A 144,179-nucleotide genomic window follows, 5' to 3' on the forward strand; every position below is an offset into this window, starting at 1 on the left:
GGGCAAAAAGGATGCTCTACCACCATGCCATCAAAACGTAGAACGGATTCCTAATTTGTCATGGTTGTCTCGAGCGGATGACCAGTCTGGCAAGGCCCCGCATTGCTTACAGGCCCCTTCGTGTGTGTGCATGCCTAAGCGAAACGAAGATTGGATTCCTAATTCGCTATGGTTGTTTCGAGTGGATGCTGGTCTGGCGGATGCCCCGCAGTGTTCACAGCTTGGATCAAAACAGTCTCCAACTATATATTCTGCTGTTATGCTCGTGTTTGTACAGTGTACGCTTCACGTAGGAACGGTTTAGCCGGCTATTCTTTAGTAACTAAGAAGCTGCATAATTGTTATGTTAATAGCATCAGTCAGTGCTCCAACTATTTAATAAATGAATAAGGCAGACAATATTCGGGCACTTGTTAACGCGGTACCGCCGCACTTTATCTGCTTTCTGCAGAAGATATTTCTACCCGGGATTCAAATTCTTGATCCTATGGTTACCGTTACAAGTGACTGAAATATTTCATCAATAAAAAAAGTGGTTACGCGCGTCAGCAGATATCAATATCGCTTATAATGCTCACCGCGTAGCAAGCACCTAACGCAACCCACTTTCGCAAAAGTTTTTATCTGCAAGCGTTCTTTGCCATTCGCCGGAGGCCAGGCTCGGTATAAAGATGATTTGGGCTCGTTTCCACTGAGTTAGATTGCCACCTTGCTCCCAGCAGTTATTCATGTAGCCCGTGAGTGCTCGGATGTATGTATCGTCGAGGTTCCTGAATGTTTTTTTTTGGGTGTCCCATGAGGTCGTGGTGCAAATTTCGGGTTGAGCCTGCTAAGTTCGTATATGACTTCTGCAGCCGCAATGGTGCTATCGCGATCAGGATTCTCGTTGCCTATGCAATCAGCCAATAGTTCTCTAGCCGCACCTCAAACGTACATCTTTTGGAGCTCTCAAAAGAGCCAGTCTTCTATACATTTGTAGCAGTGTATAACCTTCTGTAGATTTGTAGATTGTTCTTTTGGTTATTTCCTTTGATGACATACCCTCCACCTTGCCCATTCCCGCTTAACTTTCCTGCATAATATATATATATATATATATATATATATATATATATATATATATATATATATATATATATATATATATATATATATATACATGTGCAAGGAAATACACCTTGCAAACGTGACAAATTTGTTTTGGGCGTTTCGTCCCGGCCTCATGCGTTTTCTTAGCCCAAACGTCGAAAATAAATTTGTTATTTTTCAAGGTGGGTTTCCTCGAACATTCTTGCGGCTGCGAAGCAATTGAGAAGCAAGGGTTCAACCGACATTTTATTCCCGAAGTACTAGCTAACGCGTTCAATTTGGAGGCGCGAGAAGATGGTGATGTTTATGTATACAGATGAAGAAAATAAAGTCCTTAATATTGTCACGGTGCAATTGTACCAGAAGTAATGTGCGGGCAAGAGACAGCTAGGGAAGAAATGGTAGACTTGCTAATGGTGCTGTTTTTACGTCAGCGATTCTCATCTGCTGTTCGAAGGAAAGAAGTATTCAAGCTATTAAACTAGGAAGGCTTAGGATTAATGATCGACGGAGAATATCTCAGCAACCTTCGGTTTGCCGATGAGATAGTTCTATTCAGCAACAATGCAGGCGAGTTACAACAAATGACTGAGGACGTTAACAGAGAGAGTGTAAGAGTGGGGTTGAAGATTAATATGCAGAAGACAAAGATAATGATCAGTAGCCGGGCAAAGGAACAAGAGTTCAACATCGCCAGTAAGCCTCTAGAATCTGTGAAGGAGTACGTTTACTTAGGTCAATTAATCACAGGGAACACTGATCATGAGATGGAAATTCATAGCATAAAATGGCTTGGATCACATACGGCAGACATAGTGAGCCGCTGAATGGAAGCTTACCATTATAATTGAAAAGGAAGCCGTACAATCAGCGCATTTTACCAGTGCTGGCATTTGGGGCAGAGACTTGGACACTGACAAAGAAACTTGAGAACAAGTTCAAGACCGCGCAAAGAGCCATGTAATGAAGATTGTTAGGCATAACGTTAAGAGACAGAATAGGAGTGGTTTGGATCAGAGAGTAAACGGGTTATAGGCGATATTCTATTTTACATCAAGACATAAAAATGGCGCTGGGCAGGTCATGTAATGCGCCGGTTAGATAACCATTCGACCACTAGGTGTACAGAATGGGTACCAAGAGAACGCAAACGCAGTGGAGGACGGCAGAAGGCTAGGTGGAGTGACCAAATTAAGAAATTCGCGGGGGCTAGTTGGAATCGGTTGGCGCCGGACAGGAGTAATTGGAGATCGCTGGGTGAGGCCTTCGTCCTGCAGTAGACATAAAACAGGCTGCTGCTGCTGCTGCTGCTACTGATGATGATGATGATGATGATGATGATGATGATGATGATGATGATTCTCATCTACATTAAAGCTTACTTCCTCTTCAGCTCAGATGTCTCTTTCATCTTTGGACAGCTTTGATAATGTTACTATTAGCGATCACTCGCCTGTTTTCAAATTATGTCTTCACGTCTGGCTCCCATTCTAAGGCGAGAACAGCTAAACAATTATAAAACTTTTAAATCAGCTACAAAGTGATGGTTATTAGCGTTGACCGCTTGTGATGAATAACGGAGGGCTGACTAAGTAGTATCGCTTTTAAATTATACTCTTCAGCCCACATAGCTTACCGTTATGTCCCTCCTTCTATGTCATCATCCATCACCACACCTTTATGTTCCCGTTCCCCCTCCCCTATGCTTAGTGCGTTCCCCCTCCCCTATGCTTAGGCTAGAGCGCGTTAACTCAGGCCTCTCTGCCTTGTTTCAAATAAACTCTCTCTCTCTCTCTTTGACAGATCACCGTCAAACTCATCTTAGTGGAATGGAGCATGCACACGTGATTATAAGCGAAGCAGCGTGGCGAAGTCATTTACCCAAACATTGGGTGGCCTGTAAGTTCTACGCAGCTGTGTTTTAAAGAGCTGTGGCAATAGCTAAATATAAACAGAGAAATGAGGTGCATTTATTTTTGTAAAAGCCAAGAAGGTCAGCAATTTTTAGGTCTTTACGGAGCAAAAAAATCTGTTTAACAGCCCCTATGGTCACATTTTTCTGTTCTATCCCCCAAGGAAGCGGCGAGGTCACTACACGATATCGCGAAAGGGCCTGAAGCCAGCTTTTCTTCGCACTGCGCCAGATGCAGCAGGCTTAAAAATTGGACATCGGAATTTGTAGAAGTTACCAATATTTATCGGCAGCCCTATCAGCGAGAGAACGACAAAACTTGAAGAAAAAACGCTACATATGCTAATAACACGTTAATTACACATTTGATGGTTGTCAGGGATGGACACTACATTGCTATTTGATACCACCCAATAGAGTTTCATGAGTATAAGAAATTCAAGCTCTTGCGTGCGTAGAGAAACGCAGCCTCTCAGAGATTAAACAAAAGTTAGCAGCACAGCATTAATGTTATTGCCTTCCACAGCAGTGCACGCCCAATACAATTATGTGGGGCTAAACTTCTCAATGCACCTTTATATGATGAATCGGAGCGCGCCACAAAGAGATAAGCACGTGTGATCTTCAGCTACCAGTTGTGGCCTCAGATCGAACAACGTAGATATACATTTTGTAAGATACACAGTTCCTAAGACTGCTACGGACAACCTATCTTAGAAATTTCTTCTTACGTCAGCCGATGCAACGGCTCTTAAGATTTTGTGAATCGAATTACCCTTACACTTGGCGCAAGTACTGAAGACCGCACGTGTGCTACCATTACTTGGACACCTTTTTTTGGACTAATGTACTCGTCTTTTCAGCACCGGGCACTGCACGCCTGCTGATCTTACGGAAACTTTAACATAGTTATTAGGCTTTTTCGTAACATTTTCTTTTGTATCAAAAATTGTTCGTACATTCGCTTAGCGAATTCCGCCCCTTATCCAGGTCAGGTGTAACGCCCCATTTGGTTAAGACATGATTGTGTGCTTGTGAAGCAGCCCTTAATTCTTCGTGTTTAGTTCAAACGCAGCACTTGCAAGGCACGTCAGCGCTTTGTCGAGACGCCGCAAATGTTCAGGGGACTCAAAGAAAAAACGACAATGTTGTCGAGGTAATATAGGAGGTTTGTCACTTGAGGCCACGAAGAACAGCGTCACTCATTCTTTCAAACCTGATGGGAGCATTGGATAAGCCGAAATGCACTACGTTGAACTCGTCTAGGCGCACAAGGGTTTTGTCACGTTTCGTACTGTGCACAGAACTAATATAACAATTATAAACCCATATAACGATTTCCTGGTGATGAAATACAATGACCACATTTCCTTTCTTGGTCTTTTCTTCATGCTAGGTTGGTGTCATAGTGGACCATGAGAAGCGTGCAGTGCTGATGCTGGATGAAATACAGTTGACACCGGGCCTGGCATACGACCCCTCTACTCAAGTTGTAATTGGCGGGCCTTCATTTCCACTGGCTGACGGCAGCTCCCTAGTAGATGCAATAGCTACTCATGCTTTGGTATATAGTATATGTTAGGAGGAGTGACTACACGTTGAAAGCAAACGATTGCGTACAGTTTCACGGGAAATTCATTTAGCTCTGGTGCGGTAAAGAACTGTGTGCTGTCAGTCACGGAAGAGTGCGAAAAAATGGCATCAGAGTGGATGCTGTGATCAGTGAAATGGGCAGCGAAAATCAGGCGTTGCGGAAGAAGGTTGGCGTAGTCGTGGCAAAATATTCCAGGCCTTCTGTATCTTGTACTCACGCCTGCGAACCATGCAGAAGGTTCTATTTCATGGCAGATGATCCTTATTTGCTTAAAAATTTCGAGAAACACCTTACTGTTACGCGGTCAATTTTTATTCAACCTGACATTGTGGAGAAGCACAATTTGCCCTCAGATGAAGTGGGCCTTGCTCATGTGAAACAAACTTGTGCTAATTCACTCACATGAGCAGCTGAAAATTGCGCCACACATAAAAGAAGCGTGCTTGGGCCCGAGATCACTTTGAGAAGATGAAAGTTAGCCTGGGGTACTCGCTGTTGACTGACGACACTGGAGCAGCTTTGCCGTATCTTGTTCACGCGAGCAAGCTTCCTAAAAAGCCTTAACAACAGCTTGGTTCTTTAACGTAGTGTTCAAGTGGTTTAGGATAATGTCGGCCAGAACAACTAAGCTCGCACTCTGCAAGCTGGAGAAAGTGAAATATGAATACAATTATTTTTCTTCAAGATGTAATCAAGCTATTTGAAAGCCTTAAGATTAGAGAGCAAGGAAAAACGTTATGGAAGACGATTTAGACTGGTGTAGTGCGTCGTACAACTGCACCCTTTGAAACTCTGGAGTACTGCCTCAATGTTCGAGGTTTTTCTTTTGTGCCGCTTATCCGCTATAGGCAAGATAGCCTAGAAAACATGATTTCTACACAAAAAGCCCCTGTGCCAAAACCACTTGACTGCCGTAGCGCTCTCCGCGCGACAACAATGGCCCAGTTCTTCAAACGAAGTAAGAGTGGTAGTTATAGCAACGCCCTTTGTTTTGCTCTCACTGGCCTGGAGACTGTTTCCGCAGGCTCATAGGTGCAGCGTGCACAGGGTATTGTCGTTTTTCCTGAGGACTTGCTGAAGTTGAATGATTCCTAGCAGGCTATGTCGTCAGCAGTATCCAAATAACTTGGCTTTCTGTAGTCAGCGCGTAGAAGCTATCACTTGCAAAGAAGCCAGCTGTCTGACTAAGCTCAAATCGCATACTAGTAATAATAAACTTACTCTGCCTTCGCCTACTGTTATTTAGTTTGTTCAAACAGCTGATAACTTGCTTCGTGCCAACACTGAAAACCTGCTCCACAAGAAACTACATTTGGCTCAGCTTGAGGAATCTGTTTTTAACAGCGTCACAACAGTCAACTGTTTCGCTGCATGCCACAGAATAGAGGTGGCAGTTGTGTTGGTGGTGGCGTTGGTGATGGTGGTGCTGATGGTGGTGGTGGTGGTGGTCGTGGTGGTGGTGGTGGTGGTGGTGGTGGTGGAGGTTCCGCAGGTGGGGTTAGCCTGGCATACATAGCCGGCAATTGTTACGCCTCAGCCTCCTATCGGTGTCACTGAAGAGCCCCGTGTCTCGCATGAAGGCAATCAGCAGTCGTTGCGCCCTCTTCCTGATTGCCAAAAGGCCCTTATTTTGCAGGCTTTTGACCATCGATTGCCTGTGTCGAACTGCGGGCATATTCAAATGAAATGTTCGATGTCGGCGATATCACCACAGAAAGCACAGAACGGAGTGGCGCATCGTCCCGTCTTGAAAAAGTAAACTGCGGTGTACGCGGAGTCTGTTCGGATGCGGAAAAACAGCGTTGCTTCTGCCCGAGTAAGTACGTGGGTCACACAGGCTCTGTGTGGAGTCTGGTAGATCGCCCGAAAGTGAATGTGAATTCTATTAGGGTTCTGAAAATCTTTGGCGCTGTTACTTTTGGGACACATGTCAGTACCCGGCGTGCAAGAGCGTCAGTCTTTCCTTTCCTTCAATTCTTACGTGGGATGGGATCCATTGAAATTTTGCGTGAAATGCCTTGCCCATTAGAACGTTTACCAGTGCCAAAGATTGCCTTTTAAGCTTGTCTCGATGTAGGTCACGTTCTAATTGTGGTAACGATGATCTTGAGTCCGTCAGCACCACGACGTACCGCGCGGAATAAATGCCGAGTTTTCGCAAGGCCGCGGTAATGGCGGCACTTTCTGCTTGTGTAGAAGAAACTACGCGATAAAGGCGGCCAGAACATGACACATCAAGGGAGGGTATGCAGAATTCAGCTGTCTATCTGTGCACGCATGCCGACCCGTCTGTGTACACTTGTAAGTGGCTTTGAAATGCTGTGCTCAGGTGGTGTAGCACAGGAAACTTTGCTTCGGCAGTTAGAATGGTGCTTTGCGCCGGTAGGTGGGGTACAGTGAGGTTGCACATTATGTCTGAAAGAGACTATGGTTGGTTGAGGCGACTCCGTTTCGGCCATTGCAATCATAAAAATCTAAAGGTGTCCAGGAACACATGGAAATGGGAGTGAGTTCTTGCTCTTAACCGCCGGAGAAGCGCCGCGCCTGCGACGGAATCCCCCAGGCTTAAGAGCTGCACAGCGAGGCCTTGCATGCCAAAAGGCGGAGTATAAGAGACATCATTATCATCGTCATCAGCATGGTTACGCCCACTGCAGGGCAAAGGCCTCTCCCGTACTTCTCCAACTACCCCGGTCATGTACTAATTGTGGCCATCTTGTCCCTGCAAACTTCTTAATCTCATCCGCCCACCAAACTTTCTGCCGCCCTCTGCTACGCTTCCCTTCCCTTGGAATCCATTCCGTAACTCTTAATGACCATCGGTTATCTTCCCTCCTCATTACGTGTGCTGCCCATGCCCATTTCTTTTTCTTGATTTCAATTAAGATATCATTACCTCGCGTTTGTTCCCTCACCCAATCTACTCATTTCTTATCCCTTAACGTTACACCTACCATTCTTCGTTCCATAGCTCGTTGCGTCGTTCTCAATTTAATTAGAACCCTTTTCGTAAGCCTCCAGGTTTCTGCCCCGTACGTGAGTACTGGTAAGACACAGCTGTTAGATAAGACACAGAGCTAAGAGACTCCGTTTCATCATTAACCTTCTTGTTTGAATCCGGCTGTGGAACTCCCATCGCCTATTGAAGTCCCTTTCTGTGCACCGCCTGCATGCGCTAGAGTTGACATGGTGATGGTGATATCAGCGGCAACTGATAAAGAATGCGACTTGTTATTAGTGCAGCGTTCAGTTTAAGCACAGACATAGGATTGTTTCGTCAACGTACACCTGTCGTGCGACCAAGTGCGTTGACTCTTTGCACTGATGCAGCTACAACACTTCCAACTGCGCGTCGCCATAGTAGCTTGCTGTCGATGGTGATGGCCAGGAATCGAACAGTAGTTGCATGGCGAATTGAATAGCCTCTCATATTCAGTGACAGCTAAGTTGACTTGCGCCTCATTCCCGGGAAAACCACGAAGTAAGATTTTTCCGCGGATAAAAATAGGCCAAGCGTCAATATGTGACGATCGATGACGGAGATTCGCCCGGGGGTATCCGGGCCAAACGCTTGTGTTGTAGCCCAAGATCCAAATGCAGATGTCAGCTGCGTAGATGGACATTTTTACATCCGTCTAATCTACCTTCAGTGCGTCTGGAAGGGTGACCGTGCCAAAGTTAAAATGCAAGGGAGATAGGACACTTCCTTGAGGGAAATGCGTCGCTTTTCGCTTAATATATTCTCGAGCTTACCTTGAACATGTCGCTCTAAGAAATCCATGGACGAATAGAAGAGCAGTTCCAGAAACAGCCACGGCTTCGAGTCCGTTGATGATGCCAGTATGAAGCACACAGTCATATGCTTTGGCAAGGTTCATAAATATGGTGCGTGTCGAAAGGCAGTCGACGCGAAGGGGCTCGCTGTGGCTTACCAAATCAAGACACTCTCCTAGGCACTCGACCAAGGGCAAAATCTGGTCTTACACAATGGCAGTTTATTTCCTTGCTCAAGATAACTAGTTAACATTGTACATATTAGTCTTTCCATCAACTATGATACGCATGATGTTAGCGATACTGGCCGATGTGAGGCAAGATTCGCAGGATCCTTTCAAGACTTCAGCACTAGCACCACTCATGCTGTCTTTCACGTTTCGGGGATCGTTCCTGCGCTTCAGACGGGAATAAATATGTCCAGAAGGGCTCGCCTTCGTTCGTGTGGTAGATTTGTCAGCATTTGATTGCTAATCAAATCGGGACCAATGGCACAGCGTATTTTTAATCTGCTAAGCGCCAAATGCAACTCGCGAAAGATGAATAGCGTATTTATCGCATGGAATGATTGAGGTCGCAGAGGGTTAGCCATTCCTGATGATCTGCGAGATGTGTATACATCTGCAAAATTAAAAATTATGAGGTTTTACGTGCCAAAACCACTTTCTGATTATGAGACACGCCGTATTGGAGGACTCCGGAAATTTTGGCCACCAGGGGTTCTCTAACGCGCACCTAAATCTAAGTGCAGGGATGTTTTCGCATTTCAGCTCCACTGAAATGTGGCCGCCGTCGCCGGGATTCGATCCCGCGACGTCGTGCTCAGCAGCCCAACACCATAGTCATTCAGCAAACATAGCGGGTTATACACCAGCAAAATCTTCTTCAATTATTGGTAAATGTTTTCCTTGCTTTAAAGCAAGTGCTTCGAATGGCATGTGCGGGCGAATCTTTCCGGATATGCTACTGATTACTCCCCATATCCATGTCATGGGAGTAATGCCGACAAGCTCTCACAGAAAGCAGCCCATTGAACGCGACTTAACCCTTTTCTGTGACGACGGATGCCACCGTTTATCTTAGTATGTTCAGGTTTCGCAGAAGGATCTCCCTTTTTTCTGATTAGTTTCCGCTCCGCTCTCCTACACGCTGCGCCGAAACTCTTTAATTTGAAGTAAAGAGTAAGGTAATGACATGACAGTTTGAACGCTAAAGGAGCAACTATCTAGCTCCGCAACATGTCTGCAAACAGCTCACCAGGGCATTCATCCAACGCTTCTCTGTATGTGTCCCAGCGTGTCACAGTACAGAATTGTCGAACAACAGTCTGAAATCCGATGATGTTTGTGAAGATTGGGAAATTATCGCTGTCCATGCTCTCTGGGGCCGTTGTCGATGATGCCAAAAGGTCTGTATAAGTAATAGACAGAAAGCTGCTTCGAGTGTTCTTCAAAACTATAATTCATATTCTCCTTCGCAAAGAAAATGAGCGAGCGGCACAAAGCAGAAATCTAAAATGTTGTAGTCGCAGCATTGGCAAACAGGTAGTCATTACAATTGTAAAGTAATAACTTCTACATGGCGGAATTTACTGCACTTACCTTGAAGTTGAATTCCATCAGCCAGGCTCCGCTACACGCTGCACTGGTGTGCGGCGTCATGCAAAGGCTATATTTCTTTTTCCAACGAATGGGGCGGGGAGGGGGGGGGGGGCTACGCTTCAAAGTAACCTGGAATGTCATTGCTCATATTTTGGTGCATATGTATCTAAAATTTTTTGACTACCAACTGCATTGTGATGCAAAAATTGCTCTCCAATATCTTTTGCACTTGCTTGTGTTCACCGAGTTTGCATCCCTGTGCCACTACAAGAATTACTGCATCTGCCGCAATCCGTCTTAATAATTATTTTTTCCATCGGATTTGATTGCCTGTGCGCGCCTGACAGCTCAGTGGACTGTGTGCATTTGCGTGTGCTGTATACTTGTCTGCAAGACTGTGATAAGCAGCTTTATTAAACCTATTTGAGGGTTGTTTTGTCCTACAGCCCTATTGTTCTCTGTGTGCCTATACCCGCCGCGGTGGCTTAGCGGCCCTTGTGTGGAGCAGCTAAGCAATACGTCACGAGAGCAGAACGCGGCCGCGGCGGCCGCCTATCGCCGGGGGCGATATGCTAGGACGCCCGTGTCTAGTGCATTGGGGGCACGTTAAACAACGTCAGCTGGTCGAAATTAATCCGAAGTCCCCCCTTACGGCGTGCCTTATTATGAGATCGTGGTTTTGGGACGTAAAACTTAACATTCTTTTTCTCTGCCTTGTGTGCCTTGAGTGTTCCAGTTAACGCAACACTGCTTCCCAGCGAAAACTTACAACGCAAACGAATAAAGACGCATATGGTATGCAGATATAATATTAGCACTTCAACAAAGTGTTACTGGTGCTAATGAGGAGTGGGGGCATAAATATTTTCGGAAGCTCTGTCCAGTTGTCCCATCAACTTCGTTCTTGCTATCAAATTCCAACCATTTGCACTGTAATAAATAAATAAATAAATAACGATTTAATGTGCTGCTACGTTGTTCAAATGATCTATACCGTCTATGTGTAAAAACGTTTCTCGTGGGCGCCACAATCCGTACATGAGCTGCACACATCTGCAAAAGGCGCGGAGCAGAAGCGGCCCTGTTGCTCGGCATTGCTGGCCGCAGACATATATTATTTGGGAGCTAAAAGAGAAATATAAAAGAAAAGTGCTCCAGCCTGTGCTGGCCGCAGACAGTCGACAGTCGGAATCTCTCACGCGCCGGCCTAACCAAAGTATCCTGCAGGTACTGAAATGATCCTACGAAACCACGTACACATATTTTCACTCTGCCAAAACCTGGAACTCTGGTAATTACACATGTGTTTGAGCACACCACATGCATGCGTCGTGTTTCAGCAACACGAGCGCTCAAAGTGCGCGCTTTAGGTTTCCAATAATGGCCCTTTTCTATATTGCTTTCGCAATCGCAACACGACATTATTAAGGGCACTTACCGACTGACGAAGCAAAATGTTGCCTGAAAAGCTGCTCCGCATGGCTCGAACGAACTTTTCCGCGGACGTCCTCCCGTAGCATCATAGCCGTTGTCTGCTACGGAAGAGCCAGCATGGGCGGCGCCACCGTCGTGTTTGACGTGTTTGACGCTAATTTTTTGAGATTGAGAGCTTACAGCGCAGAACATTTCAGCAGCACTACTAGATGGCACAGCGTGCCAAGAAAGAAGCGCGAAGGAGAAGCCCGGTTGTCGCGTGAACACTTTCACAGCGTTCGCACGCGTCGGTTCGCCATGAATTTCGGATGCTGCCCTACGATTCCCGCAGGCGGCGCGAGATGGCACCTAGTGCTCTTGAGGAAGCGCTATAAAAGCAGTCCCGCTGCAGTCCACGCCTTATACATTACTCGTTTCGACGGCGGCAATACGTTATGCGGCTAAATTGATTGAATGGTGACCCATTGCCATCGACAGTCATCGTAATATAACGTGTGCCATTTTTCTTTCATTTGGCTAACGTCACTATAATACCTGTGAATACCGCTTGTCAGGCTGCATACCCGCCAAGTGCCCCGGCTGTACTTGTGAAATGCATGTTACCGGTAGGGTTTGTTCAACTTCAAGACTATGTGTCAGTTCTAGTTTAACGAAGAGGCCAAGTTCAAATAACTTTGGAAGCACATTCCTGACTCAGGTGTTTGGTCTTCAAGTACAGTACCGAAGAAATGCATACGTCACGTCAGGGCGCAGGCAAACTTCATTTTTCTCACCATTTCCGAATCGTTGCTTCGCCTAATAGAACAAGTGTAACTTGTTAACACTCAAAGAAGGGCCGTCAACTACATTGTGAACGCCATCCTCAGAAATATTTTCAACAGTTGTCGCATTCGCTCATTCAATCAAATGCAGAAATAATGCCTTCTAAGGTGCGATATGGTTCAGTGCGCAAGACGCTGCCAGAGGGCAGCGACTCCTTCACCGTTGCAGTACACGGCCACAAATAAAGTTCAAAGAGACGCATTCACACTGAGAAAGCGTAGCTCTTTCACGACCAGCAGTGGAGTTGCACAGGCAGCTAAATCGGCTTTATTTTGTAATTCGATACAACGTATACGGTCACTTCTATAGAGCGTGTATTGTATGAAGATTCCAACTGGCTCATAACGCAAATTATGCTTCTAGAGTTGTCCGCATTTGTAAAGTTTCTTGGAGCGTAACGGCATTATATAATGATAAGCAATGCGATTTCGTATACTTAAGAAATACTGTAGAACAAGCGCATAAATACTGGCATATGTGACACAAGAGAAGATCGGAAAGCAACACGCTGCTTAAACGACAACAGGATACACAATATTGCCAGAGGTATTACTTCCTTATCAATGTACGCATCTGCTTTTGCGGTTTGTATCCATTGTCACGGGACGTATCATCATCGTCACACTGGGATAAGAGTAATAGTACAGGAACATTGAACCATTCCGGGAGCTCCACTCAATGCCGTCGGCGTAGCTGTCGTGCTCGCCGTTCAAGTTGAGGCCGTTCGGGTTAGCCATGTGACAGTAGTTGTGCCACCAGCCACTGCGGTACTTCACGGCACAGTTGTAAGTCTGCCTGTCGTGGTCCTGGTCCAAAGTGGTGAATTTGCTGTTGTTGCAAGGGATGAGCGAATCCCAGCCTGCGTATATCATTGTACAGAATATTTTAGCGTTATTCAATAGGGAGAATCTTTATATACAACAGGTAAACAACGATGGTCGTCGTTAACCGAATATTTCCTGAACTAAATCAAATATTGTTCCTGTTTATGCAGAAAGGAACCTTACAATTTTGTCCAAAAGACCAGCTGTTCTCGCTTCAACTCTCTAAAATAGCACCCACCTTTCGGCCAGACTTTTACGCAATCGCAGCCATGATCCGTGGCGTTCACTAAAATTCATTTATATAATTTATATATCAAGAGAAAATGATGCCACCGGAAGAAAGAAGATAACTATACTCCATCTCAAAAGCCGTTCGCCGCACTATGGAAGTTTCAGGACTTCTTAGCCCACAGGAAAGTCGCATAACACTCGAGGTGTGTTCCACCGTGCCGCGTCATCTGCCCGCTCCCAAACTTCTTCGTGGTGTACGACGGGCATCCGCAAAGTTGCGAAGACATGATGCATCGTTGCGACGTATCGCGTACTAGGAAAAAAATGGAGCTCTCTAATCTCAGCTATAATCAGACATTTACGCCCGAAACTGTATTCCGCTTCGCTAGGATATTGATTCTATACGCCATCTACCTTCGGCAATTCTTCAAGTGACATTATGCGATGACGTGTTCATATATCTGATCAAGGATGCGATGTTATTTTTTTTATTTTCAATTGGAGGCGACACAAGGAAAGTTTTTGTGACGCAGAGAATCGCCTTCGCCTGTCAAATTTGATTTTTTTTCGAGATTAAGGATAATAAAGGCGAAACCCGGGCAGAGTCCGAGACCCAGATTATTTCCTTTTTTTCAGAGAAACTTGTCGTTACCGTAATTACTAACGACATTGAGCGAGCGCACCGGCTAGGGCGTTTCCAGGCAGACAAAAAGAGCCCTATAGTTGTGAAATTCGGGCGTTTCAAAGTTAAATCAAAGATTCTATCAACGGGACCAAAGCTTAAAAATACGTCTTACGCAATTCGTGATGCTTATTCGACACGCGTACGAACAGCCCGAAAAGGGCTTTTCACTTACGCCCAAGAAAGGAGCACTAACTTTAATATCCGGTTCGACAAGCTCACCATGCATGACGGACAATTCATATACAATTCCGAAACAAATTCTGTCGAGGAAGTGCAATTGTAGCAATCGCCACCCGATTACGGGTCGCCGCCACGCCCCCGGCCGCTGTCACCCTGCGTGATATACTTCGCACCGACTTATCATACTTCGGCGGTTCTTGGAGCCAATATTCGCAGCTGTCTGCCAAAGAAACACGCTGTTGAAGCCTCCCTAAATGATAACAGTACAGACATAGCAATATTTATTGAGTCCTAGCGAACTTCTCATATCTCGAATGATGAGTAGCTACGCGATGGGTGATCTTTGACGGTGTACAGGCACGACAGAGTGGGGCGGAGGGGTGGCGGTGTGCTTGTTCTCGTGAGGTCGAGTGTGCCCGCTTTCTGTGTCTTACCAATCAGCAATCATGAGATTGTTGCTCTGAAATCAACAATTCCTTCCAGAACAATCATTGTAATTGCATGCTATCGTACCCGGGACGCCGACATTTCATTTGTCGGCCAACTGTATTCAATCCTACTGGATCTCCAGGCCCGCTATCTCCGCGTGAGGTGCTTTCTTTGTGGCGATTTCAACTTCCCTGACATTAACTGGCCTGACTTATCGGCGCACAGTGGCCAATCCAAGGCGTTTATTAATTTAGTTCTTACCTTCAATCTTACACAAACAGTTGACAAGCCAACCCGCCAAAACAATACTCTTTACTTTGTTCTCGCTTCGAACGCTAAATCCATTCATTCATTATCATGCATTCCCGGATTCAGCGATCATTGCTCCTCATTGTTCAAACTCTCCCTACCCATCCCTACTCGTCAACCATCTGTCAAGTATATCGGAGACTATAAAAAGGCTGACATTCAGAATATTATCACCGAGCTGGACAAGTTTCTTCATTACTTCCGCATGTCCTCTACTTCCAAAACACTAATTGAAAATTGGCTGCTTTTCAAACGAAAATTGTTATCACTCGTTGACCGATATGTAACCCTTGTTTGCGTTCGAGGCGATGCCAGCCGACCCTGGTTTTCTAATGCCCTCAGAAAATTTCAAATAAGAAGAAACGACTCTTCCGGGCAGCAAAACATTCCGCTAGCGCTTTGCGTTGGGAAAGGTATTTCTCTTGTCTTCGCGATTACACAAAACCCTTGCGATGCTCAAAAAGAAAATTTTATCATCGGGATGTACATGACATTATTCGCTCTAATACAAATATTCTGGAAACCTTTAACTCCCGGCATTAGGTCTTCACATAATATCTCATTGGTTAGCAACAACGGTTCTGAAGTTCCACCAGACGAACACAGTGATGCAATGAATTCTTACTTATCCTCAGTTTTTACTAATCAACCAACCTTACATATCCTTCGCCTATCTAAGTTTACGTTTTCACAGATGCCGCCCGTTATCATGACTACACATGGTATCATAAATCTTATTGGAAAGCTTAAAGTTTCTAGCGCCCCGGAACCGGATAATATATCATCTAAGATATTGAAATGCACCAAGGACATGTCAGGCCAGTTTCTGCAAATAATATTCGTGCAATCGATTGCTACCAGCTCAACTTCAGAAGACTGGAAGCTGAGCAAGGTAGTACCGGTTTTTAAAGCAGGTAACCGTTCTGATCCTTCTATCAACCGATTTCAGTAACATGCATTGCTTGCAAACCACTAGAGCATATAATATATTCACAAGTTGCATCCCACCTTGATTCCGACAGCTTCTTTCTTCCCAACCACCACGACTTCAGATCCTGTTACTCATGCGAAACCCAACTCTTCCATTTCACAACTGATCATCACCTACATTTAGATTCCTCATTTCAGAGGGGCGCCATATATCTCGACTTCTCGAAAGCTTTCGATCGTGTACCCCACCAGCGCCTTTTAGCCAAACTTTCATGCTTGTGTCTTGACCCGCTGATATTAACATGGCTTCGTTGTTTTCTATCCGGTCGTTGTCAATTCACTGTTATCGATAATGATCATTCGCCCACAACTGAAGTTCTTTGTGGTGTCCCGCAGGGCTCAGTGCTCAGCCCACTTTTGTTTTAATCTTCATAAACGATCGTCCTTCCAGCATATCATCGTGCATTCGTTTTTTCGAAGATGACTGCGTCTTGTACCGCCGCATACCCACATACAATGATCAGTTGTTGCTTCGAAATGACTTAGACAGAATTGAAGACTAGTGTTCGACATGGCTAATGAAGCTGAATGTAGGTAAGTGCAAATACATGCAGGTAATACGCAAGCGCACTCACCTCAGCTACGCATATTCGTTGTACTCAACCACCCTTTCCCAAGTTGAATCTTTCCATTACCTTGGAATTCACATCACCAACAAACTCACCTGATCCGAGCACATTACGAAGATTGCAGCTGATGCATCGAAATCACTCGGGTTCATCAGACGGCACTTCAGCTTCTCCCCTCCCTCTATTCGCAATCGAGCTTACAAAACTTTGCTCCGAACCAAACTAGAATTTGGCTCCGAACTTTGGAATCCAGATCGAGCTTACCTAATCGATAGCCTAGAAGCCATACAAAACCGTGCAGTCCGATATATTTCAACCGACTACGACCCCCCCTCCAGTGTTACCAATAAAAAATTATCGCTTGACTTCGAGATTGACGCAAAATCGAAAAATCGCCCGTTTGTCATTAGTTCATAAGCTATACTTCTGTTTTCCTTCGCTTCGGGACTCTCTTCTGCTTCCACCTGTCCAAACGTCACGCCGTCTCTTCAACTCCATGAGCATTCTACGTCTGCACGGCTCCTCTAACGCATTTAACAAGTCATTCCTGCCTGTTGCAATTGAAGAATGGAATTATTACCAGACCATATTGTAGTAGAACCCGATCCATATAAGTTCCGGCAGTTGCTGACATCCTATTTGAAAACATGATGTGGAGAATTCTTGCCTGCTTCTGTTTGCCTCTGTTAACTTTACTGTTGCTGTTTTTATACTTGTTAATACTTATTTAAAGGGTTATTTGCACTTTCTTTCTTCTGTAATACCTTGCTGATCACTGATTGTGACAGTGCTTGCATGGATGCTTATTTAAAGGGTTTTTCGTACGTTTTTTTTCTTCTGTATATATCTTGCTGATCACTGATTGTGACAATGTTTGACAGTGACCTACGTTGTTGTGTTGGATGTTCTCCCCCCCCCCTTATGTAATGCCCCTTCCGGGGGTCTTTAAGGGCCAATAAATGATAAGTGATGATGATGATGATAATGGCCTCCAGGATTGCGTACACGGGTAGATTTACCATCGGTCGCACTCCCCAGCGAGAAAATGCAATGCGGCTCGCGCGCCCACCCGCTCCTGGATGGCGCTGTTAGCCGAGGGCTCTGGCGCACGCGGAGGCGGCCGCACAAGGCGGACCGCGCGAGACCTCAAGGTGCGCTTCGGTGATGTTTTCCCGTGTTGAAGAGGATTTGCATGGGTTATAAACCACGCAAGTTTCCAAGTTTGCCACAAACCATTTTGCTTTCTCAACCATTTGTTCTCGAGTGGCTTTATTATTTCCAGCACTTTGATATTCTTATCCAACAATATTGTAGTAATTATGTTGTGTTTATTAACTTATACTTCTAAAGGAATCACGTGTGTATTGACACACCATTGATTGTCTCTGAACTTGCAGTTATTCGAAGCTGGCAAAGCTTATTTGTTCTTGCCGTCTTTTAATTTCTTTCTTATTTTTTCCCACATTGGATTGCGGTTATTCATCAATAGATGTGACAGCTGTCGCGTTAGTGTACCTACTTTAAAGTGGTGTGATCTTCGTGTAATGTTTAGTAGTACCTTACAGCACGTACGTTTTCCCGTCTGTAGATTTTATTTCAATTGTACTTTTTGTGTTGTCTGATTGATTTTCCTTGGTACAGTAAACTCTCAGTTGTACGAACGTCGGTTTATCGAATATTTCAGAATAACGAACTTTTTTAAAATCCCCGGCAGTTTTCTTATAGATTCTATGCAAAAATGTTTCACTGAACGAATTTCGGAACAGTCAATATTTCAGTTTAACGAACTCGCTCAGAGGACCAAGGCTTATTTTTACGTTATTTTTACGATCGGCAATGTAACGTCGCTGGCGCTACAGCGCCCCTGGGGCAAAGCGGCGGCGCGGAAAACGAACGTCAACGAGGCCTGGCCTCCGAGATTGCCCGCACAAAACGAGCAAGCACGTTATCTCGGAGGCCATGAACATAGTAACATCGCCGAGCCAGTTTCAAGGCCTATAACTCTAGCTGAGGTTGTAGGGTACATTGGAAAGTTGAGAGACTTTGTGTCTCAACAGCAAGCTGTGCCAGAAGTGTACAAAAACATTCACTCCTTGGACAGTTCTCTTACTTCTTGTGCTTTAAATGTACAAGTGCAGAAGAAGATTACAAATATTTTTTTTCTAAGTGAGAAAGGCAGCATTATAACTGTTATGAACCTTGTACTTGTTGATATGTACAAATTTCATTTCACACATTTCTAACACTATGGATGCCATGTCTTTTGCTCCATGAATTGCACTTCAAACTTTCGACTCTGTATGCCACGTCTTATGTTGGTCTAGTGAATATTCAGTTTAGTGAACTTTCAGTTAAGTGAACTATTTCCTTCGGTCCCTTGAAGTTCACTCAAGTGAGAGTTCACTGTATATTGTTGTGCCAATAAAGCTGTTGTTACGCTCATGGTCTTTCCATGCTTTGTTGAATAACGCTTGTTTTATGTTGATATAACCGGAGTGTCCTCCTTACCTAATGCCTTGCTGAAGGCTTGCAAGGCCTTCATGAATAAGTATTTCTTTTAAATAAAGAAAAATTCCGTAAGCAGACAGGCGGAAGAGTGACAAGTATTTTTCTTTTGGTGTAATAAACACTTGGAATCATACTATTCATAAATATCATAGTGCGTTCGTGGGCAGCGACTACAGTATACTAATAAACGAGTAAATCATGGCATAGCGTATCATTTCACGCTTTTCGCGCACAACTTATTGCAACATCCACTCTTGTAACTGTGGCACGCAGCAGGCAGTCAGACACAAACGCACGCAGCAAAACACACGGATTTTCTTTAATCCCCAATGAAACCTTTCTTAACGTTTTCTGCGTCTTAGCAGAAGTATTATTTGCATGTTGGCATATTCATTGACGTTTCCCCTCGTATATTTGCCTTTGGATTGGCACCCTAATTTCGGAGAGTTACGGTTGTTCGTTCGCTAACAAAGCCAACACATACGTAGTTCAGAAAGGCGATGAAAGGGGCTAGTTTGTGGCTGTTTATACTTTCTACTCGTCAAGAGACGAACGCTTGCAGAGATATACCGCTTCCACATGTCCAGGTGAGTGTATTGAGGCATGTAGGTAAAATAATAAACGCATTTGAGAATTAATAGCCGCCAGCACGCTCATTGCCCCGCCTACACCTTCTGTTGCCATTTCCCAATAAGCAAGGATTAATAAATCAAAGAAAAATAACGTTTTGCTCGCCTCATCCAAGCGGCAGCAATAGTACCGGAGTGCGTGAAAGTTTTCTCGACGCCTGAGAAGTCCTCCGGTGATACTACCGCGGTGTGGAGAAGGAGCCAGCCATGCTCTCCATTGAATTTAAGTTATCTGCTTGCGAATAGAAGAGCCGGAGCAAAACCTACCAGTGTGCGCAAACCTCGGAAGTCATGCGGGTGAACGATCACCTCCGAGATCGGGTACTCCAACATGCAGGTTGAGCCCCTAGTTATTGGAAGATAATCCTAAGCGTCATCATAGACGCAGCCTTACTCTTACTTTTACTATTAGGGAATTGTTGATTAGCCAGGGTTACCACCAAGACAAGCAAACAAAAAAGGTGACGATGGCGTCATGGATTTTCACAGCACCTGCTGATGCCTAGTTTATTTTTTATCAGTAAACATGGACTGCATTGTATTCTAAGGATCGAAAACTGAACTTGGCAAGTTTCTATTACATTTATTCCACCACAACAGCCCAAATACGAGAAGAAAAATACACCATGGTCGTAACAGATGTAAAAACGCTAAATTTCAGGCACAAAACAAAACAAACGTGTCTAAGTTTCGTCTCAATTCTATATTGTTTAGAAGCCTACATCGCATATAAAATTAATAGAAATTTACTTTATAAAGGATACGTTACCATTAGCAACTGATTTAGTGTTTTCCTTTAGTGGCCCTTTCGATATACCACTTTTAACTTATGTTCACCTGTTAGGGGCTCTGAATCTGCATCGATGCTATAGAGAACCCGGTTACATCGTCATGCTGTGAGGTGCTTCGGAGCAGTGCAGCGAATGCTCTCAATGTTACGCGCGTTTTTGGGCAGTGGCTAATCTAACTTAAGGCTCATACGAAAATGTTCACTTAGCATTTATTCTAAAAAAACATGAGTCTGTAGAGACAGAACCCTGAAGTAGTTTACCGGAAACGAATGAAGATTTCACCAGTCCTGTCACGTGCCAGTACTCCAGTCCCTCGATGCAAATAGGTAATAACATCTTGATGTGGGCTGTTGGTTCGTATTTAGAATTTAAGTTGAACCGCGCGAGAAAAAAAAACGACACGAACAAACAAACACTACGGACAAGCACCTCCTGCAAAATGGAAGTTTATTTGAAGCTTACCAGCTATTTTATACCTTTCCGAGTATGTGCATGCGTACACCAGTCACATATACATCAGCAAAAACACCAAAATCAAAATCTTTCACGCAAAAGAAGTATTTTTTCCGCCAGAGCAAGAGAGGAAGCAGTACGCATTTATATCTTTCCTTTCGAATATGATATGCCTCTATTATTTCCCTTTCCCTCTTGCCTTTTCCTTTTCCAATGAATTTTGTCTTTTCAAACAAGCGAGTGCATGCGCACTTGTTTCAATGTGCCGCTAAATGACTTCCGTCTCCATTCTTTACGTTACTGCAGTGCTGATGAGCTCTTTCTTTGGAAACACTGTCCCGTTTGCCCGATACGTCGCTGAGTAGACCATAAATACGATCGCTTTGGGCCAAACAAGGAAGGACGGAAGGGAACAAGGGGAGCGCCAACTTTCGACTGTCGGCGCTCCCCAACTAGTGCGGCCCAAGAGGGTCTTAAAATTCCTTTTACTGTCTGCCGGAGAGCTATAAACGTTAGCTATAAACGCGTTGCTCTTTTGGTGTTCAGGATGAGTTCGATCATTTGTGCTTCTAGACCAACCTTGCACTTCGGAAGCTCGTGAGTTCCATAAGAAGTACACTTTCTATCCAAAGTCGCTATACCCCGACCCCCTGGAATGATCAAGGTTTCGGAGCTGTAATCCGGCAGAGAGATATCCTCCTTAGCTAGTGTTTCTTGGAAGAGAATAACGTGCGGCTTAACTTTGGTCGATCTAATGAGCTGCTGCAGGGAAGTCTTGCGCCTTCGGAAACTCGCACAATTCCACTGCCAGATTTTAATATTATTGCTGTCGTTTGCAGCCATTATGATACCACTGGTTGACTACCCGAACCCCTGGAGTCTGAGCTCGGGCTACCGTTTGTGTCTCCGTGGACTGCCCAAGTAGCGGCTGCGTGTGCCTTTGCCTTAACATTGGGTCTTTCTAGTTCACCCACTCTAGCATTTAGATTACTGATGAGTTCCATGATTTTCGCCAGAGTTCTGTCTATTGTTGGTAACCTTGCGGCTATTCTGACTTTTTTGGTTTTGGGTCATGCCTCACCCTCTTCCATCTCCTCTGCCTCAGTGGTTTCTAAATCTTCCTCATCAGTTTCACTAATGGGAACAGGGTGGGGAGCCTAACGATTGGGTTTGCCGGGCAAGGTTTTTGGAGCCGTTGTCTCCGTCTGGCTGCGGGGTGTTTCGGACCCTTCCTTAATTAATTATGGGGTTTTACGTGCAAAAACCACTTTCTGATTATGAGGCACGCCGTAGTGGAGGACTCCGGAAATTTGGCCGCCTGGGGTTCTTTAACGTGGACCTAAATCTAAGTACACGGGTGTTTTCGCATTTCGCCGGACCCTTCCTTAAAGGATTTGAAAGCTTCCCTGAGCTCAGATAATTCTTGCCTGAATTTTCGATTTTCGGATTCTAATGCATTTATTCGAGAATTGGACTCACGTTCCGGCTGTGCGCTATGGTTAGTACTCCTAGAATTTGCCCTTATTGGTTGTCCTGGTTTCCCAAGGCCTCCGTTCTTGACTCGATTGGCCCAGGTTGCTCTTCGAGTCGACTGTGAACGGGACCTCCATCTTGTCCCAGACCCTCGGGGTTGCGAGTCGGCCCCAGAAAATTCTCCGGAGCTGGGTTGTCCTCTGGATCGAGAACGCCCCCTGAAGCGGGAGCGCCCTCGTGAGCTGGCGTCATTTTCATAGAAAGCGCAAGATGGCGTCATTTTCTTGAATCAGCCATTTGCGCTGGGAATTGTCGCTGTCGTCAATGTCGTCGGCCACCCGTGCACCGCACTTTTGCTGTCGTTGGCGCCTTCGACGCCTTTTTCTCACGATATCAGGCATCTGGAACCTTCGACTGCACTTTCAATTTCGCAACAAAAACATTGATCGAAGCGGGAGCCGATGTTTGCACGACCGCACTCCGCAACACACAGAACAGCTTCAATCGCGCAACACCCTAATCACAGCAGGCCATCACAAAACCTTCTATCTGCATGCGAAAGTAAAACTGGTGTGTCCCTAATAAAAGAGGAACCTCGCTCTTTCATATGAGACGCCTCTAACAACTCAAGTGCCGAGGCATCCCGACTCTTTGCAGGAATCCGTATCGTGTCTAGCCCAGCTCACAGTGATGTGAATTTCTGTGCTTAGGCAAATGTGCTCCGTTTTTTATTTTTCAGTGCCAGGTCATGTTCCCATACACGCTGATTTACGCACCGCTCAGTCTGGCTGACATAAGTGTTACAGCAAAACAGCCGAAGCTCATACACGACTCCGGTAGCGCATTTTGTGTACGGCTTGGCATGTACTTTACAACAACCACGCTTCTTTCTCCCATCAGAAAGAATGCGAGGACAAAGGTGGGCGAACCTGTGTGGTGCAGAGAATACGACTGGCACCCCATATCTGTCTGCAGACTTCTTTCAGTTGTTGGTTACACGGTGCATATAAGATAAGACCTGCGCCCTCGCCATTCTCTGCGCTTGCTCAGCACTTCTCCTGTGTTCGTCGCTATTGAATTTCTGGGGAGGAGCGACTCGACAACGGCAGTAATGAGCGCGCATGGAAACCCAGCGGTAGACAGTCGAACCAATTGAATCTCAAAGCTTGCCTGCATTGTGTGAGGGCACAGCCGTACAAGAGCGGATTGAAGGTAAAGTTTAACAATGGCTCTCTTAATAGTCTTGGAATGTGCCGACTCATAGGGCAGTAGTTCCTTTGTTGTCCGAGTCGAATAAAGCCAGCAGGTGTGAACCGTCTGCAAGGGGATGTTGAGATCTAAAGTTTGCAAAGACCTGAAGAAAGGTAAACCTTGAGTAAAAACCATTCGTTTCCCATGAAAGCAAAGATGGCAAGACGGCTAAAAATTTGTCAACAATGGCCTGAGTGAGGCAATGTATTGTTGCTTTAAAACAATTAAACGTCATAAACATATCTAAAAACCTTCAACCCCCCCCCCATTAAAATGCTGGTGCAAGGCTCGGTCACTAGTAGATGAAAACAACTTACAATGCACAGGAGCAACACAGGAGCCCATACAAATGTCTTGCCTTTGTACATATAATTCGTCATTAAACTTAATGAAGGAGACTTTCAGACAAAACTCGGGAAGAGATTACAAAAGCATCAACGAACACGTCTGCAGCATTTTGAAAGGCATAGGAACTGCTCTTATCGATTCAACTCCTGACAGATGAAAACTAATCATTGTGCGGCAGAGAATAAAACAAATCCTCAACGTCGTGTGTGGAAGGCTACTTTTGTGTCTCTGCAAATTTGAAGCTACTTTCTGGGAGACGCCGCTCCCTTTACTACGGCGATGGACGTGGAGTCACCTGGAAGGGTTCTTGCTCCTTCTGCGTCAACAGCGGCCGCTCCGAGACAGCGGTCTAGTCGCCCGAGTGACACCGACAGCGAGGACACTGGGATCTACTCAGCGACCAGTGATTAAACCTCGGATGACAGTGACTTCGTGCCCGTAGCGAAGCACGATTCAAAGAGAATACTCGTCAGGACATCTCCTTCCACAAGTAAGGCAACTGTGATCCCCACGCGAAAGCCTTCAGACCTCACAATTTTATTTGTGCCTGTGGTTGCTAGCCACAATCTAAACCGCATCAACCACCACGCCACATCTGTGCCGCTCAAAGCACTTGTTCCGGGTCATATCAAAGATGTAAGGATCAACGCGTGTAAGAACATCTTCGCTAGAGATGTCACAGACGGCAGCGCCCTAGACATTCTGAGCAACTTTAAGGTGCTGGATAGCATCAACGTACACTGGTGTAAACAAGACCATAAGGCCTCTACGACACGCGTTGTGTATGACGTCGATAATTCCATAAGCGATACACTCATCAAGCCGGCGACGGAGGGAATGGTCATATTGCAAACCTTCTCCTAGGAAACTCGCAGTGTGTGAAGTTAACATTCAAAGAAGATAGCCTACCGTCAACGTAAGGGTCGGTCACTTCCGACACACAGTACGGCATTTTGTGCCAAAGCCGCTTCAGGGCAGGAAGTGTCAAAGGATAGGGCACGTTAGTGCAGTTTACACAAGTGCCGCCGTGTGCTCACGATGCTGTGGGTCGCACAGCTCCGACGCCTGTCGTGCAGGAAACCAAAAGTGCGCCAATTGCCAAGGCTGTCGCGATGCAACTTCAAAGAATTGCCCACATGTGAAAATTGAGGCGAAACTCTTGAGGCAAATGGCTAGGGATGGTTCCTCGCACAGGGGGGCTGCCCCTAAGGTGCGGCGTCGACGTTCACGTCGCTGGAGTTCTAGGGAACCCACTGCTATTGCTAAGGATGCAGCGCGTCCATTGACATTCCATAAGCTTCCACATAAAACTAGCAATAGTAGCAATGAGGATCCTAAGCAGAAAGTCTCCAATATCATTGCCTCATGCGAGGAGTGGCCGCCGTTGCCACGGCTAGATCCACCAGCAGAGCGACAAGATGTAGCACGCTCGCCGAATCATGCTTCACCTTCTGGCAGCAACCAAGACGACGACAAACAAGTTGTCACTATGATAAGGGCCCTTATGAACACGCTACGAGTACTACTGACCGCCATACACACTCCGGCGGCTCGAGGCGCATTTCAAATACTGGAAGCCCTGAATCCGGTACTGTCCGGTCTTGAGAAGCACCATGGTTGCTCCTCTACACTCGCTCCATAAAGAGGTGGAGGAAGCGTCTATCTTCCAATGGAATGTCAGAGCCATTAAGTCCCGAATTTCGGACTTTCGTCCGTTGCTTTTTACGAACAAATTTCCAATAATCCTCATTTGTGAACCAAACATTGAGACCGCGGCCCGCCTATCAGGATATGAAGCTTTCATGTGTGCCACCTCTAGCAACCGCAGCAAAGTCATGGTTTATATCAGATGCGATTTCACGTATGTTTTACACCCAGTGGCGTCTGATGACGACAATCAGTACGTATGTTTGACTATAAAATGGAAGAACGTCGCACTCACGCTCGTAGGTGCCTACATTTCACCTTCAAGTCGATTTGACAAGGCAAGACTAAGTGCAATTTCAACAGCAACATCTGGACCGTGGATTATTACCAGCGACTTCAATGCACATTATCCACTATGGGGAAGCTGAAAGCTGGATTGTCGAGGAATACGTGTACTATCCTTCGCGTCGGACCATGAGCTCTGCCGCCTAAAAGGTGACAGTCCCACTTCTCTGCAGGGATTGACATACAGCAGCTGCCTGGACTTAACTTTTGTTTCAGGATGCCTCATTTACAGTGTGAAATGGTTTACGGACAACGAAACGCATCGTAGTGACCGCGTTCCAACATATGTTAAAATCGACGGCGTACGAAAGTCACACTCTACCGGAGTTCTTCATCCCATCGACAGGCCTGAATACACGTTGCCCATGGAGAGGAATTGCCAAAAGATCCAGGACTGTCTACCTGGCAACATCGAGAAGCTAATTAACGCTGCTGCTCAAGAAGCCACAACAGCCTTTAGGCCTATTCCTAAGTTTTCTGATTTCGAAGCAGAATTGGAGCGGCTTCGAGCAATCGACCGTCGTGCGGAACGAAGGTACAGGCGCACCAAGCCCATGGACGACCTAAGCGAAGCAAGACGCATACAGAAGAAGATCCAGCGTCGGATCAACTCCCTGCAGTCTCTAAGATGGAAAACCTTCTGTGGTTCCCTTGAGCCGCGTATATGGAGAACGGTGCGTGGTCTTCGAACATCACCAAAACAACGCTACCCCTTCAAATGCCTGCCTCTCTACCAAGGTCGCAGAGAGATCGACGTAGCGGAGAACTTCTGTTTCAAGGTTGCTGGTCTACCGCCATCGTTCGCTACGCGTAATCCCCATGATGTTCCAATCTCGCGGGATTCTCGTATGGACAATCTGCTTTCCATCGAGGAGTCGCACGCGGTGTTGGTAGCGTGTAGACGTTCCTCATCACCTGGGCCTGAAGGGGTGACATACGCAGCTCTTGGAAGCCTCAGTCAAACAGCCCGACTTGCTCTTCTAGACGTGTAGAAGAGGAAGCGTAGAAGCAAGGCGTGAAGGAGTGGTTCCTGCTGCATGGAGTCCAGCCACCTTGTGCCTCTACTCAAACCAGGCAAATCACCCCTAGACGTGGCGTCTTATCGTCCCATTCGTCTGGCCAGTTGTATAGGAAAGGTGATGGAGAAGATAGTGCTGACGCGTCTGGAATGGTATCTAGAACACTACAAGTTATACCCTAACGCTATGGCAGGACTTCGACGCGGGTGCTCTTTTGTGGACAACGTCATATGTCTTGTCTCGTCTGTACAGCACGAAAAAAGCCTAAGGAGGCTGTCAGCGGCGACGTTCCTAGATTTTAAAGGCGCTTATGACAACGTAACCCATCGAGCCATCCTGGCCGCCTTGGGCGATGTCCGCCTATTCGGCCTTGTTTTTCTATGGATAATCAGCTCCTTGAAGGACAAGTCATTCTTTGTGCAAACAGAGGATGGTGTATCATCATAGCACAACACCTACCGTGGCGTACCACGAGGCGGAGTCTTGAGCGCCACTCTATTTGACCTCGTGCTCATCGACCTGGTTCATACCCTACCGCAGCCCGTCCATGTGTCGATCTATGCAGACGATATTTGCATTTGGCCATCAGGAGCGACGCGTCCTCAGGTGTGCGCCAGACTTCAAAAAAGCGGCCACACTAACATCAGGTTATCTTCGAGCACGAGGTCTGGAGGTGTCCTCCGAGAAGTGCTCTGTGGTCGCTTTCACGCGCAAAGCAATGATACCGTACGTTGTCAGAATTAATGGACAGCCGATTGCCTACGAGAAGACGCACCGCTTACTAGGAGTGATAATAGATCGATACCTCTCCTGGAGTCCTCATATCTCCTACCTAAAAAGAAAATTAATCATGATAATCCACGTGCTCAAATTTCTTGCGGGAAAGTCATGGGGTGCATCTGTGAGTGCGATGCTCCACTCTATATTGCACTGTTCCTCGATCTCCTGCGCTATAGCTTACCTGTACTGGGTGGGACCGGTAAGACCAACCTCCGTGCCCTCCAATCTGTACACGCTCAAGCTCTGCGAACTTTCCTTGGTCTTCCCAGATGTGCATCCCCGGCAGTAACAATAGCCATCACGCATGACCACCCCATCAACACGCATCTTCAAGTCGACGCTTTAAGGATGCATATCAGGCACTTCGTGCGACTTTCATCGCATCATCTCGCCTCCCATCCTGCCGCTCGACCTCGTTCAGCGTTTGGCAGGATTATTGCCGCCAACCATCGAACTTGACCATCGAACTTCACGCCTGCAGCACGATCATCTCTACCATTGTAGTGCCTCCATCCACTCCAGGCTCTTCTTGTTATTCCAGGTATGAAAAAGAAAACGCAGATGTCATATTTCGCCTTCAAACAAACCATGCTTTCATTCCTACATGACAAGCACAAAGAACGCATCTACGTATACACGGACGGTTCTGTCTTCTCTAAAGGTTCTGCTGGAGCAGTGGTAATTCCCGAAGATTATGTCAACCTCAAGTTCAAGACGTCACACATTACATCATCGACGGCTGCAGAACCCGCAGCTATCCGTGCTGCTCTGGAGTTTATTCGTCACAAATCATCACATTCATGCTCCATCTTATATGACTCGAAGGCAGCTCTCCAGTCTCTGATGTCGCCTTTCAATCGCTAACCAAATGTGCAGCTAGTCGCAGACATCCGACTACTCCAGCATCACGCAATCAACAAGGGACACAACATCAACTTCCAGTGGGTACCGGGTCACTGCGGAATTTCGGGAAATCGCAGTACTGTTGACACCACCCGATTGGCCCACGATGGTGCCCATGTTATACCAATACCACTGTCACGAGGAGATGCAGCCACAAGTCTTCGCTCCCTTGCCCGCGAGCTTACGCAGAATCTGTGGAACACCAGTGAATTAACGAGCGCACGTCTCTACAGATTGGATCCACGTCTGCAACTCCGTCTCCCACCAGGGTTACCACGAGCGGAAGCAACACTTCTGTGCCGCCTGTGGCTCGAACGTGGCATTTAGGAACTCTTATTCATTCCGCATTAGAATGGCCGACAGACCAACTTGCGACACCTGCGGCTGCGAAGAGACGATTGAGCACCTCCTTTGTGACTGTCCCCGTTAAAAAGTGCCAAGAAAACGGCTCGTGACCGCGCTCGAAAAACTGGACAATCGCCCCTTCACAGAGAAAAAAGCTCAAGAACACTGGTCCAGATGGGCTTCGGCACTCAAGGCCTTAAGGTCCTTGCTGAAGTTTTTAAGGACATGCGAATTGGGCCACCGTCTTTGAGTGTTGTAGCGCGTAGTATAGCGTTACGGTGAGAATTTTCCTGTTTCCTTACTTCCCCTTTTCTTTTCTTTATCCTTTTATTCCCTTCGGCCCTTTCCCCGGCACAGGGTAGCCAGTCGGTACTTACACTGCCTAACCTCTCTGTCTTTCCTCCCCTTTGTCTTCCCCCTCTTTCTCAACGTCCAGGAAAGCAAGTACCCCATTGAATGATTCGGCCGCAGAAAGTTGTTTATTCTACCATAGTTTATCATTGTCTGATAGGAAACGTTGCGAGTGCTGTCAGTGAAACGAGTCTCATGACTGGTGGTGCCCAGCGGCCTTTCGAGCGTTTTCATACCATCGCATAACGGGGACAGCTTGTGGCACTGAAAACCATCATGTCTATCAAAAACTTTCTTGAGATTCTGCGAAAGCTTGTGCAAGTATGGCACCACGTGTACGGCTATTTTCTCCCCATTCTTTTCATTGTTTGCTGGATCGAAACTTATTGTGGTGCTCTACTATTCATAAAACTCGTTTCACTAACAGCGCTTGCAACGTTATGTATTTAATACCACTAACCTGTGGCAAGACATGTTAAATAGGACAAACGGGACAGCGTTTTAAATCCAGAACACGTCAGCGATGCAGTAACGTAAACAACGGTTATGGAAGTAATTTAGAGAGACTTTGTAACGTAGTTGCGCATGCGTTCCAGTATTTGAAAAGACAAAATCCATAGGGAAAGGAAAAAGTAAGAGGGAAAGTTTAATAGTTGAGGCATACCATATCCTAAAGGAAGGAGGTACATGTTTAGGTTCTTCCTGCCTTGCTTCGTCGCAAAATAAAATAACTTTTTTTTTTCGCCGGCAAGATTAAAACTATGCTGCTTTTGCTAATGTATATGAGACTGGTGCACATATGACTACTACCACGAAAGGTATAAAATGGCTGGTGAACTACAAGTAAACTTCCAGTTGGCAGTCGGCGCGTGCCTAAGGCATTTGTTTCTTCAAGTCCTTGCTTTTTTCGCACTGTCCAACATCACTTCTAAGAAAATTTTAAGATTGAATGAAAGATAAATGCACGATTTTTATTTGGTAAATACTCCGTTCAGCTGCCATCCGTCATTTACTTTATTTTTCTTTCTGCTTTGCAGGCTACCTTGGTTACACAGTAATGCAATGCGGCTCAATAATATATCCCAGATGGCCAATGTATCATTGTTACCAGCTTGCACTTATTTCCTAAAGTGCTGGTAAGCATTTGATGCAGTTAAGCCCCAACAGTGTGAACAAAATAATGCTTCGACACAGACACATATAAAGCTCATCATCTCATATACTTTTCGATCCCAATGCGCTGGTTCCCCACAATCGTAACTTACTCTACAAAACTGTTGCTCGTAATTATGCAAAACTGTATAGGTAAAGGAACTGTAAATAAAGCAGTGAGTTTCCCTACATGCTTTCTTTCATTGAAATATATTTTTGTCTCTTACCCTTCGGACCCAAAAATCGTCCTAGGGAAAGCTTAAAGTGCTCTTTCTCCGACCCGACCTTCATTCTCTCGTAGTCCACAGAGACGCTTTCACCTGTGTGGTTTTTCAAGACAATCTTCAGCTTCATGCATTCTGCATTCGACGTCAGAGCATGTAGCGCATTGTTACCTGTTTAGGACAAAGTGAAAGGAATAGGTGTCAAAACAAGTTACAAAACAAGTTACTTTGGCTGTTGCACTTCTGGGACTATGCAAACACGAAGCAATGCCAAAATTACAGAAAGAAAATTACAGTTTACAATGTTGCGGCCACAATTGTTTAGAGAGCTCATTTGCGGGGTTAAACGACTCTGTGCAACTCACGAATTATGTCAGGCTACGTAGTAACAAGCATCAGAATAACTTCGGCACTTTCTGGTTACTTAACGTGCATCCAAAGCATAGCGCACAAAAATTCTTGCAATCGGTCGCTGTCACATTGTGATCGCTTCGTATAGGAATCGATCCCGCCACATTGTTATTGAAAGAGTACTTAGGCGCCAGGACTTCAAAGTAGACGAATAGATGCGAACAAAGTTCGATTCTCTTTTCATCGAACTGAACCTCCAAAACAGGTAAATCGCTAGTTTTCACTCATCAGCTTGATAGTCGCAATGAAAATAAATTACATCTCATCGTGCAATTGAAGAGAAAATAAGAAGGGAAAAATATGCCTTTCAGTGTATTCCACCTGGTTGCAACTGCAGTCCCGTCACGAGCAGTCGCATGGCAACCGTACGAATGTAAGGTTGCGAGCCACATACGTCGTGTAGACCGAAGACGTAACGAGGCTCCGTCTGTAGTCACCTTGTTACGTCTTATTCTATATCGTAGAGCTTCCTCCATATTGCGACCGGATACGAGGTAACTTGAGCGCTCACCACCAGCTTTGCTAGTGCCGTTGTCGATTTCCTCCCGTAAAACGTCATTTTAAACCATCGGGCCTCACGCCAGTGGCTCACGGACCACAGCCGCATCTTTTTGGTCGTATTCGTGCTTGGAAGAAGTATTCAAGTTATTAAATATCGAAGGCTTTAGAGTAGTGAGTTACGGCAAGTATCTCAGCAAAACATTCGGTTTCCAGATGACATTGTTCTATGCAGCGACACTGCAGAAAAGTTACAACAAATGATGGAGGAGCTTAACAGAGAGAGTGTAAGATTGGGGTTGACGATTAATGTGCAGAAGACAAAGATAATGATCAATAGCTGGGCAATGCAACAAGAGTTCAGGATCGCCTGTCAGCCGCTACAGTCTGTGAAGGAGTAGGTTTACCTAGGTCAACAAATCACAGGGAATCCTCATCATCAGATGGAAATTCATAGCATAAAAATGGGTGGAATCGCATACGGCAGACATTGTCAGCTCCTCACTGGAAGTTTACTATTATTATTGAAAACGAAGGTGTACAATCAGAGCACTTTACCGGTGCTGACAAATGGGGTCGAGACTTGGAGACTGATAAAGACTGATTAAGAAACAACTTAAGGACCACGAAAGGAGCGATGGAACGAAGAATGCTGGGCATAACGTTAGGAGACGGAAAGAAACCGGCTTGGATCAGAGAGCGAGCGGGTATAAACAATATTCTAATTGACATCAAGAGAAAGAAATGGAACTGGGCAGGTCATATAATGCGCAGGTTAGATAACCGTTCGGCCATTAGGGTTACAAAATGGGTACCAAGAGAAGAAAAGCGCAGCCAATGACGGCAGAAGACTAGTTAGGGCGATGAAATTAGGAAATTCGCGGGCGCTAGTTGGAATCGGTTGGCGCAGGAAAGGGGTAATTGGTGATCGCAGAGAGTGGTCTTACTGCAGTGGACATAAAATAGACTCATGATGATGATGATGATCATGATGACCATGATGAACCATGAGAACTTGTACTCTTCACCAACGCAGCACAAGTTGGTTACTTCCTACCATATTCAAACATACGGTCTCACCGAGCCCTGAAATAGCTGCCTGGCAAACATGTTCTCTGTGCGTGATTCACAAGACCACAGTGACTAGAATCTCGCGCTGTCATACGTAACGTTTGCCAAGAACTCATGATGCCACGACACCGCAGGATATTCACCTTCCTTCGTGCTTTCTGGCCGTGAACCAACGTTACATCTTGTTACCCTATATCTGCTGATAAAGCGCCGCCCAGGCGTTTAGCCGACCGCGCCAGGAATATTTCCCGCTCTCGCCTCTCTGGCTCATCGCCAAGCAGGAGAGCCTGTATGACAACTGGCGTCAAGACAACCGCCCGTTCCGTCGTGTATGTTTGTGGGAGAAGCTGCTGTCACTATACTTTGGTCATTACCATGTCGTCCGTCCTGTCATGTACATCAGCTATGAGATCATTCCTGTCTCTCTGACTAGGCCTTCCGCCATCACATCCAGTGACGTAGTTCATGTCAGCAGGCTCAAATTACAGCCCATCTCCCTCTGATTAGCATGTCTGGCTACCAGTATTGGCAACCTCTGAAGCTAGTTTTCGCCTAACTTGGATTTTAAAGTTTCCTAGATTTCCCTGGATTTTCGCTAGCGCGGTTGCTCATTCTTTGAATGTGAATTCTGCACAAAAAAACATCCTGTTACGTAAATAGACTGCGAAGTTTGTGCTTAACTTCATTTCTACCCTCGATTTGAAATATTTAATCTATTTTTATTCACTTAACTAAAGCTGAAGGTATGTCGAAGAGAAAGTTGTTAGTTGAAGAACAGTGCCTAGCATGAAGTAATTGACCGGAGAACTAACTTAAGTTTTCACAACATGCCAAACAAGACTTACAAGGAACCTTTCTGGTACTGTAGCAAAGAAGGGCACCCTACCTCTCTTACAGTGTATAACGATGTCAATGCTGTGTGCCACTTTAAGAGACCTACGCAAAACATGCGGAATAAAATTTTCTTGTTTGTCATGCACTTGTCTGCCACTCAGCGCCAAGACCACCTTGTCGTACTCGGAAGTAAATTATGCACATATCAGCTTACGCAAATATTTCCCTTACTTCAGTCTACGGTGTTGCGGCATGCTCTTGTTCTGAAGGTTACCGCTCAAAATTGCCTTTAAAATGCACGGACATCCACAGTACAACAGCCGCAGTGTAATATTATGCTTCAGTAACCAGCCCGGAGCATCTACACCATGTAGTTTGCTTGGTATGATGCGTTCACTAAGCTGCACTGGGATTATAAGTCATACTTCGCATGGCAACGCGAAGTTAATTGGCGGTCACAGAAAGCAAAACACGCCTTCATGGCAGCAGTTACAAATATCGGCACTTGTGGCGACGCAGCACTGCTTTCTTCACAGTAAAATCCTTCCCTAGATTTTGACAGGATTTCCTATTTCCCTGAATAACACATACAATCACTAGGTCAAGGGAAACTTCCTTAGAGTTGGGAGCACTGAGCTGGCCCTAGACAGTGCTTTCACAGCTGGGACTAATGCTACGTGACTAGTGAAACCGAAAGAAAACAGCCTTCCCTGTGTAAAGACTGGGAGGACGATGATGTCATCCTGAATGCCAGCTGTCCACAATTAGGGTGACAGATTTGCATTGCAGCGTCAGGACACCCTATACATTGTGTTCTCTTACTTAACAATATGTCCACTGATCTAGCTTCACCTTCACCATCTGTTACGAACTGCCTGCCATAGCGAGGTTACCATACCTAAGCTACAGGCTTACTAGAGTATCCGCAACGCGCGAAGCCAGAGCCATTCATCGCATGTTCTCCAGAGATGCTAATCAACCATATCAATCATTATCAGTCACTGCTTAATCATTATCTTGTCCAACCAGTCTGCGCAACTATAAGGCAGTTAATCACATGCAGTCAAGAACATGCAACATTGGCGAGCTGCACGATTTCAATAAAAAAAAAGCAATTCGGCAACCAGCTTGAACACACGCCCATGCATATTTCCTGATGCGGTCGCTCGTAGAGGTGGTGCTGTCCTCTAGAATTTCAGAGCAAGTACGTGTTTTATACATTCAATATATAATGTGAAAGTCTCTGTGGATCCCCGCCCAGACGCGCTGCATTATCGCACTGAAGATTTTCAATTTTCCTATAAAAGTGTGGAAGGGGGTGCGTCCCAGTCCGCGTCATCAGCCGGCCAGCAAGTACATCAATATAACCTTTAAAAAAGGTGGCTATTACGTTTGTTTTCTCAGCACACACTCAAGCACGCGCAGCCAGTCAACCAGTTCCATCTGTATATCCACTGCTGCTCTTCTGAGAACACTTCGTGGTCTAATGGCTATCAAAAGAGGAAGTAGTTCGCCGATCAACATGTGCATTGATAACTCCGTGTCGACTAGTCCTGCTACCTGGTCTCTCCCCCCGTGAGGAGGTTGCCTTGAGTAGGCTGCGTGTGCTTGCTGCACTAATGCCAGCTGCAACCTCTTCAAGATGTACGGACCATTGACTAGCCTATGGCGCGACCTGTCGCTTCTGCCCTCACCCAGCTGCCCTCGAAGCTCTACCACACCTATGGTGAAATTGTGCGGGACTGCGCTCATCAACACTCTACTACCTGTCAAATGTAGGGCTACGTCCAAGCCGCCCACTTCACTCTAACCTGTGGCATTATAGTCCGCATCATAGATGACCGTTGGACTTCACCAAACGCAACCAATTATACCTGCACATATAACATTCATCCATCTCATGTTTTATGACATAGGGAAGCCTTCCGAATTAAAAAAATGCAGTAGTAAGCTTATCCAGCATCGCATTACACGTGGGCCTTATTTCGGGAGGGAAGAGCTGCAGGTGAAGGGGCTGTGGTGATCGTGAATATGGTGACGTATGTGTACATTTGCAGGGTAAGAGACACTTCAAGACGGAGACGTAATCTGGGTGCGACATTGACAGTGCAACTTAGACGAACGCTTTCTTGTTACGCAGCAATTTAGGCAACAGCTTCAGCACTTGTTTGTTTCCTTGAAGGAACCAAATATTGTAACAGCTTTCGGCCCTTCATTAATGAGGACTACAGGTCTGTCTATACTTTTCTACAAGTGTATGTAAATCTTATCTTGAATGGCAAATTCACATCTTTGGGAAAATACCATGAGGCTACAGAGGAAATTAAACTTAATTCACGTTGTGGATTTCCTGAAGAGGTCATTTTATTAACGGCTTATGTCATGTCCACAAGGTACTTGCCGCCTGTTTGTAAGCAGCGCTATACTCACACTCAGGATCCTTCACCACAAAGGAACAATGTGTTCACTTTATTTCTAAATTACGCCTTGAGCAAGGAAATTAGGGACCTTTAGAATAGTGTACCTTAGCCACACCCAAGCGTTTCGAGACGCTAACTCCATTGCGGGTACTTCGCACTCTTTTGTGCTCGGCTGTGCGTTCTTTTGCACGACGAGCAGTTTGAGTGTCGCATAGCTTGTGCACCCTAATCTAAAGCGTTCTATTGACACCAACGCGCGTTCAAATTAAAGAGTTATAGCCTAGTACGCCAGCGGGTCAGCGTAGACGCCACTGCGCATGTTGTACCGCGAACGACATCCGGAGACACCTCTCCAATGTCCACAGGCCATCTAGCAGTTCAATGGGGCATTCTTTCCGCTGGAGCAGTTCTTCTCCGCAAGTTGAAGTAAGGGCCACCTCTATTTTTCTTTCCCGCTTCATTCTGGGGAAAACATTTTGCGTTTACTGCGTCATTTCGTCCTACAACACAATTTCTTATGTGGAAATAGAAACGCAAAATTGACGTGTCTCTCAAGTGCGTTATTATCAATGTAGACGGCTTTCATTGCGGCTATGCTTTGTCCTTCCACTTAAGAGGAACCCCGTTGTAAATTCTACATTATAAGTGGCCAGAAGGCAAATAAAAATGTTTCATTGTATCTCTTCTATTTGCAGACCTTTTGTTTTCCTAAACTTCCCTATGATTGCATTTCACCATTGATTCGCTAAAGTTGTGCAGGAAAGGTGAGGGAAGGAAGGAAGGGAACACGCAAATATTAAGTGAATGTTTAGGTCTAACGACTTGTGTTTGCAACCGTGCCCCAAAGGTGAGCTCCGTGTCGACGCAGCTTACCGAACCAGAACTCTTTGGCCGGATCGCCAAAGCCGGTGGCATACTCTTTCCAGTTACGGTAGAAGTAGTAGACCCTGTTGCCGAACTGCCCTCGTCTCTGAATGACCTGCACGAAGCACAAGCAGAACAAGAAAGCATGTAGTAATGTAGTGATCCCTGTGTCTGACAATTTATGACAGGTGTCTACAAAAACTTGTGAAATAGTGAAAGTAAGCTGGTTGAATTATATCCCCTTGAAATTCACCAATATAAGTAACCTAACGTGGGCCCGTTAGGTGCGCAAAGCCATTGATCCGCGGTTACCACGTACCGCTGTACCACGGCAAGTTTTCTTCAAATGCAAAGCTGTCATCCAGACCTGATAATTTATTCATCCAAAAACGAAACCGTTGCTACCTCCCGGGTTTCTCCTGAATTTATTTGCATTATAGCATACTTTAGTATCGCTCCTAAGGTACTTGTGTTCATCAGCTGAAGTCGTAAGACATGGCAGCTAAAACTTCCTTCTTTCAATGCATAAGCACTTCTATGCCTAGCCATCGAGGAAGCCCGTTGGTCTCTGTCACGTAAGACAAACCGCTGAAAATAAATGAACAGCAGAATAAATTCGAAAGAAGAAACTTTTTCGGAGGTTAGTTTAGACCCTACGACCCCAAATTCAGACGCCGAGTTTTTTGTCCACTAGGTTTAACACCCGCTTTTTTATTTTTTTTTTCCAGCTTGGGGGGGCTATCTAAGCCGAAATAGGTGATTGTGATCACAGACTAGATTCGCTTTATATGTGTTGAATCGAACATTGACATCACATCTTCATCGCATTCAATCGCCTTATACACAACACGTACGTTCATAACAACTTCCATAATGTATTCATGCGCAGGTCTGCCATTAACATCACAGTGTCTGTATGCCAAAAGACTACGTAAGACTGCATGCAGCCAGAGTAATCAGATAACTTCCGTCTTTATAAAATAATTTGGGGGGGGGGGGGTAAAAACGAAAACCACGTGCATTAAGGGATACGCCTTTAAGTTTCATGTAATATATCTGAAAAGAATAAGGCATGATTACAATCAATAAAAAGATCTTCAATCGTTTCAGGGCAATTGCATAGAAAGCAGCTGCTTCACTATTGCACATAAATCCATCTTTCTTCTGACCACATTTTAACAGGCAAGGTTCTCGCATGAAGTTCAAGAAGAATTTTTAAAGTTCGGTGGTATCCACATATGTTGAAACCTTTTGAGTGCATCTTGAACACGCCCCTCTTGAAACATTGAGCCTTACAATGGCAGAGGTAACACGCTCAGCAAGATCCCTCGTAAGATGCTTTCTTTCTGCATGGGAACGGTACTGAAGTGAAAATGTTGTTCTGAGAAACTGATTAGATGTCACAACTATGTGGAAGAACCGTGACATTGTGTAGGAGGGCCAATGGCTGAAAAAAACCAGGCATGGCAACAGTTAGCATGGTTTCAAAAAACTACACAGAAACGACACTCTTTCGTCTCTTCTCAATGTGAATCTTGAACAACTTGCTGAAGAAACAGCGACGCAACGACAGACCACCTTTCTTTACTCGACGAAAAAAGAATTGTCCTCTATATTCGCTCCCAGGTAGGGCACCAGATGAACATGGCAACCATGCGGTGAAATTTTTTAATGTGCTTACGTGTGCAATACAGTGCCCGCAGAAGATACATCATTTTCGCTGCGAGAAAAACGCTACAAACAGTGGAACGCGCAGAAATCGACAATCCACGTACACTCCATGCTGCGACCATCATCGACATTTCATCACATTTATCGAGCCAGAGTGACCCATTCTCACAATTCCAATCAAAAATACCCCCACGTAAGTGCTAGGTCTTGTTAGTCAGTGCATATCCTGAAACACAACGAACGTGGAATTTCAAATACCACGCCAGTGACCAACACTATTTTGATATTTCGCCTTTAAGTTATTCTTAATAATGAGCTAACATACCCGTCTGCCGCAAATAGGGCAACGTCATCGGCATCCGCTAGAGCATGCGCTTCACATGATTGTATCGTAAACCTGTAACTTCCGTACTACTAACTATTATTGTGTGGAGCGGCTGGCAGAATAAAGCAATAAGTAGAGGACATTATGTACAACTCTATCCAATGGACGAAAGCACTTGTAGGCTTTGAGTCGACTATTAACAATTAAATTGTAATATGAGCGTTCATATGCCCTTTTGATGTTTTTACACATTTTACAGTCCTACGTAATTAATTAACAAAAAGAGGACACTCTATGGTACCGCGTCAAAAGCCTTAGCTATATCTATTTGCAGCACAACTTCTTTGAGAAGAGCGTTCTCGCAATACGCACTTAAATGCTTCTAGCTACATGAACATTTCGGAATATTCTCCTACCTGTAGTGCCGGATGTCCATGCGGCCTAACTAATTCCCGTGTAATTCCCGGCAGCCTTGCTGCAAGAACTTTCGCTAAAACAGTGCAAATAACGTTTGCCAACATAACTGGTCTGTATCCCGTTACTCTGCGTAATATATTCCTATCTTCGCCTTATGAAATTAGTACTGTGTACGCACGATTGAACGATGGAGGTTGTTGTGAACTCGGTTTAACGGAGGCTAGGAATAGGCACTTTTGACAGGTTGAAAACGAAGAGCCGGCGGGCTTTATTCAAAACTAAAAGCAGGCTTGCCGAATGGCGGTGGTGGCGCCCCCGTCGGGCCAGCAAGGAGCAATGACCCCCACGGATACGCAAACCGGATTTGTGAGAAGCGCGGACAACGAAGTCGTGGACGGTCCCAGCAAGGGCTCCTTAGAATGCCGGAGGCTTAGGTCTGAATAGTGGAAGGAATGAAGAGTTAATGTTCAACATTTCACGTGGCGGCACCGACACTGTCTCTTCTTTTCCGCAAACGTCAATCTTCAAGGCTTTCTCTGAACGCGAAACCATACGAAAATGCCTTCATAGAATGGATGCAATGATGATTGAATAGATCCACGCCGCAGAAAGACGGGCGTCGTTGTGTCCGTTGTCGCCAAATTAACACAGGCTGCCCAGGGGCGATACGTGGGGTGTAGGTCGAAGCTGGTCGAGGGAGAAATGTAGCGTAAGTGCTGTGCGGCCGCTTGCGGTGTGCCTTGCTCGATTCCAAAAAACAGGCCAGGAACGCGGATTGCTGATCCATAAAGCATTTCGTCTGGAGTAACTACAAGGTCATTCTTAATTACTGTTCACAGCCCCAGTAGTCCCAGACTTTCCACCAAGTGCGATCTATCGAGCGTGGCGGTCACCAACGCCTTTGTCGGTAGAGGCGCTCGACCATGCCGTTATTCTGTGTGTGGTAAGCCTTGGTCTTATGAAGGCGTGTGCCAAGCAGTCTAGCCGGGGCAGAAAAAAGCAAGCTTTGGAATTGTCGGCCTCCGCCAGTAGTTATTCGCAAAGGGCAACTGTACCACGAAACTCACGTAACAAAAAATTATTCCGCCAGTGTTTCGGCCGTGTTGTCTTGTAGAGGCGCCACCTCATGCCACCCTGAGCACCATTCGAGAGACCTGAGGGGCACTGTGATGGAAACAGACTTGCTCTTCCCGTTGGGCCCAGGATCCTCTTAACAACGACAAGCCAGACGGAAGCTTTTTACATGCAACACAGACTTTATACAGACACGCTAACACAATACATTTAGATACACGCGTACTAGAATTCGGAAGTCGGTTGTCCTTCTATATAAGCATCTGCCACTCATGCATCACGACTCGTCGGTTTGCGTCGTCGTTGCGGTGACCATGACGGTTGTCGTTGCGTTGTGCGTCGCTGCGCCGTTTCACACTTGAAGACAGCTGGTGTATCGCTTGCGACGACCATGTCTTACGCCATCATCATCACGCAGCCCCTTGTCGCGACGTGGTAGCAGCAGAACAGCAGGCCGGCAGAACACCATGCCACTGCTGTAGCTGGCCCGTAACGCCTGGCCTGTAACGCCTCTGCCGCTAGAACGTCGGGCTCGGTCGGCAGACATGTAGCTTCGGTTCAGGTGCCCGCAGGAAGCATTGCAACACACCGCTGTAAGAGCAGGCCGCTGGTGCACAGGAAAGCTCAGCCACGAGCGGGATCTCCGACCAGGTCCGCACGGTAGCAGTACACCCGGTCACCGGCCATCGAGCCTTGAAACGCCCTTCAGCTAGCTGCCGTTCGAGACTTTCGCTCGCTCTCATGTTCTACGCGCTCTGCACGCCGCTTCCTTGTTGGTGACACGTGGTATTCTTCCGCAATCACCATCACCAATTCTCTTCTTGTTGTTGCCACAACACATTCATCACTCCAAGCTGGTATTGTCACATCCACACGCCACTATCCACATCATCACAGGTACTTGAAACATGGGCAGGGCGGAAGAGCGCCACCGAGCCTTAATACACGTTATCGGAACAGCTCTCCCATGGCCGAAACGACTGTACCGCTGATCGTGTACCCCGGCTCACTTTCACGATTTGACAGGCTTCGCAGCGTCTTGTCCAGCTTCGAACAGCTTTGTTGATCCCCGGCCAGACGAAACTCACTGCGATAAGCCTCTGTGTCGCTCTGATGCCAGGATTGCCTAGATCGTACAGCGAATCGAATGTTGGCTGCCGAAACTCATGGGACACAAACGGGCGAGGACCTGCCTGCGATGTGTCGCACGTGATCAATGTTGTTCGGTAGGAAAGCCGTCCTTCTGCAAGCTGGAGCGACGAAATTTTCCCCGTAATTGGCGTAGGTCGCGGTCGTTTTGCTGGGCGAAAGTTAGAGCTTGGAAATCCCTATGGCCAGCAGGCACGGCGCCAATCCGCGACAGTGCGTCAACTCCTTCATTTTCGGTCCCACCGGTATGGCGGAAGTCCGTAGAAAATTCGGTGATAAAGGGAAGTTACCGAAGCTCATGTAATGCGTACGAGGAACTCTTGCTCTAGATAACGAAGATTAACAGCTAGTGATCAGACAGAATGTAAAAGCTACAGTCTTCAAGAAAAAAAACCGGAAATGCTTGACAGCGCAATGGCTGGCCAACATCTCCCTCGCGAAGGTGCTGTAGCAAGATTCTATAGGTTTGAGGTGCTTTGAGAACAAGCCCAGCGGCTTCCAGTCTTTGCAATCGTGCTGCTGCAGCAGTATTGCGCCCCCTTCCATGGTCGACACGCGTGCCATAAGAGAAGTTGGCGCGTCTGTCAACGGAAGAATCAGCAGCTTAGCAGTCGACAACCACGCTTTCGCTTCCTTGAAGGAGTGTTGGTGCTCCGAGAACCAGTGGAAGGTAGGCGTGATTTTGGAGTCGCGACGCAGCAGGTTGGATAGCGGCTCAATAGTTTCGCACAGGATGATATGAAGTGCCTGGGAAATATATGAGCCCCACAAACTCGCACAAATTCCGGAAGGGTAAAACTGAAAGGCGGGCTAGTTGGCATGACTTCATTGTGGAAAGTTTTGCGCACATTGAACGAAGACAAGAAACGTTTGCACCGCAACTGCGTTGATCTTTGTGTCCGGAAGGACGTTGGAGAGGGAAGTTCTCAATTACTCGTACCCATGATTGCAGTGGATCGATACCTTGGGGTGGAATGCGATGACCGAGAAAATCCAGGATTTAGACTCTGAAAATGCATTTCTGGGGCTTTTAGGACCACGCTGCGCTCATCCAGTCACTTAAATAAAAGCCGAAGGTGCTCTTTGTGCCCTTCGTTTGTCCCACTTGCGACGAGAGTGTCCTCTACGTAGACAAAAATTAACAGAATCAGTGCGTAAAATCGACCATGAACCTTCGAAAAGCTTGCGCCGCATTCTTCAAATCGTAAGGCATGCGGACAAAACCCAAACAGGACGAATGGAGTATTGATTGCTGTTTTCGAAATCTCACTGTTTGCGACAGGAATTTAGTGGTAGGCGCTCATGAAATCGAGCTTGCAGTATATTTTGGCTCTTGCGAGACCAGCGTGGTAGTCATGTATCAGGGGAAGCGGATATTGATCAGAAGTAATGACGTAATTCAAACCTCAATAATCACCACAAGGCCACCAGTCTCCACTGCCCTGCGTTGGAACCAGATGGAGAGGTGAACACCAATTGCTGGAGGTAGGACGACTAATGCGAAGCTCGGCAGGCGAACTCACGGCAGGCGAATTTCAACCTCCGTCCAATAAGCCTCCTTGGCCGGGCGGCGACAGGTGGGACGGTGGTGGTAATATGATGCGTCACCTTGTGTTCCGCGGGCAGCGCATCGTTTTTAGCCTTCCTGAGTTTCGAGTACTCAGCAGGTATCTTGCGTACGTTTAGACCGGCCGAAACGTACGGATGCCAGATGAGGTGAGGTTGCACTGCAGGCCAAGTACATCGAGGAATGTGACGTTATGCTTTAGGCGCCGGTCACGAACACTCACATTAAGTTTAAATGGCTCAGCAATTCCGCTCGCAGTAAGGCAAAGTTGACGTCGGCGATGAGAAACACCCACCTGTGCAAGCGCATGTCCAGCGTTACCGACCGGAGCCCATACGACGCGATGGCAGTGTTGTTCGCTTCCTGGAGCGTGGGTGTGGACTTGCTCTGTTGGCAATCTGCGGCCATGCAGGGAATGATAGATAGATCGGCTCCGGCGTCGACGAGGAAACGGGTACCGGTTATGCGGTTGACTACGAAGGATAGGTAGCTTACTCGAGGGCCACTGTCGCATGTAGCTGTTAGCGAGTGACCAGTGCGTTTCCCGTCTATGAACTAGGCTGATTGCAGCGGCTTGCTTGTTCACGAAAGCCACCGTGGTACCAGCACAAGCTCCGCAGCGAGTCTCTAGAAGCAATGCAAGACTGTGAATCGGAATGGTTGCGCCGAAGTTGTCCATCTGTTGCCGCTAGTCGTCAGCTTCTCCAGTGCACTGGTAACCCGGTCGACCATTTCCTCCAGACACGAGAGTCGATATCCTGGATCTGAGACTCTCAGAGCGGTGATAGGCAGCTGTATCGAAGACAAGCAGTCGCATATGCGGTCAGCGAATGCAGTTACCCGATCGAGTATCATCTCTTCGAAAACCGCCGGTACCATGCTTGCGAACTGTGAGAGAAATTGCAAGAACACCTCACGCAAAATTGCAAGCTACCTCTCGTTTGTGAAGTGCTCATCCAGTAACTGACGCGGCCGGCAGTAGTTGTGACGGTCGTCGGTCGCCGCGTTCCTCGGAGAGGTCCTGTTGGAGCCTACTCTCCAGCAGGTCTTGTTGAAGCTGGAAAGCTGACTTTCTGCGGCGATGACGGAAGACGTAATCGTGGCGTCGTCTCTGTGAGCAGGGGTAGGAGCAGCATCGTCCATGGCCAGTGTTAAAAAACACGTAACTGTCCTGGGTCACCATTTGTTGGTAGCGCGATTTAGCCGAGGCAAGGAGTACACGGTTTTTCATGTTGCGAAGAGAAATTTGACTGGTTTAGGTGAAAAGTAAAACCATGGTTTGCCGAATGTCTGTGGTAGCGCCACCGTCCGGCGAGCAGGGTTAATGCATTAGGCCGCAGGCCATGAACTTCACCTCGAGGCACGGTGAGGGGAACAAGGGGCAATGACTCGCACGGCGAGGCAAACTGCATTTGTGAGGAGCGGGGACAACGAAGCAACGTACGGTCGATACAAGGAAAAGTCCCCCGCCCGAATACTTCTGAAAGTACCTCGCGCAACGCTGCTGCCATATTCGTTTTGAAGACCTTCTAAAATTACGCGGCAATCCAATCCTGGCCAGCAGATTTGTCCGCGCTCAGTTCTACAGTACGCTCAATTTCTCCCATACTCATATCCTTTGCCATTAAATTTCTTTTCACTTCGCGCAGCTCTAGGCACCTCTGCCAAGAACTCATCCAGGTAGCCTAACACCTTTGATCCACGACAAGAAACAACTCTCGATAGTCACTTTTAAATGCTGTCTCCCATAGCTTTCTTTTTTCCCGTTATCACACCGCCTATATTGTGCTCCTCGAGCATTTTCATCTGACAAAGCTCATTTTCTTGCTGCTTCCACTGCGACGTATTTTTCAGCTTGTGCACATATAATCGCACCGCTGCATTTTAATATGGAGAACTAATAAATAAGAGGACGGGGGAAGAGAACACAAGACGGCGACACGGGCGGTCGTCGCCCGTGTTGCTGTTTTGAGTTCTCTTACCCTGTGCTCGTCTTTATTAGCCGTCCATACTGACACGTGGACTTCTTTATCTTTTTCCCGGGAGCACTTTTCACCGTCTAACAAATGTTATCGCTCAGCGCGAGACGCGCCAGCTTGAATCAGAAGTTTCTGGAATGTTATCGATTGTTCTCTTCACTGTCTGTTGTCACCGAACCTTGTGTAATCTGATTGCATGTATGCGCGACGCCTATGGTGTAGAACTTTCTGGACAGTCGCCAGCGATTACTCTGGAATGTTCGATGGCTCGTGTATAAAAGCCGACGCACTTGACCGGCAAATCAGAGTTCGACAATCGCCGACATTGTTCGCTGCTGTCACTGTGCTTTTAGTGTAACTTGCTTTTGCGGGCACAAGTTCGTCCAATAAAAGTTAGCTTCGTCATTCACAGACTTGCCGCTGTATTATTCACCGTCACTACAACGTGGCAATACGATATGCAGTAAAAACCAACTTGGCCAAACTCAAGTTCTGAAACACACCTCGGGCTTCTCTTCCTCTGTGCTTTGTAGCTGTCCTTTAACGTACTGCAGTTCCTGCGCCGCGAAACCCAGACTTCCTGTTTCGGTTCGCACCAAGACTTCCACTATACCAGCCGCAGACCTTGTCCCTGTTGTTCAGCTTGATACTTCATCTGTCTACCTCTTTCTATAATGTTTAATTTGAACCCTTTGTTTAAAGAATTCCCATTTTTCTACGGCACTGCGTACTGTGTGACTATAAGAACTGCTCGATCTCATTCTTTGTTTTATCTATGAACATTTGTTCTCTAACCAGCTTAGTATTCAATTTACAACTTTCCATTCAATGTTCTCCTTCTTATTTGTGGGTGACACCAACCGTCACTAAACAGTTATTAATAAAAGAAACAGTATCGAAATCGTAGTTCCAACACAGAGGCGCAATCTCTGAATATACCACACTCAATCTAGTGACGCACGACTGGTGCCTTGAAGGTGTGTGAAGCGTAGGCGACCTCCGCCCCTTGCAGACTCTGCCACATTACTTCAAGAAAAGTTGTTCACAGCATTTTTCAAGGAAACGCAGCACTTTTCATCAATTATTCTCGCAGTGGTTGAACTCTCTTCTTCATTAAGGACACCATTGTTGCAGCTGATCTCAATCAAGCACCTTTGACAAACAAAATATGCCCTCAATTCTCAGAAGACTAAACAGCTTTCATGTGTCAAGGACAAAAATAAAAGGCCAAACAGCCACACTTGCAGAAGGTGAATAAGTCTGAAGCACATGAATGTGTTCTACCGGCGGTATACACAGTACACATATGTCCAAGGAGACAGTTTCTGTCAAGGTTTTGTTGAGATGTTTGGCGATGGTGGAATAAAAGCCATTTTAGGAACCACAGGAAGAGCAGACATGGGGCATTGTAGATGCTAGGAAGGTATCAACTCCGCGAAAATTTAATAGCAAGCACACTACATCCCCGATGCGTTTCGATGGTCGCGGGATGCGCCTTCCGTCTAATAGGCCGCGAAGCTTCGGGCGAAAAGCGGTTGAGAACAAATTGTCACTGACATCAGCAAGGGTGGTTATGGGAGCAGCGATTGAAGCACGACTATCTTTGGAGGCAACAAACATTGAGAAAAAAAAGCGTTTTTTACAGCGAAGCTGTTAAGGGCTACTATATATATATATATATATATATATATATATATATATATATATATATATATATATATATATATATATATATATATATATATATATATATATATATATACACACGTGTTGAGTAAAGACAAGGCTAATTTATTGTATTATTATCAATAAATGCCTTTATTTTTAGGCCCCATTGTAAGAAGGGGCGTTGACGCCGCTGTCACTTGCCATGCAATGCAATACCTGTTCAAGCGTGGAGAAATGCGCGCGCGTAAAGCGGGGCCAGGCGATAAGCCGATTACGGACATAGACGAGTGGACCGAGACGCTCAGAAGGGACGTAGGCGCAGCAACGAGCGACGTTCCGCCCGAGGCGAACCTCGAAATAATTGACAGCAGGCTCCTACACATGTGGGAAGCAAAGCGAGCCCTCCTAAAGAGATGGAAATGCCAAAGACATAATAAGGCGTTGCGCAAACGCATAGCACAGTTAGACAGAGGCATCAAAGAACACGCACTTCAGGTATGCAGGGCACAATGGGAAGACACGTGCAACGGCCTCGAGAGGCAGATGACCGGGGCAAGCGCTTGGCGCCTTTTTAGCCACCTATTAGATCCGGAGGAGACTCTGGCCGCTCAAGGCCACAAGACTCGTAGACTCGTAAGAGATTATAAAGGCGATAATTTCCTCGACGCAATACGTGACCGTTACTTTAAGAAAGCCGAAAGCATCCAGCACGCCGAGTACGACGGCGTCACAAACGAGAAACTGGACGCGGAATTTAGCGAATCGGAAATTCGGTTAGTCTTGTTCGAACTCAACACTCGATCGGCTCCCGGCCCGGACCGTGTTACCAACAAGACTCTCCGAAACCTAGACGACGAGTCAATCTCCCGACTCGCAGCCTACGCCAATGAGTGCTGGCGAGAGGGTTCCCTTTCCGAAGCGTGGAAACGGGCCCGCGTTATCATGATTCCGAAACCTGGCAAGCAAGTTACGCTCGGTCTTCTAAGACCGATTTTGCTTACATCTTGCGTCGGCAAAGTCATGGAACACGCAGTTCTCACCCGCGTGACCGACTTTCTCGAAGATCATGGCGCGTTCCCGCACACCATGATAGAATTCCGCCACAACCTTTCCGCACAGGACGTATTGCTTCAGCTCAAACACCAGATCGTAGACGATACTACTAGCTCCACTAAGGCAATTCTAGGCTTAGATATTAAAAAGGCCTTTGACAATGTTAAGCACGAAGCGATCTTAAAAATAATTAGAACATTAGGACTAGGCCAAAGAATGTATAATTACGTTAGAGATTTCCTCACGGGCAGGCGCGAATGCGTCGTCGTCGGCGACGAGGAATCAACGGAATTTGAGACGGGTCCGTGCGGTACGCCGCAAGGATCCGTCATATCACCATTACTCTTTAATATAGTTCTACTTGGTCTACCCGAGAAATTAACAGAAATGGAAGGATTACATCACACTCTCTACGCGGATGACATCACCCTCTGGGTTCCCGGAGGAGGATGTGACGGTCACGTCGAGCGAACGCTACAGGCAGGAGTAGATGCGGTTCAGAATTACTTGCGTGGAACGGGCCTCGAATGCTCAGCTACCAAGTCCGAACTCTTACTCTACAAACCCACAAGGAGAGGTCGTAAAACCCTGTGCGAAGAGGAACAGGAATATTCCAAAATACGCATTACATTGGCAGATGGTACTCCCGTACCGCACGTAGAGAAAATTAGAATCCTAGGGTTACACCTGCAGGCAAACGGCCATAACGGAGAGACGGTGCGAATACTTCGTCGTTCGGTAGATGACAGGATCCGACTCTTGCGTCGCATCACGAATAGACGCAATGGTATGCGTGAAGACTGCGCGATCCGTCTCGTGCAGGCGTACGCGATAAGCCGCATAACGTATGTTGCCCCCTACCTGAGGTGGATCGGGTCCGAAAAAAACAAAGTCGAATGCATGATCCGAAAGGCTTTCAAGAGGGCGGTCGGCGTTCCATTCAACGTGAGCACCGACAAGTTTCTAGAGCTAGGAGTGCACAACTGCCTCAACGAGTTAATCGAGGCGCACAACATTGCGCAATACGAACGATTATCGAGGTCAAAGGCAGGTCGATGCATCCTCGAGTCGCTCAGCATCGCGTACCACACTCAGCATGGAGAAAAGCCGGCGGTTCAGGTTTCGGTCCACGACCGCTTGATCATCCCGGCGCTTCCCAAGAACATGCACCCGACGCACCACGCCGGGAGACGCAACAAACGAGCAAGCGACCTTCAAAAGAAGTTTGGTAACAGCAACGAGGCGGTGTACGTAGACGCGGCGCGATATGGAGGAGGGAGAAGCGCGCACGCGATAGCGGTTGTAGACCGCTCGGGTAGGTGCCTCGCGAGCGCCACGGTGACCACGGGACACACGGAGGCGGCCGAAGAATCCGCGATAGCCCTAACACTCGTCGCGGTGCCGAACGCTGCGATCGGGATCAGCGACTCGCAGGCGGCAATCCGCGGCTTCGCGCGCGGTCGTGTCTCGCGGGAAGCGGCCCGCATACTCCAAATTTCTGACGACGGCGACTCGTTATCGCCTCGCAACCCCAAAATTCTACGGTCTTCCTCCTCTGGACCCCGGCACACACCGATGTTCCGCCCGCGGGAAACGAGGCGGCCCACGCCACGGCTCGAGGTCTCACACGCCGAGCCGCCGCTGATTATGTGGCCGCCTCCGCCACCGAGAGCGGGGGATCGGATCTGCCGGATCGCCACACTACAACAGAAACACGGCAACAAGAAACACACTGGGCGTGGGGCAATCGCCAAACCACGTTCAGAGACCTCACCCAACACTACAGACTCGAAAGACTCACATTCCCGCCACCGCACGATAAATTGAACAGGAACGAGGCCGTAACTTTACGCTTGCTCCAGACACGCACCTACCCTAGCCCCGCTATCTTACACCACTGCTATCCGCGTTTGTATCCAACAGACGCGTCTAAAACATGCGGACACAGAGAAACGCTGCGACACATGCTCTGGGAGTGTGCCGGCAACAACGGTAATCAAAGCAGCTCCGTTGGCGACGCGTCCATAATCGCGGCTGTTGCCAGAGTAGGAGAAGGCTCGAGCTCCGTTCTTCTCGATGCCGCCTCGGATGCGGGAGCCGCCGGGGACCTTCTCCGTAGGCGTCGCCGCCGCTGGGAGGCGGCTATCAGAAGTTCAGAGCTGGCAGACCAGCTCTGGGCCGTCCGGCAAGCCGAAGATGCCGCTCGAGTCCAAGAACTTCGAGCCGTCACCTGAGGCCACCACATCACGAACTGCCGGACTATTCTTTACTAAAGTTTTTTCTTCTTCACAAGTGGCGTTGTTTTGCTTGTCGACGTTTGTCTGAATTTGAGGACGCGGGTAGCTTCATAGTTTCTTAAACTGGTCATTCAAAAGTGCTGAGTTACAACCACCAGATAATTATTTACCTAAGTCGTTTTTGTGCGACTACGCTGGCCGATGGGCTCGGGGTCCGACGATGGGACAACCACTCTGCACCTTAAGCTTTCGTCGGCCTCCGAATAAAGTATATTCCGCGCAGGGATGCGATTTTGACATCAGTGCGGCTGGCCTATTCCTGCATCGCTTTCCGCCCTGAAAGCTCGAAAAGACCACGAAAACAAATTTCGCGCCTTCAAGAACAAGACGACACTGCTTTTCTTAACGGTTACGACGTGATGTTATTTTAGAGCGCAGCTCTTTGGCGTCCGTTCCTGGGTTTCGCGTCGTCGTCGGCGTTGTCGTCGGCCTCGTAACCAGCTCCGCCCCCCTTTCATCCCCCCAGCGCTAGCAGCGACCGACTGATACCGCTGGATGCCGCTGACGCCGCTAGAGAGTCAAGATAACGTGACTGCATAGAACACCGTCGCCGCCATGCAGAAAGAGGAGGAAAGGGTCCCCCCCCTGTTCTTGTGTGGCGGATAGGGGGGGGGGACCCTTTCCGGCGTGAAATAACCCTTTCCTACGTGAAATAACCGGCGCGTCGGCTTCAGTTGCCGACGCGCCGGTTATTTCACGTAGGCCCCGGCACGTCGACGAATACGTGACCACCTTCCCACGGCTAGACCTGGTTCTTAGCGCTGCGGAAGCGAGGGTATCATATTGTTTGTGTCGGCATCGGCGGCGTTGTCCCTGAAACCAACTCCGCAGCTGGGGTTGACTCACTATCGGCGTCAGCGGCATCAGTCAGTCGCTGCTATCTCTTCCCTCCTCCCTTTATCGTGTTGTCCGCTTGCTGCGCGCGCTTCTGCCCCCATCGTTTGCCGCTGGGTGTACACGCCGCCCCCCTCCCCCCTCTTCCTGCGAGTCTCCGGTTGTCAAAGCGCCGGCTCGAACTTAATTCCTTTCTTCGCTCCTCCTCCAATGCAACCCCTGTGCGGTGGCAATCAGAGAGCCAGATCGGTGGCGGCGGATCTGTATATGTGCACCGCCCGAGCCGAAATTGCCGCTGCCGTTCGCCCTGTGCGGTGGCAATCAGAGAGCCAGATCGGTGGCGGCTTGACATAAAGACAAACAGCAATTTCCTAACACTTATGCGGGAGAACATCCCGTTCCTCTCGCTCGTAACGCGTCCCACGGCTGTGACAACCTCGCGAGGCACTTGTATAGATCTCGTCTTTGAGAATCAAGCATTGGTGTACAAAGTCGAACATATATCAGTCTATTTCTCCGACCACAAAGCTTCCTTCATGACTGTCAAGAACTGTTAGTGGAGTCTTTGTTAAAGGAATACGTGTGAAAAATAAAAAAAAAATTCTGTGGTAGCGCATATATGTGTTGCTCGATTTCTTTGCCTCAATCTATCGAAAAGGTGAAACAGCTCATTTGCTGCGCTCAAATTTCGCATTAGGAAGTAACGTAATCGTCCGTAATTTTTTCTTTCAGCGGGAGTATTTTCTCGTCACAGAGAGGGCGGCAAACCTCATGAACCGCCGATGAACCACCATGTTTTGAACGTGTGGGCTTCTATGGAAGCTTCGCAACCAGGTATGTTTCCCTTGGTGATCCTTCACAGGTCGAAAACTTGGAGGAAGCTTAAGCTTCGCCTTTTAAGAGTGGCACACGATAGCTTTGAAAGAAGCCTGAGTGCTTCTCACGGTTCACTGCAGCTTATGTAAGCATAAAGTTTACCGGGAAACGCTGGCGACAAGCGCTACGCACAAAGGCGAGCTTTCAGGTAGAAACGCGGGCTCTTGCGTGGGCAGCGCTGCGGCGGAGGCGAGCGCCATCTGTGGATGATGCGAGGAACCGGGCGCGAAGCTTTCTTCTCTTTGAGATTTGCGCGCGCTCATCTAGGATGCCATGGCCGCTCTATGTTTTGGTAGACAGCAGGCAAGGGGGTTTGTGGGGTTTTTTTGCGTAACAGAATTATGTTTTCTCGCATAATCATATTACCGTACGACACTACCATGCCTGTGGGTGGTGTGTAAGTCATGCTTTACGACTTTTCTACGTATGCTACCTTGAGAAATTATTTCAGTAATTTACTTGCACCACGTGGAGCGCCTGCGTGGTTGGGTATGCATTGTACGAATTTTTTTGCCGAAGCGACGTCCAACGCTCGACGCGGAACGCCGACGCCGAATTATCTGCGACACGAGACCCTTAAGAGGAAGCTTTAACTTGGGCCCAACCCAAATGCGGCCTATTCAAATACATGTAAAACATAAAAATGCTTTTCTGAGATAACCCCTGGACTGATATTAATAATATTTGTTGAATTTAGGAGAAAAACGTGAATTATAGTGACTGTTGCAAGCACAATTTCGATTTAGGGCATAAATTGCTTTTTTTAATATATTCAGACATTCGGAAGCTCCAAAAATGTACACGAGCAAAATTTATAAATTAATTGCTCTGCATCAAAAACAGATATCGCGGTTCTGTAAACGGCGTCCATTAGATCCATTAAAGCGGACAAATTTGATATATTAGTTTATAGCTTACGTGAATTTTTTACTTTGTGTGCATGGGCTCTCAAAAAGCTGTATTTCCATGACTGATTTCTTTAGACTTACCCGTAACGTAAAAAAATTTGTCCGCTTTAGATGTACTATCAGTTGCAATTCACAGAACTGTGATAGCATGTTTTCTTGCTGAGAAACAAAGTTGTAAACATGGTAGTTTCGTTTTCTGAAAAATTTTGATTCTGCAAATCTTTAATAAAAAATTGACAATTGAAATCGAAAATTCGAGGCAAGCAGTCAGTTGATTTAAGTTGCTGAGCACGAGGTCGTGGGATCGAATCCCGACCACGGCGGCCGCATTTCGATGGCGGCGAAATGCGAACACACCCGTGTGCTTAGATTTAGGTGCACGTTAAAGAACCCCAGGTGGTCAAAATTTCCGGAGTCCTCCACTACGGCGTGCCTCATAATCAGAAAGTGGTTTTGGCACGTAAAACCCCAAATATTATTATTATTATTATTATTATTACTGATTTAATTTCTTCATTTAAATGCAACAAACCTCGTGAAATTTGGTGCAGTAGTTATCGAGAAAAACGAATTATCTTTTTACATGTATTTTGATAGGAGCACCCGAGCTGAAGCTTCCCCTTAACGCTAGCGCGTTAAACTTTCTACAACGTTTCAGCTTCGCCTTTAGAAGTGGAATACGACCATGTTTGAAGATCCCTGACTGCTTCTCGTGCTTCCCGACACCTGCAGCTTATGTAAACAATGCTCACCAGGAAACGCTGGCGGCGAACGCTATGCACGAAGGCCAGCTTTCTGGTAGAAACGCGGCCTCTTGCGTAGCCCGCCATCCCGTGTAGGCGAGCGCCATCTGGAGGTGTTGCAAGTAACCGGCCACGCCTCTTAATGGTCTGTAAGATTTGAGCGAGCAAATCTGGGAGGCTATGACGTCTTTATGAATTGTAGAACCGCAGCAAAGAGGTTTGTGTTTTTTCGTTTTCGCGTAGCAGAATTATGTTTTCTGGCATGAACAAATGACAATCCGAAGCTATCATGTCTGAACGTTGTCCCCAAGTCATACTTTACGATTTTGGTGCATATTTTACTTTGAGAAATTACTTCAGTAACTTCCTTGCGTCACATGGAAGGCTGCGTGCTTCGAAATTCTATTTATCGAAACGATGTCCGAAGCTGAACGCCTGACGCGGGTCGCCGCATTTTCCCACACACAGGACCCTTAACGCTATCGCCATAGCGGAAGGACTCAACAAATGTGGGCACTCCGGTGAAGCCCAGCGGCCGAATTGACTGCAGCGCGCCAAGCCACCGGCATTATTACCTTAACCACCCTTCCGGTTCCGGTTTGGGGCGCGCGTGTCTTGAACGCTAACGAGAACGCGTTACGTCGGCTGCGCTGATTGGCGCGCCATTTGTTTATTGCTTTCTACTGCTCAACTGCGCGCTTTCTTCTTGCGGAATTCATTTCTGGTGAATTAACAATGATTGCGGACGATTTTTACAAGCCTCTATCGAATATGTGCCACGTGCGATTTCATAGCGAAGACGCAAGTCGCCTTGTGTAATGAAGAAATGCTTGTTTAACTCTATATAAATGCTCGTTTCGGGCTTTTTTTTACATTCATCCAACGTTGTGGCACCAGGTAAGCAGCGGTAGTTCGTACAAACGTCTACCGGATCGCGTCAGCCGAAAAAAGTACATACATGCGTGTGTCATTTTTCTATTAACGGCTGTCAGGTATAATACGTATAGAATCGAAACGTGTGATGCTGTTTCATGGGGGGCATTACAAACAAAAGCAATTCGCTTTTACATAAATGGCATAGAAAATACCCTACTCATTCCAAACAATACCTTACACATGACGAACACATCCGATCTCCAACCATTCCCCCCATTCCCGGGCCCTATTTCCTGCACTGTTACAGCTACAATAAACGGGAAACTTCCGCGTTTCCAGAATAACTTGGCTTCAACCGACGCGGTAAGTATGCACAGAGGTGGACAGAACACAGGCTCTCAACCCGAACACACTAGAAGCTCACTGAATTCCTTGCACTTGTACTCAAGACAAATGCTTCGGTGCAAAGCCAGTTTTCACTCTTTCAAAAGGCAGAATTTTCTAGTTACAAGCTCCTGATGTTTGAGCTCCTTAGTGTTATCTTTTGCGTGTTCTGCCTCCGCAAGCAACACACGCCGTGTTACGCTCTTGGCAATCGCTCGTCGCGTTTTCGACAAGCGTGAGTACCGTAAGAAGGTAAATGTTCTTGCGGGGCCACAAAAAGCATCACAAACTTGTCCCACTAAGATCGGTACACGCCAAACTAAGCTTATCACCACGGCCAAGCTTCTTTTCACTGCGTCAGGATAGGCGTGAGATGTGTGCCTCAAATGTATCCCAAAAAGTAAAGAAACTATTTACAATAATGCTCGGGGTCAAACAAAGCGTCACTAAATTGCCCTAGTAGGATATTGTACACGCGAAACTAACTGCATCACACGGCTTAACTACTTTTGCCTAACTGCGTCACATAACCAGGATCAGCGAACGTGCGTCAAATCTATCCCAAAAAGTAAAGAAATTGTTTACAATAATGCTCGGGATCAGAGAAAGCGTCACTAAATTGTCCCAGTAAGGTTCTGTACGTGCAAGACTAACTGCGTCACACGGCCAAACTACTTTTCCCTAACTGGGTCACAACAACAGGAGCAGCGAACGTGCCTGAAATGTATCCCAAAAAGTAAAGAAATTGTTTACAATAATGCTAAGCGTCAGAGAAAGCGTCACTACCTTGTCCCAGCAAGATTCTGTACACGCGAAACTAACTGCGTCTCACGTTCGAACTGGTTTTCCCTAACTGCGTCACAACACCAGGAGCAGCGAACGTGGCTCAAGTGTATCCCAAAAAGCAAAGAAATTAATTACAAAAATGCTCGGCGTCAGAGAGAGCGACACGAACTTGTCCCGGTAAGATTCTCTACACGTGAAACTAGCTGCGTCACACAGCCGAACTACTTTTCCCTAACTGCGTCACAACACCAGGAGCAGCGAACGTGCCTCAAATGTATCCCGAAAAGTAAATAAATAAATTAAAATAATGCTCGGGGTCAGAAAAAGCGACACGAACTTGTCCCGGTAAGATTCTGTACACGCGATACTAACTGCGCCAGACGCCTGAACAGCTTTTCCCTAACTGCGTCACAACGCCAGGCGCGGCAAGTGTGCCTCAAATGTATCGCAAGAAGAATACAAATTATTTACGACAATGCTCGGGGTCACACAAAGCGTCACATACTTGTCCCAGTAAGATTCTGTACAGAAGAAATTAACTGCGCCTCATGGTTGAACTGCTTTTCCCTAACTGCGTCACAACACCAGGAGCAGCGAACGTGCCTCAAATGTAACCCAAAAAGTAAAGAAATTGTTTACAATAATGCTCGGGGTCAGAGAAAGCGTCACTAGTTTGTCCCAGTAACATTCTTTACGGGCGAAACTAACGGCGTCACACGGTCGAACTACTTATTCCTAACTGCGTCACAACAGGAGCGGTGAACGTGCCTCAAATGTATGACAATAAGTAAACAAATTAATTACAAAAATGCTCGGCGTCAGAGAACGCGTCCCGAATTTGTCCCAGTATGATTCTGTGCACGCACACTATCTGCGTCAGACGGCCGAACAGCTTTTTCCTAACTGCGTCACAACGCCAGGCGCCGCAAGTGTGCCTCAAATGTATCGCAAAAAGTAAAGAAATTATTTACAATAATGCTCGGCGTCAGAGAAAGCGGCACGAACGTGTCCCGGTAAGATTCTGTACACGCGAAACTAACTGCGTCCCACGGTCGAACTACTTTTCCCTAAATGCGTCACAACACCAGGAGTAGCGAACGTGCCTCAAATGTATCCCGAAAAGTAAATAAATTGTGTACAATAATGCTCGGGGTCAGAGAAAGTCTCAGTACCTTGTCCATGTAAAATTCTTTACGCGCGAAACTAACTGCGCCACACGGTCTAACTGCGTATTCCTAACTGCGTCACAACAGGAGCGGTGAACGTGCCTCAAATGTATCACAAGAAGTAAAGAAATCAATTGCAAAAATGCTCGGCGTCAGAGAAAGCGTCCCGAATTGGTCCCAGTATGATTCTGTGCACACACACTATCTGCGTCACACGGTCGAACTGCTTTTCCCTAACTACGTCACAACACAAGGAGCGGCAAGCCTGCCTCAAATGTATCCCAAAAAGTAAAGAAATTAATTAAAATAATTCTTGTGTCACAACTGCCTCACAACAACAAGAGCCGTAAACGTGGCTCAAATGCATTATAAGAACTAAAGAAATAAATTACAAGAATGCTGGGAGTCAGAGAAAGCGTCACTACCTTGTCCCAGCAGAATTTCTTACGCGCGAAACTAACCGCGTCACACGGTCGAACTGCTTATTCCTAACTGCGTCACAACAACAGGAGCAGCGAACGTGCCTCAAATGTATAACAAAAGGTAAAGAAATTAATTCCAATAATGCTAGGGGTCAGAGAAAGCGTCACTATCTTGTCGCAGTAAGATTCTGTACACGCGATACTAACTGCGTCAGACGGCCGAACTGCTTTTCGCTAACTGCGTCACAACAGCATGCGCGGTGAGCTTGCCCAAAATCTACCCAAAGACCGACCGTATAGCACGACGTCGTGCGGTGTGGCGGAAACGAGTATATGCGCGTCGCGACTGCGCTGCCACGCGGCATTTGCATAAAACTCTGAAAGCACCTTGTTTTGTTTGGTGAAGCTGTTTAGTTCTGTATGAAGTCCACCTGATGCTCCTTCTTTATTAGTTTCCTGTTGCTTTAACCAACCTGCGTCGTAAGCTGTGAATGCGGCTGCTCGTCACTTGAATGCGCTCGAAAAAGTTGATCCGGATAAACAACCAATGTGACCGCACTAATACTTAAGGCATTCACTGCCAATAAAAAAAAAACATTAGGAGGGAACGTCGCGCAACAGGATTGAAACAAAAAAAAAACAAGTGTCGGCCCAAGACGTATTCCTCGCCAGAGCACGCGTTCAGTGCAGACAAAGCTACGGCAGCGCAGATGACGCAGACGTGCAAATGTATGTGCAGAATACGCTCTCTTAAGGGTCATGTATTGGACATCTAACCTAACCTAACCTAACCTGGCGCAATTGTGTTGTGCTTATACTCGCCGCGGCCTGACCCCCCGGCGTTGTGCGTATATGGTCAGTCCTACCAAAATTAGTACCAATAATGTGGGACTCCCACAAACAGTCTCAAACATCTCCCAGTACGAGTCATTAACCCAAATTAACTGCGCCAAGATGGCCGAGCTCTTTTCCTCCAACTGCGTCACAAGTTCCAGGTTCTGTGCCGTAATCCTAATTGCTTTTCAATGCGTCACACTCTGTCAAACAAAATTTCTCACCTTGCCGTAGTCCAATAGTGCAGTGGTACCGTGTCGGAACGCTGAACGAACGCATGAATAAGCCGGCAGCAGAACAAATCAGGCTAAATCCAAAAAAGGGAAAACAGGCAGACGGGTCGCCGAACAGGCTAACGCTCAGATGCGCAGCCGGCCACGCTCGCTTGGCGGCGTGTCTGACGCATGACGCATGCATATAGCGCGTCATTGGCTAGTCGCTAGGTAACGAAAGTAAGTGGCGAAGTATTCCCTAATTTATACGCAGATATTTTTAGTTTTTCCGGGAAAGAATAAAAATAAAGCAATGCCTGTTAGCTTTATTTTACATTTTTCCTATTTGTTTTCGATGCTCGCTGCAGCAAACGGTCGACATGATACTAGCGCGACCTATTTCCTGTTGCTCGGTTTCGCCGAGTATCCCCTGTTCTTGAATTTCTTTTTCTGTGCCTATGCGGTAAAATACCACCAATCTCTGAGGGCTCGTGCACTTGAATTGAATTTTGTTGTTTTACGTGCCAAAACCACAATTTGATTATGAGGCATGCCGTAGGGAAAAGAGGGTGGATTCCGGATTAATTTTGACCAGCAGGGGATCGTTAACGTGCCCCCAATGCACGCATGCGCTTCGCATCGGACAACACAGACACATAAGCAGTCAATCAGTCGATAAAGATGACAAGGAGTGGTGAGGGTTTATGTGGGTCTCACCACGGTTGACAATGGTTCCACACCGATGGATGAAGTGCTAAAGAGCGATAACGACTTTAATGGTTGGAGCAATTCTGATAAGGTTAGTAAGGACCGATAAATGTTGATAAGGGTCTGGTCATATCCGATAACGTTGATAATTGCCGCATCACGCCTGATAATGTTGATGAGGACAGATATGGGTTGATAAGTATGAGATCAATTGCGATGAGGTTGATCACAACCGATAAGATCTGAGAAGGCTTTATACTTGTGGGATCAAGTTTGATAAGATGGATAATGACACCAGGCTGTATGGACGCCAGAAAGTTGGGCAATGCTTACGCATACTTGGACAACTCCAGCTGAGTTTCTGCATCATTTTTTTTTCAGTAGTATCTCCTCTGGTTCTTTCCTAAGATTTTTCGAGCGCATACACAGGCGAACTTGGAGCAGAACTTGCTATTGAAACTTTGCGAAGCCTTCCCTACCGGAGGCCGGGGGGGCCTTCGCCTCCCGTCGCTTCGATAGGAGCCTGCAGAAGAGCCCGATCTGGTAGCGGTGAGAGCTCCGTCATGACTACGCCTGACCTGACACCGGGCCAGAGGCCACCGACTGACCCTGAGAGCAACCGTGACTGTAAGCGATACAAGGCTGCAGAAACAGACAACGAGTCTACGCTTATTGACGATTGTGACATAGCTGACATCACAGATCTGGACGATGAAGGCTTCAGGCTTGTGCGGCACCGCATGAAGAGGACCGTCGGAATCCCAGTGATTGTTACGCCTGCCACAGAAGGAGCCGACCTGAAAAAAGTCAATCCCATTGTTCTGTCTACGGAAATTGAAAAAATTCTTGGCGCATCGCCAGTTAGGAGCCGCTTTACTGCTCAAGGAGCCCTGCTTCTAGATGTACAGACAGAAGAGCATGTGAATTCCCTTCTCAGCTGCAAGTCAATCTCAGGGACTGCAATCTCAGCACGAGTGCCCAATTCGTACCTGCAAAACACGTGCATTATTAGAGGAGTACCGAAGTGGTACACTGACGAGGAACGGTTGCTATACCTAAAACCACAAGGAGTTTACCATGCAAGGAGAGTCACGCGACGCGTCCAAATTTCCGAAACCGATTGGGAGTCCAGGCGAACCAGCTCCGTGGTTCTTACGTTCGCTCCAAATACAGACCGTCCAGAGAAGATCAACTTGGGCTTCACAAGACACGAGACCATTGACTACGTTGAGACACCACCTCGGTGCTTCAAGTGTCAGCGCTATGGACATGTGGCCAAGCACTGCCGTGGTGAGCAGCGGTGTAAGAGATGTGGAGGACCCCACGATTTCAAAACATGCGCGTGCAGAGAGAAATTTCTATGTGCAAACTGTAATGGTGGTCATCCAGCTAGTTATAGCAAGTGTCCTATGCGGGCAGCGGCAATAAAGCGTAAGAAAACGTTTATCTTGGGACCAACAGGAAACGATGAGAAAAATACGACGAAGAAAAAGGTTGAAAGTCAAAGAGAGTCAGACGAAATGAGATGGAGCTCAAAGAGTGAAACTGATTTTCCAAGCCTGAAGCCTTCTCCAGGAATCCAGGACACAGTGGTGCCATCGCGCAGTGGACCGGCTAAACCAGTGAAATCAATGAACAGAGGCCCCGTAGACGAGAAGACTGCTGAACAACCGGAACAGCGAAGTTATGTGTCTGTACTGCAGCGACCCCAATCGCGTTGCGATGAAAACACACCACAGGAGGACTGTCAGCAGGTGCTACGTGCTCTCTTCAAGGCCTTGCGATCACACATAGAGAAGATGCCGGCGAGCTCGATGAAGGAAATGCTCGAAGTAGTCCTGGCTCTCGAGTCAGTGATTCTCAGCTCTGCCTCTTTTTAAGGCACCTATCAATATGGATGCGGTCAGGACACAATGTTCACCATCTCGTCCACAGGTGCCACTTATTATGCAATGGAACTGTGCGGGTCTTGCGTGCCATTTACCTGAACTGTCGCTTTTCTTGCGTAACATGCCTGTGCCGATATTGGCCCTGTCCGAGGCTGGTCTTCCAAGTTCCAGATCAATTGCTGGTTATGTCGCACATGGAAACCAAAGTATTCCGACATTTCTGAACGGAAGCGCCAAGCTATATGTGAGACGTGAAATACCACATTACGTTCTACCAGTGCAAGACCTTTGCAGCAGTGCTTTGGAAGTCACTGCTGTACAAGTGCGGCTGGGCAACCGAAGCCTCAGCGTGGCCTCCGTGTATGTGAGCTCTCGCCTGAAGGTCTCGATGCGAGAAATTATAAGAGACCTCTGCAGCCGCTGCCCAGCTCCTAGGATTATATGCGGCGACTTCAACGCGCACCATACTCTCTGGGGCGACAAGGCGACTGATGCACGTGGAAAGCAAATTGTTAGTGCTTTAAACACCGAGGGACTATGCGTGGCAAATAACAAACAGCCAACGTTTTTTCGACCACCGGCCTCTTACAGTGTCATTGACTTGACGTTACACTCAACGGACATCCTCGCATCGTCAACGACTAGTAAAGATAGAATGGGCAGTGATCATTTTCCTGTCTTCGTTAACATTGCTGGATATAGAACCAACGGCCGAAGATCCTGTCCGGTGACGCATTGGGATACGTACAGGGACGGCCTAAGCGAATCATCTGGAGACCTGATCGCGGACATGCTAAGTAGCAAAAGATTGGCTACCGCTGAGCTGAAGCTACCCGACCACTTCCCCGCTTCGGATCTAAAGCTCAAAAATCTATGCGCTGCCCGTAGAAGAGCGGAACGGAGGCTGATGAGGACGAAGGGCGACCCATCAATGAAGACTATATTCAACAGGATTAACGCAGTAATTCGACGTTATACAAGGAAACTAAGAAGAGATCAATGGGCATCATTTTGTGCAAGCCTATCGGTCTTCACACCAGTTCCACGGATATGGTGGGTCGTTAATAACCTTGCTGGAAACTTTCGAGCAAACAAGCCATTTGAAGCTCTAGCATTGAAGTTAGGCAAGACACTCACTTGTCTTGCGAATGCCTTCGCTGAAATATACTCTTCCGGAAGGTCAGCTGGCACAACCAACCCGCCCCCGCTGCTATCGTCGTCTCTAATGGATGCTCCTTTCACACTCAGAGAACTGGAACTAGCTATGAGCAGCCTCCGACTTCGCTGTGCGGTGGGACCTGACCTTATCAGTAATCAGATGCTGACTAACCTACCGGTTGAGAGACGGCGTGATTTGCTGGCATTTTTAACCAAGTCTGGGCCAGTGGGGCTATCCCACATTTATGGAAGGTAGCATGGGTGGTACCGGTTCCGAAGCCTGGAAAGAACCCTGCAGCTCTGGACTCATACAGACCGGTATCACTGACCTCGTGTGCAGCGAAGCTAATGGAGAAGATGGCGTGCACAAGACTCACTTGGTATGTCGAGCAGGGTCGAAAACTACCATCGTGCATGACTGGGTTTCGGCAGCGTCTAAGCGCTCAAGACAATGTGCTGGACCTGCTAAGCCACATAGAACATTACAGTGCGGATGGCCTGTCGACACTTGCTGTTTTCATGGATGTTTCTAAGGCTTACGACTACGTGTCTCAAAGAGCCATCATCAGCCACTTGCAAGTTATAGGCGTCACGGGTCATCTCTTGCACTTCATACATACGTTCGTCAATGATCGTCGCATCAGATTTCGTCTTGGCGACACTTTGAGCGATGAAATACGTATATTTCGCGGTGTGCCACAGGGGAGTGTTTTATCTCCCTTATTATTTAACATTGCCATGAGTAGCCTCCCAAGAGTACTAAACCATCGAACACCAGTGAAGATATCTATATATGCCGATGATATCTGCATATGGGTCTCCGGCTACCAGCATCGCCGCCTCGCACGAATAGCCCAGGGAGAAGTAAAAGCCATTCAGGGCCACTTGGCAACGATTGGATTATCGCTATCAGCAGAGAAATCATCATTCGTACTATTTCCTGGAGTGAAAAGAAAATCTACACGCTTGACGCTGAATTTGGACGGATATCAGATTCGACAAGTCACCAACGTCCGATTTCTGGGCGTTACCTTAGACCACAGGCTACTCTGGCGCCGCGGCGTTGACCACGTTGTGGCGTCATCGTCACCCAGGCTACATGTGCTCAAGCGAGTCGCTGGCATACGCTGGGGCAACCACCCGACGTCGATGCTACGACTACATACAGCGTTGGTTACCAGTCGAATCCTGTATCAGCTACCTCTGATGTCACCCTCAGACAGCCAATACGAGCGCTTAGAAGCCATCCACAGAAAAGGTATCCGACTTTGCCTTGGAGTCCCTCAGCCAGCGTCAAACAAGAAAGTGCTCTACGAAGCTGAGTCACGCCCTCTACGACTCCAGGCTTCCCAGGCTCTGATGATCCAGCTCCTACGATTGAGTGAGTCTACGCCCGGTAGAGCCCTCTTACGCCGCGCTCACATTTTTATGCAGCATTGAACACGCTTCGCGTATTAGGATTGCGCTGCTCGAGACAGAGGGAAAGGATAGAACCACCCTGGACATTCGAGGACATCACATGCAACTTAAGTGTACCACGATTGCCATCAAAGAGCTGCATTCCATCTGCAGAAGCGAAGTCATTAGTCCTGGAACACCTGAACACGATTTACCCGAATCACCTACAAGTATACACAGATGGCTCTGTCAAGGCAGACGAAGACCGCTGTGCAGCTGCAGTCTATATTCCCTCTCTATGATATACGTGGTCTGGCCGTCTGGACTGTATAGCCTCGTCGACAGTTGTGGAAGGCGTAGCAATAGCTTCTGCGCTGCGCAAGCTAAAGACTTTGCCTCCGCAGAATGTGGTTGTCCTTACGGACTCGAAGGCCGCATTACAACAAATACACCGTGGTTTGTCATCCCTCCAGTTCCCACGCAAATCACTAGCCATCGTGAAAGAGCTCAATACCAAAGGCTTCACAGTAAAGTTTCAGTGGATTTCTTCCCACATTGGCATCTCAGGAAACGAAAAAGCTGATGCGCTTGCATACGCAGCACTCTATCAACCTGCCAAAATCAAGGCTCCAAAGAGTAATCAAGTTCAAAAATCTGACATTCGAAATCACTTTGCGTCGCTTTGGGTTCCACCGCATATGCCCTGCGTAACCAAGAGATTGCACAGAGAGGAAGCCACACTTCTATATCGAATAAGGACAGGATCTGCTAATACACCGGCCTGGTTATTTAAAACGGGGCGAATCAATTCTCCGAACTGTACGGCATGCAACGAGACAGGAGACATTGAGCACTTTTTGTGGTCCTGCCAGCAATTCCAAGATGAAAGAGACACTCTCCAGAAAAATCTGCAAAACAAGGACCTTCCGCATGCGCGCCTGCAAGACCTTATATTTCCCGAGGGATCAGTTATAGCCCGCAAAGAAACTTCACGTCTCCTCATCGATTTCTTAAGAGAGACCGGTTTGATGGACATATGGTGAAATCCTTCAGCGGTATTGTGCGAGACGCTCGGGCGGAGCAATTGCCGGCCTTGTTCGCCAGGCTAAACCCGCCTGTTGCTACAATTCACCACCACCACCAGCAGCAGCAAAAAGAATGGCTGTACGCACCGTCCAGCCTCCTCCGTCGGTGTCCATGTCGCAGTAGACGACTTTCCCTTTGACGTCATCTTTCTTAATAAATATGTCGTAAAGGCCACTTGTCGTCTGTCCTGCCTGCAGAAGGTCGGCACAATGTCGGGGCCGCACGTTACCTGCGAAGTAGATGCTAATAAATACTGACAAGCGGATTATTTTTTATATTCGAAGTAAAAACAAGCTTCGTTTGTTTCCTTTTTTATCTGAATCAACTTCCCTTTACGAATGCACTTGGCAATGAAGCTGCGAGCCTATTATTTTAGCATTATGTAAGTGCATATAAATACAGTTCTGCTTTCTGGTAACCGTCTCGTTTTTTTTTTTTTTCAGAACGAAGCGAACCCGCCATGGTTGCTTAGTGGCTGTGGTGTTGGGCTGCTAAGCACGAAATCGCGGGATTAAATCCCGACCACAGCGGCCGCATTTCGATGTTGGTGAAATGCGAACACACCGGTGTACTTACATTTAGGCGCACGTAAAAGAATCTCAGGTGGTCGAAATTTCCGGAGTGCCCCACTACGGTGTGCCTCATAATCATATCGTGGTTTTGGCACGTAAAACCGCACAATTTATATTTTTGAATGAAGCGTCCCGCCCTGAAAAAACGACGCGATGCGTGTACTACATCTGTAACATTCACCTAATATTGGCATGTGTACTTGTCCGTCAATATGTGGTGACCGTGTTTCACCGCGTAACAAGTGCCGTCGCTCAGCGCAATACGCGCCTACCTGTATCGGACGTTCCTCCAGCGTTATCGGTGCTTCTATCCGCTGTCCGTCATCACCGAACCTTGTGTAATCTGATTACATATATGCGCGACGCGAATCGTGTAGTACTTTCTCGAAGACACCTAGGCAACAATGATTACTCTAGAACCTTCGATGACTAATGTATAGAAGCGGGCGCGCTTGACTCACTGATGAGATTTTCCACGATCACCGAGTGCTTTCGCCGCTATCGTTATCCTTATAGTGCAGCCTGTTTTTCTGGCCACACGTATGCCCAATAAAGACTTAGACCCAAACAATTGAACGTTCCTTTCCTTCGAGCGCTTCCTAACCTTAGGTGAGGCCTCCTTAGAGCGAAGGACCGATGGAGGAAGCCAGCGTACTCTGAAAGCTCCCTTCACCCGTGCTCCCATAAGGAGCGGTTGCCGCATGCCTGGGTTAGAGATTATTTCTTAAAAGCTTTACGCGAACACCATTATTCAATAAAAAAATGTTGTATCGTCGTATAATCTTTAAATTGAAGAGCTAATATAGAGAAGCCTGGACGCTTTCTTCTAGTTTTGTTTACTAAACTTAAATAAAGTAGCGCATTACACTGCAAAACTTGATGTGCTACATCAACGCTGGCACGCCGGCTTCGTGCAACGCCTAGCAACCCTTAGCAACGCTTTCATGCCGCACGCGTGACTGAAACGAACATGCCTGGCAAGACGTACCATGCTCGCGCTTCTCCGCAGGTGGGCGACAGTGCGCATGCGCAAGCAAAGGTCACGTGGTTAAGAAGTGAGGTGAAGCGCTCATTGAGGGCCAGGAGCGGCGTAAGGACGCATGAAGGTAGCTTTGCAGCTACCTTATGCTGAGGAAGCACTAAGGAAGCCTTCACCGAGGGCGCCTCAGTAAGGAAGCTTTCAGAGAGACATAAGGTAGCCTCACCTCAATGAAGGCTTCCTTACTGGGGTAAGGATGATTTCATTGTTTGGCCTTTAGTTTTCGCCATTACCAGTTTTCCTGTTATGTTCTTGATCGTGCGTTCACGCACCGAGCGTCCCGCAAAGCCGTAATCCAAGCCCGAACCCCGAAGACACAAACGTTGCCAAGCCGCTAGTCGCAGGCTGCAAAGACTGCTCGTCGAGCACGGGTGTTTCCCTGACACGACCAGAGGGATCGCTGCCAAGTCAGTGACCACAATGGCAGCACCAGCGTGCCCCATCGTTCTTCAACAACACAGGGAGTCACCTACCTTCCATGGAGCTTCATCGGAGGATGCCAAAACATGGCTCAAGACTTTCGAAAGGATCTCCGTCTTCAACTACTCGACCTCTGAGGATAAGCTGCGCCACGTGTACTTCTCCTTGGAAGGTGCCGCGAGGATATTGTTCGAGAAGCGGCACTACAGTCTTACAATGTGGGACCTGTTCCGCAGTAACTTCCCGGGAACTTCACGAGAATCGCCCGTTAATAAAAGGCAGAAGTTCTATTTGAAGCCTGAGTGTAGCTACCTAACGAGAATGTTGCCATCTTTATGGAAAAAATGAGCCGTCTATTCCAACATGCCGACCCAGAAATGTCCTAGTAGAAGAAAGTCCGCCTACTCATGCGCGGTGTGAAAGAACTTATCAGCGGCTTGATACAAACTCCATCGAAAACCGTCGAAGGGTTTCCTCACGAGGCCAACAGCATCGAGAAAACACTGAAAATGCGGAACCGACAATTCAGCCACCGCACGAACACAACAAATTACGCTGGAGTTGCATCACTGACCGAATAACTGCGAAAGATTGTAAGGGCGGTCGTGCGGGAGGAACTTGAGAAGTTGTTACCTTCATCACAGCCTGGAGTATCTTCAATTACCGACGTCGTACGAGAGGAGCTCCGATAATCACTCGGAGACCCTGAATCGACGCAGCCCATGCGGGCAGCGATGATGTACGCCGCCGTAGCCCGCCGTCACTTGCCTACACCGCGCCCGCGCCTGGTAACGTCACAGTTCCGTCGACCACCACTGCCGCCGCCAGCACGCACACACATGTCGTCTTGCGCAGCATTCTTAGGGAAGACTGACGTTTGGCGCGCCTCCGACCACCATCCGCATTGATCCCTGTAGAGAAGCCTGCCACATCTGCCACCGATGTCCTTACAGGGATATGGGAATTGAACAGTTCGCCGTCAACGAACCGCGCCCTCAGAGAGGTGAACGCCCTCGTGATGTCACCGACTACATCGCCGCTACTCTGTGTATCCTTCGACGACCGCCCCGTTCGCCGTCACCAAGCCACTAGTTGTCCCCGCAACAGCTACACCGACCAACACTTGCCTAGCCAGGGGCCGGTCTGTGAGCCCATATGCGGAAATGTAAAAGCAGTAACCGATAGAGGTGTAGTTGCTGACGAACATGCTGCACCACCGAAGTCATCGAAAAGAATGTCTCGGTGATATATCAACGAGACGCCGCTACCCCGACGAAGCATAGAAGCAAAGAATACGCCAACAAAAAAAGGCCCGACGGTGCTACTTTCCAGACACATGTCAACACGACGAAACCAGGATCCGTCGCCAAAACCTAACCATCGTTTCCGTGCTAGTACAAAGGGAGGAGGGAGCTGAACGCGTAATAGATTACGCTAGCCAGCCGCTGTCAAAAGCGGTAGCGAATTATTCTACGACAGAGATAGAGTGCCTTCCGACGATTTGGTTAACGGTAAAATTTCTTTCTTAGATATACGGAAGGCACTTCAACGTGGTAAGCGGCCACCACGCCTTGCCTTCGTTGGCAAACTTAAAGGACCCTTGAGGTTGCCTAGCATCATGGAGTCTCCGACTCCAGGAATTCTACATAACCGTGGTGTATAAGTCCGGCAGGAAGTATTCTGGCGCCGACTGCCTGTCGCCCGCTCTTATTGAGCCGCCACCGCAAGGCGAACTGGACGACGACGCCTTCCTAGGAACAATAACTGCAGACGAACTCACCGAACACCAACGTGCAGACCCAGCGCTGCGAAGCCTTGCGTTGTACTCAGAAGCCAAGACAAACGTTGTTGTTAGGGTATTTTTGCGTGGATTGTCTTCGTTCTGCTTGCACAATGACGTCCCCGAAAAAAAGAGCTTTCCCCAGTGCGCAGAAACTACACGTTCTTGTTGTGCGAGCAGCACTCCGGCTAGAAGTATTGCACGCCCTGCACGACGATCAGACAGCCTTTCACCTTGGGTTATCCCGTATGCTCGCAAGTATACAAGTACTATTGGCGGTGCCTGACCGCCGACGTCGCCCCCTACGTCACAACACGCCGCGACAGGCAGCGGCGCAAGACACCACCGACTAGGCCAGCTGGTGTACTACAGCCGATCTAGCCTCCTTGCGGATCATTTCAGGGGATCGGCATTGATTTGTTAGGGTCTTTTTGAGGTCAACATCTGAAAACAAGTGGACCCTCATGGCCAACGATCACCAAAGATAGTGCAATGGAAGTAGCCAAAATTTTCGTCAAGAACATCTTCCTGCGACATGGTGCGCTAGCAGTCCTCAATGCTAAGAGAGGGATGGATTTTGCAACTGGGCTTGCTGAAGCCATCCTGCAGCATAGCCATACATGTCACTGGAGGACCACTGCCTGCTACCCGCAGACGGATGGCCTAACATGTTAGCGATGTACGACGACGTCGAACACAGGACGTGGGAAGCCGTGCTTCCGTATATAAGCTCTGCTTGCAACAAGGCAATGCAAAAATTAACGCAGATAACAACGCCGTTCAAGCTGGTTTACGGAAATCACCCGACGACGACTAACGAAGCCATGTGGAGCACGTCACCACCGAAGAAAATGTGCACGTCGCCGGCTATCTCCAGCGCTCCGAATAAGCCCGACAGCTCACCCACCTGCGGATCAAGAGCCAGCAAAGGACCGACAGCCAGCACTCCAGTCTTCGACGGCGCTACGTGGAATACCATCCTTGAAACCATGTTTAGGTTTGGACCCCAATACGCTGACCAGGACTTATCGAGAAACTACGGCGACGCTATTACGGACCCTATAAGATCATTCGTCGTATTGGTGCACTGCAATATGAGGTCGTGCCAGACGACATTCCGCAATCACAGCGGCGCCGCGCACGATCTCAAGTGGTCCACGTGATGCGTCTTAAGCCCTTTTACAGACACTTATGAACATTCTTATTTTGTTGTCTCTTTACTACCGGTGCACTTGTTTCTTGCTTTTGTGTTTGTTTGCAGCATCGGGACGACGCTTTTTAAGAGGCGAGTACTGACTTGAGTACTTGCTTATAGGGTGATCGTGTTTCACCGCGTAAGAAATGCTATCGCTCAGGACACGCATGCATGTGTCGGAAGTTTCTCGAATGTTATCGATGCTTCTATCCGCTCTCTGTTGTCACCGAACCTTGTGTAATCTGACTGCATGTATGTGCGACGGGAATAGTTTAGTACTTTCTGGAAGACACGCGGGCACCATCGATTATTTTGGAACCTTCGATAACTCTCGTATAAAAACCGACGCGCTTGACCAACTTACGAGATTTCCGGCGATCTCCTACGGCGTTCGCCGCTATCGTTGTTCTTTGAGTGCAGCCTGTTTTTCTTGGCATGCGTTTGCCCAATAAAGAATCACTTTTCGCCACACACAGTATTGCTACTGCGTTCTTGATTGTCACTACCATGTGACAATATTTAATTTTAAGAATATGTTAGCACTTCTAAAACTGTACTTTTTCTCAATAATATGCCTATGTGGAATTAGGGACTTCAATAAACGCTAGTTTACTCATGTTTCCAAATCGTGGTGTCCTTGTTTCTCCTCGAAGACTCTCCTGCTTGGACAGAACACAGCCTCAAATATATGTAAATAATACCAAAAGATAATAAAAAATGACTTCACGGTAGCGCAGAACGATTTGCTGCAACATTTGAATGTGCGAGCTCAACACTCAACAGTGATCAGAGCTTCTAGCGTATAAACCGGTTATGCTCGAGATGCTATTAATACTAAATATGAATTAGGCGCGAACAATGTTCTCGTATGGCAGCAACAACAGCGTCAGAACCCGGCCTATACACGCATCGGCTGTTTCTAAGGAAACCTCGTTGCTTAATCGAATTACAATTCGCTATTCTCAGCAGGACCTGCCTAACATATTGATTGCGATTTTTGAGCAAGACGTATTGGCAAAGGTAGTCATATAGAACCTTGTATTTGTTCTGGCGCTTTCAGAAACAAGCTGTCGCTTCAACAGGTTTCTCATTGCCACTGTTCATAACTTGCGTTCCCCCACCATTTCTGCATTCTTACCGCAAGCATCCCACGTTTGAGATTGACTCTTACTTTTTCTGTTGTTTACTTCAACTGCTTCTTTTATTTGGCAGACCACTTATGTGTACATCGTGCCAAATGTCTCTCAGCAATCAAATGTCGTAGAAAGCTGGTGACAAAAGTTTGGAACATTTCCAAGGGAGTCTAATAAACCAAACCAAATCGCGAGAAAAAGAAACGAGGGTTTGCTCACCTCTAATGTCGGAGAAGAGATCCACGAGCTTCTCGACACGTTTTCCGGCTTCAGCTAAGGTAGTTGGAGCCACGGCAGCAGTCTTGGCACCGCTTCCGCTTGAAACCGAGCACAGGACCACCAAGCTGAGGCTCGCCACGCTCCAGACCATTTTTCTTCCGCGATGCTCACTACCCTATTGAGAACCAGTACAGCTGAAACAGATAAAAGGTTGGAGAGCACGGCTGTATTAAATGAAAAGTAGGTGCCGTAAACAATACTCAACAAGATCCGGCCCTGTCACCCTGTTTCTCTCTTTCTCACTATTTCTCAGCCCGTCATTGCTTTCTTTCATACAAGATTTTCAGCAAATGCGCAGAAATAAGCTGAGTTCCCCTCGCCTACTATTTTTCATAAATACTGATTTCATAAAGAGAAAGCAGAGAGCACGGCTCCACATAACGGTAGAAAAATATACCCCAGCTATGCACATATTCTCTCCGCTGCTTAAAACTGCACGTGCTAGGGTCAGTCGAACGGCGTAGTACTAAAAGGTCTACTGTTGCATTCATGTTCGATATTTATGTTAAGAGCTACAGCGCAAACTGCAGCGCACCGCACGTTGCCGCTGCCCGGTTAAGAAAGTTTGGTGTTGTTGAAGACCATTCTAAATCGTCAGCGTTATTCAGCTCTTACATCAAGCACACTGTCATTGGGGCGCAGGTGGCGTCTCACACGATTGCTCGAAGTTTCGTCTATGAGATTGTCTTACCAAATATATGACTTCACTGAATTGACATTTGCATAAATCAGTTTGTCTTCGTGCGTCAAGTCTCAATAATGACGAGTTTCAATAAAAATAACGATACATCAACGTTTATAACCCTAAGTATATTTGCAGTTTAAGAAGAGCACTCTGACATGCAACTTTTGCATCTGCTGGTTCTCCCTGTTGCGGCGTCGAAACTTGGTTACTGCCATAGAAGGCATGCGACGCCTCACTTAAAGTTATGCGTCAAACAAAGAGAATATCATGCTAATTCAAATTTTATTGCTCTTATTAGCATTTTATTCATGTCACTACTAGCCTGCACTATTATAGACCTCTGTAGTGTACTTATATTAGTTTTACGCTACCATAGTCAAAGGCGCGTGTTCGTTCGCTATGTTTTTAATACGGTTTATTCATTTACGGTTAAATTCACTTATTATTTTCTGTATTTGCTATTTCATACCTGTTCCCTGCTATAGCATGATTCCGGGCCTATCTGCTGTTGTGGGTTTTCCCATTTCCATTGAAACAAACCAAACAACAGAGTAGCAAAAGGAAAAGTACTTCCCTGATTGATACCACGTTCCTTTAATTAAATCTAGGCTGCAACTGTATCGTTTTTACTGCGTTTCTTGTAATGTATGCTGCTACAAACAGTGCGTTCAGGTGCTCAGGATCGTGTCGCTGACTGCACTTTGCAGTGGCTCAGAGGTCCTGAGGGGGCACAACAGAACGATTTAACGATGAACAAGGAGCATTGCATTACATCGTTACGGAAAGATCAGCTCTACAAGCTTCCTGGCGGAGAGCGACATGCACTCTTCACTCGCGGACAACTTTCTCTGTCTATGAAGGGAAAGCTACGGATGCAAAGCGCACACAAGTGAAAGTGCTTCTGAAGTGGAATCCCTAATTTTTAATCTGCGTTAGATTATGCTGGGGAACACAAAACATAAACACCTAACAGTTAAAAAAAATACAGATCCCACGCACTAAGGGAAACGATGTAAGCGAAGCTTTTCGCTCTGGACGCTTTGATTGACGATAATTAGCGCCAATGTTGACGGCTAAAGCTTAATTTCTTCAACGTTTAGGCTAACACGAGAGTGGTGAGTTTATCTTAAACGTTACCTTGCGTGCACCACTGCTGTTTGTCTGCGCAGTATACAGAATACACAGGGACAGGTTGAAGTTGAAGTTGAACTTGAAGTTTATGCATATGCAAAACATAGGTACATAAATGTTTTATACAGACAATGGTCCTAAAGTATTATTACTGAAAACAGGACCCTCGCTTAGTAACTACCGCAGAATTGTAAGATTGTTGGCAGCATAACAGTCGATAACATAACAGTATATTAGTTGCAAGAAAAGCAAATTATGATAACGAAGGAAGACCCTACAAACAATGCTATAATAGAAGTAGTGTAGTAGAAATAACAACCGAAGCGACAAAAACTATAAAATTTTTGAAGGCACAAGAGGGGGAAAAAAGAACTAACAAAGAGAAAAAAATGTGGCGCAGCGTGAACACTGCAAAAAATAGAAAAACACGCACAGGTGATACTTATTACTTAGGTGACTTGTTATATTTTATAACTTTTAAAGGGTTCAGCGATTGTCATTGCCTCACATGGCACATCGAATTGTGACAGAAGTATCAAACATAAACGGTATATGGGGCTGTTCGCGCCAAAACCACACTGCGATTTTGAGGCAAGCCGTAGTGGCGGACTCCGTATTAATTTCGACGCCGTCATTTTTTTTAACGTGTCTCAAAATCTAAGTGCACGTGCGTTTTCCATTTCGCCGGCTGCCGGGTTTGCGGCTGCCGCAATTGGGATCAAATCTACGACCTCTACCAATGCCATAGCCGGAAAGCTAACGCGGTGCAGCGGGCGCAGGAGTGTTGATTTGACGGTCAACCGCTTGCGTGGTGTCTCCTGGACCCTTCGGTACGCTTTAATTAATGCGGCTCTGCTTCTGCACACCCTGCGTAATTTGTCCGCTTGACATACCACTTATTTTTCAGAAACAGCAGCAACGTACTATACCATACCTTGAAATTAAGCTTATCATGTTTCCCCGCTGCCCCTGTCGTATAGTAGTGGGATTTCCTTGACTTCTAACGTCACCTCCCCCCTTTCTTATATGGGAACTGCCTCTTCTCCTCTCTCTCGTTCTTTTCCTCTTATTCTCCTTTCTACAGTTCTATATGCGTCCCCTCTGGCCTCGCACGTTAGTAGAAAGGGAAGCGCCGCACTTTCTGAAATGCTCCTGAAGGGAGTCACGGATAACTACAACTGTCAAGCGGCTAAAGTGGCGACGGCCAGGAAGCTCCAGAGGGCATTGTGCACATTCGACGGGGTGGCGTCAAAACGAGTTGCTCCCGTCGCATTTCCTCTCTTACTCGCGCCTGTCATCTATATACACGCTCTGAACTACGCAGTACGCGAGACAGCAGCAGCTACAGTAGCCCACAGCAGCAGTGGGAAAGTCGAAGGAAGAGGCAAAGGAAGTTTTCCTTTATTAAGTCAGGCGCACTACTCAGTGTAAACGTTTACTTATTTTGCGGCTTTTCCGTTGCGCGTCCGTGGAAACGTGGAGCTCGCATGCGGACTCTGAGTCGATTCAGCGTCTTCACCGAGCAACCAAAAGCACTGTCAAACGCTGCCGGACTACTTCATGTGCAGCAGCCACGATCCCCGTAGCTTTCCCTTCATAGCCACAGAAAGTTGTCTGCGAGTATAGCTCGCTCGTCTGCCGATTGCTAAGGTCTATTGGAGAGGCCGTCTTTTATTGACTCTGGAACGCCCACACTAAGGAGAAACAGAGAGGGGACGCTCGCCACGCTTGCGGTTGCCGCTTGGTATGCAAGCGATTTTGGGCCACAAACGGCGCGGCGACGGTCGCGTGAGCAAGCCTCCTTTCCCAAGGCTGGCGTCCCGAGCGGCGTGCGCCGCTACGACCACGATCTAAAAGTTTGAAAAAATTCGCGAGCTGCCATAGCGCCAACAAATGGCGGAGCCCCCGTCAACATTGACGCTAAGTTCACGTGACAGGATTGTGGCCGGAGCAGGGGCAGTACGGCGTTCTCGCCCGCTCGATCAGACTGTTGTTGCAGACGACGTCCGCTGCCAGTTTTCAATGCCTCGCTCTGTCTTCAAGGAGCTGTTCATCACTCAAGTAGCGAAATAGCCACTTGTTTGGGATGATAAATGAAAGAATCTCGCAACAAAAATAAGAGGCGGATTCCTTGGGAAGAAATTACGCACTGAAGTTGAAAGTACTCGTCGTCGCAAGTGACGCGTGCTTCCATAAGATAAAAATTATGCGTGGCTCTGCTATCGACGACACCAGAGACCAGTGGACCTGGGGGAAGGCCAGTCAGGTAGTGCCCAACCGCACAATTAGTCTAAGTTTTGCTGGGCTTCCCTCAGTTCCGCTGGTGTCTGGTGTTTGCGATAGCACAGTCACGCATAAATTTTTTTCCGCTGCGAGAAAGAGGAACACCGGAGCGAGCGCGCGGGTTTTTCTCGGAGAGCAATGACGTTACACCACCTGTGTCCCCACCGCGCCACTCCTGCTCCTCCGATAATAAAAATGCGAATAAAAGAGTTCGTAGTTTCACCCGAACAGCGAAGCATCGATTGCGATAGCAAATTTGTAGACAGTTATACGAAGTAAGCATAGTAGTTTTATCGGGCGTATAAACTTGGAGACATTCGCTTACTAAATGAATTAATGAGCATGGTGTCAGTCCACTCAAGCATACACGAACACCTTACACTCGATGTGCGCGGACACTCGATGTCAAAACGCTGATATGAGCGAGCGCAGCAGAACCACCAAGCGAAGTGACCTGTTTGTCGCTTCAACACCAGAACGGTGGAACAACGGTGAGAACGGCCTTTCGCGCGGCGGAAGACGGCGCGCTTGCTCTCTGCTTTCCTCCTTTCCGCGCACCAGATTGAGTCGTGGACGTCCGCTTCCCTCGCGTGCTTTCACTTTCGCATGCAGCATACGGCGCGCGGCGACGGTGTTATCGCTTCATAATGCTAGTAGAACAAGGAAATGAGCTCAGAGTACTAGAAATGAAGCTTAGAACAGAAAGCTGAGCTAGTTGGTTTTGAATTTGCTAGTTGGTTATAGTTATGAATGCTAATTCGTTATGGTTATGAGCCAAGGGATTACGAATCCTTACCAACTAGCTCAGCTTTCTGTTGTTCTAATGACTTATCGCTCTTGGACTTTGCTACGGAACGTCACGGCGACGGTAAAAATACGTCTTGATTGTCCATATATAATGAACACTTGTTAATAAGAACTCGGTTAAGCCGAATTCTCGCATATAATGAAAAACACGGGAATGTTTCTTTGGTTTTTCAGGCTAAATGCAAAAAATGCGCGCAGTATGCACTAGTGGTGCAAGGCTGTAGTCAACGGCAGAGCTTGTGATCGCCTAGCTTTCACGTGGCTTGCCTAATTTGTTTGTAGGCCTTGCGAGGTTATGCTAAGTTGTTGGTAGGCTTGGCTAAGTCGTCTCTACCTATTGCGAGGTTATGTTAGGCTTGGCTAAGTCCTTTCAGGCGGGTATAGAAAGTCATTCGTAGTGCTAAATTGCGGTAACTTGCCTTTGAGAAACGAGTCAAGGCAAGTCTTGCACACTGTCATCTCTTCGTGGTTGGTAGCGTCGGGGAAGGTTTCGTGAATCACTTGTGAGGCCAAACTCCGCTGCTCAAATTGGCCCACAGAGTTCATGGTAGAAAAGCTCACGCTGAACCAAAGTCGGTCACAAACGCGACAGCTGTGTCGAAACTCTATGCCCAGCAATTCCTGCTTGAATAGGCCATTCGCGCTCCCATGTCTCGATGGGCTTGACGCACGAAGTTTTCGAGTAGTCGCAGGCCGGGCTAGCTTTCTTGGCGACGTGGAGAATTCAGGCGCCGACTCTCGTGTTTCCCAGGCTGAATCTCGGGATCCTCGACTCGGCGTCGTCTCTTAGCGGCAGCTTCGGCACGGTGTTCCGGTTCAGCTCGGAGCCGACGCGTCGCTTCTCGTTTGGAACTACGGTGCTATTCTTGGTAAGCAGCTTCTTTGAACGTCCAGACTTTCTTCGGTCTTCCCATGGCAGCAACACGTACGCACGTACTAACGGAGAGGTGTATCGCCGCTCTGGTCGTTCCGAGCTTTTACTCGCCTGTGACATCACGACTCCGCCATACGTGAGTGGGGCGCGAGAAGGTTATGTGGTTCGACGCTCTCGCAGGTTGTTGCTAGGCAACGCGATGCGGCGCACAGCCGGGCTGAGTTTTCTGGTAACGCTCTACGGCGGAACTAAAAGCTTAAACAGCTGCGCTGTTAAGAACATCGGGTTAAGACGAACCGTCTCATGCGTACTCTTCGGCTAAGCCGAACATATGGAGTGACCGACACCCAAGGCCCAGCGCATCCACGCACGCTACTGGAAGCCTGCGGGGCACATCGACCTTGGACAGAGGCGAAAACAAGAGGATGAAACAAGCAAACTTATAGTTATGTTTCACTTCGTGAACGCGAGTGACGTGCAAGCGTATGGGTGCTATAGCGCGCACGAAGCTATCGCAGCTCGGTGCGCTTACACGCCTACACTGTCCGCATCGCAGATCGTACTCAAGACAGGCGCCGTGTGGCCGCGCTTACGCAGCAGCAGGCGCCGAAGCAGAACGCCCCCTTGTAAGCATTCGCTTATTAACTAAATTAACAACCATGGTGTCAGCGCGCACAGGCAAACATGAACACATCACACTCAATGACCGCGGACGCTCGCTGCCAAAACGTTGGTGTGAGGAATCGCAGCAGCAGCAGCGGCGAGCGAAGTGACCCTCCAGCTGCCTATCACTTCAGCGCAAACTGAGCAGTGAGAACACAGAGCACGCGAAGGTACGAGCCGTCGGGCCACCTAAACTGTGCCCCATAAAGCAGATCGATTTCAAGATAAAGCCCGCGCGACCACGCGTGTCCGAAGTACAGCATCCTCATCCCTCCCCTCCCCTGGTGCCATGCGTTCAACGGAAGACGGCGCGCTTCCTACCCCCTTTCCTCCCTCGCGCACACGAAATTAAGCTGCCATCGTCGGCTCACCACCGTCACCGTCACGCCCAACAGACAGCGTACGGCGTGCGAGGACTATATCACCCCAAGACGAAGCCCGTACGTCCGTATCGCAAACAAAACCTATAGGAACTGCTAGAGGAGCTCAGCCTAGCTCCCCTAAACCTACCTCCTCCTCCGCGACACTTCGCCTCTCTTCTCCTTTATCTATTAAGTTTTGTACGAAGCTCAGCTAAACAAATGCTTTTTATGTGTTTTACCGTTTTCAAGTAAGATAGTTGGATGTACGTGATCATGTTGCAAATCATTCTTCTGATAAGACGAACAAATTTTCCTGCTCCCTCCGAGATCCTCTTGAAGGGAGTTTACTCTAATTGCTATGGCAATAAAACTTGTATAAGGATTTCGACACACAGTATCTTTACTTTCTGTAAGGTTTACGTGCGCGAAAGTGGAGCACCAACTTAATACACGCATGAAACCCGCTGCTCAAGCGCGCCAGAACATGGAAAGCTGGAGCAGCTCTTGAAGACCGCTGAAACCCACGCCTCACGGGCGCTTTCGGCAAGCAACACTGAGCATCAAAGTCTTTATCAAGGCGGCACGTGTCGCACCAAAACGGCGCATTGTGAAACCAAGCTGCGTCAGTGCGCTGCGGTGCCACTCAGCAGCCGCGACCAACGCCGCGCCACCGCTTAAATATCTAACAGGCTTAAGAGGAAGCTTTAGCTCGGGTGCTCCTATCCAAATACATGTAAAAGGAGAATTCGTTTTTCTCGGCAACCACGGCACCAAATTTGACGAGGTTTGTTGCATTTAAAACAAAAACTTAAAATCTAGGGACTGTTGGTTTCGAATTTTTGAGTTAAGACGTCAGCTTTTTTTAAAAAAATGCCAAAATTGAAAATTTTCAGAAATCGAAACTATTAAGTTTACAACTCTGAAACTCAACAACGAGAAATGATAATACAATTCCGTGAATTGCATCTAATAGTACATCTAAAGCGGACAAAATTGATATGTTACACATGAATATAAAAAATTTAGTAATAGGAAACAATACTTTTACAAAACCCTTGCAATCAACGTAACAAATTCACGTAAGATGTAAAATGACATATTGAATTTGTCCGCTTTGCATTATCTAATTATCTAATGGAAGCCCTTTACAGAACCGCAATATCAGTTCTTGATGCAGAGCTATGAGTTTGTAAATTTCGTGCTTCTATTTTTTTCAAACGGTCAAATATTTGAAAATCGTTTTAAGAAAATTCAAGCCGTAAATAGAAATTCCACTTCCAACAGGCACTAGAATTTAACTTTCTCTTTCAAATGCAACACATTTCACTAAAATGGGTCCAGGGGTTACCTCATAAAAACGTTTTTGCGTTTACCTGAAGTTACCTAAAGCTTCCTCTTAAGAGGAAGCTTTAGCTCGGGCCCAACTCTAAATGTACTTTAGATGTACTATTAGATGCAATTCACGGAATTGTATTATCATTTCTCGTTGTTGAGTTACAGAGTTGTAAACTTAACAGTTTCGTTTGTCGAAAATTTTCGATTTTCGCCAATTTTCAACAAAAAATTGATGTCTTAACTCAAAAATTCGAAACGAACAGTAGATTCAGTAGATTTTAAGTTTTTCTTTTAAATGCAACAAACCTCGTCAAACTTGGTGCAGTGGTTGCCGAGAAAAACGAATTCTCCTTTTACATGTATTAAGATAGGAGCACCCGAGCTAAAGCTTCCTCTTAATGGAGGGAATTTCTATCAACCCCTGCACCAGCAGAGCGAAAGACACTGACGCGCACGCGTCAGCTTCTTTCTCGCCGGAAAGAGGAAGGAGCGAATAGACACACGAAGTTCAATCGTCCCCCTCGCTGAAGGCCTTTTTCAGCGGTTACGGGCGGGACGGCGTACTTGAAACGTCCGGGCTTTCGCCGTGGCTTTGGCACGGCGGCAGAAATTTTTCGGCACGCAGCCCAGTCGTAACAGTGTATAAATACAGATAGCGCAATTTTAACCCTATATCTAAGTTACCTAATTAGGCGGCCATTAGTTCTACAAGAAATAAACATAATTCATTAAATAACTAACATAATTACCCTGATTTACACTATAGTTATTTACTTTATGTCACATATCTAAATTAACGAAATGTGGCAGGTGAGTTCGCAAGGCGTATCCACTTAGAACGAATTCTCAGTGCTGCTCCACCTTTGGGATAATAATTTTCTAAGTGTCCGAGGAAATGCGTTGGCGTTCCAGTTACTTCTTTTAGGAAAGCGCTGTTTTAGGCACTGAAGCACAAAAGTGACTGAAGCACCAATGCGTTTCGTCGGACACCTTTCTTTTTCAGAACCAAACATCCCAATTCAACGCGGAAGGCACCACGAAGAGTCGTACATGATGCAGGAACTGATTGTTACTGCAGCTGAAGCTTTTTATAACTGCTTTTTTAATGAAGCTGACTACTGGGGCTGCGAACAACAATCAAGAATGACCTTGGATTCACCGCAGCCGAGGTGCTCTACGTGCCAGAGATCCGCGTTCCAGGCCAGTTTTTGGCACTAAGCAAGGCACTATGTCAGTGGGCGCGCAGCGCTTAGGGATGCTACATTTCTGGCTCGACCAGCTTCGACCTATGCCACCACGTATCGCCCACGGGCAGCCTGTGTTTAGTTTCCCAACAATGTACAAAACCACGCACGTTTTTCTGCGACGCGTCTCTATCAATCCACGATTGACTCCTTCCTATGAAGGACCGTTTCGTGTGGTTCTGCGTTCAAGGAAAACTTTCAAGATTGACGTTCGCGGCAAAGAAGAGGCAGTGTCGTGCGACCGCGTGAATCAAGTATATCTTGAACAATAACTCTTCATTCCTTCCACCATTCAGGCCTAATCGTCGTATTGGTTTCCTTGTCACAGGCTGCTGTGCACCTCCCCCCCCCCCCAGTAGCTTGACAACGACTGCTTGCTGGTTGTACACACTATCGTCAACAATGTGGTCCATTTCACTCATTATCTCTTCTTCCTCAATCATGTGCTTTACATAGTTCTTCCACTGATGCGGACTCATTTGTGCTATGGCATGTACAACATGTTCCTTCAACTCTTTCGTTTTCACTACGAGGTTTGCAAAACCCACAAAATGCATCATATCGCTCTACGCCAGCTCTATGGCTTTTAGATGGCGTTCATATGGCGGCAGCCTTAAAACGAGTTCTTCAGCAGCGGCAGCAATACATTCTACACAGTATGTGTTGGCATCAACTTTAACAGTCTCAGTAAGTTTTATAAACTCTGACTTACCATATAGCTCTCAAAGGAACCTCATTTTGTGAAAACAACGCTTGCATTTCCTTTTCAGCGCTACTTATGCGGGAAACATTTTCTTGCCTCCCCAGTAGTACGGTACATTGCCATCACATTGCCCGGAGTAAGGCGTGGTTGTAGTATTTCTTGGAATGATTTGCCATGGTGGGGCCCATCCATCTCTTCGTGGTAGTCTCCTGTTCCATGGTAACAATAAATTCGAACAGCTCTAGACGACAGGACCAGAAAGAGGAGGAGACAAACACGGCGCTCCTCCTCTTTCTGGTCCTGTCCTCTAGCGCTGCTTCAATTTTATTTTTACCATGGAATACCAACTCGCCCAATCCGCTGCAGTTCTGCAGTCTCCTGTTCTCTTTTTCCTATGAGATATTGCTCGGACACCTTGCACAAAGGCGTTCTTGTTCCCGCACTGCATCAAAATCGATCGGGTCCCCTTACCGTTGTGTAGGCCAGCCGAGAGACCGGCCTTCTTTGCTTGTTTGGCAGTGTTCACACTCTCGTGGACCGTCACATTATCTGCCCTGTGTCCTAAGTTAAGCCACGTTTCATGAAGGTAGGAAACTGTGCCGACCGTGGCGCCACAGTTCTCTGATTTACCGCCAGTACTTGCCCCTGCGCTGAACTGTGTGCGTATATTCCCAATAAGGACGGTGTTGCAGGACCGTCTTTTAAAGCTAAAACCTGTCTTCGTCAGCATGTGAGGCATTGTTGCTGGTAAAACTAAACGCAGAGTTCCATCTTCATTTAAGTGAGAGGCAAGCTTTAGCGTAATCGGCATTTTGTTCCTTTTTAAGTAGTCATGTACTACTTGTCGCAGCATGCTCATGTGGAAATCGTCCAGTTTCCTTTTCCGTTCGCGAGCTCTGCCGCCAGGGGAAAGCCTCTTCAGAGACGCCACCTCACCGTTTCGTTGGTGCTAGGAAACCAATTGGTGCAGGGAGCGTTCACTGGCGTTTGTGAGCAAGGCGCGGCTCTCTTTATGACAGCGTTTATAACTGGCGTTCTAACCAAGTTCTTTTTACACCGCACCAAACACATTTGCCGTTGCGAACCTTGCTTCTTTTGGAAAATACTGGATCTTTAACATGTAGCGCTCCGCAGATTCATCCGACGCCCTTTCAACGGTCAGCACGTATCGAACTAGGGCGGAGTAGCAAATGATTACCGCTGTGAACAATTGGGCTTTTAGAGCATTCTGCACTGTGAACCCATCACCGGCACCAATGGTGTGGCCACAGGCAAAAAGGGATGGACGGGAAACGTTTTCGCCACTTAAGCGTCAGATCTGGTTAAAATAAAGATGCCCCCAATTTTCTTTTGCCAACTCCTTCAATGAACGGAAAAATTCATCTTCGCCACTCACCCAAAAGCTGCAAGACAACGGCAAATTCTAGAACGACGAGCTGTACCGGTAGCTTTCGCATTCACGGTGTGTTGCTTCACACGAAATTAGACTTCTCCAAAAACAAAGGATTGAAGTGGCTTTTCACGACAATCTCCTCTTCCTTTTGTTTTTTTGCCGTCCGATACCATTGTCAGGCGCAGACGGGATGCCACGCGTAAGAAGCCTCCCAGAAATATTGCTGTCTAAAATAAGATAGCAGAGACATTACAACGAGCCATCCGTCACTACCGTCCTAACACCGGATCGAATGTTGTTCTCGACAACTTTAGGGCATAATAGGAATACACGGCTTCAATTCCTCTTCGGTAAATAAAAGTATTGCAGCACCATGCGGCTGACTCATCGCGATGACTTATTTCTATGAACTTATTCGATAAATTTGAAATAGCGACAAAGAAAAATTTATCAGCGATAACGGTGCTCTCTAACGCGAAATTTCAGCGCAGGTCTATTCAGGTCAACAAAAGGCCTATACTCAGAGCCCAAACAAAACACATATTAGGTGTTCACAGGCAAGGTAATGGTCGCAACAACCGATCTAAAAAACACACTAAGACAAACTACCTACAGTGTAGCTCGCATAATCAATAAAGTAGCCAATCGCAGACATGGCATGAAGGAAGAATACCCACTAACTACGCTTGACTCCGGCCCTTATCGTCCGTACAGTCACATACGCGGCACTTCATCTCAAGCTAACATCAACAGAAACAGTCCAAATAAAAGTAATACTACCGAAAGCGTACAAACAAGCCCTTAGCATTCCTGCAGGCTCGCGAACAACGAACATTCTATCCCTCACCATGCACAACCCGGAAAACGAACTCACTGAAGCACACCGACATGCGCAAGTCACACGCCTCAATCTCACTAGAACAGGCAGAGCCACTGTTCCAAGATTACAATGCTCCATGGCGATAATAAACACTAACTCCTCAAATCCTAATTTAAGCAAATAACGGTGGCCCGTATTCCCCGTAACAGGCACCCTGGATATCATTTTCGCCGGAGGAAAGCACAAGCCAAAGCAATACAAGGCGGCTACAGCACTTTCTCCCCTACTAACTGGACAGATGCGGCCAAGTGTATACAGTTGGAACTTGATTTAAGGAAGTGGTGACTGCGCTCGAATTATTTCGTTAATTGGGAAGTTTGTAAAATCGAGAAAAAAATTCGGTCCTCCGAAATCCAAAATTGTTACCTAGCGATGCGCAAAAGCTACCGCGGCATCGTATTGCCGCTCATTCAGCCATCTGTCGCATAAACCATTAAATAATGAAGGCAACCACCATCGCTCCTTCCGAGGCGGTGTTGAGTCCGCTCTCCCGTGCATAAGCGCGGGGTTCAGCCCCTTCAAAATAAAGCTAGGCTCGTGACTATGGCGCCTAGATGTTTTAACGCGTTAGCTTTAGAGCGTACACGCGACGAAAAATCCGCCTGTGTCAAAATTAGAAAGGAATCTCCACTTTTTTTCTCAATTATTTCAGCAAGAACTTCGTTATACTGAGTTCGGCTAAGTTATTTTCGCTAATTTGGGCGGACGACAACATTGAATCCTATGGGTACCTGCCGGGGAATGGAAATTGTTTCGTTAGATCGGCAACTTCGCAAAATCTCGTTTTGTTAGATCGAGTTTTAACTGTACCCGAATGGGGGTACAGTTAGGCCACGGCAGCCGCATTTTCGAGGGGGGCGAAATGCGAAAGCACCCATGTACTTAGATTTAGGCCCACGTTAAAGAACCCCAGTTGGTCCACATTTCCGGAGTCCCCCACCACGGCTTGCCTCATAATCTGATCGTGGTTTTGGCATGTAAAACTCCATAATTAATTAAATAAATCCTCAAAAGTCTACGGTACAGGTCATTTCACTGCTGAACCCGTTTTACTAAAAACTTTTATTGCCAACTCAAGTGAAACTTGACAATAAACACTTGCAGTGATGCAAGAATTTCCCTTCAGTTTAATAAAGAATTAGGCTTTGGCCATTCCACTATAACAGGCAAGGGAAAATGTATAAAATTATCCGCTAATAATTTTATTTTTGTGGTTACCACCTTATTTGAGTAACGGGAAGAGTTTTAAGTACAAATTACTTGCAGCCTCGCGGAGGAACAGTGGCTGGCGGTTATGAGAGCGTGGGCGGGGCTTCAATGCAGACTTAAGATGTAATCCGACTATAGCATCGTTTTTTGAATTAGCTCTGGAATAATTATAGAGATCTATATATTTGCGGAACAATCACAGTTCCTTTGGATCCCTCGTTTACTGCTCTAAGTGCCAAAAACGACTCGTGTTGTTATTTGGGAAATTGCGTAACGATGCGTGGCCGCCAGTCCCGTACAACCGCGTAGAGCGCAGGACGCTGCGATTCTAGACGTACTGCGCCCACCACGCAAAGTTACAAAAACACCCACAAAAGCACAGTAGAGAAGTGGCTACGTCAGGCGGCTGGACTGATAAATGTAGAAGCGTCATTCAGAACACACAAAATCATTCTCAACTTCCTGTGGCGTCTTCTCCACTTCCTTTTTAAATAAAAAGATGTTGATCAGTAAATATTTTCATAAACAGTGGTGAATTTTGTTAATTTTCGCTTTTCCTTCCTGTTTGGCTGTTGCGTTGGCTCTCTCCCTTAGTATATCGCCTAATCTCTCAAGTGCTTGCGATTCTCGTTTCCAGTTGCCAATTTTGCACGAAAAGTGCTGCACAGTTGGGTAAAAACCAGAAGAGGTTACGGGTTGCAGTCATATTGCTTATGGGTTTAAGGGTATTAATGCAGGGTTTGATCATGGACGCTGTTGCGCATTATTTTATTTTCCATCTTATCCAACCCATATTGCGGGTATATGCTTCCGAGGATCTGCCAGCGTCGCGGCGAGCCGTCACTCGAGGAAATAATGAAGCAAAAGGAAAAGCTGAACGCAACTGATGTTTTCTCCTACCGCAACTCGTTCCTCGAGCACACAGACCAGCTGACTACGAACCGAATACCTTTCCTGGTCCGTAGATCAGTCTAAACAAAGGTTGAACTAACGAAGCAGCAGCGATGCGCGTGACCGTTGGTATAGATGGTGACAACAGAACGCATCTCAAATTAATCGCGCGGGCACCGAATCGATGAGAAAACTAGCCTTCACACCCCAGGACATGCCGATAACTACCGCCATCCAAAAGGAGTGAAAAAGGCAGCAAAATGTTAACCGCCGAATAGCTGTCAAGTCTCAACATTGATTTGGCGGCGCTTTAGGAATATGTGTGAGGAGTGGTGCCGTCGCCGGGGAGGGGGGGGGGGGTAGTCCGCTTAATTTTGGGGGGGGGGGGGGCCGGTACGTGCCTGCATTGCACCATTGTGTTGTGTACGTGTGCATATGTCGAGCGCTTTTACTAATCCCACGGCGACAGGACCGGCGCCTGTCCTGTCGTTTGTGTCCTTCTTCAGTCCTGGTCTTTTGCGTCTTGCCTTTACTCCTTCAAGATGACGTGAACAAGATGCTTGTCAAAGGCATTGTTGCACCTTTGTCGAGCCCTTGGCGGTCACCGTGGTTCCTTTTAAAAAGAAAGATGGTAAATGACGTTTCCGCGTATATTATCGTTATCTAAACCGTATTACCAAGAAAGACGTCTACCCCTTGCCTAGCATTGACGAAGGCCAAGAATGTCTCCACGGTGCCAACTACTTTTCATCAATAGACCTTCGCTCTGGTTATTCGCAAATTTCTGTGCATAAGATGGACCACGAGAGGAGCGCGTTCGTCACTCCTGATCATTTTTATCAATTCAAAGTTATGCCATTCGGTCTCTGCAACGCCCCAGCAACGTTCGAACGTGTGATGGACTCTTTGCTTCAATGGTTCAAATGGTCAACATGTCTCTGCTACCTAGACGATGTTCTCGTATTTTCCCCTACATTTGAGACACACCTTGAGTGCTTCTCAGCTGAACATCTTGAAGGGGCAGCGCAAACGGAAGAGGGGCACCTCGTGGCTGTATTCCGATATCGCCGGCGCGCAAGGAGGAAGCGCGGAAGCATGTACGCTTGCAGTCTCGGAGGGATGCGCATGCGTGCAGGCGTCGGTCTCGACACCAGGGGTGCCCAGCTAGCAGGGGAGGATGGTCGTTTCGCCACGCGCTCGCGCACCCCGCAATATTTTGTGGGCGAGTGTACAAGTCGGGCCGATTACATCAAGACGCGGGTTCATCACGCTATCCAGTGGACGAACCACCCGCCGACCCTGACTCCGATACCGACGCTTGCTTTTTTTCCGTTTCTCAACTGCTACATGTTGCCGACGAGCAGCGCCGTGATGCCACATTGCGCTATATCTATCATTGATGGCTTAGAATCTTCGCCTTCTGATTCGCCCCTTCACCTGTTTGTTCTAGGGGATGGTGTATTATACCACTACAATGTACGCCCCGATGGTCCTGCCCTACTCCTCGTCATTCCTAAGCACCTCCGGTAAGCTGTTCTCTACGAACTTCATGATTTACCAACGGCAGGTCACCTTGGCATTTTTCGCACCTACGACCGGATTTGCCGACGCTTCTTTTGGCCAGGCCTTGCCCGCTCCGTCTGGAAATACGTTGCGGCATGTGAGAAATTCCAGCGCTGAAAAACACTATCGACGCTCCCTGCCGCGTGACTTCAACCGCTCGACATTCCTTCGGCGCCGTTCTTTCGCGTTGACTTGGACTTACTTGGCCCTTTCCCGCTATCCACGTCTGGCAACTAACTAGTGGGTCGCGGCGGCAACAGATTACGCCACGCACTACGCCATCACCAGAGCACTTCCAACAAGCTGCGCCACGGATGCCACTGATTTTCTTTTACGCAACGTGATTCTGCAGCATGGTGCTCCACATCAACTGCTCAGAGACCGTGGTCGGACTTTTCTTTCTAAAGTCATTGCCGCCGTCCTGCAGTCCTGCTCAACCAAGCATAAGCTGACTACGTCTTACCATTTACAGTCTAATTGTCTCACGGAGCGCCTGAATCGCACCCCAACAGACATGCATGCAAAGTACGTCTCGTCCGACCATACTGATTGGAACCTTGCCTTAAACTGTTTCACTTTCGCATATAATTCTTCGCGTCACGACACTGCCGGTTATTTCCTTTTCTTTCTGCTGTTGGGCCGAGGACCCCCATTGGCACTGGATGCATTCCTTCCATCCGCAGCAGCAGAGACGAGCGAGTATGCACTTCACGCCATCACCAGGGCAGCCCAACTATGCGGAATTGCCGACGCTCGCCTCCTGACCTTCCTAGAGAAGCAACGGCGTTTGTACGATCGCCAACACAGAGACGTGTGCTTTTCGCCTAGATGTCTCGTAATCCTGTGGTCCCCGACTCGTCACGTACTCCTGTCTCTGTGCACAGGCCCATATCGAGGGCGGCGTGCCGTGACTCCAGTTACGTATGAAACCGCCCCAGTCAGTAACAGTGCCTCATCTGCCGCGAATTCCACTGACGTTGTGCATGTCGCGCGCCTCAATATGTATTAGTCTCCTTTTATCACCGATATTTAGACGCCCTGGGAAGGTGCTTCTGCCGCTGGGGTTAATGATTCATGCATATTGCGTGTTTCTTGTTGACGATGCACGCGGGTGCCCCAACGAAGAAGACAATCGCTCTCTGGCTCCCGAGCTGTCGGCTGAACTGGTCAGCGCTGCAGTTATCTTTCTTTAAATAAAGTTTGTAAATAGTCTCCAGTTGTTAGTTTTGTGTTCGCGTAAATATATATATATGGCGTTCCGAAAGCTGGTCAGGTCCCAGGCCCTCCCGCCCTCCCCCCTGAAAAAGGAGAACTCTCCGCCTACATGATAAGGCACCGTATGGTTTCTTATTCAACATTTTACACCAGCCTGAGCTACTTAACGTGCCCCTAAATATAAGTGTAGTGGCACTTTTGTATTTTTACTCACAGCGACATGTGTCGATGGATGGATTTAATAACTTACTGAAAGGCCCTGCGAGCTACGGGGCACAAGGCCCCATAGAGTGGGCTACTCCCACCTTGGGACCGGGAGTTGTAACTTCCTGGCCGCATCGTGGCTCGCTCGACGGCCCAGAGCTGCGCCGCCAGGTCCGTGCTGCGTAATGCTTCTTGTAGCCTGGCGGAGTCTTGATTCTTGTTTGCGTGGGTCCGACCACACGGCCAAAGGGAGTGGTGTACGTCTAGTGTGCTACGGAAATTTTCGCAATATGATGCTGTATATACCTCAGGCATGTAGTGATGTAGTCTGTTCTGCGATGGGTACGTGTTGGTTTGAAGCGTTCTGAACGTGAGGGCTTGAGGGCTAGTGAGCTTATTATGAGGCGTGCTGTATATTCTGCGGTCTAGATAAAAGTGCTTTGTGATCTCGTTGTATGTGGAGGGAGGGTCCCGATTCTCTTTGCGATGGTCACGACCAGAATAGGTGGCGTCGCGGAAGTTTAGGTCTCGCGCGCTGCTGTGAGCGATCTCATTGAGATTGGGAGGGGCGTCCTCGTTCTCTTCTAGGAGGGCCGGGAACCAGCAGATGGTGTGATGCTGCAACGGTGCGGATGTATTGACTATTTGTAGTGCTAGTCTTGCAACGGCTTCTTTCTGAAAGGCTTTGACTAAGGCCGAGCGTGAATCGCTGTAGACGTGCATGGTGGTCGGGTCGGTGAGCGCGAGCGCGATGGCGACCTGTTCTGCTATCTCGGACTTGTGGGTCTGGAAAGTGAAAAGGTTTGTAACTTGACCTTGCTTATTGACCGTGGTGGCAACGAAGGCCTTCCTGGACGGGTACTGCGCCGCGTCTACGAAACAGGTTTAGATCTTATCACGTATTTCGCGCAGGATAAGCGATCCGCGCGCAAGACTTGTGGGTTGATTGTGCGCGGGGTTCATATTCCGCGGGAGTGGGCAAACCGTGTAGGAGTTGCGTGTGTCCGTCTGAACGCTTTGGTAAAGATTCTCGATTGTTGTGGTGTCATGACCTAGTTTGGCTAGGATTTCTCTACCCGGTTTCGTTCTATAAAGTCTAGTCAATTGAGCCCATTGTTGAGCTTCGGCGATTTCTTGAAGTGTATTGTGTACCCCAGTTGCAGCAGGAGCTCTGTCTCAGTGTTTTTGCGGATTCCCAGCGCTAGTTTGACTAGCTTCCGCAGTTGCGCATTGGGTTTGTCCTCCTCCGCTACCTTCCCACTTTGCATGGCCGCTTCGTACGTGAAGTGGCATAACGCAAAGGCGTGTGTTAGCTTGAGGAGATTTTCTTCCTTAAGGCCGTCTTGTCAGTTTGCTACGCGTTGTATGAAATTCATGGCATTATTCGACTTTGTCACGATCTTCTCCACTGTCCAGGCGTCAGAGCCGTTGCTCTCAATGAGCATGCCGAGGACTGATTTTGCTGACGTGCGGAATGGCTCCTCCGTCTTTGTTCTGAGAGTACTGGCGTGTGTGTCTCTCATTTCGCTCTTTGGCTTGGGACCGCTTCTCGATGGTTTGTAGAGGAGGAGCTCCGACTTCTCGGGCGAACATCCCAGAACCGTGGGAGCGAGGTATTCCTCCATCGCGTCGATCGCTTGCTGCAGAGAGTTCTTAATTGATCCCAGGCTACCTCCGGGGATCCAGAGCGTTACGTCATCTGCTTATATGATGTATTTGGCGTTCTCGATTTGTTCCAGTTTCTTGCCTAGGCCGCCTAGCACAAGGTTAAAAAGCGTCGGAGTGATGACAGAACCTTGCAGGGTGCCTTTGCTGCCCAGTTTGTATTTATGGAACTTGATTTCCCCTAGATGGTGGGTGCCTGTTCTTTCGCTCACGAAGGATTTAGTATAAGCGTAGAGTCTGGTGCCGAGGTTGAAGTTAGAGACCGTGTCGGGTATGTAGTCATGCGATAAATTATCGAAGGCATTTTCGAGATCTAGCATTAGGACTACTCTCGCGTCTGTCGTGTCTGCGTCAATCATCTCATGTTTGAGGAGCTTCATGGCACCTTGGGTGGATAGCCTGGGTCTAAAGCCGATCATTGTTGCGGGGTAGATATCTTGTTCTTAGAGATGTTTCAAAAGCCTGTTTAGGACCGCGTGATCGGTTACCTTGCCTACGCAAGTCGTCAGGAAGATCGGTCTGAGGGTATTGATGTTTGACACCTTGCCAGGCTTTGGGATGAGCACGATGAGGGCCGATTTCTAGTCTTCGGGTAGTGCTCCGTTCCTGCAGATTTTGTTGATTTCCTCTTTGAGGGTTTCGGTGGAGGTGTCGTATAGGTTTCTAAGTGCCTTGTAGCTACGCCGTCTGGCCCCGGCGCTGACTTGCTGTTTAGGTTTGAGGCGCCGTGCGTATCTTTTCAGTCGAGAAGTCCCGGTTTAGCTCTAGGTCGGCCTTGCCACGATATGCTTCGGCGGTCGTGCCTCTAGCCAGCGGGAGGTACTTGCCGTCGAGACGGTCAATGGGGTCATTTTCCGTGGTAGTCATGAGTTCACCGTGCATGATCCTTTTCAGCGGGCGACCCTGGTCCGCCTTGGTTATGGGTCTGTCTAAAAGGTGTTTGAGCAGGTGGCACGTCGTCCCACTGTTGATTCGGCCGCCCGTGGCTTCGCACATTTTGTTTCATTGCTGGTTAGATAGTTGCGTGCAATATGCTGCAATCAGTCGGTTGAGGGAAGAAATTCTTTTCTTCAGCCGTCGATTGTGTCTTTGCTCTTTCCATAGCCCGGTGGGCGATTGTTTGGCTTAGAGCATGTGAGTCAGTCGGCTGTCCATGCTTTGAACAGGGAGATCTGTCTCTATTTCCTTCGCGGCCGCCTTAACGTCGGCCTTTAGTTGCGACGTCCATTGTTCCATTGATTCTTTGCCTGTTCGGCGTTCGTGTCTTAACTCGCGGAACTTGTCCCAGTCGACGTACTTCATTTTTCTTGGTTCTCTGGATGTGGTGTCAATCGTTGTCTCAACAATGTGATCACTGTCCAGATCCTCGAAGAGGTTGTTCCACTGGTAGTTTGCAACGTTGCGAACGAAAGTGAGATCCCGCATTGTGTCGCGGTTGTCAGAGTTACCCATTCTTGCGGGGTATGCGGCATTCGTGATGAACGTTAGGTCCAGTTCATCAGCATCGTTTTGTAAGTCCTTGCCCCTTGGCCCTACTAGTGACGTATCCCCAGACCGTGTTAGGGGCATTGAAGTCCCCCGCCACGATCATGGGGTTGTCGCGGCACGGTTGCGGGCGAGCTAGAGTATTTGTCTAAATTATTGTGCTCTGTGTTTGGGGCTGCTGTAAACGTTTAGGATCAATATGCTCTTAGCGTTTTTTGCTCTAGGGAAGACTTCCGTGCGAATGAATTCGCAGTTGCTGCGGTCTTGATTAATGTTGTGTGTCGTGTGGGCTAGCTTGTGGCTGACCAACGTGGCGATACCTCTACATCTGTGTTGCGATGTCGTAGTGGTCATGTCATAGCCGAATATCGAGGGTGTAGCGGTATTTGTCTCTTGTAGGAGAGTGACTTGGGGTTTGTCTTTTTTGGCTCGAATGTATTCTTGCCGGGGGGCCTTTTTGCGGACGCAGCCGCTACAATTTCATTGCTAAAGGCGAAACGGTTCAGTTCACGCAGCCATCTTTGCTGATGGGGTAGGGTGCCCTTTGTGAGGCCACGTTGTTGCTTGGCTATCGAGCGACAACGCCCGAGGTAGCTTGGTGATAGTAGATTGTGACATCACAGACGGGTGGTCTGCCATTTCTAGCGCGTTGAGCCTCGCCCCATGGCTGTTGGTTGTCTCCATCATGTGGTTGATTGTAGCGTTATTCTCCCGTAACCTTCCTTGAGGGTCTCTGCTGTCGTCGCAAGTTTCTCTTATCATTCCTTCAGTGACGCGACGGTTGTTCCAAGCCCGCCGAGAATTTCCTTGATTTCCTTAATGTCGCTGTCCGTGCTCGAGGGAAGTGTGTTTGTCACGGCTTCTCTCTTATGCGGAGAGCGCGTGGATTCCGCGACAGGTACCTCCACTACCACGGCTTCTGATGTGGTTTCGGTTTGACTAGAGTCGGAGGCTGGTGGCGGTTTGAGTAGTCTGATTTCCTCGACAAGTTGTGTGATTGTTTCCCTTAACTCTGTTTTCGTGTTCCAGTCTTTTATTCGTATTTGCTATTTCTACTTGCTCTGGCCGTGCCGTTGGACTCACCTGGCTGGCGACTTGCTGTTGTTGTTGCTGTTGTCGCTCCTCTTGTTGCTGCTGCTGAGCTCGTTGTGCCCACATCAACCGGTTATCCCCGACAACTCGTGGGCTGGGGGCGAATCGTATGCTTGACGTGGATCTCTGTCTCTAGTTCTTGGAGCACCTTCCGAACAGTGAAGAGCGGCGACCGCGGCTCCTCGATCTCGAGCGCCCCTGCTCGCCGGAAAAGCGAGCATCTGCGTTGGCGGCCACGTTGCTGTTGATGGCGCTACTCTCGCCGTTCTTGAGCGGCGGGAAATCTTGCTGTCTCGGGACAATTGGTCCTGATCTCGTGGTGCTTTTGGCTGCGTTTGCTGCGATTCTTCTTTCAACTCGTCTTCTTCGGACGACGCAGGGGAGTTGGAAGCTGTTCGTGCATTCCTTGCTGACCATGACGTGATTTCCCTCGCAGAGCGCACACTTGATAGAGGTGCACACATGATCTGCGTTAGGGTTAGATAGTCCTCAGCCTTTGCAAATGGCGTCGTCGGGCGAGGGGCATACGTCGGCACGATGGCCCAGTCTGTCGCACACGTGGCACATGGCGACCTGCTTGCGGTAAAGACAAGGCTTGATCAGGGCGTTGTCGCATCTGACATAGTTAGGTACTCGAAAGCCGTCGAAGGCGTTGATGACCGTGCCAGTTTCCTTGCTTCTCTTTGCCACCTGTGCGAGCGGGTTGGGTGGGTTGACGATCTTGTGTTTTATGGAGCCCAGAGTCTCATCAAGCGGGGCCCCTCTTATAACGTCTTTGCAGGTTGCGTACGGCGCCCTCCTATATGCAGTGGTTGGTCTCAAACGTTTGTTGTCCTATGAAAATGTTGCACATCCTGAAGTATTTCGCTGCGTTGGCTTCGGACGGGGTACTGACCACCATGATGTCTTTCTTCAAATTGGGGCATACCGCGTCCGCGCTTCGCTCGTTAGGTTCGATTCAAGCAGCCATGCAAATCACTTTGGTTACCGTAAGTTGGCCTACCTTGGCTATGTTGATTCCGCCACGCATGCGAATCACGATCTTGATATCGTCTTCGGGCAGCGCGGGCATCCTGCTTGCCTTGCTCACGGAGTTTCTCGCTGTTGCGATGGTTGCGTTCGTATTTCCTCCCTTTCGCTAGAGGTTAGCGTGGTTGGGCTGGCTCAATGCAGTCTTGATTACTGACGGGCGCGGCGCCACGATAGTCCAGCCGGCATCTGCGGTAAAGTCGTCCGGGCTCGTGTCTCTACTTCTGAATTCGCATGCCATCACTGTAGGGTCGTTCTTAGGTGGAATGCTTGTTTGTTGTGATCGCTGGAGGCCCCGGCAGCCGGGCTTGGCGCGGGGAGGTCTGAGGTCGCCGGCGACTTGGTCGGCGTCGAGACGGGCGTTAATGGCGGCGGCCGTACTCGTTGTTAGGCTCAGAGCCCGTGGCGGGACGGCGAGAGATGAAATCACTAGTAAAAAAGCCCAGAGGTCACGCACCCTCCAGTGTGCGCGTGCGCAGCTTTGCAATAAATCTAAAACAACTACTAAAACTGTTGTGGTAGTGTCATACTACGTAAGAGCAGCCAGTGGCTCTTCACGCATTAATTTGGGCTGGTTACTGAAAGTCCATCAACAATATGCCGGGTGTCCTATTTTAGTTGGTGGTTACTTCAATGCCCCACGCCCAGATTCGAGGTAGCCCACTTCTAGCCCTCGACGTAGGCGCGTGCGGGACGCCTTCTCGGATGCATTGTTTCTTCTACTCAACCATCCCGATTCAGCAACGCCGGCTGTGCCTCAAGCTCGACGTACGCTCCGGATTTTAAGTTGTGGTCGGGTCCCGGCACTCCTACTTGGCACCTGGAGCCCGACTGCTGGGGTAGGGACCACCACCCTATCACCATCGGTCTTTATCCGTTGCAGGCCCGCCGATTGCGCCAAATAGACTGTGGTCAACTGGAACATCTTTCGCTCCACTGTACAAGACACCTCTGTGGACTGGTCACCCCTACTTGTTGACCGCATACAAAGCGCGCTCAATGAAGCTACTACCTTAATCTGGGTATGCGTGGATCGACCGGCACCGGATGTGGGCCTGCTATACTTGTGGGCGGCTCGCAGACAAGCTGAACTGGCAGCATTCCGAGACTCCACTTCGGCACAAGCACATACAAGACTGAATTTCCTTACTGCTAATGCCCGCAGATATGAACGCTACCTCTCGCGGCGGCACTGCATACGTCGTGTGAGCGGTTTTCATCGAATACATCGAATGCTTTTATCTGGCGAACGTTCCGTGCCATGGAACACGGTTGCCGCAGTCCCGACGCGGTGGCCACAGCCTGCTTCGCTGCTGCCTTAGCGCTGGATGATTTTGCTAGACAAGCAGCCCAGATGTTTTCCCCCCAGTACGACGTGTTGCCTCGAGCAACCAATGGTGCTTCCTTGGCAGGTATTTCAGCACATGTCGATAACTTACTATCTACAGCAGACGCCGAGGGAATTGGAAGCTCCTTCACCGTGCAGTTGGTTGCAATGATAGATATAGTCACTAACCAACACAGCACCCGTTCCAGACTCTATTACTTATGAGGTTTACGAGAAACTGAGTTCCACTGTACTGCCTCAACACGTCGGCACCACTAACAAGATGTGGCTGTTCCATATGGTCGTACTACGCTCTCTCTTAAGATTCCTTCAAGGGATACCAGCGCTACAATAGCAGAAACTATCAAGAGTTCCTCATTTTCCAACGCAACAATTGCGAAAGGCTCGTTTGTTTTCAGTTCTGCGAAAACGTATCCCCTCACAAACACTTAGGATTGGTTTGCAGAGGGAGCGGTGACTTTTGAAGGTACTCTTGAAAATTAGTTGCCAACTATGTAGTGTTTGTTTTTCTTTTTTTTTCATGTTCGCTACCGTTTTCTTCATTTGAAATGTGATTGCTAAGGCCCCACAGAGCGTTTGCAATGCTCAAGACACTCGAACAGCGATGCCGACCCACCCTGTGTGCTCAGTTCAGTTTCCACTGGTCCGTCTTACCAAGCTCTCCTATTATTTGTACTCAAACCTGAGAATGAAATCTTTAATATGCTGTAACGCTATAGCACGAAACCAGAGCTGAGTATAAAATGTTACGGAAGACTAACAGTGCGGCCGAAATACAGCACAACTTCCCAAAGGCCCCTTTCAACGAAAATGTTGCACATATTGAACCCCACAACACTACATGTAAGGTTCCCGAGGCCGGTTTACTAGCAATGGAGCACATAGTCGATCACTTTCTGTTACCTTCTCTGCAGGCTCCACTACGACCACCCAGCTTGGTACAAAATAGTGTCCAACTACATATTCTGCTGTTACGCTCTTTTTTGTACAGTGTGCGCTTTACGTAGCAAAGGTTTAGCCGGGTATTTTTAATAACTCAGAAGCTGCATAATTATTATGTCAAGAGCATCAGTCAGTTCTCCGAATATTTAATAAATGAATAAGGTAGACAGTATTCGAGCTCCCTTCGGGCACTAGTTAACGCGGTACAGTCGTAATTTATCTGTTCTCTGCCACAGATATTTCTACCCGAGATTCGGATTGTTGGAGATTCTATGGCTGCCTTTACAATTGCCTAAAACATTTCATATAACAAAAGTGCTTACGCGCGTCGGCAGATATCAATATCGCTTCATATACTTACGGCGTAGCAGGCAAATAACCTAACCCACTTTGGCGAACGTCTTTATTCGTAAGGCTCGGTATAAAGATGATTAGGGCTCATTTCCATAGACTTGGATTGACACCTTGCTGCCAGCAGTTATTCATGTAGCCCGTGAGTGCTCGGATTGATGCATCTTCGAGGTTCCTGGTGTCTTTTTTTTTTTGGTGTCCCATCAGGTCTTGGTGCAGATTTCGCGTTGAGCCTGGTAAGTTCATATCTGACTTCTGCAGCAGTAATGGCGGTATCGAGATCAGGATTTTTGTTACCTATGTAATCAGCGAGTCGTTCTCTATCAACATCTCAAAAGTACAACTTTTGGAGCTCTCTAAAGAACCGATCTTCTATACCTTCGTAGCTGTGTATTACCTTCCGTAAATTTGCAGATTGTTCTTTTGTTTATTTCCTTTCATGACATTCCATCTACCTTGCCATTCGGTAGAAGTGCTTTAAGATTCCATCGACCTCTACCGTTTAACATTCCCCTCGTGGAGCTGAGTTCCGGGATGCCCATAGGGGTTTGAAAGAACAATAAGGAATGTTTGTTATTAGTGTTTCGAAATTCACAATATTAAACACAAAATATCTCCACTTCACTTAGGTACTCACCTGCTGCAAAAACACCATTTTCGCTGCTCTCACAGCATATTCCTAACATCCTGTATAAGCAACAAACTTAGGCCTTCACTTAATGATTCCTGTAGCCCTTGTGCAGCCCTAAGTTCACCTTACATTTGGAGCTTCTGCCATGATCGTGTGAAGTTTTGCAAGAGGGGAGAGAGACAGTGACTGTGACAATAACTTTATTAGATTGTCCTGAGAAACTTGATCGAAAGGAGCCGAAGGCTCCCGAATCAAGTTGGTGGCTCCGCCTACGTCGCGACGGGGAAACGGTGACTCTGCGACGACGCGGGCCCTCTGGACGGCCGTAGTTGTGCGTGAATTCCGAGCTCATCAGCAAAGCGTCCCACTTGGACTTGTATTGAAGGTGGGAGCCCGCGTTGTACGGGCACAGCCAGAGCATGTGGTCAAATGGGAAGCATGCGTGACCGCATTTGGAGCACGACTACGGCAAGTTGGGGTCTATCCATCAAAGCACTCTGGGGATGAAGTAGGATCTCGTCTGTAGGAGCCTTAAGTAACGGCCTGAGCCCTGTTCAGTTTCGGGCTGGGGGGAGGACATTTCCTCCTGCTGTGTCTGTAATGCGACGCAATTTCGTGATAGGTTGTAAGAAGATCTTTGAAGGGGCAATCCTGTGGGAGAGCCGGACAGTTATCTCGGGCGCAGTTCGTGAATTCACGCGCCAGGCAGTTGTCCCGCTCGTTAGGATTGGAACCCGCTTGGTTAGTTAAATTGTTCACGTGGGCCGGGAACCACGCTATGCTATGACCTCCAGTTCCTTCTCCCGTAGTAATAGAAAAGGATCTGTTGGCGAGGCCGGCTGCGTGTTCAGAAACTAGAGCGGACGAGAAAGCCCTGACCGCTGTTCGCGAGCCAGAGAAAATTGTCGCCGGGCCTTTTGCGGCTTGAAGATCCAAAGCTATCGGGGTTTCCTCGACCTCGTTCGCGTGCTTAGCGTAGATTGACGCGGCGCTGATAAGTGTTCCGCGTGCGTCAACTACCGAGATTGCAAACCTGTCTTCGCTGCCATATTTGGCGGCGTCGACGAAGAATGGATCGCCCCGTAAAGATCGATTCGTTGAAAGGTCATTCTAGCCCGCGCTCTTCTGCGACCTTCGTTATATATCGAGCAGATATTCCTCGGTTCGTGCTGAACCTTTATACCTTCCCGGGGTAATTTAGACAGGGGGCGTCTGTCAAGCAGTGCCTGTATAGGGAGTATAGAGAATGATAAGCATTGGTTTTTCAGAGACTCTTATATATGAGTCGTCGCCGTGATAATCCAGCTGGGTCTGTGTAGTATTGTGCACATTTCACTGAAGCCATTTAATTGGACGTTGGAATTAAGATGTCGGGAAAAAAGTATGTTTCTGTTTTTGTTTTACCTTCTTTGGTTGGGCGTAGGCGGGGGGGGGGGGGGGGAGGTTGCTTGCAGCAAGGCATGCGTAGTAAAAAAAAGGGACAAAAAGGATCGTCGCACAAACGAATGCAGCTCTGTTTGATGCAGTACTGCAAAAATGAGTTAGCGCATTTGTTGTCCGTTATCCAACGGCTATAGTCACCCGTGGCATGAAGGCTCTAGTTTCACTCCAGGAGCATCCTGGGCCTAATATTATCAGTACCAGTGCGAAGCAACACGTGATGGATCTTCGTTGCAGAAACAGGAGCCGTAGCTTTAGGTTACATTCAAGGATTACCGCTTGGGAGATCGCCATGGTCAGCAGACAGTTTATGTCAGGCCACGCCAGCCCGAATCCTTCGAAGACAAACGTACTTTTTCGAACGATGGAACTGGACGTACGGTGGTATACCTTCACAAGTGTCCTATTTGATGCAGGACTTAGGGGATTCGAGAACCCGGCGATCAGAAGGAAGAGAGCCTAGTGAGCCATTAGGTGGGTCAAGATGATGAACGGACTCCGGCTGTATCCCTGAATTAAATGCAATGTAACACGGAAGTGGGACTACCTGTTTGAACCTACGCATTTTTCGCAGTTTTCAAATGTCTCGGTGACTTCTTTTAGTTTCTTCAGTGCACCGAGTCAGTTAGTGTAGAATGTTGCGGTAGTATAGGTGTAGCGCGCTTGTATAGATGCAGCGCTCTAGGTGTAATGGAGTCACATAATTAAATTCGGGCTTGCCCAGTCTTTTCTCTACGTGGTGCTGGATATGCCGTTCTCGAGGAGTGACGGAAATGACAAAAGGATATCAAGGATGAATAATATAAGAGAGCAGGAGCAAGCGCAGAATTAGCAGTTCAGGGAATTTCGAAACATGTTACACCTTGCTGCTGAGCCAGATGGTTCATAGTTTTCGAGGTTAGAAAAGAGGTCGAAGCAATCAAAAATAAATGTCAGGACGTTTTTTCTTGATTTCTTTATTGTTCTCGCGGTTTTTCTATCGCATAAACCTTTGTATCAAGCAACCCTAGTTTTATGCTCTCAACGTAATCGATAACATTGCGCAAAATTGCGGCGAAAAGAAAGAATAACAAGCGAAACACAAAACCAGACAGTAAAGTAAGAAAAACTAATCATACCAGTTACAGCTCAACGCACCAGCCTATCCTATATTGTTTAGTTGACCTTGGACTTTCATAATCATTTAATGCAAAAACTATACAGTCGTCGTGGTAGACAATATCGGGATTACAGTTACATTGTAACATTCAAAATTTTAGACAGAAAGATACACGTAGTATGATATAAAAGTTCAGAGGTCGGTTTGAGGGTTGAGAAGGAACGTTGCACCGCTGACATTAGGAGTAGTGTTTAGGTTATGCCTACCTTATTGGAATTCGCGAGAAGGAAGGACCCTCGCACTAGGGCGCTAAACAAGACATTTTAACTGAGGCAATCACATTCTACATCAGCATAGGCATAATGATTGTAGTGGTGCATTCTTGCCGTAAACAACGTTCCAAGCCCTCGAAACTGTGCAAAATATAATGCAAGTTCCAAGGCGTCCTAAATATTTTGTGCAGTACTTCTCTCTGCGAAACGGTTGCTGCCCCGCTGCCCAGGAGGTGCTCGGTTTCTGACGTCACGACACATCGGTTCAGTCATTTCCTGCAATCGCTGTCAATGTCACGTGCGCGGACTGGGTAGTCTCTAGTAGAATGGCTTGCGCATCAGGCTGCTATGCTGACGTAACAGGCTCGAAACCAACCATGAGGTCAACATGGGCCACTGAGTATGTGCCAAAAAGTTTTGCGGAGTTACCACTCCGGAATTATTTCACATTTTCGTGACTCCGGAATGCAATGGAATGGCGACAACGCTTGTAGAAATGGAATGTGAATGTAATTAGACGCCTATTGCCTGGAATGAAATTACATCTTTTTTCTGAAAATGTAGCGCTTTTTCGTCTGCGCGCTGTTTGTTGTGAAAATATGTGAAAGGACCAGCCAGCCCACACTCAAACATTAGCAAGTGAGAGCCTCTAATTTAACAATAAAGCACCATTTTTAGAATGGCTTGGGTCATTGCAAGCACGGTACCTGCGGGTGTATGTCCACAAAAAACGTCGTTTCTGAAAAAAACCTAAATACTCTTGTTCGCCCTCTTTTATTTCAAAGTTGCTACAGATGGGAGCAACATGCCTGGTTCTTCGTAACGTGGTGAGGTTGGCATTTGCCTCTATGGCGAGTTAAGAAATGCTTCTTTTTATTCTTGTGGTTGTATGTCCTCACCTTGTGTTCTGTGCAGGGACGGAAGCCAACGTGGAGTTTCATTGCCTGTTGCCCTTTAAGTGTTTGGCAACCTGACGTGATACAGTGAATGCATCTAGGATATAACATCTTTCTGAATAATGCTGAGGCGGAAGCATATAAGCACAAAATTCATAGTTTTGGCACACCTTGTGTCACATTTCTTGCGTTCTCAGTAGAGCATTTACTAAAGCTACTATTCGGGCGCTCTGTTTTGCCGTTCTAGCAGTTCCAGACGTGCCACTTCCTAACGCAGTGGCCGGCTATGTTGATGCAAGCCAGGTGCCTAATCAAACTGTCGTTGCTATTCAGAAAAGCATTGCTGAGCTTGAAACTCAACTCCACGACGCGCAGAGAAGACTTGTTCTTGCACATGAGCACAAGAGAAAAGCGATTGATGAAAAAAGCTACATGAAGCAGCACCTCGGCTCTCTCACGGCTGCTGACCAACTACTCTCCATATGGCAAAAGGCTATGCGCGAGACACAGTGGACACGAGCAACAGTCAACATGGCAACGAAACACAGGTTATCATACGGCTCTTGAGGACACAATCTCGCAAAGGAACTTTCCGCTCCTTTAACAGGTGAACCGATTCTACAACGGCACCTTCAGTATCACAAATTCGCACCAGGCCTCCTACACGACACTATTCGCTCTATGTCTATCAAACTGGGTAGAACGTTTCTGAGCCACTAATTTAACATCTTCTCAGAATGTGTACGGTCACATTATGCGACCCGTGAGATTATAAGACTGAACTATGGATGTTCTCGTTCATCTCATTTGTTGTTAATAAATGGGAGATAAAGCTCCAGCTAAACTCGCCAATAACGGCAAATACAAAACCCTCAACTTTTCTAGCTCCGTCAGCCCACATAACACACAAGTGTTGTTAAGAAATTGTTCACGTTTTAATTTCGCTTTGTTTAGCCACACTGAGCGTGCAGCATGCTATACATGAGTCTAGGTGCTCAAACGTTCTTTCTCTTTTCATACTGTGTACCAAACTATTTCCTGGTGCTGAAGTACAATGATAATATTGCCTTTCTTGGGCTTTCTTTCATGCTAGGTTGGTGTGATGGAGGACCATAAGAGGCATGCAGCACTGATGCTGGATGAAATACAGTTGGCACCAGGCCTGGCATACGACCCCTCCATTCGAGTTGCAATTGGCAGGCTTTCGCTACCGCTGATTCACGACACCTCCGCAGTAGATGCAGTAGCTACTCATGATCTGTTATATATGTTAGGAGGAGCAACTACACGTTGGAAGCAAACGATTGGGTGCCATTTCACGGGAAATTCATTTAGCTCTGCTGCAATAAAGAATGTTGTCTTGTCAATAAGAGAAGAGTGTGAAAAATTGGCAACAGAGTGGATGCTGTGGTCTGTGATGGGTGGGGGGAAATCACGCGTTGTGGAAGAAGTTTGGCGTAGTCGTGGGAAAATATTGCATGTCTTCAGCATCTTGTGCTCACCCCTGCGAACCAAGCCGAAAGCTCTATTTCATGGCAGATGTTCATTTACTTAAAATTTAAGGACCACCTTACTCCTAGGCCAACAATTTTCGTTCCGCCTGACTTTTTTGTGGAGCATAATTTGCCCTCAGATGATGTCAGCCTTAGTTATGTGAAAAAACTTGTGGTAATTGATTTACAGCAGCAGCTGAAGATTAATCCACACTAAAAAGAAGCATGCTTGTACCCGCGACGCCTTCAGAAGATGAAAGTGGGCCTGGCGTACTCGCTGTTTGCTGGCGACACTGCAGCAGCTTTGCACTACGTTGTTCAGGCGATCAAGCTTCCTAAAGAAGCCTTATCAACAGCTTGGTTCTTCAATGTAGCGTTAAGTTGTTTAAGATTATGACGCCCAGAACAAGTAAGCTCGCAATCAGTAAGCTGAGCACAATTGTTTTTCTGAAAGGTGTAATCAAGCTATTTGAATGCCTTAAGGTTGTACAGCGATGAAAAACAGTATGCAAGCCGATTCAGACTGGTGTTGTGATTGGTACAACTGCAGCCCTTGAAACTCAGGAGTATTGCCTCAAGGTTCCAGGTTTTTCTTTTGTGCTACTAGCCACTTTGGGTCAGATAGCCTAGAAAAGTTGTTTTCTACACTTCGGTCAAGAAAACCCGGGGCCGAAACCACTTGAATGCCGTTGCGCTCTTCGTGCGACAACAATGGCTCAGTTTTTCAAACCATGTAACAGTGAGTTATAGCAAAGACCTTGGTTTTGCTCTGACTGTCCTGGAGACTATTTCGGTAGGCTCACAGATGCAGCGCGCATAGGAACTTGTCGTTTTCTTGAGGACTTGTTTGATTTATCTGAGCAAGAGCCTTTGATTACCTAGCAGGATATGTCGTCATCAGTGTCCAGAAAAACATGACTGCTTTTAGTCAGAGCGTAGATCAGTTGCAGCGAAGCCAGCAGTCTGACTCAGCTCAAATCGTATACTAACATTATTAAACTTACTCTGCCTTCACCTACTGTTATTCAGTTTTTGCGAACAGCAGAGAACTTCTTTCTTTCGAACACTGAAAGCTTGCTCCACAACAAACTACTTTTGGCTAAGCTTGAGTAATTTGTTTGTTGCAGTGTCACAACAGTAAACTGTGTTCCTGCATGCCACACAATAGAAATGGTGGTGGTGGTGTGGCAGCAAGCGGGGATAGTCTGCCATATGTAGCCGGCAATTGTTCCGCCTGAGCCGCCTATCAGTGTCACTGAAGAGCCCCGTGTCTCGCATGAAGGCAATCAGCAGTCGTCGCGCCCTCTTCCTGATTGCCACAGGCCCTACGGGGAAAAGGACGTCTTCAAAAGTCCTATGCGAAAGGCCATTCTTTTGCAAGCTTTCAACCACCGATTTCCTGTGTCGAACTGCGGGCATAATCAAATGAAATGTTCGATGTCGACGATATCACCAAAGAAAAAACAGAACGGGGAAGCGCATCGTCCACTCTTTGATAACCAAGCCGGGGTTTACGCGAAGTATGTTCGGATGCAGTAAAACAGCGTTGCTTCAGCCCGAGTAAGTCCGTGGGTCACATAGGCTGGGTGTGGAGTCTGGTGTATCGTCCGAAAGTGAATGCGGATTGCATTAGGGTTCTGAAAAATCTTTGGCGCTCTTACTTTTAGGACGCAAATGAGTACCCGGCGTGCAAGAGCGTCAGCTTTTTCATTTCCTTTAATTCTTACTTGGGATGGGATCCATTGAAATTCTACGTTAAATCACTTATTGCCTCGTAAACTTCACTCGAGGTAGGCCACAGTGTAATCGCTGTAACGATGATTTTGAGTCTTTCAGCACCAGGAAGTCACGTGCGGAATAATGGTGTAGTTTCCGCAAGGCCACGGTAATGCCGGCACTCTCTGCAGTTGTCGACGAAACTACGCAATCAAGGCAGCTGAACTATGACACATCAAGGGAGGGTATGCAGAATGCCGCTGCGCAGCTCTATGTAGAGACACCGACCCGTCTGTGTGCATTTGTAAGTTGCTTTGAAACGCTGTGCTTAGGTGGTGTAGCACAAGGAACTTTCAACAATTTCAACGGCGCGTCGCCATAATAGCTTGCTGTCAATGGTGATGCCCAGGAATCCAACACTAGTCTTATGGCGAATAAGATGGCCTCTAATATTCCGCATGGAAAAGTGGAATCGGCGATGAGTAAAGTTAAAACAAAATACACTATACTGATGGGCGACTTCAATGCCAGAGTAGGCAAGACGGAGCCTGGAGACAAGTCAGTGGGTAATGTCAGTCAGTCAGTCAGTAAGGACATGACATGACAAGTCATGTCATGCCGTTAGACATGATACCGGTAAGCTATAGCAGGAGCAGGAAGCGAAAGATCTGAATAAGAAACGCCAATGTATGAAAACATCTAACCCTACAGCTAGAAAAGAACTGGCAAAACTTTCAACTTTCCGCCACTATAATATATATGAATTCGGTTTGCCAGGCTGCATACCCACCAAGTGTCCTGGGTGTACGCACGAAATGCATGTTACCGGTAGTGATTGTTCAACTTCAAGACTATGTGTCAGTTCTAGTTTAACGAAGAGGCCAAATTCAAATAACTTTGAAAGCACATTCCTGACTCAGGTGTTTGGTCTTCAAGTACAATACCGAAGAAATGCATACGTCACGTCAGGGTGCAGGCAAACTTCATGTGTCTCACCATTTCCGAATCGTTGCTTCGCCTAATAGAACAAGTGTAACTTGTTAACGCTCAAAAAAGGGCCGTCAAGTATATTGTGAACGCCATCCTCAGAAATATTGTCAACAGTTGTCGCATTCGCTCATTCAATCAAATGCAGAAATATTGCCTTCTAAGGTGCGATATGGTGCAGGGCGCAAGACGCTGCCAGAGGGCAGAGTCTCCTTCACTGTTGCCTCCCCCCCCCCATTTCACAGCCGCAAATAAAGTTCAAAGAGACACATTCGCACTGAGAAAGCGTAGCTCTTTCACGACCAGCAGTGGAGTTGCACAGGCATCTAAATCGGCTTTATTTTCTAATTAGATACAACGTATACGGTCACTCCTACAGAGCGTGTTTTGTATGAGGATCACAACTGGCCCAGAACACTAATTAAGCGTCTAAAGTTGTCCGCATTTTGAAAGTTCCTTGGAGAGTAACGGAATTACGTAATGATAAGCAAGGCGATTTCATATAGTTAAAAAATACTGCTGAACGAGCACACAAATACTGGCATATGTGACACAAAAGAAGATCGAAAAACAGTACGCTGCTTAAACGACAAGATACACAATATTTCGAGAGGTATTGTTTCCTTATCAATGTGGGCGTCTGCTTTTGCAGCTTGCATCCATTGTTAGGGGACGTAACATGATCGTCACACTGGGATAAGAGTAGTGGTACAGGTAGTATGAACCATTCCGGTAGCTCCACTCAATGCCGTCGGCGTAGCTCTCGTGCGCACCGTTCAAGTTGAGGCCGTTCGGGTTAGCCATGTGACAAAGGTTGTGCCACCAGCCACTGCGGTACCTTACGGCACAGTTGTATTTCTCGCCGTCGTTGTCCTTGTCTAAAGTGGTAAATTTGCTATTGTTGCATGGCTTGAGCGAATTCCAGCCTGCGTATATCATTGTACAGAACATTTTAGCGCTATTGAATAGGGAGCGTGTTTATTTAAAACAGCTGAACAACGAAGGTCGTCGTTATTCGGTTATTTCGTGAACTCAATCAAATATTGTTCCTCTTTAGGCAGCAAGAAGCCACACAATTTTTTTCTATAATACCACCTGTTCTTCCTTCCAACTCTCTGAAATACCACCCGCCTCTCAGCCAGACTTTTGCGCAATCACAGCTATAATGCATGGCGGTCGGCAAAATTCATTTAGATATCAGGAGAAAGTCATTCCACCACAGAAAATAAGATAAAAAATAAAAAGATAAGTTGCTACCATGTGACGCATCGCTCTAACGTATCACGTACTAAGAAAAAATAGAGCTCTCTAATCTCACCTATAATCAGAAATTTACGCCCGGAAAGGTATTCTGATGCGCAGGGATATCAACTGTGCACGCCTCCTACCTTCGGCAATGCGGCAAACTGCATTGTGCGATGACGTGTTGATAAATCTGGTGAAGGATACGGTGTTCTCTTTTTCATTTTCAGGCGGCACACGACAAGTCTTTGTGGGGATAATGGCCTCCGGGATTGCTCACACGGGTAGATTTCCCATCGGTCGCACTCCCCAGCAAGAAAGCGCAATGCGGCGCGCGGGCCCACCCGCTCCTGGATGGCGCTGGTAGCCGAGGCCTGTGGCGCACGCGGAGGCGGCCGCGCAAGGCGGACCGCGCGAGATCTCAAGGTGCGCTTTGGTGCTGTTTTGCCGTGTTGAAGCCGATTTGAATGGCTAATATACCAGGCAACTTTCCAGCTTTGTCACGGAAATTTTGCTTTCTCAACCATCTGTTCTCGAGCGCCTTTATCATTTCCAGTACTTTTATATTCTTATCCGATGATATTGTAGTAACTGGGCTGTGTTTATTGATTTATATAGCTAAAGGAATACCGTGTGGGTTGACACACCATAGATGGTCTCTGAACTTGCAGTTACTCGTAGCTTGCAAAGTTGATTTGTTCTCGCCTACTTTTACTTTCTTATTATTTCCCACTTTGGGGGGGGGGGGTATTGCGGTTATTCATCAATTGATATAGCAATTGTCGCGTTAGTGCGCCCACTCGACAGTAGGATGAGCTTTGTGTAATATTGTCACAGCCTAGTAGGAGACGGGAAAGCCGGTGTCGATGACGTGTAAAAGCATTTTATGAGAGCAGTCCACGTGACGTCGTTGTCGTCACGTGGACTGCTATATTTACTAGTATCTATATACTAGTATCTTACTGGACGTACATCTTCCCGTCTTTATATTTCAATTCTAGTTCTTGTGCTGACTGAGTGATACGCCTGGGTACATTGTTGTACGAATAAAGCTTTTGTTACGCTAATGGTCTTTCCCTGCCTTGTTGAATAACGTTTGTTTTATGTTCATGTAACCGGAGTGTTCCCCTTACCTAATGCCTTGCTAAAACCTAGTAAGCTATTCATCAACAAATATTTCTTTTAAATAAAAAAGCAATATGCCCAAAGCAGACACGCGGAAGAGTGACAAGTATTTTTGTTTTTGGAGTAATGAACATTTGAATCATACCATTCATAATTATCATACTGCCTTTGTGGGCATTGACTACAGTATATTAATACACGAGTAAATAATTGCCTAACGTATCATTTGACGCTTTCCGCTCTTCTCGCTGCGTCCACTCTTCAAACTGTGGCACGCAGCAGGCAGGCACACGCAAATGCATGGAGCAAAACACATGGATTTTCTCTAATCCCCAATGAAATCTTTCCTAAAGTTTCCTGCGTCTTAGCTGAAGCATTCTTTTTATGTTCGCGCTTTCATTGTCATTTCGCCGCGAATATTTGCCTTTGGAGTGACATCCTCATTACGCAGTTAGGTTTGTTCGTTCGCTCACAAAGCCAACACATACGTAGTTTAGAAAGGCGATGAAAGGGGCTAGTTTGTGGCTGTCTATACTTTCTACCCGTCACGTGACGAACACTTGCAGAGATATACCGCTTCTGCATGCCCAGACGATTGTATTGAGACTATGCGTGTAGGTAAAATAATAAACAGATTTGAGAATTAATAGCCGCCAGCTGCTGTCGTTTCGCTAAGAATACGTGTTCATACATCAAAGAAAACGTCTTCCAACATATCTAAGAACCTTCAAAACTTTCCTCCGCCTCCCCCCCTTAAAATGCTGGTGCGAGGCTCGGTCACTAATAGACAAAAACAACTTACAAAGCACAGAAGCAACACATGAGCCCATACAAATGCTTTGTCTTTGTACATAAAATTCTTCACTAAATTTGATGAAGGAGGCTTTAAGACAATACTCGAGAAGAGATAAAAAAACCGTCATCAGACACGTCTGCAGCATTTTGAAAGGCAATGGCACCACTCTTATCGATGCAACTCCTGACACAGGAAAACATTGCATTGTGCGGCAGAGAATAAAACAAATCATCAACGTCCACGGAAAACAAGTACCATATTCAATGATTCGGCCGCGGAAAGTTGTTTATATATTATACCGTAGTTTATCAGTGTCAGGTAGAAAACGTTGCGAGTGCAATCAGTGAAATCAGCAAAGTCAGTGAAACTGGTGGTGCTTAGGGGCCTTTCGAGCGTTTTCATGCCATCGTATAACCGGGAAAGCTTGCATGGTGCACTCAGAACTATAATGTCTATCAGAAACTCTCTTGAGATTGTGCGAAAACTTGTGCAAGTACGGCACCACAAGTACTGCTATTTTCCCCCTATTCTTTTTTTGTTTGTTTGCTGGTTCCAAAGTTATTAATGTGCTCCACTATTCATGAACGTCGTTTCAATGACTGCGCTTGCAACTTTATATATTCGGTACTGCTGACCTATGGTAAGACATATTAAATAGGACAAACGGGACAGCGTTTCAAAGCCACAACTCGGCAATACTGCATAAAAGTAAAGAATTGTTATGGAAGTAATTTAGCAAGATATTGTAACCTAGTTGCGTATGCATTCCTATATTTGAAACGACAAAATCCATAGGGAAAGGAAAAAGTCAGAGGCAAAGCTTAATAATTGAGGCATGCCATATTCGAAAGGAAGGAGGTGCATGTTTAGTTTCTTCCTGTCTTGTTTTGTCAGAAAAGGAAATAACTTCTTTTTTTCGTCGAGAAGATTGAGACTTTGCTGATTTTCCTAATGCGTATGTGACTGGTGCACGTTTGACTACTACCGCGAAAGGTAGAAAATGGCTGGTGAACTTCAAGTAAACTTCCAGTTGGCAGTCGGCGGATGCCTGTGGCATTTGTTTCTTCATGTCCTTGCTTTTTTCGCACTGTCCAACCTCAGTTCTAAGAACATTTTAAAATTGAATGAAAGATGTACCCATGATTTTCATTTGGTTAATTCCTCCGTTCAACTGCCATCCGTTATTTAAATTATTTTTCTTTTGGCTTTGCATGCTTCATTGGTTACGCAGTAATCTACCCCAGATGGCCAATGAATACCCCAGATGGCCAATGTATCATTGTTACTAGCGTGCTCTGATTTCCCAAAGTGTGCTGGTAAACATTTCATGCAGTGACGCACCGATAGTGTTCACAAAAGTAATGCTTTGACGGAGCTCCCTATAAAGTTCTTCATCTCATACACTTTTCGCCCCCAACGCGCAGGTTCCGCACAATAGTAACTTACTCTACAAAACTGTTGCTCATAATTACGCAAAACGATATAGGTAAAACAATCGTAAATGAAGCAGCGAGTTTTTCTACACGCTTTCTTTCACTGAAATATATTTTTGTTTCTTACCCTTCGGACCCAAAAATCGTCCTAGCGAAAGCTTAAAGAGCTCTTTCTCCGACCCGACCTTGAAACCCTCGTAGTCCACAGAGGCACTTTCACCTGTGTGGTTTTTCAAGACAATCTTCAGCTTCATGCATTCTGCATTCGACGTCAGAGCATGTAGCGCATTGTTACCTGTTTAGGACAAAGTGAAAGGAATAGGTGTCAAAACAAGTTAAAAACAAGTTACTTTGGCTGTTGCACTTCTGGGACTATGCAAACACGAAGCAATGCCAAAATTGCAGAAAGAAAATTACAGTTTACAATGTTGCGGCCACAATTGTTTAGAGAGCTCATTTGCGGGGTTAAACGACTCTGTGCAACTCACGAATTATGTCAGGCTACGTAGTAACAAGCATCAGAATAACTTCGGCACCTTCTGGTTACTTAACGTGCATTCAAAGCACAGCGCACAAACATTCTTGCAATCGGTCGCTGTCAAATTGTGGTCGCTTCGTATAGGAAACGATCCCGCCACATTGTGACTGAAAGAGCACTTAGGCGCCAGGGCTTCAAAAAAGACGAATAGATGAGAACAAAGTTCGGTTCTCTTTTCATCGAACTCCACCTTCAGAACTGATAAATTGCTAGTTTTCACTCATCAGCTCGATAGTCGCCATGAAAATAAATTACTTCCCATCGTGCGGTTGAAGAGAAAATAAAAAAGGAAAATATGGCTTTCAGTGTAGTGCACCTGGTTGCAACTCCAGTCCCGTCACGAGCAGTCGCGTGGCAACCGTACGAATTTAATGTTGCAAACCACATACGTCGTGTAGGCCGAAGACGTAACGAGGCTCCGTCTGTCGTCACCTTGTCACGTCTCATTCTAGTTCGTAAAACTTCCTCCATATTGCGACTACGTACGAGGTCACTCGAGCACTCCCTACCAGCTCTGCTAGTGCCATTGTCGATTTCCTCCCGTACAACGTCATTTTACACCATCGGGCCTCATGTCAGTGGCTCATGGACCACAGCCGCAACTTTCGGTCGAATCAAACTTGGTAGAAGTATTCAAGCTAATGAAAAGGGAAGGCTTAAGAGTAGGGATCGACGGCTAATATCTCAGCAACATTCGGTTTGCTGATGACATTGTTCTATGCAGCAACACTGCAAAAGAGTTACTACAAATGATGGAGGATCTTAAGAGAGAGAGTGTAAGAGTGGGGTTGAAGATTAATATGCAGAAGACAAAGATAATGATCAATAGCCGGGAGCGGGTACAAGAGTTCAATATCGCCAGTCAGCTTCTAGAGCCTGTGAAGGAGTAGGTTTATCTAGGTCAACTAATCCCAGGGAACCCTGATCATGAGATGGAAATTCATAGAATAAAAATGGGTTGGATAGCATACGGGAGACATTGTCAACTCCTCACTGGAAACTTATTATTATCATTGAAAAGGAAGGTGTACAATCAGTGCACTTCACCGGTGCTGACATATGGGGCCGAGACTTGGAGATTGAAAAAGAAGCTTGAGAACAACTCAAGGACCACGAAAGGAGCGATGGAACGAAGAATGCTGAGCATAACGTTAAGAGACGGAAAGAAACCGGTTTGGATCAGAGAGCGAACGGGTATAAACAATATTATAATTGACATCAAGAGAAAGAAATGGAGCTGGGCAGGGCATGTAATGCGCAGGTTGGATAACCGTTGGACCATTAGGGTTACAGAAGGGGTAAGAAGAGAAGGGAAGCGCAGTCAAGGACGGAAGAAGACTAGGTAGGGCGATGAAATTAGGAAATTCGATGGCGCTGGTTAGAATCGGTTGGCGCAGGAGAGGGGTAATTACAGGCAGCAGGGAGAGGCCTTCCTGCAGTGGAAATAAAATACGCTGATGAATGTGAAGATCGTGATGATGATTATTATTATTATTATTATGAACGACGAGAACTTGCCCTCTTGACCAACGCAGCACAAGTTGGTCATTTCCTACCATATTCGAACAAACTGTCTCACTCAGCCTTAAATAGCAGCCTGGCATACATATTCTCTGTGCGTGAGTCACCAGACCACCATCACTAGGACCTTGTGCTGCCCTACCTAACATTTGCCTAGAATTCATGATGACACGACACCGCCGGATATTCACTTTCCTATGTGCTTTCTAGCCGTGAACCGACGTTACCTCCGGACACCCTACTTCCTGCTGCTAAAGCGCCGCCCAGGCACTTAGCCGACCGCTCCAGGCAGATTCCCGCTATCGCCTCTGTCTCATACGCACACCAGGACGGCCTGTATGACAACCGGCGTAAAGACAACCACCCGTTCCGTCGCCTATGTTTGTGGGAGAAGCTTCTGTCACTGTACTTTGGTCATTACCGAGTCGTTCATCCTGTCACGTACGTCAGCTACGAGATCGTTCCTGTCTCTCCGACTACGCCATCCCCATCACATCCACTGACCTATTCTGTGTCAGCAGGCTCAAATCATACCCCCTCTCCCTCTGATCAGCATGTCTGGCTACCAGTGTTGTCAATCTCCAAAGCCAGTTTTTCCCTAACTTGGATTTTAAGGTTTCCTAGATTTCCCTAGATTTTCGCTAGCGTGGTTGCTTAGTTTTCCAATGTGAATTCTGCACACAAAAATAATCTGTTATGTAAATACACTGCGAAGCTTATGTTTAAGTAATTTGTAATCTTGATTTGAAATATTCAAGTGAAGTTTATTTTCTTAACTAAAGCTGAAGGTATGTTGCACAGAAGGTTGTTGGTTGAAGAACACAGCCTTGCATGAAGTCATTGACCGGAGAACAAACTTATGTTTTTCACAAAATGCAAGACAAGACTTACAGGGAACCTTTCTGGGATTCTAGCGAAGATGGGCACCCGACCTCTCTTACAGAATGTAACTATGTCAACGCAGTGTGCCACTTCAAGACACCTACGCAAAAGATGCGAAATAACATTTTCTTGTTTTTCATGCACCTGCCTGTTACTAAGGGCCAAGACCACCTTGTCGTGCTCGGGGGCAAATTATGCACATGCCAGCTTACGCCGATATTTACCTTACTTCATTCTACGCTCTTGCGACCTGCTCTTGGTTTGCAGGCGACAGCTCAAAATTTCCGTTAAAGTGCATGGACATGCACCGCATAACAGCAGCAGTCCATTATTATGCTTCCCTAACCAGCCCAGGACATCCACACCCTGTAGTTTGCTTGGTATGTTGCCTTCACTAAGCTGCGCTGCGACTATAAGTCATACTTTGCATGACAACGCGAAGGTAACTTGCAGTCAGTGAAATCAAACCACGCCGTCATGGCAGAACTTACAGATATGGGTTCTTTTGGCTACGCTGCACTGCTTTCTTCATAGTAAAATACTTCCATCGATTTTGACAGAATTTACTATTTCCCTGAATAACACATGCAATCACTAGGTCTAGGGAAAATTCCTTAGTGTTTCCAGCACTGAGCTACCACGTAGACAGCGCTTTCACACCTCGGACTAATGCTGCGTGACTAGGGAAACCGAAAGAATATAGTCATCGCTGTTTAAAGAGTAGGAGGACGAGGATGTCATTCTGCAAGTGAGCTGTCCACAATTTGGGTGACAGACTTGCATCGCAGCGTCAGTGCACCCTATACATTGTGTTCTCTTTACGTAACAATATGTCCACTGATCTAGCTTCACCTTCACCATCTGTTAGGAACTGCCTGCCATAGCGAGGTAACCAAACCTAAGGCACAGCCTTACTGCAGTATCCGCAACGCGCGAGGGCAGAACCATTCATCGCATGTTGTCCAGCGATGCTAATCAACGATATCAATCATAATCAGTCACTACTCAATAACTGTCTTGTCCATTCAGTCTGTACAACTATAAGGCAGTCAAGCACATGCAGTCAAGAACTAGCAACACTGCAGGATTTCTATTAAAAAATCCTAACTTCGGCAAATAATTAGAACACACACCCATGCATATTTCCTGACGCGGTCGCTCGTAAAGTTGATGCTGTCCTCTAGAATTTCAGTACAAGTACGTGTTTTATACATTCAATATATAATTTGAAAATCTCTGTGGATCCCCGCGCAGAGGCGCTGCATTATCGCTGTGAAGATTTTCAATTTTCCTATAAAGGTTGGGAAGGGGTTTGTCCCAGCCCGTGTGCTCAGCCGGCCAGCAAGTACATCAACATAAGCTTCAAGAAAAAGTGGCTATTGAGTTTGTTTCTCAGCATACACTCAGGCAAGCATAGCGAGTCACCAAATTCCAGCTGTATATCTACTGCCGCTCTTCAGAGAACACTTCGTGGTCTCATGGCTATCAAAGAAGGAAGCACTTCACCGATCAGCAGGTGCATTGGTAACTCCGCATCGATTAGTCCTGCTACCTGGTCTGTCCCCCCGTGAGGAGGTTGCCTTGAGTAGGCTGCGTGTGGGTGCTGCACTCATGCCAACTGCAACCTCTTCAAGATCTACAGACCATTGAGCAGCCTTTGGCGCGACCTGTCGCTTCTGTCCTCACCCAGCTGCCCTCGAAGGTCTACCACACCTATGGTGAAAAAATTGTGCGGGACTGCGCTCATCAAAACACCATTACCTGTCAGATGTAGGGCTACATTCAAGCCACCTACTTGACTATCACATGTGGCATTACAGTCGGCACCATAGATGACTGTTGGATTTCACTGAACACAACCAATTATACGTGCACATATAACTTCCATCCATCCCACGTTTTGTCACATAGGAAAGCCTTGCGAATTAAAAAAAAATGCAATAGTAAGCTTATCGAGGATCGCATTACACGTGGGCCTTATTTCGGGAGGGAAGAGCTGCAGGTGAAGATCTTGTGGTGATTGTAATTATGGCGACGTATATGTACATTTGCAGAGTACAAGACACTTCAAGAGCGAGACGTACTCTGGGTGCGATATTGAAAGTTAAGCTTAGACCAACGCTTTCTGGTTACCAGCAATTTAGGCAACAGCTTCTGCACTTGTTCGTTTCCTTGAACGAGGCAAATATTGTACCAGCTTCCTGCACTGCATTAATGGGGACTACAGGCCTGTCCATACCTTTACTACAAGTGCATGTAAATCTTATCTTCAATGGCAAATTCACATCCGTGGGAAAATACCATGAGGCTACAGAGGAAATGAAAATTCATCCACATTGCGGATTTTTCGAAGAGGTATTTTTATTAATGGCGTATGTCATGTCCACAAGCTACTTACCGCCTGTTTGTGAGCAGCGTTATACTCAGTGAGGATCCTTCACCACAATAGAACAATGCGTACACTTTATTTCTAAATTACGCTTTGAGCAAGGAATTTAGGGAGCTTTAGAACAGTGTACCTTAGCCACACCCAAGCGTTCGGAGACGCTAACTCCATTGCGGGTACTTCGCACTATTTTGTGCTCGGCTGTGCGTTCTTTTGCACGACGAGCGGTTTGAGTATCGCATAGCTTGTGCACCCTAATCTAAAGCGTTCTGTTGACACTAACGCGCGTTCAAATTAAAGAGTTATAGCCCAGCAAGCCAGCGTATCAGCGTAGACGCCACTGTGCATGTTGTACCGCGCATGCGCGCTGGTGTCTGCGTTGGACCGCTGGCTCGCTGAAATGCAACTCTTTATTGGCTGACCGCAAACGACATCGGGAAGACACCTCTCCAAAGTCGACAGGCCATCTAGCAGTTCAATGGAGCACTCTTCCCGCTGGGGCAGTTCTTCTCCGCAAGTTCAAGTATGGGCCATCTCTATTTTTCTTTCGCGCTTCATTCTGGCGAAACGACTTTACGTTTACTGCGTCATAACGTCCTACAACACAATTTCTCAAGTGGAATTAAAAACAATGTCGCAAAGTTGACGTGTCGATCAAATGCGTTATTGAAGCACATGATCCATCAATGCCGACGGCTTTCATTGCGGTCATGCTTTGTCGTTCCAATGAAGAGGAACCCCGTTGTCAATTCTACATTATATAGTGGCGAGAATAAAAATGTTTCATTGTATATTTTCTATGTGCAGTCCTTTTGTTTACTTACCTATGAGTGCATTTCGCCACCCATTCGCTAAAGTTGCGCAGGAAAGGTGAGGGAATGAACGAAGGGAACACGCAAATCATAACTGAATGTTTAGGTCAAACGACTTGTGTTGCAACCGTGCCCCAAACGTGAGGTCCGTGTCGACGGAGCTTACCAAACCAGAACTCTTTGGCCGGGTCGCCAAAGCCAGCGGCATACTCTTTCCAGTTACGATAAAAGTAGTAGACCCTGTTTCCGAACTGGCCTCGTCTCTGAATGACCTGCACGAAGCACAAGCAGAACAAGAAACATGTATTATTGTAGTGATCCCTGTGTCTGACAGTTTATGACAGGCGTCTACAAAAACTTGTGAAATTGTGAAAGTTAGCTGGCTAACAAATTATATCGCCCTGAAATTTACCGATATATATAACCTAACGTGGGCAAGAGAGGTGCGCAAAACCATTGATTTCCGGTTACCATGGCAAATTTTCTTGAACTGCAAAGCTGTCATCCAGACCTAATAATTTATTCATCTAAAAACGAAACTGTTGCTACCTCCCGGGTTTCTCATGAACTGATTTGTTAGCAGTATAGAGTACTTTGAAATCGCTCGTAAGGTACTTGTGTTGATCAGCTGAAGTCGTAAGATATGGCAGCTAAAGTGTTGTTCTATAGATGCGTAAGCATTTCTATGCCAAGCAATCCAGGAAACCCGTCAAACTGCGTCACGTAAGACGAACCGCTCTAAAAAAATCAATAGCAGAATAAATTGCAAAGCAGAAACGTTGTCAGGGGTGAGCTTAGAATCTACGGCTCCAAACTCAGACGCCGAGTGTCTTATGCGCTGGGTTAAACACCCGCTTTCTTTACCTTTTTTTTTATTTCCAGCTTGGCTATATAAGCCGAAATAGGCGATTGTGATCACAGATAACATTCAACTTATAAGTGTTGAATCGAACATTGACATCACATCTTCATCGCATTCAATTGTCTTACACACTACACGTACTTTCATAACCACTTCCACAATATATTCACGCGCAGATCTGCCGTTAACATCACAGTGTCTATATGCTGCCAGACTAAGCCAGACTGTATGCAGCCGGAGTAATAAGATAACGTCCATCTTTATTAAATCATTTAGGGGCAGTAAAAAACGAATGCCACGTACATTGAGGGATACGCCTTTGTTTTATGTTTTATGGACCCCAATACGCCGAGGAAGAGTTAGCCAGAAGCTTTTACGGCGCTTTCGAATCCTACAAGATCATCCGACGCATTGGTGCACTCGACTAGGAGGTCGTACCAGACGGCATTTCGCTGTGACAGCGGCGCTGTCATAGCGAAATGCGACTTAGCCTGTGCGATTGTGGGACTTAAGCCGTCTTACCAGCGCTAATGTACTTTAGGATCTTGCGTCGCTGATCTTTGGACTTTCTTATTCTTTGGACTTTGTTACCTTGGACTTTGTTTCTTTGATAAGTGCCATTTTCTGTTTCGCTTACCTGTTATGTTTGTAGCATCGGGACGATGCATTTTGAGAGGGGGGCATTCACACCTGGACTTGTTGATCTTTTTCGGGTGAGCACTTTTCGCCATCTAACAAATGCTATCGCTCAGTGCGGGACGTGCCTGCACGTATCGGAAGTTTCTGGGATGTTATCGATGGTTCTATCCGCTCTCTGTTGTCACCGAACCTTCTGTAATCTGATTGCATGTATGGTCAACGCGAATGATGTAGAACTTTCTGGATGGTCACCAGCGATTACTCTGGAATGATCGATTGCTCGTATATAAAAGCCAACGCACTTAGCCGGCAACTGAGATTTCCACAATCGCCAACCGTGTTCGCTGCTGTCACTGTTCTTTGAGTGTGACTCGCTTTTGCGGGCAAAAGTTCGCCCAATAAATGTTAATTCCGTCATTCACAGATTTGCAACTGTATTTTTCCCCGTCACTACCACGTCACAATACGGTATGCAGTAAACACCAATTTGGCCAAACTCAAGTTCTGAAACGCACCTCGGGTGTTTTTCTTCCTCTATGCTTTCGGCTTTCTTTTAACGTACTGCAGTTTTCGTGTCGTCAAACCCAGACTTACTGTTTCGGTTCGCACGAAGTCTTCCAGTTCGAGCCGCAGACCCTGTTCCTGTTCTTCAGCTTGATAATTCATCTGTGTACCTCTTTCTATAGAGTTTAATTTGAACCTTTCGTTTAAAGAATTCCAATTTTCCTGTGTGACTACGAAAACTCCTCGATTTATTTATTTTATCTATAACCATTTGTTCTCTAACCAGCTTAGTATTCAATTTACAACTTTCTCATACAAAGTTCTCCTTGTTTCTGGGGGATTCGAAACGCCACTAAACAATTATTACTAAAAGAACTGTATCAAAATAGTAGTTCCGATACAGGGGCGCAATCTCTGAATGTATCTACACTCGATCTATTCGTGCATGACTGGTGTCTTGAAAGTGTGTGAAGCGCTGGTGACTTCCGCCCCTTGGACGCTCTGCCACATTACTTCAAGGAAAGTTGCTCACGCATTTTTAAGAAACGCAGCACTTTCATCATTTACCCTAGCAGCGGTTAAACGCTCTTCTTGATTAAGGACACTGTTGTTGTAGCCGAACACAATCACGCATCTTTGACAAACAAAGTATGCGATCGATTCGCAGCAAACTAAATAGCTTTCATGTGGCTGTATGGACGCAAAGACACAAATAAAAGGCAGAACAGCCACACTTGCAGAAGGTGAATGTGTCTGAACTACATGAATGTGTTGTACCGGCGGTATACACAACACGCACATCTCCAAGGAGACCGTTACTATGAAGGCTTTGTTGAAATATTTGGCGATGGTGGAATAAAAGCCATCTTAGGAGGAGGAGGAAAAACTTTATTTGCTCTAATTGGTTAGAAATTAGCGGTGGCAGATGCGGTCGGCCGTCTTCACGGTCTTCTTCCCCATCTGCGCAGGGTCGACGCCCCTATTCCAGGGCACCACTGAGGGTGGCTACTCGGCGAGCGTGCCTTACTAGTCCATGCTGGATTTTCGGGTCGCTGCTGGAGAGCACCCTCTCCCACTGCTCCGCACTCGGGTCTTTTATTTGAAGGAATTGTTGATTATGAACGCATTCCCATGTAATGTGATATAAGGTGGGCTTGGCGCCGCACCAGGGGCAAATGTCTCTATACTGGGTGGGAAACATCTTGCTTACTGTGTTTAGGTTTGGATATGTTCCTGTCTGCAGCCTCCTCCAAGAGGTTGCTTCATGCTGATTTAGGCTGTTGTGGGGTGGAGGGTATTTGATTCGGACCCCCTTATAGTAATTCAAAATGTCTGAGTAGCTTGGGTTGACTGGTATGGGTTCCTCAGGGTCGGTGCATGTGGCCGCTCGGTTTGTGTACTCTCGAGCTGCCCTGTCCGCCCTTAGGTTCCCTTCTATTCCAGCGTGTCCCGGTACCCAGAAAATTGTATGCCTGACTTTGTTGTTAGCCCTGCAGGAGCGGAGGATGTGAAGCGCTCTGCGTCCTATTCTGCCGTTCATGTAATTCCGACACGTAGTTTGCGAGTCGGTGAGTATTGTTAAAGACCTTTCGGATCGGTAGCCCTCCACTACCGCTAGAGCTACGGCTATTTCCTCAGCTTCCGTTACCGAGCAGTCCTTCATCGACGCGCTGCTGATCTCTTTGTAGTCCTGGCTTATTACTATCGCAGCTGTCTTTACTATGTTTGTGCCTCTTTGCTTGGCGTATACTGCAGCATCTGTGTATACTGTTGTGTTTTTTGTGGCCAGGTACTTTTCGACGTATTTCGCCCTTGCGTCCCTTCGCGCCGTGTGGAGGTTTGGGTCCATGTTTTTGGGTAGGGGGCTAACAGTGTATGTTTTCCGATATTCATCAGGAATCCCCTCCGTTCTTTGGGTTTCTTTGATTGATTCCGCGAAGCCTAGCCTTATTAGCAGTTCCCTTCCCGTTTTGGTCTGCTGGAGTCTCATGAGCTGTGCGATACTTTGGGCTTCTTTTAATTCTTCGAAGGTGTTGCTTAAACCAAGTGCCATTAGTTTCTCTGTCGATGTATTGTTCGGCAGGTGAAGTGCTGTTTTGTACGCTTTGCGTAAAATTGTGTCCGCTTCTTGTATTTCCTGTTTGGTGCAGTTGAAGTACGGGAGTGAGTATGCGACCCTGCTGACCAACAGGTTGCCAACCAGCTTAAGTGTGTCTCCTTCTTTCATCCCATATCTCTTTTGTGACACCCGCGTGATCATGCGTGCTATTTGGGTTGTTGACTGCTTGAGTGTTTTCAGCGTGTGGGTGCAGCGCTGGTTGGATTGCACCCACATTCCAAAGATCCTGATTTGTTGGCTTTCGGGTATCGGCTGCCCCTTTAGCCATATGTTAAGGCTTTCTTTGCTTTTCTTGCCCCGTGTAATTCTCAGAAGCTCGGATTTCTCCGTGGAGCACTCAAGGCCTCTTTCCCCGACGTATTCTTCCACGCAAGTGGCTGCTTCTTGCAGATAGCTTTCTTTTTGGCACAGCGAGCCTTTAGTGGCCCAGATAGTGATGTCATCTGCATAAATCATAATGCATAAATCATAAATGCATAAAGCCATCTTAGGAACCACAGGTAGAGCCGACATGGGGCATCGTAGACGCTAGGAAGATACCAACTTTGCGAAAATTTAATGGCAAACACACTACATCCCCCATGCACTTCAGTGGTCGCGGGATGCGCCTTCCGTTGGGGTGATTCCAAGGTAAATCCAAATAGGTACCGATGCTTCGGGCGAAAAGCGGTTCATGACAGATTGTCACCGACATCAGTAAGGGTGGTTATGGGAGCCGCGATTGAAGCACGACCATCTTTGTAGCAAACAAACATTGGGAAAGAAAAAAAGCGTTTCTTATGAGATTTATTGTTCCTTAGCGCACATGATCTGGCAATGATCCGCGTTACCTAACGGCCCTCTATCCAGCTGTGTCCGGAGCCTATCGCTCCAGACACAGCTAGAGGCAATCCAGAGGGCCTAAGAAAGGGCGGAACATCACGGTATTCCTGCACCGACTTGGACGCGGCCAGCGGCTTCCGCGGGTCCCCGATAGAGGCCCCGCTGAAGCTCCTCAGGATCAAATAAAAATCACTGTCTGTCTGCCCGTCTGTCTGTCCGTCTGTCCGTCTGTCCGTCTGTCCGTCTGTCTGCCCGTCTGTCTGCCCGTCTGTCTGCCCGTCTGTCTGTCTGCCCGTCTGTCTGTCTGTCTGTCTGTCTGTCCGTCCGTCCGTCCGTCCGCCCGTCCGTCCGTCCGTCCGTCCGTCCGTCCGTCCGTCCGTCCGTCCGTCCGTCCGTCCGTCCGTCTGTCTGTCTGTCTGTCTGTCTGTCTGTCTGTCTGTCTGTCTGTCTGTCTGTCTGTCTGTCTGTCTGTCTGTCCGTCCGTCTGTCTGTCTGTCTGTCTGTCTGTCTGTCTGCCTGTCTGTCCGTCCGTCCGTCCGTCCGTCCGTCCGTCCGTCCGTCTGCCGTCCGTCTGTCTGTCTGTCTGTCTGTCTGTCTGTCTGTCTGTCTGCCTGTCTGTCCGTCCGTCCGTCCGTCCGTCCGTCCGTCCGTCCGTCTGCCGTCCGTCTGTCTGTCTGTCTGTCTGTCTGTCTGTCTGTCTGTCTGTCTGTCTGTCTGTCTGTCCGTCCGTCCGTCCGTCCGTCCGTCCGTCTGTCTGTCTGTCTGTCTGTCTGTCTGTCTGTCTGTCTGTCCGTCCGTCCGTCCGTCCGTCCGTCTGTCCGTCCGTCTGTCCGTCCGTCTGTCCGTCCGTCCGTCTGTCCGTCTGTCTGTCTGTCTGTCTGTCTGTCTGTATGTCTGTCTGTCTGTCTGTCCGTCTGTCTGTCTGTCTGTCTGTCTGTCTGTCTGTCTGTCTGTCTGTCTATCTGTCCGTCCGTCCGTCCGTTCGTCCGTCCGTCCGTCCGTCCGTCTGTCTGTCTGTCTGTCTGTCTGTCTGTCTGTCTGTCTGTTAGAGCTAAGCTGCTAAGGGCTACTTTCCCCACTATCGTGTCCGCGTGTAGAAAAAATCCCGAAGATAGTACAATACCGGGCCGACCCGTGGGGGAAGTGAAACAGGTATTAAATATGCCCCTTACTTGAGGCGCTTTCTTGCTTTTGAGATTTGCGCCCGCAAATCTAGGAGGCCATTGCCGCTCTATGTTTTGGCAGACCGCTGGAAAGGGGGTCAGTGTTTTTTTTTTCGCGTAACATAACTTCGCCTTAATAAGTGGAACACGAAAGTATTCAAAGGTCCCTGACTGCTTTTCGTGCTTCCCGGCACCTGCAGCTTACCTAAACAATGTTTATCAGGAAACGCTGGCGGTGGACGCTGTGTACGAAGGCGAGCTTTCTGCTAGAAACGCGGCCTGTTGCTTGGGCCGCGATGCGGCGGAGGCGAGCGCCGTCTGAAGGCGTTGCAAGTAACCGGGCACGCCACTTGATGGCCTGTGAGATTGGAGCGAGCAAATCTGGGAGGCTATGCATCTTTATGAATTGTAGAAAATTGTAGAAAATGGTGCGTTTTTTCGTCTTCGCGTAACAGAATCATGTTTGCTCGCATGTTCAAATGACAATCCCAAGCTATCATGTCTGTATGTAATCTGCAAGTCGTACTTGATGATTTATGTACATATTTTACTTTGAGAAATTCAATTAGTTCAATAGCTTCCTTGCGTCTCATGGAGAGCCTGCGTGGTTAAACATTACTTTTGTCGAAACGACGTCCGACGCTGCACACTTCACGTGGGACGCCGCTTTTTCTGCCACACAGAGCCCTTAACGCTATCGCCATAGCGAAAGGACTCCAAAAAATCGGGCACTCCGGTGAAACTCAACGGCCGAATTGACTACAGCGCACCAAGCCGCCGACATGAATAGTACCTGAACCCCACTTCGGCACGGTTAACCCCACCTTTCGGTTTTGGGCGCGCATGTTTTGAACGCTAGCTGGAACGCGTTACGCCGGCTGGTTTGATCGGCGTGCCATTTGTTTTTGTTTTTTTTTCTTTCTACTGCTCAACTGCACGCGTTGTTCATGCGGTATCGATTTCTTATGAAGTAAATATGATTACGAACTATCTTCACAAGCCTCGACGAATATGTACCACGTGCAATTTTATAATGAAGACACAAGACGCCTTGTGAAATTAATAAATGTTTGTTTTACTCTATATAAAGCTCGTTTCGAGCTTCTTGTGCCTTCATCCAACGTTGTGGCACCAGGTATGGAGCAGTAGTTCGTACAAACCTCCACCGGACGGCGTCAGCCGAAAAAAAGTACATACAAGCATGTGAAGGTGGTGTATGGGCGGCATTACAAGCAAAAGCAATTCGCTTTTACATACATGGCATAAAAAATACCCTACTCATTCCAAACAATGCCCTGCATATGACGAAGACATCCAATTTCCAGACATTCCCCCCCATTACCGAGCATTATTTCCTGCGCTTTCAGACCACAAATACGCGGGAAACTTCCGCGTTTCCAAGATAACTTGACTTCAACCGACCCGTTAAGTATGCACAGAGGTAGACAAAACACAGGCTCTCAACCAGACCATGCTAGACGCTCGCATAATTCTTTCCACTCGTTCTCAAGACAAATGCTTGGGTGCAAAGCCAGTTTTCGGTCTTTCAAAAGACAGAATTTTATAGTTACAAGCTCCTGGTGTTTAAGCTCCTTAGTGTTATCTTTTGCGTGTTCTGCCTGCGCAAGTAACACATGCCGTGTTACGCTCTTGGCAATCGCTCGTCGCGTTATCAACAAGCGTGAGTACCGAAAGAAGATGTATGTTGTTGCGGGACCATAAAGAGCATCACAAACTTCTCTCACTAAGATTCAGTACACGCCAAACTAAGCTTATCACCACGGCCAAGCTGCGTTTCACTGCGTTACGACAGGCACGGGAAGTGTACCTCAAATGTACCCCAAAAAGTAAAGAAATTACAGTAAACTCTCAGTTGTACGAACGCCGGTTTATCGAATATTTCAGAATAACGAACTTTTGAAGAATCCCCGGCAGCTTTCTTATAGATTTTATGCAAAAATGTTTCACTTAAACGAATTTCGGAACAGTCAATATTTCAGTTTAACGAACTCGATCAGAGGACCAAGGATTATTTTTACGATCAGAACCGATGCCCGCCCTCATCAAACCGCCGCTCCAGCGGCAATGTAACGTCGCTCGCGCTACAGCGCCCCTGGGGCAAAGCGGCGGCGTGGAAAACCAACGGCAACGAGGCATGACCTCCGAGATTATCCGCACTAGACGAGCAAACATGTAATCTCGGAGGCCATGAACAAAGTAACATCGCTGGCGCTTACAACGCCGCCAGAGCAAAGCGGCGATATGTCACACCGTAAACCACGTGGTGTGTGTTTCTATGTGTATGGTCGTCGTCTTTTGAAGAAGAGGCGCAGAAGACGAAGAAGAGGCAGCTTCCGAGCCAGTTTCAAGTCCTATAACTCTAGCTGAGGTTGTAGGGTACATCGGAAAGTTGAGAGACTTCGTGTCTCAACAGCCAGCTGTGCCAGAAGAGGTGTACAAAAACATTGACTCTTTGGACAGTTTTGCTTCTTCCTCTGCTTTAAAAGTACAAGTGCAGAAGAAGGTTACAGGTTTTTTTTCTAAGTGATTAAGGCAGCATTATAATTGTTATGAACCTTGTACTTGTTGATATGTACAAATTCCATTTCGCACATTTATAACACTATGGATGCCATGTCTTTTCCTCCATGAATTGCACTTCAAACTTTTGACTCTGTATGCCATGCCTTATGTTGGTCTAGTGACTATTCAGTTTAGTGAGCTTTCAGTTAAGTGAACTATTTTCTTCGGTCCCTTGAAGTTCACTCAAGTGAGAGTTCACTGTATTTACAATGCTCGGGGTCTGAGAAAAAGTCACGAATTTGTCCCAGTAAGATTCTGTACATGGAAACTAACTGCGTCAGACGGTCGAACTGCTTTTCCCACGAAGAATGTTTCCTCCTCCTCACCCAAAGCCCAAAAAGCACAGGCTGTCACTTACAGACAGTTGCAGACTAGGAAATGCATCACACCAACAACACACTAAGCAGGATCAATCCTGACCTTCCTACTTAATGCCCACACTGCGGCCACGAATACAACAACTTCGAACACATGCTGTGGCTGTGCCCTGCCAACGCGAGCATGGACTTTCCCGACCAGTCTTCCTGGGACTCAGCGCTCAAAAGCACAGAGCTCATCGCTCAGCTCAAGGCTGTCCAGAGGGCCCGGGCCGTCACCAAAGGACTCTGTCTACCGGCCCCGACCTGGGTGGAGCCGCCGGATTGATGTCCCCTCAGGACCTAAATAAAGTTCTCACTCACTCACTCCCTAACTGCGCCACAACACCAGGAGCGGCGAACGTCCCTCAAATGCATCGCAAAAAGCAAAAAAGTGAATTACCATAATGCTCGGGGTCACACAAAGCGTCACGAACTTGTTCCAGTAAGATCCTGTACACGCGAAACTAACTGCGTCAGATGGCCGAACTGCTTTTCCCTAACTGCGTCACAACACCAGGAGCTGTACCAATGCAGCTGCTCGTCACTTTATTGCGATCGAAAAAATTATTCCGGACTAATCTTTAAGGCATTCACTACCATGGAGAAAAAAAATAGGAGGGAGCGTCGCGCAACAGGATTGAAGCAAAAAAAAAACCAGTGTCGGCCTGAGACGTAACCCGCGCAGAGCACGCGTTCAGTGCAGGCAAAGCTATGGCAGCGCGGATGGCGCAGACGAGCAAATTTAGTCAGAGAATAGCTCTCTTAAGGGCTATGTGTTGGGCATCTAACCTAACCGGACGCAGTAACGTTGTGCGTAAACTCGCCTCCGTGTGACCACACGGAGTCGTGCGTATATGGTCGGTCCTACGGAAATTAGTTAGAATAATGCGGGACTCACACAAATAGTCGCAAACATCTCCAGTACAAGTGATTTAGTCTACTTACCTGCGCCAAGATGGCCGATCTATTTTCCGCCAACTACGTCACAAGTGTAGGTTCTGTGCCGTAATCCTAATCGCTTGGAATGCGTCACAGTCTGTCAAATAACATTTCACACCTTGCGTGGTCCAATAGTGCAGTGGCGCCGTGTTGGAGTGCAGAAAGAACACAAGAATAAGCCGGCTGCCCAACAAAACAGGCTAAATCCAAAAAAAATATTGGCAGCGGCTTAGCTCGGCTACGCCAGGATATACGTAGCGAAAGCTAAGGCATAGCATGGTTAGCCTTGGTTAATCTTGATTGCAAGTCCAGGTTAGTCGGGTTGTCTAGCTTTGTTGCCGCGTTTAGACAGTCGTTCGGCGCGCTGTTCGTCTGTTTCCTGGGCGATTCGTTTCCTCTTCATCTGGTTCCGATGTCGATTCCAGGACTCCTCCTGTTTATCAGTATAGTCGCCGTCCAAACTGCCGCCTCAACTGTGGTTGCGGCGCACGCCAGCTCTCCATTCCAATCCTCCGACATGTTATCAGGCATGCGACGCAGCTGGCGAAGCGAGCGGAGTAGAGCGCAACGACGAGGAACACAGTGTGACGTCGTACCGTCGGTGGCGGCGGTGGAAAGTCACGGCGCTGCGCAACGGCGGAACACCTTTTGCTCGGTGCTACTAGTGGCGCATGCGCAGTAGTGACTATGGAGCGAGAGAGAGAGAGAGAAATATCCGCGGCGAGGCGCGCGTTGTGACATATGTGCCTCCTCGAAGCACCGCCATGGCGAAATCGCAAGTTCGCGGCCAGCGGCCAGTAAAGCTTCTACTTCAAAAAAAAAAAAGAAACAGGCAAACGGGTCGCTGAACAGGCTAACCCTCACGTGCGCAGCCGGCCTCGCTCACTTCGGCGGCGTGTCTGACGCATGATGCATGCACGTGGCGCGTCAGTGGCCTGTCGCTAGGTAACGCAAGTAAGTCGCGAAGTAATGGTCAATTTATACGCAGATATTTTTAGTTTTGCCGGGAAAGTACAAAAATAAAGCAATTTCTTTTAGCTTTATTTCACATTATTCCTTCTTTTTTTTTTTGGATGCTCGAAGCAGCAAACGGTCGACATTATACTAGCGTGACGTATTTCTTGTAGCCAGGTTTCGCCGAGTGTCCCTTCTTCTAGTGTTCCTGTATATGCTCCCGCAGGGAGTAGAGTTGCGCATAACTTTTCCGGCACCGCTCGCACCGCAATTCGCTGAGCGCGATCACGTGGTGCAAAATGACGTCAAATGATCAACTGCATGCTCCGAAGCCAACTTTACGGAAACGGCACCGATTTGTTTCTGTCAGTGCCAATCAGCGGACCGTCGAGCGTGCGTAGCAACAATGGGCTCCGGGTTGCAGGTACGGTATTCGAGGATATTAAGTTAATGACTTTGGTGAAGTGCTACGAAGCAAATCATTTTGACACTTGTATTCCAGTATGACGGGTTGCAGCACATCAAACTGCGCAAATCCCACAGAAGGTAGCAGAGCTTTTTACGCGGTGTCGTGCGGACGGACGAGACCGGCCAGCTCCGAAAGGGAACGGAATATGCGAGGTCCGTTCGCCATGTTTACGGAGGTCAGTTCGGATTGTTTACACTAAAGCCGCATTTATCTCGAGTAACACTCCTGTACACGCTGAAATGCGTACGCCTGGCATGGGAGGTTGTTCACTTGTGCAATTTTTGGTGTATATGTGCAGCGCGACATAGACACGGTACAAAAAGAAGAACGACACGTCTCTGTCGCGTTGCACATATACGCCAAGAATACTAACTTACCAACTCGCTGAATTCACTTTGTTGCTTGTACGATTGTTCTGACTATGCGGCTTAAGAAAAGTCTGTTCAGAACAGAGTAAATACTAGCAGGGACAATTTTCCCGCTTCACCCTGGCTTTCCTCTGCTCCGTTTTTTTCCTTTATTTTTTGTCGGCGCTCCGATTTTTCATGTAAAGCCGATTGATGTGCTGGTGTTCATTGTCTAGTAGTAAGCGAAAACACCATGCGGTCCCGCTCATGAGATAGCTGCGGTAGCTTCAGCATTTACCGCCCGCAATATGTTGCTTCTTCGATCAGCCTTAGTCGACGTGAGTAATGTGAAATTATTTTTGCGCGTTTTATAACGCTGTGTTATAGTAAATTAATCTGAGTAGTATGAAGAGATAAAGAAAAATGTTCTTTCATGCTACAGTCTGCAATGTGGGATTACTTTGCCAGTTTATCATCATATGTAGACAAATAAAAATAAGCTGTTGTTACTCTTAATAACTTGTTGCTTTTCCAGTGGCTCTGAATTCTGCCACCCCCCCCCCCGCGCGTGCGTCTATTTGTCGTACAAAAATCCCTCACGTGACCTGATCCTAGGTGCCTAGGGACAGCATCGTTTAGGGATTTTTGAGAAGCGCGATGCTGGCGCCGAGCGACGCCGTGGCGTGTTCGTCCTCGGCGTGATCGTTCTCTGGACCCCGCGTTGTTCAACATTGCTCATGTCATTGTATGTGCGTTGTTTGTGTGTTGGTTGTAGGTTCTGCGTTACTTGGCGGAAAGCCGCGAGTAGTGGTGGTGCGGCAGTGCGGCTTTCGCCTCGGTGAGCTCTGGCAGTAGAGAATCTGCGTTGTGTGACGTACCCGTGCTTGCTTGACAATTGAAATGTCGAAGTGGCCTAGCGCATCGGCAGCGAAGTTCTGCGAACCGCGATGTGGCGTTCTTAACGGACATCGAGGGATGTGCTGCTCGCTACAAGTCATGTAAATGCGACTGCGTCGACCGCCCACTGTTCAGTGCTGAATGTGTGTTAGGTGTGCTGTGCTTGAAACGAGTGGTTCAGCCGTGCAGCGGGGGGTGGTGGAGGAGCAGAGTGGCTCAGGGTCTCCATTTGCACGTTCACAGATATGTGCTCCCGTTTTGGTCTCATTAGCGGCTGTCGCGGAATTGTGGTGTGCTCCTTGCCTAGTATGAAGTTTACGATGCTAACACACAGCATGTTCACGTTTTTCCGTGCTATATGTCATTTGCATGACGACCGAGTTGAAAACAAGGCATATGTATCTGTTGTTTTCGTTTGTGTGTTGTAAATTACTTCCTGTTGTGGAAGTTCTGGAAGTCTTATTACGCATGGAGTACGAACGTAAACATATAAACATATTTCTGTGTGTGTGAAATTATGAATTACCCAGAATAGCCTTTACGACTGATAAGTGGGCTACACAGCCTGTGTGAATCAGCTACCTTTTGTTGCGACGCTCTTCCATGTGGTAGACTGATGCATGGTGCGCGTTTATTTCTGTACTGTTGTAAAAACCATTTGTTTATTCACTCAACACAAATGTACTGCTTCTTCGACGCAGTGCATTTTAGTTACGCGGTAAAGGATACTAAAAGTGGGAGGGGGCCGCTATCACCCAGCATAGTATGTCCACTCAGGCGACCTGAGAGGCGGCGGTTGCGCGAGTGTATAATCATAGGGTATAATTAAAGAACTCTTTTTATGTCCAGTGACAGTGGCCCCTTTCCACTTTTAGTATGCTTCAACGCAGTACATTGCTTAGGCTTCACCGCAGAACATAGGTGTATTGCAAAAAAGGTAATCTTAAAAAGCTCAATTATGCAAAGTTTCTTTCGTAGTTTGCAACACCGCAATACAGAGGTGGAAATAAGCATCGTGCAGTAAAGCATACTAATAGTGGAAAGGGCACATAGGTTTGCTCATTATTTTCAATTGTGATATAATTTGCAAGTGCATCTGTGCTCTTGGTAAGCTTAATTGACAATTCTTTGTACATTACAAATTCATATTGCAGGGAAGCTTACTAAGGCACATTCGTCATTTTGTAACGCATTATTCACCTTCAATGCAAGAGCACAATGCGGATTCATACCTATGCTTCTGGCTGGACTGCACATGCTCTTTGAGAATTGATTCGTTTTTCATAAGTGCACTGGTACTTTACTCTAAACTGGAGGGCTGAAGTTTATACGGAAGCACAATTTTTATTAAGAGGACAAGATGTTGCCAAGATGGTTGCAGCACAGCTTTTTTTTCTTCCAGGCACCTTTTCTATTAGAAGCTTCCATTGCAGTGTTTCGAGCATCTTTGAGCCAGCATATAGTGTATATAAAAATCGGACACCGATTGGGAACATCACCTATGCTCTCTGCAGTAAGCTGTGCACAGGATAAGTTCATGCCTATGTATAGAAAGAAATGTAGCATGACCAGACAAAATAAAAGGGGTGGGCTGCAGCAATTCTAGGTGTTAAATGGTGCCTTATCCTTTCCCTTCAGTTTTCTGTTTTGTGCTTTTTATTATGGATCCTCCACAGTAACCACACGAGTGCTGAACTTGAGCTTGTTGGTTTCAGATCTGATGGTTGTTACTAATAGAACAGTGTGATACACGAACAAGGGCTTGAAGAGATCCGGTCACCTTGCTTGTCTCATGGTGTCGCTTTGTGAGCACCATGAGCCTCCAGACCAACTTGGAAGAAAGGTTTCTTGCAATCGCTTCTGAACTGTATTGCCACCAAACCAACAGTGCTCTCAATGACAACTTTTGGACAGTAGAATGCTTGCACCCAGCAAAGTCTAAGAAGGAAGCATTCAGGATGTGCCAAGTGGGCCTTTTGAAGCTGGCAGCATTGCTGAAGGGGCTTTGCCTATCCGCCCTCTTTATGGACGCACAAGGATGATTTCTTCTTTCAGAAGGATTGTTTCAGAGGTGTCACGTGGCAACAGTGTTGGGTGTTTAGTAGCAGATAAGCTTGCCTTTGGCCACTGTCAATAATCTGTTTCTTCTCCAGTGCCCCTGTGAAGTGCCTACTTTTTGGACACAATGTGCGCTCCATGCATGCATGCATTTTTAGCTTGTAAAGATGTATATTACCCCTTGCCTAAAGCCGGTCCTTGCTGATGTCAACCAAGAAGGCAGTGGGGAGTATGGCGATGCATACTTACAAAGCACTGCTGATACCAGTGAAACCAGATTAGTGGAGCTGCCGTTTTTTTTGTCCACTCCATCTTCATCAGTTACAATGAGCAGTTCTTTGTCCAAACAGAAGGCATATGTAGTTGGTCATGCATAGCCTGCGCACTAAGATTCGTTGGCGTGTTACAAGAGACGTGCCTGAGAACCTTAGCAGTGCCTATACGCAAAAACCTTCTGATGTGTTGATGACTTCCTTCTCTTTATCACAGTTTGCCTGATGAAGCCAGCAACTTGGTCAATTAGATGTTCAACAGGGTTCCCACTAGTTTTCCCAGCGTCTCCTTTACCAGTGTGCTGCTCATAGATATCTGTTTTCTTGACCTTGCACTGCACTTCAACCATGGCCACACCTGCTGAACCTATAGTATGCGATCAGAAAAGTGCTGTACATCACGTTGCTCCAAACTCGTGACAAGCTAGAAGGCCTTGAGGAACACCTTCATTAATTTCCGTCCTCATCATACTGTAGGAAGCTTCGCATGACAAGTGCAACAATTAACATCTGCTGGTTTTTCAGTGCTATTCCTGTCCAGCTTGCTGAAAGCTATCCTGAGTGTTTCAAAAGCAAAACTGCTGCCAGACAAGAAGTGCATAAAGCAAGAGTAGCTATAACCATATGTCACACAAAATGAAGAAGGCCACCAAGTGTACAGGCGGCTTAATTCATATCCAACAAGCTTGGTTCTCTCTTTGCAAGTGAGTAAACCCAACTTGCCCCAAAAACATGGCCTGTGACAAACTATGTGCCAGATGCTGTGTCCCCTGCAAAGCTGAAGATGTGTACAAGATCCTGACACCCGCAGTGGCTTCTACACTGCGCAAACAGTTTACTATAAGAACGACTGCCTCAACTAGTATGCTAATAACATGAAAACGGGCAGAAATTTGGCTATTCATTGGGCCCCAGTGCAGGTGCAAGCCACTCTTCCGCCAGATGCGTGTTGTTCACAGTAACTGGAGCTATACAAATGCAGATAAAAACAATGATGTTTGAAAGTAGTAGAGTTGAACTATATTCTGCACAAACAGTGCTACTTGCAGTGCTGGTAACTTATAGCTACAATTCATGGCTGCCCCACCATGCAAAGGCACTATTCTTGAATTAACTTCTATTTATGGAGGCCATATATTGCAAGTACATATCATCCACATTGTGTGCAATATGATTAAATGATGTCAACTGTGATAGCCATTCCTAATCTGAGATACAACAAAAAAACTAATATAGGCAACAAATTGTAATTCAAAAAGACAACCAGTGCACAGGATAAGTGACTGACTTCCTTTTATTGAACAAAAGTCACATGTGTGTCACATGTCAACAGCAGTGGGTAGCAAGCTTGGGTGACAGAGGCAAAACTTAGCGAAATGCTACACTCATACTCAAATGTAAAACGGCCTACGACACAAAAAAACGACATTATATTGTACTGAATGAAAGGGCAAGACTCCATCCAAGAACACACTATGGCACCACATAATTGACATGGTGTAAAAGATGTTAACATGCCCTCTCCATAAACAAAAGAAACACTTGAAACATGCCTTAAAAGGCAATGTGCAGAGTCTGAAAGCAAGGAAAAACAACCCAAAAAAGGTTTCGCTAAGTCTTTCAATGATTAAAATTGTCAAACTGTCTTGTCACTTCTTAATGAATCTACACAGCGGAAAAGGATGAAAAGAAAGCCCAATAGCAGGGCCACAGAAAATGTTACCAAATAAATAAACCTTGCTTACCAAGGATACTGGTTTAGTTGTCTGACTCTGCACAATAATTGTGTATGAGCTTTTCTTGTTTAGAATGGTTTAGCAGATAGCGGAAAAAATGGACATGAGAGCACCAGGTGCATGCATAGTTGATGCACAAAGAGCCACTGTTTTCTTACTTTTTTTCTCTACTACTATTCACGAATATGCAAGTGCCTTAATAGCACTGCTAAAATCCTATTGCAAAACACAAGATTGGGCAAGTTGTGGCATAACGAAAATTGGAGTTTCACTCATACTGTGAAAGTGATGCAATAAATGGTGAAATATGCGCAGGAAGCTTGCTTCATTCGGTGTTTGTTGAAGTGAACACTTGCCAGTGCAAGTCAGTAATCTCCTTTAAAGTAAAATAAGTGGGAGTTGTGCCTCCCAGTGTTGAAGTGGAAAGACAAGTTTTGTTCCTCCTCTTTCACATCCAGACTTGGTCTCTGGTCTCCAGAAAAACAACCCTTTAGCTTCTTACTGCTGAATTAATTTGGTTTTCTCAAATCTATATTTGAGCTACCCATTGCTAGGTCTCTCGCTCTGCCCCATCAACCAGCCCCATCCAGTAAATCTGAGAAGCCAAGCACTAGAAGATTAATAAAGCAGATGCACCCAATCACTGTCATTACATGTAAGAAGAAAAATTAACATAGTACTGCCTTCACAAAGAAAAATTAACATAGTACTGCCTTCACAAGTGGGGAAAGTGATGAGTAAGACTTTGGAGGCGTGGACGTCAGCTCTATATACAGCACGCAGACGCTGAACAGGTGTTAACCAATCATGGCACCTGTTGGCTAGATCGCACTCTCCAGGATCGGTATTCGCCACGACTGTACCTTCAGCAGAGTGGCTGAAATGTAGAATTGTGGACTGCCAATCTTTTGATCATATGTTTGAATCCACACATCACAATGAGAACTTTATCTGCAATATTCTAGCAATAAATTTGGGAATTAGAGTGACAACACCAGTACACATCAGAACCAGGGGAGTTGGCCCATAGCAGCTATTGGTGTAAAAAAGAAGACTGGCATAAGAAGAATTGAGATGTGCACGCTACATGCCTTTGTTCGGTAGTGTTCCACTACTTTGGTGCTACAGTTAATTATCTCGAATGAGTTCAAGGAGCAAGAATTTAGTCCAGAAAAAAATATTGCGCACAACAGCTGTACCTAGTTGTATCATTTGCCTATGCCGCTGTATATAACCCTGTCCACACTGCTAGGAAGGGAAGCGTAGCAGAGGGCGGCAGAAAGTTGGGTGGGCGGATGAGGTTAAGAAATTTGCAGGGACAACATGGCCACAATTAGTACATGACCGGGGTAGTTGGAGAAGTATGGGAGAGGCCTTTGCACTGCAGTGGGTGTAACCAGACTGATGATGATGATGTCCACACTTACCTAAAGCACATGAGTGGCATCCTAAACAAAATTGAGCTTTTGATATTGCTTTGGAGAAAATTAATCTGTTTCAGCCTAACAGTATGTATACATACTGCGCATACCTGCATTCGGTGTGCCTTATCACCAACTGTTAAGTCACCTTCTTACCTCATCAGCGAATCACTCCTGCAACCAAGTGTGCTGGTCCGGGTTTTACCTGCATTTCCACCTGTACAGTTGGTAAAAGTCTTTGGCTGTTTACTATAACTTCATATTCAAACATATGGTTGCATTAGAGGCTTTCACACCACTAATGACTGGGCAGGCTTCACGAAAGGCCACCAGTACCTCCTCATTGCAGACTGTGCTCAACATCCTTCTTGGTTGGACTGTGACTAAGAACCAATACATCTTTCCTCCAAAGCGGCTGGCATTGACGATGGTTTGATGCAGAAAGAGGCTATTGTCTTTCCCAGATGCTGGTTCAGCCTCGCGAGGCACATTCCTTCAGTCAATATGCACACTGTCAATGTGAGTGAGACTGATCAAAGGTTGTCTATGGTGTCAGGCTTCTTGCCTGGTTTCGGTAGTGGCATCATGACCAAGTGTTTCCACTCTGTGGGGAATTCCAATATTCCAGATTTCATTGATTACAAGCAATAGTGCTTGCTTCCTTGTTTCGGCAAGATTCCTCAACATCTGAAAAATGACTCCATCTTTGCCATGAGCACTTTAAGTGTTGACATGCTCGAGAGCAACAACAGGTTCTGCCATCGTATACAGAGGCTTTCCATTCCTTCCTTGGCAAGTGGTCATTAAGGTGCGTACAACTCAGGCGACGGTCAGTCACTGTGAGGTGGTCGGGGAAAACATCTGCCGCTTGTTCCTCAAGTTTCTCAGATGTGCACTGAAAATCGAGCAGCATGTTTTCAATAGTATTACAGTATTTGGTGCATCCTGTTATAGCCAAGAATGTGTTGCAGCTTACTGAGGCCTATATGTTTAAATGACGCGCCCAGTAAGCTCTAGTTAGCATGTCGCTCTTTGCAGTGTGTAAAGGATGCGTGTTGCTAGCGATTCTTCAACACCTTCACATTCTGCACACTCAAGTGCATCACGGAAATGGTCCCAGCCTGAAACCCCGATTTTTATATGTGGCACATTTTCACCCCTACATCAAGTATTATATCACATAATGGTCGCTTCCTCTTGGGGCAGAGTCGCATTGACACTCTGGATGAAGGCCCTAGTTGCCCATGCTAGGTAAGTGTACTGCCCTTCTGGTTTGAATGGAGGGTATACCAGTTGGGATAGTTGGTGTCATTTGTTAATTCGAAGTCTGTGGTGTCTGCTTCGTCAAGGTGGCATCCTCTTGGCCGTATGTCTTTGCATCCCCAGTGTGGGTGATGTGCATTGAGCTCACCTCGACTGAGTATTACGTGCTTGTGAAAGCGAATTTGAAGCTGTCAAAGCCAAGTGAAGTCGCCTTGGCTGTGGTGCCTGGTTTTGGGACAGAGGTAGACCAATGCCAAAACGGCTTTTAGCCTGCAGCACACCACCGCAACTTTCTGATGAGACATATGTTTATTCAAGCAGTTTCTACCTTGCCCTAATTCAATAATAGCCAATTTTAGCAGCTGCAAGTCAAGCTGACTTCAGAAGACTGCTGATTTTTTAGCCACTTCTAGTAGATTATTGCATGGTTAATTTTCTAGTTGGGCATGACATGCTTCGTGCTCAAAAAATGAACTGTTTAAAGAATTATTGGAGTAATATTAGGACAGGCAACTCTGACTGAATCATCACTGCTTTTGTCACAAAATGTGGCAATGAGCTAGGCAGATGCTGTCACGAAACCATAGGTTGTACAAGTACAGAAGAAACAAAATTGGAGTTCTGAAATTTAAAGCCATATTTTTACAGCCTCTCTTTATACTGCTGACATTAGAGAGCTTTAGATTAGTGGACGCAAGCAGCGTGTGTAAACAAGCACCATGTTTGGGTATTTCTGGCACCCATGTGGTTTGCATAACCAAGCAGCACACGAGTCGCTTGCGTCCTCTTATGCAGTACTATTATTTTCATTGTGAAACAACCAATATCAAAGTAAGTCTGATCAGCCTGCATCAATATGCTAGAAATTTTTAAGCACTTAAGGTGTGTTGGTTGAATGTTTAAAGCACTTCACCACACCCTTGGTCACTAGACTTGAACTTTCCAGTATTACTTGCGAATCAACTCTTGAGGTGTTTACGTTGCTTTTCTGTGCCGTAAGATTAGTTTGACAGTCTTAATAGAATTGTTAAAGTGAAGGTGTGAGCTGTTGTATTGGCCATGTCATTCTATAACTGTTAGATCTGACACTGTCAAAGCACTTGGCAACATTAATCAGCTTCACCTCACTATATATATGTATTGCGGTAGGACCATTCAGCACGTGAAAATAAAAAATACCGGCAAATAGAGAGTTCGAGAGCACCTGAGATTATAGTAAAGCGGGCGGGGCAGTATGTTCAGGGTAACAAATGTGTTGCGGTGAAGTTATTGCAGAAGTATATACACATTCATTCGTCCCAACTTTGCGCCGAACCCTGCGTCCCGTCCTAAGAGCGCGAAAAACGGGCACAAATGCAGCTGAAGATTACAGGGCACAGTATTCGGCTCCACCTCACTGTGCTTATCGCGCCCTTAGTAGGAATAATATTAAACATCTGCTCTGCATTTCGTGGAATTCTGGCAGATCATGTGACATTACTAAAGCTCCGTTATGTTCACAGCACTACGCGATAATTGTCGTAGAGCGCACGATAAAAGTAAATCACATGAAGTGACGGATAGTGCACTAGCGCTGAACACGATTGAAAACATGCGCTGCCCTATTTCAAGGACGCGTGAACAGTTGTGAGCAAACACCACCTTATGCATTATATTACTTACGTAAGTCGTGGCGAAACACACGTGCAATACCTCCGCCTACGAGTCCCGTCAAGTAAAAGTGCATGTGCGATGTGATGACGCTGCCGAAAAGGGGGCGAACACGACGACGCTGCTGCACAGCGCCGGTTCGCAAATTGCATTGCCGAGACGCTACGCCACTTGAATATTTCAATCGTCAGCACCAATGAATTCTTCAGAAATACGGATCTCACACCACCAGAGTTCACCGAGACTTAAAGCCGACATGCCACACCACTACTACTGCGCGACTTTTAGCCAACAAATACTGAACCCACTGCGGAGACACACGACCAGCGGTCGGCGTGGGCCGGAGATTCAACGCACGCCACGGCATCGCGGTTCGCAGAACTTCGCTGCCGAGGCGCTAGGCCACTTCGACATTTCAATTGTCAAGGAAGCACGGGTCACACAACGCAGATTCTGTACTACCAGAGCTCACCGAGGCGAAAGCCGCACTGTCGCATCACCACTACTCGCGGCTTTCCCACTACAACGCTACAACCAACACACAAGCAACGCAAGCACAATCACATAAGCAAGGTTGAACAACGCGCGGTCCGCGCGAGCCGGTGAACGATCACGCCGAGAACGAACACGCCGCGGCGTCGCTCGGCGCAACCATCATGCCTTCTCAAAAGTCCCTAAACGATCCTGTCCCTAGGCACCTAGGATCAGGTCACGTGAGGGATTTTTGTACGACAATTAGACGCACGCCCCCCCCGCAAGGCTCCAAGAACCAGCACTAATCCCCTGCTGCCACCAGCCATTGCTCATCCACTCCCTTGTACGAAATAAATTTGAAGAAGCTCGTGCATCTTAAATATTTTTCCACTTGCCGATTTGCTGCTACGAAGCAGCTGTTAAGTTTGCGGTATGACTTGTAAAAATAAGCTTTGCATAGGATGTGCGCATGTGAACATTTGACATGCGTTTAAATTTACGTGTCTTCACCGCATATATCGAAAAGGTGCAACTGCTGCGAACGACGTTTAGTGATGAATGACGGTCAATGGTCACTGACATAATTGCAGGCACGATAGTTCTGTTGGCTACATTCGTTATTTGTCTCGTTTTGGCAGCCAAAATGCGCTCACATAATTGTCTACCACACATGTGTGAAGTTTTCTTTAAACGCCCTTTAAAACATTTCTTGCCTTCCACCTCCGCGAGAAAACTTCATAAGCATGCAGAAAAACATCGCACCGCTTTTTGTTGCAAGGTAATGCGCGTTTGGACGTGAACTTTTGAGCTGTTCGAGTCCTGGGTGTAGTCAGAATTTTATTTCAGGGATCGAGGGGGTCCTATTTTTTATATGTACATTCGTGCGTTGGTTTGTATATGTGCGTGTATATATGTACACACAAACTAAACATTTCGGGGGGTTGGCACCTCTCCGGCTACGCCAATTGTTCGAGCTGAGCTAGCATTAAAAAGTGTCATCTTGCTCAGCGCCTGCGTACGGTTGCCGGGTGTAGCTTGCGACCAGCAGACAAAAAATCAAATGGAACACCGCGCGGCATTTGCCTCCTGCGCTCGCGAGGAGTGGCTCCACTGCAGAGCTGGATCATAAACCGGACCTATGCGCAACTCTGCTCCCGGCGGGAGCATATACAGGGACACTACCCTCTTCTTGAATTTCTTTCTCTGTGCCATGGCATTAAAAATGCCACTGATATCTGAGGGCTCGTGCACTTGAATTTAATTTCGTTGTTTTGCGTGCCAAAACCACGATTTGATTATGAGGCATGCCGTAGGGGGAAGAGGGGCGATTCCGGATTGGTTTTGATCACCAGGAGATCGTTAATGTGCCCGCAATGCGCGCATACACGTCGCATCGCGCAACACAGACATATAAGCAGTCAATAAGTTGGTAAAGACGACAAGGAGTGGTGAGGGTTTATGTGGGTCTCACCACGGTTGATAATGGTTCTACGCCGATGGATCAGGTGCTAAAGAGCGATGACGGCTTTAATGATTGGAGCTAATCTGATAAGGTTAATAAGGACCGATAGGCGTTGATAAGGATCTGGTCATATCCGATAACGCTGATAATGGCCGCATCATGTCCGATAAGATTTATGAGTACCGATAAGGGTTGATAAGTATGAGATCAATTGCGATTAGGTTGATCACAACCGATAAGGTTTGATAAGGGTTTATACTGCCTGAATCAAGTTTCATAAGATGAATAATGACACCTGGTTGCGTGGACACCGGCAAGTTGGGCAATGCTTACGCATACTTGGACAACTCCAGCTGAGTTTCTGCATAATTTTTTTCAGTAGTATCTCCTCTGGTTCCTTTCCTGAGATTCTGCGAGCGCATACACAGGCGAACTTAGCGCAGAACTTGCCAATGACGCTTTGCAAAGCAAAAAGAATGGCTGTACGCACCGTCCAGCCTCCTCCGTCGGTGTCCATGTCGCAGTAGACAACTTTCCCTTTGACGTCATTTTTCCCAATAAATATGTCGTACAGGCCACTTGTCGTCTGTCCCGCCCGGAGAAGGTCGGCACAATGCCGGGGCCGCATATTGCCTGCGAAGTACATGCTAATAAGTACTTACTGTAAACTGGATTATTTGATATATTCAAAGTAAAACCAAGTTTCATTTGTTCCCTTTCTTTATCTGAATCAACCCGCCGCGGTTGCTCAGTGGCTATGGTGTTGGGCTGCTGCGCACGAGGTCGCGGGATCGAATCCCGGCCACGGCGGCCGCATTTCGATGGGGGCGAAACGCGAAAAAACCCTTGTACTTAGATTTAGGAGCACGTTCAAGAAACCCAGGTGGTCGAAATTTCCGGAGTCCTCCACAACGGCGTGCCTCATAATCAGAAAGTGGTTTTGGCACGTGAAATCCCACAATATATAATTTTCAATGAAGCGTCTCGCCCTGAAACGTTTCGAAACGACGCGATTCGTGTGCTTACATCTGTAACATTCACTTGATATTGGCATGTGTACTTTCTCTATATATGGTGACTGCGTTTCACTGGGTAACAAATGTCAATCAGCGCAAAGCGCGCCTTCATGTATCGAAAGTTTCTCTAGTGTTATCTGGGCTTCTATCCTCTGTCTGTTGTCATCGAAGCTTGTGCAATCTTATTGCAGTATGCGCGACACGAATTGTGTAGTACTTTCTCGAAGACATGCAGGCACCAATGATTACTCTAGAACCTTCGATGGCTCATGTATAGAGGCTGGCGCGCTCGACTCGCTGATGAGATTTTCCACGATCGCCGAGTGCTTTCGTCGCTACCGTTATCCTTTGAGTGCAGCCTGTTTTTCTGGGCACATGTTCGCCCAATAAAGACTTAGTTTTCGCCATTAACAGTCTTCCTATTGTTTTCTTGATTGTCACTACCACGTGACATCTGGTGGAGGTGCCCGTGAGCTCATGTACCGCAAAGCCGTAATCCAAGCCCGAAACCCGAAGACACAGTGGTCGCCAAGGGCCAGCGAGCTAGTCGCAGGCTTAAAAGACTGCCCCTTGAGCCCGGGCATTTGCGTGAGACAACCAGGAAGATCGTTGCCAAGTCAGTGACCGCAATGGCAGCACCAGCGTCTCCCATCGTTCTTCAACAACACGGGGAGCCACCTACCATCCATGGAGCTTCGTCGGAGGATCCGGAAACCGGCTCAAGGCTTTCGAAAGGATCTCGGTCCTCAACGACTGAAACTATGAATATAATTAAGCTGCGCTACGTGTACTCCTCCTTTGAGGATGCCGCGAGGACATGATTCGAGAACCGGCAGTACAGTCTTACAACGTGGGAACTGTTCCGCAATAACTTCCTAGGGAACTTCACGAGCATCGCCCCTAAAGAAAAGGCAGAAGTTCTATTTCAAGCCTGAGTGTAGCTACCTAACGAGAACGTTGCCATCTTTACAGAAGAAATGAGCCGTCTATTCCACCACGCCGACCCGGAAATGTCCTAGCAGAAGAAGGTCCGCCTACTCATGCGCGGTGTGAAAGAACTTTTCACCGAATTGATATAAAGACCATCGAAGACCGTCGAAGAGTTTCCTCGCGAGGCCACCAGAATCCAGAAAACACTGGAAATGCGGAACCTACAATTCAGCTACCGTACGAAGTTAACAAACTACGCTGGACTTGAATCACTGACCGAACCACTGCGAAAGATTGTGAGTGCGGTCGTGCGGGAGGAGCTCCAGAAGTTGTTACCTTCATCACAGCCTCAAGTGGCGTCAATTACCGACGTCGTACGAGAGGAGCTCCAAAAATCACTTGGAGTCCATCAATCGCCACAGCCTCAGCGGGAAGGGATGATGTACGGAGCTGTAGCCCGCTGTCACGTCCCCCCTCCGCGCCCCCGCCTTGTAACGCCACAGTTCAATCGTCCACCACCGCCACCGCCAGCATGCAACACATCGCCTCGCGTAGCATTCTAAGGAAGGCTGACATTTGGCGCGCCTCCGACCGCCGTCCGCGTTGATCACAGCGGAGAAGCCGGCCGCATTTACCGCCGATGTCCTCACAGCGATATGGGAATTGAACGGTTTGCCGTCAACGCACCGCGTCTTCAGCAAAGCGAACGCCTTCGTGATATCACCGAGTACGTCGCCGCTACTCTGTGTATCGTTCGACGACCGCTCCGTTAGCCGTCACCTGGCCACTAGTTGTCCCCGCAACAGCTACACTGACCAACACTTGCCTAGCCAGGGGCCGGCCTGTGAGCCCATATGCGGAAATGTAAAAGCAGTAACCGATAGCGGTGTAGTTGCTGACGAAGATCCTGCACCGCCGAAGTCATCGAAAAGAATATCTCGACAACATATCAGCGAGACGCCGCCACCCCAACGAAGCATAGAAGCAAAGAATACGCCGACAAAAAAAATCCCGACGGTGCTACTTTCCAGACACATGTCAACACGACGAAACCGTGATCCGACGCCAAAACCTAACTGCAACCCAAGACATAGAACCACCGAGCTCGACCTGCTTCACGATGGCCACGGAGTTACCGTCTTAGTGGACGCATAGCCGAATACTCCGTCATGAGTGGACCCATTGCCACCCAGTCGAAGAAGGTTAAGAATGCATAGGAATGCCCTCAAATTTGGACCACTTGAGGACATCTAATAACGTCGACTGCAATCTGCAAGGCAAAAATTTCCGTGCATAACCGAACCTACGCTGCCACCTTCGTTATCCTCCAACAGTATTCAGGAGGCATAATTCTGGGCATAGACCTCCTGAACCAACACGGAACAATCATTGACTTGAAGTCGAAGAAGATAACGCTATCTGAAGATCAAGCGATACCACCGGAGAGCTCTCGTAGTCACCGCGCCTTGAGTGCACTCGAAGTTCGAGTGAGCATCCCGCCTCGCTCCAGCATCGTCACCTCCGTCGGCACCGAAACACCGTTAGAGGTAGAAGGCCTCATCGAGGGCGATCAACGTCTACTGCCCAATCATGAAATTTGCGTCACAAGAAGAATCGCTCGACTGCACGGACGGAAAGCGAAAGTGATGTTGGCCAACATCAGCAAGGAGTTCAAGCACGTAAACAAGGGCACGACGATCGCATACCACGAGGAAATTGTGGAAACCAACAATGCGTTCGTCGTTTCGAATTCCACCGAGTCTAACTCGACGACCATAGTTTCCGAAGCAGTCTTCGACATAAATTCAAGCCTCCCCATGAGTTAGCAACAACAGCTCGAAAGTCTTCTTCGGTGATACAAAGACTGCTTTTCGACGTCATCGCAAATTCCGCAAACACTAGTTGCAAGGCAAAGAATAATAACCGAAGAATCCGCTTGGCCACGCCGCCAGGGTCCTTAACGAGTGTCGACGCGAGAACGAGCAGCCATAAGGCAGCAAGCCGAGCAAAAGCTACACGGCGTTATCAATCAGCCGTCGAAAAGCCTGTGGGCGTCTCTTGTGGTCTTAGTGAAGAAAAGTATAGAAGTCTGCGCTTCTGCGTCGATAATTCGCCGCTCCAACAAAATAACGAAGGATGACGTAAACCCCCTCTCACGGATAGACGACGCATTACACTGGCTGTGCAATGCCCAGTACCTTTTGTCGATGTATCTCATGACTGGTTATTGGCGAATAGCAGTCGCCGAAAGGGATCGAGAGAAGACTGCGTTTATCACGCCAGACGGCGTCTGCGAGCTCAATGTGATGACGTTCGGACTTTGCCTCTGCAACGTTCCAGCGCGTGATGGACACAGTCTTGGCAGGATTGAACTAGCATACTTGTCTCGTCTACTTTAATGACGTTGTAGTGTTTGCCACGAACATCTAGGGTCACTTGAAGCAGCATCAGACAGTACTACAGGCGATCAATTCATCTGGACACACCCTGAAGCCGCAAAAGTGTCGTTTCGCTTACGAAGAACTTCTCTTCCTAGGCTACGTCTTCAGTAAGTCTGGAGTCCATCATGACCCACAGAAGATAACTGCCATCGCTACGTTCCAGCGACCAGTCGATAAGAAGGCAGTGCGCCGATTCCTTGATTAGTGTGCCTTTTACCGGCAATTTGTGAACGGCTTCTCAAGCATTCAGGAACCGTTAACTGATCTCACGAAAGCCGACGTCGCCTTTAAGTGACGCATTTGAGGAGCTCAAACGACGGCTGCAGTCACCGCCGGTGCTTTGACAATTCGACTACGACGCCGAGACGGGAATCCATACCGACGCAAGTGGCCTAGACATCGTTTCCGTGCCTAGGCTATTAGGACGGAGCTGAAAGCTTAATAGCTTACGCTAGCCAGTCGCTGTCAAAAGCTGAAGCGCATTCTACGACATAGATAGAGTGCTTTGCGATCATTTGGTTTACGGCAAAATTTCGGCCTTAGATATATGGAAGGCACTTCAAAGTGGTAAGCGACCACCACGCCTTGCGTTGGTTGGCAAACTTAAAGGATCCTTCAGGTCGCCTAGCATGATGGAGTCTCCAACTCCAGGAATTCTACATAACCGTGGTGCATAAGTCTGGCAGGAAGCATTCTGACGCCGATTGCGTGTCGCACGCTCCTATTGAGCCGCCACCGCAAGGCGAGCTGGACGACGACGCCTTCCTAGGAACAAAAGCTGCAGACGACTTCGCCGAACAGTAACGTGCAGACCCGGCGCTGCGGAGCCTCGCTGATTACTTAGAAGCCAAGACAGACCTTGTCATTAGGGTATTTTGGGGTGGATTGTCTTCGTTTTGCTTGCGCAACGACGTCCTCGTAAAAAGAACTTTCCCCAGTCTGCACAAACTACTTTCTTGTTGTGCTAGCAGCACTCTGGCTAGAGGTCTTCCATGCCTTGCACGACGATCAGACAGCAGTGCACCTCGGCTTTTCCCGTATGCTCGCAAGTATGCAAGCACTATTGGCCGCGCGTGACCGCCGACGTCGTCCCCCACGTCACAACATGCCGCGACTGGCAGCGGCTCAAGACACCACCGACTAGGCCAGAGGATGCACTACAGCCGATCGAGCCTCCTTGCTGATAGTTTCAGCAGATCGGCATTGATTTGTTAGGGCCATTTTTGACGTCAACATCTGAAAACAAGTGGACCGTCATGGCCACCCATTACCTCACCCGCAACGCTGAAACGAAAGCCCTCACGAAAGGTAGTGCAGTGGAAGTAGCCAAATTTTTCGTCGAGGACATCTTGCTGCGACATGGTAGGCCAGAAGTCCTAATTCGTGACAAAGAAACTTATTTTGCAGCTTGCCTTGGTCAAGCCATCCTGCAGCATAGCCCATACATGTCACTGGAGGACCACTGCTTACCACCCGCAGAAGAATGGCCTGACGGGTCCACTAAGCGAGACGCTTGCG

The 144,179-nt window shown here is 47.2% G+C and overlaps 2 protein-coding genes across 5 annotated transcripts in view; both read right to left on the minus strand.

The window, feature by feature from the left end:
* Positions 1–12,479: 12,479 nt before the first annotated feature.
* On the minus strand, positions 12,480–82,248 carry LOC142576373 (techylectin-5A-like). Its single transcript, XM_075686475.1, has 6 exons — positions 82,142–82,248; positions 70,599–70,792; positions 64,327–64,469; positions 36,770–36,875; positions 30,666–30,833; positions 12,480–13,085 (listed from the first exon to the last, which is right to left on the minus strand). The coding sequence occupies exons 2-6, from the start codon at positions 70,747–70,749 to the stop codon at positions 12,787–12,789; spliced, it is 867 nt and encodes a 288-aa protein (XP_075542590.1). The 5' UTR covers positions 70,750–70,792; positions 82,142–82,248; the 3' UTR covers positions 12,480–12,786.
* Positions 82,249–104,860: 22,612 nt separating this feature from the next.
* Positions 104,861–144,179, minus strand: part of LOC142576374 (techylectin-5A-like) — a 56,887-nt gene continuing 17,568 nt past the window's right edge. For 3 of the 4 annotated variants that reach the window (XM_075686476.1, XM_075686477.1, XM_075686478.1), the window contains exons 3-6: positions 138,765–138,907; positions 115,448–115,553; positions 109,270–109,437; positions 104,861–105,472 (exon numbers count right to left, since the gene is read on the minus strand). In XM_075686476.1, the coding sequence (XP_075542591.1) occupies positions 105,174–105,472; positions 109,270–109,437; positions 115,448–115,553; positions 138,765–138,907 (716 nt within the window). In that variant the 3' untranslated portion in view covers positions 104,861–105,173. The remainder of the gene's footprint in view (positions 105,473–109,269; positions 109,438–115,447; positions 115,554–138,764; positions 138,908–144,179) is intronic. The other variant, XM_075686479.1, reaches the window with a different exon arrangement.

Source organism: Dermacentor variabilis, chromosome 3 (assembly GCF_050947875.1).
Source record: "Dermacentor variabilis isolate Ectoservices chromosome 3, ASM5094787v1, whole genome shotgun sequence".
In the NCBI taxonomy this organism is placed as follows: Eukaryota; Metazoa; Arthropoda; class Arachnida; order Ixodida; family Ixodidae; genus Dermacentor; species Dermacentor variabilis.

Excerpts from the sequence above, each read along its gene's own strand:
- LOC142576373 (XM_075686475.1), bottom strand. The coding sequence starts at position 70,749 with ATGGTCTGGAGCGTGGCGAGCCTCAGCTTGGTGGTCCTGTGCTCGGTT. Across the intron at positions 36,876-64,326 it reads CCGACGGAGGAGGCTGGACG|GTCATTCAGAGACGAGGGCA; the intron begins GTGCGTACAGCC and ends TGCTTCGTGCAG. Across the intron at positions 30,834-36,769 it reads GGCCAAAGAGTTCTGGTTCG|GTAACAATGCGCTACATGCT; the intron begins GTAAGCTGCGTC and ends TGTCCTAAACAG.